This window comes from Elephas maximus, chromosome 16, assembly GCF_024166365.1.
Source record: "Elephas maximus indicus isolate mEleMax1 chromosome 16, mEleMax1 primary haplotype, whole genome shotgun sequence".
Taxonomy (NCBI): Eukaryota; Metazoa; Chordata; class Mammalia; order Proboscidea; family Elephantidae; genus Elephas; species Elephas maximus.
In genome coordinates this window covers 89924343-90064508 of record NC_064834.1, presented here as the reverse complement: position 1 = coordinate 90064508, position 140166 = coordinate 89924343, and positions in this window count along the sequence as shown.

Sequence of the window (140166 nt, the reverse complement as noted above, 5' to 3'; positions counted from 1 at the left end):
TGCTCAGAGGCCTGGGTGAAGTCAGGGAGTTCTCCCTTTCACCGAGAAACGTGCGGGCTGCTGTTGCCTGTGCGCTCTCTTCTTTGGAAAAGAGTCTGCACTTGCACACTTTCCACCGTGGAAAGGCAGCGGGGTCTGCCAAGATTTTGTCCCCAGGCGCTTTGCTCTCCCCGGGCTAAAGCGAGCCTTCACGATAGCTGAACGCTAACACTGCATACGCGTTCCCCTTGCAGAACGGTGCTCTCCCTGGGCCAAAGCGAGCCTTCACAATAGCTGAACGCTAACACTGCATACGTGTTCTGTTTGGAGAACGGGGCTGCCGCCAGGCAGTTCTCCGGGGGAAAACGGCCCTTCGCGAAGGGCCGTTTCGCCCAGCTCCCTGCGGGAAAGCGAAAGCAAAGGACGTTTTTCTCCCTCTAACTGCTTTCGTCAGAGGAACGGGGGAAGTCACAGCCTTCTTTCTCTCCCTGAGATACACACAATCTGACGTTGCCTCCGAGCTCCGTTCTCGGCAAAGAACTGAAACGGACATAGGTTCCTGTGGGGAAGCCCACGGCTTTGCTGGGATTTCTCTGGGCAGTGTGTTTTCCCTGGGCCTCGGCGTACCCACACTATCTCGTCAGGGCAACGCTGCATGGGACTTGCTCTGCCAGCAGAGAGCTGCCGCGTCGTCCGTGGGGCTGGGAAACCTTGCTTTGGCCAGTGCCAATGCACCGAATTCAGGCCGAAAGAAAAGAGACTGGGAAAAGGCCTTCTCTCCCCGGCTGCTTTCCCAGTCTCTTCCTAGAAGCTAAAGCTCTGTCGTTGCTCCTCTGGCAGGAGAGCTGCACCGCGATGTAGTTTTTCAGAAGAAGCCTTGCGTTTGCGAGAGCAAACGAGGACTGCACTGCGGGCAAGGGGAAGGAAGGGAAGCTTCTCTCCCTCTGCCTGCCTTTGCTCAGAGGGCTGGGTGAAGTCAGGGAGTTCACCCTTTCAACGAGGAACGTGCGGGCTGCTGTTGCCTGTGCGCTCTCTTCTTTGGAAAAGAGTCTGCACTTGCACACTGTGCACCGTGGAAAGGCAGCGGGGTCTGCCAAGATTTTGTCCCCAGGCGCTTTGCTCTCCCCGGGCCAAAGCGAGCCTTCACGATAGCTGAACGCTAACACTGCATACGCGTTGTGCTTGGAGAGCGGGGCTGCCGCCAGGCAGTTCTCCGGGGGAAAACGGCCCTTCGCGAAGGGCCGTTTCGCCCAGCTCCCTGCGGGAAAGCGAAAGCAAAGGACGTTTTTCTCCCTCTAACTGCTTTCGTCAGAGGAACGGGGGAAGTCACAGCCTTCTTTCTCTCCCTGAGAGACACACAATCTGACGTTGCCTCCGAGCTCCGTTCTCGGCAAAGAACTGAAACGGACATAGGTTCCTGTGGGGAAGCCCACGGCTTTGCTGGGATTTCTCTGGGCAGTGTGTTTTCCCTGGGCCTCGGCGTACCCACACTATCTCGTCAGGGCAACGCTGCATGGGACTTGCTCTGCCAGGAGAGAGCTGCCGCGTCGTCCGTGGGGCTGGGAAACCTTGCTTTGGCCAGTGCCAATGCACCGAATTCAGGCCGAAAGAAAAGAGACTGGGAAAAGGCCTTCTCTCCCCGGCTGCTTTCCCAGTCTCTTCCTAGAAGCTAAAGCTCTGTCATTGCTCCTCTGGCAGGAGAGCTGCACCGCGATGTAGTTTTTCAGAAGAAGCCTTGCGTTTGCGAGAGCAAACGAGGACTGCACTGCGGGCAAGGGGAAGGAAGGGAAGCTTCTCTCCCTCTGCCTGCCTTTGCTCAGAGGGCGGGGTGAAGTCAGGGAGTTCTCCCTTTCACCGAGAAACGTGCGGGCTGCTGTTGCCTGTGCGCTCTCTTCTTTGGAAAAGAGTCTGCACTTGCACACTGTGCACCGTGGAAAGGCAGCGGGGTCTGCCAAGATTTTGTCCCCAGGCGCTTTGCTCTCCCCGGGCCAAAGCGAGCCTTCACGATAGCTGAACGCTAACACTGCATACGCGTTCCCCTTGCAGAACGGTGCTCTCCCTGGGCCAAAGCGAGCCTTCACAATAGCTGAACGCTAACACTGCATACGCGTTCCCCTTGCAGAACGGGGCTCTCCCTGGGCCAAAGCGAGCCTTCACAATAGCTGAACGCTAACACTGCATACTCGTTGTGGTTGGAGAGCGGGGCTGCCGCCAGGCAGTTCTCCGGGGGAAAACGGCCCTTCGCGAAGGGCCGTTTCGCCCAGCTCCCTGCGGGAAAGCGAAAGCAAAGGACGTTTTTCTCCCTCTAACTGCTTTCGTCAGAGGAACGGGGGAAGTCACAGCCTTCTTTCTCTCCCTGAGATACTCACAATCTGACGTTGCCTCCGAGCTCCGTTCTCGGCAAAGAACTGAAACGGACATAGGTTCCTGTGGGGAAGCCCACGGCTTTGCTGGGATTTCTCTGGGCAGTGTGTTTTCCCTGGGCCTCGGCGTACCCACACTATCTCGTCAGGGCAACGCTGCATGGGACTTGCTCTGCCAGGAGAGAGCTGCCGCGTCGTCCGTGGGGCTGGGAAACCTTGCTTTGGCCAGTGCCAATGCACCGAATTCAGGCCGAAAGAAAAGAGACTGGGAAAAGGCCTTCTCTCCCCGGCTGCTTTCCCAGTCTCTTCCTAGAAGCTAAAGCTCTGTCGTTGCTTCTCTGGAAGGAGAGCTGCACCGCGATGTAGTTTTTCAGAAGAAGCCTTGCGTTTGCGAGAGCAAACGAGGACTGCACTGCGGGCAAGGGGAAGGAAGGGAAGCTCCTCTCCCTCTGCCTGCCTTTGCTCAGAGGCCTGGGTGAAGTCAGGGAGTTCTCCCTTTCACCGAGAAACGTGCGGGCTGCTGTTGCCTGTGCGCTCTCTTCTTTGGAAAAGAGTCTGCACTTGCACACTTTCCACCGTGGAAAGGCAGCGGGGTCTGCCAAGATTTTGTCCCCAGGCGCTTTGCTCTCCCCGGGCTAAAGCGAGCCTTCACGATAGCTGAACGCTAACACTGCATACGCGTTCCCCTTGCAGAACGGTGCTCTCCCTGGGCCAAAGCGAGCCTTCACAATAGCTGAACGCTAACACTGCATACGTGTTCTGTTTGGAGAACGGGGCTGCCGCCAGGCAGTTCTCCGGGGGAAAACGGCCCTTCGCGAAGGGCCGTTTCGCCCAGCTCCCTGCGGGAAAGCGAAAGCAAAGGACGTTTTTCTCCCTCTAACTGCTTTCGTCAGAGGAACGGGGGAAGTCACAGCCTTCTTTCTCTCCCTGAGATACACACAATCTGACGTTGCCTCCGAGCTCCGTTCTCGGCAAAGAACTGAAACGGACATAGGTTCCTGTGGGGAAGCCCACGGCTTTGCTGGGATTTCTCTGGGCAGTGTGTTTTCCCTGGGCCTCGGCGTACCCACACTATCTCGTCAGGGCAACGCTGCATGGGACTTGCTCTGCCAGGAGAGAGCTGCCGCGTCGTCCGTGGGGCTGGGAAACCTTGCTTTGGCCAGTGCCAATGCACCGAATTCAGGCCGAAAGAAAAGAGACTGGGTAAAGGCCTTCTCTCCCCGGCTGCTTTCCCAGTCTCTTCCTAGAAGCTAAAGCTCTATCGTTGCTCCTCTGGCAGGAGAGCTGCACCGCGATGTAGTTTTTCAGAAGAAGCCTTGCGTTTGCGAGAGCAAACGAGGACTGCACTGCGGGCAAGGGGAAGGAAGGGAAGCTTCTCTCCCTCTGCCTGCCTTTGCTCAGAGGGCGGGGTGAAGTCAGGGAGTTCTCCCTTTCACCGAGAAACGTGCGGGCTGCTGTTGCCTGTGCGCTCTCTTCTTTGGAAAAGAGTCTGCACTTGCACACTGTGCACCGTGGAAAGGCAGCGGGGTCTGCCAAGATTTTGTCCCCAGGCGCTTTGCTCTCCCCGGGCCAAAGCGAGCCTTCACGATAGCTGAACGCTAACACTGCATACGCGTTCCCCTTGCAGAACGGTGCTCTCCCTGGGCCAAAGCGAGCCTTCACAATAGCTGAACGCTAACACTGCATACGCGTTCCCCTTGCAGAACGGGGCTCTCCCTGGGCCAAAGCGAGCCTTCACAATAGCTGAACGCTAACACTGCATACTCGTTGTGGTTGGAGAGCGGGGCTGCCGCCAGGCAGTTCTCCGGGGGAAAACGGCCCTTCGCGAAGGGCCGTTTCGCCCAGCTCCCTGCGGGAAAGCGAAAGCAAAGGACGTTTTTCTCCCTCTAACTGCTTTCGTCAGAGGAACGGGGGAAGTCACAGCCTTCTTTCTCTCCCTGAGATACTCACAATCTGACGTTGCCTCCGAGCTCCGTTCTCGGCAAAGAACTGAAACGGACATAGGTTCCTGTGGGGAAGCCCACGGCTTTGCTGGGATTTCTCTGGGCAGTGTGTTTTCCCTGGGCCTCGGCGTACCCACACTATCTCGTCAGGGCAACGCTGCATGGGACTTGCTCTGCCAGGAGAGAGCTGCCGCGTCGTCCGTGGGGCTGGGAAACCTTGCTTTGGCCAGTGCCAATGCACCGAATTCAGGCCGAAAGAAAAGAGACTGGGAAAAGGCCTTCTCTCCCCGGCTGCTTTCCCAGTCTCTTCCTAGAAGCTAAAGCTCTGTCGTTGCTTCTCTGGAAGGAGAGCTGCACCGCGATGTAGTTTTTCAGAAGAAGCCTTGCGTTTGCGAGAGCAAACGAGGACTGCACTGCGGGCAAGGGGAAGGAAGGGAAGCTCCTCTCCCTCTGCCTGCCTTTGCTCAGAGGCCTGGGTGAAGTCAGGGAGTTCTCCCTTTCACCGAGAAACGTGCGGGCTGCTGTTGCCTGTGCGCTCTCTTCTTTGGAAAAGAGTCTGCACTTGCACACTTTCCACCGTGGAAAGGCAGCGGGGTCTGCCAAGATTTTGTCCCCAGGCGCTTTGCTCTCCCCGGGCTAAAGCGAGCCTTCACGATAGCTGAACGCTAACACTGCATACGCGTTCCCCTTGCAGAACGGTGCTCTCCCTGGGCCAAAGCGAGCCTTCACAATAGCTGAACGCTAACACTGCATACGTGTTCTGTTTGGAGAACGGGGCTGCCGCCAGGCAGTTCTCCGGGGGAAAACGGCCCTTCGCGAAGGGCCGTTTCGCCCAGCTCCCTGCGGGAAAGCGAAAGCAAAGGACGTTTTTCTCCCTCTAACTGCTTTCGTCAGAGGAACGGGGGAAGTCACAGCCTTCTTTCTCTCCCTGAGATACACACAATCTGACGTTGCCTCCGAGCTCCGTTCTCGGCAAAGAACTGAAACGGACATAGGTTCCTGTGGGGAAGCCCACGGCTTTGCTGGGATTTCTCTGGGCAGTGTGTTTTCCCTGGGCCTCGGCGTACCCACACTATCTCGTCAGGGCAACGCTGCATGGGACTTGCTCTGCCAGCAGAGAGCTGCCGCGTCGTCCGTGGGGCTGGGAAACCTTGCTTTGGCCAGTGCCAATGCACCGAATTCAGGCCGAAAGAAAAGAGACTGGGAAAAGGCCTTCTCTCCCCGGCTGCTTTCCCAGTCTCTTCCTAGAAGCTAAAGCTCTGTCGTTGCTCCTCTGGCAGGAGAGCTGCACCGCGATGTAGTTTTTCAGAAGAAGCCTTGCGTTTGCGAGAGCAAACGAGGACTGCACTGCGGGCAAGGGGAAGGAAGGGAAGCTTCTCTCCCTCTGCCTGCCTTTGCTCAGAGGGCTGGGTGAAGTCAGGGAGTTCACCCTTTCAACGAGGAACGTGCGGGCTGCTGTTGCCTGTGCGCTCTCTTCTTTGGAAAAGAGTCTGCACTTGCACACTGTGCACCGTGGAAAGGCAGCGGGGTCTGCCAAGATTTTGTCCCCAGGCGCTTTGCTCTCCCCGGGCCAAAGCGAGCCTTCACGATAGCTGAACGCTAACACTGCATACGCGTTGTGCTTGGAGAGCGGGGCTGCCGCCAGGCAGTTCTCCGGGGGAAAACGGCCCTTCGCGAAGGGCCGTTTCGCCCAGCTCCCTGCGGGAAAGCGAAAGCAAAGGACGTTTTTCTCCCTCTAACTGCTTTCGTCAGAGGAACGGGGGAAGTCACAGCCTTCTTTCTCTCCCTGAGAGACACACAATCTGACGTTGCCTCCGAGCTCCGTTCTCGGCAAAGAACTGAAACGGACATAGGTTCCTGTGGGGAAGCCCACGGCTTTGCTGGGATTTCTCTGGGCAGTGTGTTTTCCCTGGGCCTCGGCGTACCCACACTATCTCGTCAGGGCAACGCTGCATGGGACTTGCTCTGCCAGGAGAGAGCTGCCGCGTCGTCCGTGGGGCTGGGAAACCTTGCTTTGGCCAGTGCCAATGCACCGAATTCAGGCCGAAAGAAAAGAGACTGGGAAAAGGCCTTCTCTCCCCGGCTGCTTTCCCAGTCTCTTCCTAGAAGCTAAAGCTCTGTCATTGCTCCTCTGGCAGGAGAGCTGCACCGCGATGTAGTTTTTCAGAAGAAGCCTTGCGTTTGCGAGAGCAAACGAGGACTGCACTGCGGGCGAGGGGAAGGAAGGGAAGCTTCTCTCCCTCTGCCTGCCTTTGCTCAGAGGGCTGGGTGAAGTCAGGGAGTTCTCCCTTTCACCGAGAAACGTGCGGGCTGCTGTTGCCTGTGCGCTCTCTTCTTTGGAAAAGAGTCTGCACTTGCACACTTTGCACCGTGGAAAGGCAGCGGGGTCTGCCAAGATTTTGTCCCCAGGCACTTTGCTCTCCCCGGGCTAAAGCGAGCCTTCACGATAGCTGAACGCTAACACTGCATACGCGTTCCCCTTGCAGAACGGGGCTCTCCCTGGGCCAAAGCGAGCCTTCACAATAGCTGAACGCTAACACTGCATACGCGTTGTGCTTGGAGAGCGGGGCTGCCGCCAGGCAGTTCTCCGGGGGAAAACGGCCCTTCGCGCAGGGCCGTTTCGCCCAGCTCCCTGCGGGAAAGCGAAAGCAAAGGACGTTTTTCTCCCTCTAACTGCTTTCGTCAGAGGAACGGGGGAAGTCACAGCCTTCTTTCTCTCCCTGAGATACTCACAATCTGACGTTGCCTCCGAGCTCCGTTCTCGGCAAAGAACTGAAACGGACATAGGTTCCTGTGGGGAAGCCCACGGCTTTGCTGGGATTTCTCTGGGCAGTGTGTTTTCCCTGGGCCTCGGCGTACCCACACTATCTCGTCAGGGCAACGCTGCATGGGACTTGCTCTGCCAGGAGAGAGCTGCCGCGTCGTCCGTGGGGCTGGGAAACCTTGCTTTGGCCAGTGCCAATGCACCGAATTCAGGCCGAAAGAAAAGAGACTGGGAAAAGGCCTTCTCTCCCCGGCTGCTTTCCCAGTCTCTTCCTAGAAGCTAAAGCTCTGTCGTTGCTCCTCTGGCAGGAGAGCTGCACCGCGATGTAGTTTTTCAGAAGAAGCCTTGCGTTTGCGAGAGCAAACGAGGACTGCACTGCGGGCAAGGGGAAGGAAGGGAAGCTTCTCTCCCTCTGCCTGCCTTTGCTCAGAGGGCTGGGTGAAGTCAGGGAGTTCTCCCTTTCACCGAGAAACGTGCGGGCTGCTGTTGCCTGTGCGCTCTCTTCTTTGGAAAAGAGTCTGCACTTGCACACTGTGCACCGTGGAAAGGCAGCGGGGTCTGCCAAGATTTTGTCCCCAGGCGCTTTGCTCTCCCTGGGCTAAAGCGAGCCTTCACGATAGCTGAACGCTAACACTGCATACGCGTTCCCCTTGCAGAACGGGGCTCTCCCCGGGCCAAAGCGAGCCTTCACGATAGCTGAACGCTAACACTGCATACGCGTTGTGCTTGGAGAGCGGGGCTGCCGCCAGGCAGTTCTCCGGGGAAAACGGCCCTTCGCGAAGGGCCGTTTCGCCCAGCTCCCTGCGGGAAAGCGAAAGCAAAGGACGTTTTTCTCCCTCTAACTGCTTTCGTCAGAGGAACGGGGGAAGTCACAGCCTTCTTTCTCTCCCTGAGATACACACAATCTGACGTTGCCTCCGAGCTCCGTTCTCGGCAAAGAACTGAAACGGACATAGGTTCCTGTGGGGAAGCCCACGGCTTTGCTGGGATTTCTCTGGGCAGTGTGTTTTCCCTGGGCCTCGGCGTACCCACACTATCTCGTCAGGGCAACGCTGCATGGGACTTGCTCTGCCAGGAGAGAGCTGCCGCGTCGTCCGTGGGGCTGGGAAACCTTGCTTTGGCCAGTGCCAATGCACCGAATTCAGGCCGAAAGAAAAGAGACTGGGTAAAGGCCTTCTCTCCCCGGCTGCTTTCCCAGTCTCTTCCTAGAAGCTAAAGCTCTATCGTTGCTCCTCTGGCAGGAGAGCTGCACCGCGATGTAGTTTTTCAGAAGAAGCCTTGCGTTTGCGAGAGCAAACGAGGACTGCACTGCGGGCAAGGGGAAGGAAGGGAAGCTTCTCTCCCTCTGCCTGCCTTTGCTCAGAGGGCGGGGTGAAGTCAGGGAGTTCTCCCTTTCACCGAGAAACGTGCGGGCTGCTGTTGCCTGTGCGCTCTCTTCTTTGGAAAAGAGTCTGCACTTGCACACTGTGCACCGTGGAAAGGCAGCGGGGTCTGCCAAGATTTTGTCCCCAGGCGCTTTGCTCTCCCCGGGCCAAAGCGAGCCTTCACGATAGCTGAACGCTAACACTGCATACGCGTTCCCCTTGCAGAACGGTGCTCTCCCTGGGCCAAAGCGAGCCTTCACAATAGCTGAACGCTAACACTGCATACGCGTTCCCCTTGCAGAACGGGGCTCTCCCTGGGCCAAAGCGAGCCTTCACAATAGCTGAACGCTAACACTGCATACTCGTTGTGGTTGGAGAGCGGGGCTGCCGCCAGGCAGTTCTCCGGGGGAAAACGGCCCTTCGCGAAGGGCCGTTTCGCCCAGCTCCCTGCGGGAAAGCGAAAGCAAAGGACGTTTTTCTCCCTCTAACTGCTTTCGTCAGAGGAACGGGGGAAGTCACAGCCTTCTTTCTCTCCCTGAGATACTCACAATCTGACGTTGCCTCCGAGCTCCGTTCTCGGCAAAGAACTGAAACGGACATAGGTTCCTGTGGGGAAGCCCACGGCTTTGCTGGGATTTCTCTGGGCAGTGTGTTTTCCCTGGGCCTCGGCGTACCCACACTATCTCGTCAGGGCAACGCTGCATGGGACTTGCTCTGCCAGGAGAGAGCTGCCGCGTCGTCCGTGGGGCTGGGAAACCTTGCTTTGGCCAGTGCCAATGCACCGAATTCAGGCCGAAAGAAAAGAGACTGGGAAAAGGCCTTCTCTCCCCGGCTGCTTTCCCAGTCTCTTCCTAGAAGCTAAAGCTCTGTCGTTGCTTCTCTGGAAGGAGAGCTGCACCGCGATGTAGTTTTTCAGAAGAAGCCTTGCGTTTGCGAGAGCAAACGAGGACTGCACTGCGGGCAAGGGGAAGGAAGGGAAGCTCCTCTCCCTCTGCCTGCCTTTGCTCAGAGGCCTGGGTGAAGTCAGGGAGTTCTCCCTTTCACCGAGAAACGTGCGGGCTGCTGTTGCCTGTGCGCTCTCTTCTTTGGAAAAGAGTCTGCACTTGCACACTTTCCACCGTGGAAAGGCAGCGGGGTCTGCCAAGATTTTGTCCCCAGGCGCTTTGCTCTCCCCGGGCTAAAGCGAGCCTTCACGATAGCTGAACGCTAACACTGCATACGCGTTCCCCTTGCAGAACGGTGCTCTCCCTGGGCCAAAGCGAGCCTTCACAATAGCTGAACGCTAACACTGCATACGTGTTCTGTTTGGAGAACGGGGCTGCCGCCAGGCAGTTCTCCGGGGGAAAACGGCCCTTCGCGAAGGGCCGTTTCGCCCAGCTCCCTGCGGGAAAGCGAAAGCAAAGGACGTTTTTCTCCCTCTAACTGCTTTCGTCAGAGGAACGGGGGAAGTCACAGCCTTCTTTCTCTCCCTGAGATACACACAATCTGACGTTGCCTCCGAGCTCCGTTCTCGGCAAAGAACTGAAACGGACATAGGTTCCTGTGGGGAAGCCCACGGCTTTGCTGGGATTTCTCTGGGCAGTGTGTTTTCCCTGGGCCTCGGCGTACCCACACTATCTCGTCAGGGCAACGCTGCATGGGACTTGCTCTGCCAGCAGAGAGCTGCCGCGTCGTCCGTGGGGCTGGGAAACCTTGCTTTGGCCAGTGCCAATGCACCGAATTCAGGCCGAAAGAAAAGAGACTGGGAAAAGGCCTTCTCTCCCCGGCTGCTTTCCCAGTCTCTTCCTAGAAGCTAAAGCTCTGTCGTTGCTCCTCTGGCAGGAGAGCTGCACCGCGATGTAGTTTTTCAGAAGAAGCCTTGCGTTTGCGAGAGCAAACGAGGACTGCACTGCGGGCAAGGGGAAGGAAGGGAAGCTTCTCTCCCTCTGCCTGCCTTTGCTCAGAGGGCTGGGTGAAGTCAGGGAGTTCACCCTTTCAACGAGGAACGTGCGGGCTGCTGTTGCCTGTGCGCTCTCTTCTTTGGAAAAGAGTCTGCACTTGCACACTGTGCACCGTGGAAAGGCAGCGGGGTCTGCCAAGATTTTGTCCCCAGGCGCTTTGCTCTCCCCGGGCCAAAGCGAGCCTTCACGATAGCTGAACGCTAACACTGCATACGCGTTGTGCTTGGAGAGCGGGGCTGCCGCCAGGCAGTTCTCCGGGGGAAAACGGCCCTTCGCGAAGGGCCGTTTCGCCCAGCTCCCTGCGGGAAAGCGAAAGCAAAGGACGTTTTTCTCCCTCTAACTGCTTTCGTCAGAGGAACGGGGGAAGTCACAGCCTTCTTTCTCTCCCTGAGAGACACACAATCTGACGTTGCCTCCGAGCTCCGTTCTCGGCAAAGAACTGAAACGGACATAGGTTCCTGTGGGGAAGCCCACGGCTTTGCTGGGATTTCTCTGGGCAGTGTGTTTTCCCTGGGCCTCGGCGTACCCACACTATCTCGTCAGGGCAACGCTGCATGGGACTTGCTCTGCCAGGAGAGAGCTGCCGCGTCGTCCGTGGGGCTGGGAAACCTTGCTTTGGCCAGTGCCAATGCACCGAATTCAGGCCGAAAGAAAAGAGACTGGGAAAAGGCCTTCTCTCCCCGGCTGCTTTCCCAGTCTCTTCCTAGAAGCTAAAGCTCTGTCATTGCTCCTCTGGCAGGAGAGCTGCACCGCGATGTAGTTTTTCAGAAGAAGCCTTGCGTTTGCGAGAGCAAACGAGGACTGCACTGCGGGCAAGGGGAAGGAAGGGAAGCTTCTCTCCCTCTGCCTGCCTTTGCTCAGAGGGCGGGGTGAAGTCAGGGAGTTCTCCCTTTCACCGAGAAACGTGCGGGCTGCTGTTGCCTGTGCGCTCTCTTCTTTGGAAAAGAGTCTGCACTTGCACACTGTGCACCGTGGAAAGGCAGCGGGGTCTGCCAAGATTTTGTCCCCAGGCGCTTTGCTCTCCCCGGGCCAAAGCGAGCCTTCACGATAGCTGAACGCTAACACTGCATACGCGTTCCCCTTGCAGAACGGTGCTCTCCCTGGGCCAAAGCGAGCCTTCACAATAGCTGAACGCTAACACTGCATACGCGTTCCCCTTGCAGAACGGGGCTCTCCCTGGGCCAAAGCGAGCCTTCACAATAGCTGAACGCTAACACTGCATACTCGTTGTGGTTGGAGAGCGGGGCTGCCGCCAGGCAGTTCTCCGGGGGAAAACGGCCCTTCGCGAAGGGCCGTTTCGCCCAGCTCCCTGCGGGAAAGCGAAAGCAAAGGACGTTTTTCTCCCTCTAACTGCTTTCGTCAGAGGAACGGGGGAAGTCACAGCCTTCTTTCTCTCCCTGAGATACTCACAATCTGACGTTGCCTCCGAGCTCCGTTCTCGGCAAAGAACTGAAACGGACATAGGTTCCTGTGGGGAAGCCCACGGCTTTGCTGGGATTTCTCTGGGCAGTGTGTTTTCCCTGGGCCTCGGCGTACCCACACTATCTCGTCAGGGCAACGCTGCATGGGACTTGCTCTGCCAGGAGAGAGCTGCCGCGTCGTCCGTGGGGCTGGGAAACCTTGCTTTGGCCAGTGCCAATGCACCGAATTCAGGCCGAAAGAAAAGAGACTGGGAAAAGGCCTTCTCTCCCTGGCTGCTTTCCCAGTCTCTTCCTAGAAGCTAAAGCTCTGTCGTTGCTTCTCTGGAAGGAGAGCTGCACCGCGATGTAGTTTTTCAGAAGAAGCCTTGCGTTTGCGAGAGCAAACGAGGACTGCACTGCGGGCAAGGGGAAGGAAGGGAAGCTCCTCTCCCTCTGCCTGCCTTTGCTCAGAGGCCTGGGTGAAGTCAGGGAGTTCTCCCTTTCACCGAGAAACGTGCGGGCTGCTGTTGCCTGTGCGCTCTCTTCTTTGGAAAAGAGTCTGCACTTGCACACTTTCCACCGTGGAAAGGCAGCGGGGTCTGCCAAGATTTTGTCCCCAGGCGCTTTGCTCTCCCCGGGCTAAAGCGAGCCTTCACGATAGCTGAACGCTAACACTGCATACGCGTTCCCCTTGCAGAACGGTGCTCTCCCTGGGCCAAAGCGAGCCTTCACAATAGCTGAACGCTAACACTGCATACGTGTTCTGTTTGGAGAACGGGGCTGCCGCCAGGCAGTTCTCCGGGGGAAAACGGCCCTTCGCGAAGGGCCGTTTCGCCCAGCTCCCTGCGGGAAAGCGAAAGCAAAGGACGTTTTTCTCCCTCTAACTGCTTTCGTCAGAGGAACGGGGGAAGTCACAGCCTTCTTTCTCTCCCTGAGATACACACAATCTGACGTTGCCTCCGAGCTCCGTTCTCGGCAAAGAACTGAAACGGACATAGGTTCCTGTGGGGAAGCCCACGGCTTTGCTGGGATTTCTCTGGGCAGTGTGTTTTCCCTGGGCCTCGGCGTACCCACACTATCTCGTCAGGGCAACGCTGCATGGGACTTGCTCTGCCAGCAGAGAGCTGCCGCGTCGTCCGTGGGGCTGGGAAACCTTGCTTTGGCCAGTGCCAATGCACCGAATTCAGGCCGAAAGAAAAGAGACTGGGAAAAGGCCTTCTCTCCCCGGCTGCTTTCCCAGTCTCTTCCTAGAAGCTAAAGCTCTGTCGTTGCTCCTCTGGCAGGAGAGCTGCACCGCGATGTAGTTTTTCAGAAGAAGCCTTGCGTTTGCGAGAGCAAACGAGGACTGCACTGCGGGCAAGGGGAAGGAAGGGAAGCTTCTCTCCCTCTGCCTGCCTTTGCTCAGAGGGCTGGGTGAAGTCAGGGAGTTCACCCTTTCAACGAGGAACGTGCGGGCTGCTGTTGCCTGTGCGCTCTCTTCTTTGGAAAAGAGTCTGCACTTGCACACTGTGCACCGTGGAAAGGCAGCGGGGTCTGCCAAGATTTTGTCCCCAGGCGCTTTGCTCTCCCCGGGCCAAAGCGAGCCTTCACGATAGCTGAACGCTAACACTGCATACGCGTTGTGCTTGGAGAGCGGGGCTGCCGCCAGGCAGTTCTCCGGGGGAAAACGGCCCTTCGCGAAGGGCCGTTTCGCCCAGCTCCCTGCGGGAAAGCGAAAGCAAAGGACGTTTTTCTCCCTCTAACTGCTTTCGTCAGAGGAACGGGGGAAGTCACAGCCTTCTTTCTCTCCCTGAGAGACACACAATCTGACGTTGCCTCCGAGCTCCGTTCTCGGCAAAGAACTGAAACGGACATAGGTTCCTGTGGGGAAGCCCACGGCTTTGCTGGGATTTCTCTGGGCAGTGTGTTTTCCCTGGGCCTCGGCGTACCCACACTATCTCGTCAGGGCAACGCTGCATGGGACTTGCTCTGCCAGGAGAGAGCTGCCGCGTCGTCCGTGGGGCTGGGAAACCTTGCTTTGGCCAGTGCCAATGCACCGAATTCAGGCCGAAAGAAAAGAGACTGGGAAAAGGCCTTCTCTCCCCGGCTGCTTTCCCAGTCTCTTCCTAGAAGCTAAAGCTCTGTCATTGCTCCTCTGGCAGGAGAGCTGCACCGCGATGTAGTTTTTCAGAAGAAGCCTTGCGTTTGCGAGAGCAAACGAGGACTGCACTGCGGGCGAGGGGAAGGAAGGGAAGCTTCTCTCCCTCTGCCTGCCTTTGCTCAGAGGGCTGGGTGAAGTCAGGGAGTTCTCCCTTTCACCGAGAAACGTGCGGGCTGCTGTTGCCTGTGCGCTCTCTTCTTTGGAAAAGAGTCTGCACTTGCACACTTTGCACCGTGGAAAGGCAGCGGGGTCTGCCAAGATTTTGTCCCCAGGCACTTTGCTCTCCCCGGGCTAAAGCGAGCCTTCACGATAGCTGAACGCTAACACTGCATACGCGTTCCCCTTGCAGAACGGGGCTCTCCCTGGGCCAAAGCGAGCCTTCACAATAGCTGAACGCTAACACTGCATACGCGTTGTGCTTGGAGAGCGGGGCTGCCGCCAGGCAGTTCTCCGGGGGAAAACGGCCCTTCGCGCAGGGCCGTTTCGCCCAGCTCCCTGCGGGAAAGCGAAAGCAAAGGACGTTTTTCTCCCTCTAACTGCTTTCGTCAGAGGAACGGGGGAAGTCACAGCCTTCTTTCTCTCCCTGAGATACTCACAATCTGACGTTGCCTCCGAGCTCCGTTCTCGGCAAAGAACTGAAACGGACATAGGTTCCTGTGGGGAAGCCCACGGCTTTGCTGGGATTTCTCTGGGCAGTGTGTTTTCCCTGGGCCTCGGCGTACCCACACTATCTCGTCAGGGCAACGCTGCATGGGACTTGCTCTGCCAGGAGAGAGCTGCCGCGTCGTCCGTGGGGCTGGGAAACCTTGCTTTGGCCAGTGCCAATGCACCGAATTCAGGCCGAAAGAAAAGAGACTGGGAAAAGGCCTTCTCTCCCCGGCTGCTTTCCCAGTCTCTTCCTAGAAGCTAAAGCTCTGTCGTTGCTCCTCTGGCAGGAGAGCTGCACCGCGATGTAGTTTTTCAGAAGAAGCCTTGCGTTTGCGAGAGCAAACGAGGACTGCACTGCGGGCAAGGGGAAGGAAGGGAAGCTTCTCTCCCTCTGCCTGCCTTTGCTCAGAGGGCTGGGTGAAGTCAGGGAGTTCTCCCTTTCACCGAGAAACGTGCGGGCTGCTGTTGCCTGTGCGCTCTCTTCTTTGGAAAAGAGTCTGCACTTGCACACTGTGCACCGTGGAAAGGCAGCGGGGTCTGCCAAGATTTTGTCCCCAGGCGCTTTGCTCTCCCTGGGCTAAAGCGAGCCTTCACGATAGCTGAACGCTAACACTGCATACGCGTTCCCCTTGCAGAACGGGGCTCTCCCCGGGCCAAAGCGAGCCTTCACGATAGCTGAACGCTAACACTGCATACGCGTTGTGCTTGGAGAGCGGGGCTGCCGCCAGGCAGTTCTCCGGGGAAAACGGCCCTTCGCGAAGGGCCGTTTCGCCCAGCTCCCTGCGGGAAAGCGAAAGCAAAGGACGTTTTTCTCCCTCTAACTGCTTTCGTCAGAGGAACGGGGGAAGTCACAGCCTTCTTTCTCTCCCTGAGATACACACAATCTGACGTTGCCTCCGAGCTCCGTTCTCGGCAAAGAACTGAAACGGACATAGGTTCCTGTGGGGAAGCCCACGGCTTTGCTGGGATTTCTCTGGGCAGTGTGTTTTCCCTGGGCCTCGGCGTACCCACACTATCTCGTCAGGGCAACGCTGCATGGGACTTGCTCTGCCAGGAGAGAGCTGCCGCGTCGTCCGTGGGGCTGGGAAACCTTGCTTTGGCCAGTGCCAATGCACCGAATTCAGGCCGAAAGAAAAGAGACTGGGTAAAGGCCTTCTCTCCCCGGCTGCTTTCCCAGTCTCTTCCTAGAAGCTAAAGCTCTATCGTTGCTCCTCTGGCAGGAGAGCTGCACCGCGATGTAGTTTTTCAGAAGAAGCCTTGCGTTTGCGAGAGCAAACGAGGACTGCACTGCGGGCAAGGGGAAGGAAGGGAAGCTTCTCTCCCTCTGCCTGCCTTTGCTCAGAGGGCGGGGTGAAGTCAGGGAGTTCTCCCTTTCACCGAGAAACGTGCGGGCTGCTGTTGCCTGTGCGCTCTCTTCTTTGGAAAAGAGTCTGCACTTGCACACTGTGCACCGTGGAAAGGCAGCGGGGTCTGCCAAGATTTTGTCCCCAGGCGCTTTGCTCTCCCCGGGCCAAAGCGAGCCTTCACGATAGCTGAACGCTAACACTGCATACGCGTTCCCCTTGCAGAACGGTGCTCTCCCTGGGCCAAAGCGAGCCTTCACAATAGCTGAACGCTAACACTGCATACGCGTTCCCCTTGCAGAACGGGGCTCTCCCTGGGCCAAAGCGAGCCTTCACAATAGCTGAACGCTAACACTGCATACTCGTTGTGGTTGGAGAGCGGGGCTGCCGCCAGGCAGTTCTCCGGGGGAAAACGGCCCTTCGCGAAGGGCCGTTTCGCCCAGCTCCCTGCGGGAAAGCGAAAGCAAAGGACGTTTTTCTCCCTCTAACTGCTTTCGTCAGAGGAACGGGGGAAGTCACAGCCTTCTTTCTCTCCCTGAGATACTCACAATCTGACGTTGCCTCCGAGCTCCGTTCTCGGCAAAGAACTGAAACGGACATAGGTTCCTGTGGGGAAGCCCACGGCTTTGCTGGGATTTCTCTGGGCAGTGTGTTTTCCCTGGGCCTCGGCGTACCCACACTATCTCGTCAGGGCAACGCTGCATGGGACTTGCTCTGCCAGGAGAGAGCTGCCGCGTCGTCCGTGGGGCTGGGAAACCTTGCTTTGGCCAGTGCCAATGCACCGAATTCAGGCCGAAAGAAAAGAGACTGGGAAAAGGCCTTCTCTCCCCGGCTGCTTTCCCAGTCTCTTCCTAGAAGCTAAAGCTCTGTCGTTGCTTCTCTGGAAGGAGAGCTGCACCGCGATGTAGTTTTTCAGAAGAAGCCTTGCGTTTGCGAGAGCAAACGAGGACTGCACTGCGGGCAAGGGGAAGGAAGGGAAGCTCCTCTCCCTCTGCCTGCCTTTGCTCAGAGGCCTGGGTGAAGTCAGGGAGTTCTCCCTTTCACCGAGAAACGTGCGGGCTGCTGTTGCCTGTGCGCTCTCTTCTTTGGAAAAGAGTCTGCACTTGCACACTTTCCACCGTGGAAAGGCAGCGGGGTCTGCCAAGATTTTGTCCCCAGGCGCTTTGCTCTCCCCGGGCTAAAGCGAGCCTTCACGATAGCTGAACGCTAACACTGCATACGCGTTCCCCTTGCAGAACGGTGCTCTCCCTGGGCCAAAGCGAGCCTTCACAATAGCTGAACGCTAACACTGCATACGTGTTCTGTTTGGAGAACGGGGCTGCCGCCAGGCAGTTCTCCGGGGGAAAACGGCCCTTCGCGAAGGGCCGTTTCGCCCAGCTCCCTGCGGGAAAGCGAAAGCAAAGGACGTTTTTCTCCCTCTAACTGCTTTCGTCAGAGGAACGGGGGAAGTCACAGCCTTCTTTCTCTCCCTGAGATACACACAATCTGACGTTGCCTCCGAGCTCCGTTCTCGGCAAAGAACTGAAACGGACATAGGTTCCTGTGGGGAAGCCCACGGCTTTGCTGGGATTTCTCTGGGCAGTGTGTTTTCCCTGGGCCTCGGCGTACCCACACTATCTCGTCAGGGCAACGCTGCATGGGACTTGCTCTGCCAGCAGAGAGCTGCCGCGTCGTCCGTGGGGCTGGGAAACCTTGCTTTGGCCAGTGCCAATGCACCGAATTCAGGCCGAAAGAAAAGAGACTGGGAAAAGGCCTTCTCTCCCCGGCTGCTTTCCCAGTCTCTTCCTAGAAGCTAAAGCTCTGTCGTTGCTCCTCTGGCAGGAGAGCTGCACCGCGATGTAGTTTTTCAGAAGAAGCCTTGCGTTTGCGAGAGCAAACGAGGACTGCACTGCGGGCAAGGGGAAGGAAGGGAAGCTTCTCTCCCTCTGCCTGCCTTTGCTCAGAGGGCTGGGTGAAGTCAGGGAGTTCACCCTTTCAACGAGGAACGTGCGGGCTGCTGTTGCCTGTGCGCTCTCTTCTTTGGAAAAGAGTCTGCACTTGCACACTGTGCACCGTGGAAAGGCAGCGGGGTCTGCCAAGATTTTGTCCCCAGGCGCTTTGCTCTCCCCGGGCCAAAGCGAGCCTTCACGATAGCTGAACGCTAACACTGCATACGCGTTGTGCTTGGAGAGCGGGGCTGCCGCCAGGCAGTTCTCCGGGGGAAAACGGCCCTTCGCGAAGGGCCGTTTCGCCCAGCTCCCTGCGGGAAAGCGAAAGCAAAGGACGTTTTTCTCCCTCTAACTGCTTTCGTCAGAGGAACGGGGGAAGTCACAGCCTTCTTTCTCTCCCTGAGAGACACACAATCTGACGTTGCCTCCGAGCTCCGTTCTCGGCAAAGAACTGAAACGGACATAGGTTCCTGTGGGGAAGCCCACGGCTTTGCTGGGATTTCTCTGGGCAGTGTGTTTTCCCTGGGCCTCGGCGTACCCACACTATCTCGTCAGGGCAACGCTGCATGGGACTTGCTCTGCCAGGAGAGAGCTGCCGCGTCGTCCGTGGGGCTGGGAAACCTTGCTTTGGCCAGTGCCAATGCACCGAATTCAGGCCGAAAGAAAAGAGACTGGGAAAAGGCCTTCTCTCCCCGGCTGCTTTCCCAGTCTCTTCCTAGAAGCTAAAGCTCTGTCATTGCTCCTCTGGCAGGAGAGCTGCACCGCGATGTAGTTTTTCAGAAGAAGCCTTGCGTTTGCGAGAGCAAACGAGGACTGCACTGCGGGCAAGGGGAAGGAAGGGAAGCTTCTCTCCCTCTGCCTGCCTTTGCTCAGAGGGCGGGGTGAAGTCAGGGAGTTCTCCCTTTCACCGAGAAACGTGCGGGCTGCTGTTGCCTGTGCGCTCTCTTCTTTGGAAAAGAGTCTGCACTTGCACACTGTGCACCGTGGAAAGGCAGCGGGGTCTGCCAAGATTTTGTCCCCAGGCGCTTTGCTCTCCCCGGGCCAAAGCGAGCCTTCACGATAGCTGAACGCTAACACTGCATACGCGTTCCCCTTGCAGAACGGTGCTCTCCCTGGGCCAAAGCGAGCCTTCACAATAGCTGAACGCTAACACTGCATACGCGTTCCCCTTGCAGAACGGGGCTCTCCCTGGGCCAAAGCGAGCCTTCACAATAGCTGAACGCTAACACTGCATACTCGTTGTGGTTGGAGAGCGGGGCTGCCGCCAGGCAGTTCTCCGGGGGAAAACGGCCCTTCGCGAAGGGCCGTTTCGCCCAGCTCCCTGCGGGAAAGCGAAAGCAAAGGACGTTTTTCTCCCTCTAACTGCTTTCGTCAGAGGAACGGGGGAAGTCACAGCCTTCTTTCTCTCCCTGAGATACTCACAATCTGACGTTGCCTCCGAGCTCCGTTCTCGGCAAAGAACTGAAACGGACATAGGTTCCTGTGGGGAAGCCCACGGCTTTGCTGGGATTTCTCTGGGCAGTGTGTTTTCCCTGGGCCTCGGCGTACCCACACTATCTCGTCAGGGCAACGCTGCATGGGACTTGCTCTGCCAGGAGAGAGCTGCCGCGTCGTCCGTGGGGCTGGGAAACCTTGCTTTGGCCAGTGCCAATGCACCGAATTCAGGCCGAAAGAAAAGAGACTGGGAAAAGGCCTTCTCTCCCCGGCTGCTTTCCCAGTCTCTTCCTAGAAGCTAAAGCTCTGTCGTTGCTTCTCTGGAAGGAGAGCTGCACCGCGATGTAGTTTTTCAGAAGAAGCCTTGCGTTTGCGAGAGCAAACGAGGACTGCACTGCGGGCAAGGGGAAGGAAGGGAAGCTCCTCTCCCTCTGCCTGCCTTTGCTCAGAGGCCTGGGTGAAGTCAGGGAGTTCTCCCTTTCACCGAGAAACGTGCGGGCTGCTGTTGCCTGTGCGCTCTCTTCTTTGGAAAAGAGTCTGCACTTGCACACTTTCCACCGTGGAAAGGCAGCGGGGTCTGCCAAGATTTTGTCCCCAGGCGCTTTGCTCTCCCCGGGCTAAAGCGAGCCTTCACGATAGCTGAACGCTAACACTGCATACGCGTTCCCCTTGCAGAACGGTGCTCTCCCTGGGCCAAAGCGAGCCTTCACAATAGCTGAACGCTAACACTGCATACGTGTTCTGTTTGGAGAACGGGGCTGCCGCCAGGCAGTTCTCCGGGGGAAAACGGCCCTTCGCGAAGGGCCGTTTCGCCCAGCTCCCTGCGGGAAAGCGAAAGCAAAGGACGTTTTTCTCCCTCTAACTGCTTTCGTCAGAGGAACGGGGGAAGTCACAGCCTTCTTTCTCTCCCTGAGATACACACAATCTGACGTTGCCTCCGAGCTCCGTTCTCGGCAAAGAACTGAAACGGACATAGGTTCCTGTGGGGAAGCCCACGGCTTTGCTGGGATTTCTCTGGGCAGTGTGTTTTCCCTGGGCCTCGGCGTACCCACACTATCTCGTCAGGGCAACGCTGCATGGGACTTGCTCTGCCAGCAGAGAGCTGCCGCGTCGTCCGTGGGGCTGGGAAACCTTGCTTTGGCCAGTGCCAATGCACCGAATTCAGGCCGAAAGAAAAGAGACTGGGAAAAGGCCTTCTCTCCCCGGCTGCTTTCCCAGTCTCTTCCTAGAAGCTAAAGCTCTGTCGTTGCTCCTCTGGCAGGAGAGCTGCACCGCGATGTAGTTTTTCAGAAGAAGCCTTGCGTTTGCGAGAGCAAACGAGGACTGCACTGCGGGCAAGGGGAAGGAAGGGAAGCTTCTCTCCCTCTGCCTGCCTTTGCTCAGAGGGCTGGGTGAAGTCAGGGAGTTCACCCTTTCAACGAGGAACGTGCGGGCTGCTGTTGCCTGTGCGCTCTCTTCTTTGGAAAAGAGTCTGCACTTGCACACTGTGCACCGTGGAAAGGCAGCGGGGTCTGCCAAGATTTTGTCCCCAGGCGCTTTGCTCTCCCCGGGCCAAAGCGAGCCTTCACGATAGCTGAACGCTAACACTGCATACGCGTTGTGCTTGGAGAGCGGGGCTGCCGCCAGGCAGTTCTCCGGGGGAAAACGGCCCTTCGCGAAGGGCCGTTTCGCCCAGCTCCCTGCGGGAAAGCGAAAGCAAAGGACGTTTTTCTCCCTCTAACTGCTTTCGTCAGAGGAACGGGGGAAGTCACAGCCTTCTTTCTCTCCCTGAGAGACACACAATCTGACGTTGCCTCCGAGCTCCGTTCTCGGCAAAGAACTGAAACGGACATAGGTTCCTGTGGGGAAGCCCACGGCTTTGCTGGGATTTCTCTGGGCAGTGTGTTTTCCCTGGGCCTCGGCGTACCCACACTATCTCGTCAGGGCAACGCTGCATGGGACTTGCTCTGCCAGGAGAGAGCTGCCGCGTCGTCCGTGGGGCTGGGAAACCTTGCTTTGGCCAGTGCCAATGCACCGAATTCAGGCCGAAAGAAAAGAGACTGGGAAAAGGCCTTCTCTCCCCGGCTGCTTTCCCAGTCTCTTCCTAGAAGCTAAAGCTCTGTCATTGCTCCTCTGGCAGGAGAGCTGCACCGCGATGTAGTTTTTCAGAAGAAGCCTTGCGTTTGCGAGAGCAAACGAGGACTGCACTGCGGGCAAGGGGAAGGAAGGGAAGCTTCTCTCCCTCTGCCTGCCTTTGCTCAGAGGGCTGGGTGAAGTCAGGGAGTTCTCCCTTTCACCGAGAAACGTGCGGGCTGCTGTTGCCTGTGCGCTCTCTTCTTTGGAAAAGAGTCTGCACTTGCACACTGTGCACCGTGGAAAGGCAGCGGGGTCTGCCAAGATTTTGTCCCCAGGCGCTTTGCTCTCCCCGGGCCAAAGCGAGCCTTCACGATAGCTGAACGCTAACACTGCATACGCGTTCCCCTTGCAGAACGGTGCTCTCCCTGGGCCAAAGCGAGCCTTCACAATAGCTGAACGCTAACACTGCATACGCGTTCCCCTTGCAGAACGGGGCTCTCCCTGGGCCAAAGCGAGCCTTCACAATACCTGAACGCTAACACTGCATACTCGTTGTGGTTGGAGAGCGGGGCTGCCGCCAGGCAGTTCTCCGGGGGAAAACGGCCCTTCGCGAAGGGCCGTTTCGCCCAGCTCCCTGCGGGAAAGCGAAAGCAAAGGACGTTTTTCTCCCTCTAACTGCTTTCGTCAGAGGAACGGGGGAAGTCACAGCCTTCTTTCTCTCCCTGAGATACTCACAATCTGACGTTGCCTCCGAGCTCCGTTCTCGGCAAAGAACTGAAACGGACATAGGTTCCTGTGGGGAAGCCCACGGCTTTGCTGGGATTTCTCTGGGCAGTGTGTTTTCCCTGGGCCTCGGCGTACCCACACTATCTCGTCAGGGCAACGCTGCATGGGACTTGCTCTGCCAGGAGAGAGCTGCCGCGTCGTCCGTGGGGCTGGGAAACCTTGCTTTGGCCAGTGCCAATGCACCGAATTCAGGCCGAAAGAAAAGAGACTGGGAAAAGGCCTTCTCTCCCCGGCTGCTTTCCCAGTCTCTTCCTAGAAGCTAAAGCTCTGTCGTTGCTTCTCTGGAAGGAGAGCTGCACCGCGATGTAGTTTTTCAGAAGAAGCCTTGCGTTTGCGAGAGCAAACGAGGACTGCACTGCGGGCAAGGGGAAGGAAGGGAAGCTCCTCTCCCTCTGCCTGCCTTTGCTCAGAGGCCTGGGTGAAGTCAGGGAGTTCTCCCTTTCACCGAGAAACGTGCGGGCTGCTGTTGCCTGTGCGCTCTCTTCTTTGGAAAAGAGTCTGCACTTGCACACTTTCCACCGTGGAAAGGCAGCGGGGTCTGCCAAGATTTTGTCCCCAGGCGCTTTGCTCTCCCCGGGCTAAAGCGAGCCTTCACGATAGCTGAACGCTAACACTGCATACGCGTTCCCCTTGCAGAACGGTGCTCTCCCTGGGCCAAAGCGAGCCTTCACAATAGCTGAACGCTAACACTGCATACGTGTTCTGTTTGGAGAACGGGGCTGCCGCCAGGCAGTTCTCCGGGGGAAAACGGCCCTTCGCGAAGGGCCGTTTCGCCCAGCTCCCTGCGGGAAAGCGAAAGCAAAGGACGTTTTTCTCCCTCTAACTGCTTTCGTCAGAGGAACGGGGGAAGTCACAGCCTTCTTTCTCTCCCTGAGATACACACAATCTGACGTTGCCTCCGAGCTCCGTTCTCGGCAAAGAACTGAAACGGACATAGGTTCCTGTGGGGAAGCCCACGGCTTTGCTGGGATTTCTCTGGGCAGTGTGTTTTCCCTGGGCCTCGGCGTACCCACACTATCTCGTCAGGGCAACGCTGCATGGGACTTGCTCTGCCAGCAGAGAGCTGCCGCGTCGTCCGTGGGGCTGGGAAACCTTGCTTTGGCCAGTGCCAATGCACCGAATTCAGGCCGAAAGAAAAGAGACTGGGAAAAGGCCTTCTCTCCCCGGCTGCTTTCCCAGTCTCTTCCTAGAAGCTAAAGCTCTGTCGTTGCTCCTCTGGCAGGAGAGCTGCACCGCGATGTAGTTTTTCAGAAGAAGCCTTGCGTTTGCGAGAGCAAACGAGGACTGCACTGCGGGCAAGGGGAAGGAAGGGAAGCTTCTCTCCCTCTGCCTGCCTTTGCTCAGAGGGCTGGGTGAAGTCAGGGAGTTCACCCTTTCAACGAGGAACGTGCGGGCTGCTGTTGCCTGTGCGCTCTCTTCTTTGGAAAAGAGTCTGCACTTGCACACTGTGCACCGTGGAAAGGCAGCGGGGTCTGCCAAGATTTTGTCCCCAGGCGCTTTGCTCTCCCCGGGCCAAAGCGAGCCTTCACGATAGCTGAACGCTAACACTGCATACGCGTTGTGCTTGGAGAGCGGGGCTGCCGCCAGGCAGTTCTCCGGGGGAAAACGGCCCTTCGCGAAGGGCCGTTTCGCCCAGCTCCCTGCGGGAAAGCGAAAGCAAAGGACGTTTTTCTCCCTCTAACTGCTTTCGTCAGAGGAACGGGGGAAGTCACAGCCTTCTTTCTCTCCCTGAGAGACACACAATCTGACGTTGCCTCCGAGCTCCGTTCTCGGCAAAGAACTGAAACGGACATAGGTTCCTGTGGGGAAGCCCACGGCTTTGCTGGGATTTCTCTGGGCAGTGTGTTTTCCCTGGGCCTCGGCGTACCCACACTATCTCGTCAGGGCAACGCTGCATGGGACTTGCTCTGCCAGGAGAGAGCTGCCGCGTCGTCCGTGGGGCTGGGAAACCTTGCTTTGGCCAGTGCCAATGCACCGAATTCAGGCCGAAAGAAAAGAGACTGGGAAAAGGCCTTCTCTCCCCGGCTGCTTTCCCAGTCTCTTCCTAGAAGCTAAAGCTCTGTCGTTGCTCCTCTGGCAGGAGAGCTGCACCGCGATGTAGTTTTTCAGAAGAAGCCTTGCGTTTGCGAGAGCAAACGAGGACTGCACTGCGGGCAAGGGGAAGGAAGGGAAGCTTCTCTCCCTCTGCCTGCCTTTGCTCAGAGGGCTGGGTGAAGTCAGGGAGTTCTCCCTTTCACCGAGAAACGTGCGGGCTGCTGTTGCCTGTGCGCTCTCTTCTTTGGAAAAGAGTCTGCACTTGCACACTGTGCACCGTGGAAAGGCAGCGGGGTCTGCCAAGATTTTGTCCCCAGGCGCTTTGCTCTCCCCGGGCCAAAGCGAGCCTTCACGATAGCTGAACGCTAACACTGCATACGCGTTGTGCTTGGAGAGCGGGGCTGCCGCCAGGCAGTTCTCCGGGGGAAAACGGCCCTTCGCGAAGGGCCGTTTCGCCCAGCTCCCTGCGGGAAAGCGAAAGCAAAGGACGTTTTTCTCCCTCTAACTGCTTTCGTCAGAGGAACGGGGGAAGTCACAGCCTTCTTTCTCTCCCTGAGAGACACACAATCTGACGTTGCCTCCGAGCTCCGTTCTCGGCAAAGAACTGAAACGGACATAGGTTCCTGTGGGGAAGCCCACGGCTTTGCTGGGATTTCTCTGGGCAGTGTGTTTTCCCTGGGCCTCGGCGTACCCACACTATCTCGTCAGGGCAACGCTGCATGGGACTTGCTCTGCCAGCAGAGAGCTGCCGCGTCGTCCGTGGGGCTGGGAAACCTTGCTTTGGCCAGTGCCAATGCACCGAATTCAGGCCGAAAGAAAAGAGACTGGGAAAAGGCCTTCTCTCCCCGGCTGCTTTCCCAGTCTCTTCCTAGAAGCTAAAGCTCTGTCGTTGCTCCTCTGGCAGGAGAGCTGCACCGCGATGTAGTTTTTCAGAAGAAGCCTTGCGTTTGCGAGAGCAAACGAGGACTGCACTGCGGGCAAGGGGAAGGAAGGGAAGCTTCTCTCCCTCTGCCTGCCTTTGCTCAGAGGGCTGGGTGAAGTCAGGGAGTTCTCCCTTTCACCGAGAAACGTGCGGGCTGCTGTTGCCTGTGCGCTCTCTTCTTTGGAAAAGAGTCTGCACTTGCACACTGTGCACCGTGGAAAGGCAGCGGGGTCTGCCAAGATTTTGTCCCCAGGCGCTTTGCTCTCCCCGGGCCAAAGCGAGCCTTCACGATAGCTGAACGCTAACACTGCATACGCGTTGTGCTTGGAGAGCGGGGCTGCCGCCAGGCAGTTCTCCGGGGGAAAACGGCCCTTCGCGAAGGGCCGTTTCGCCCAGCTCCCTGCGGGAAAGCGAAAGCAAAGGACGTTTTTCTCCCTCTAACTGCTTTCGTCAGAGGAACGGGGGAAGTCACAGCCTTCTTTCTCTCCCTGAGAGACACACAATCTGACGTTGCCTCCGAGCTCCGTTCTCGGCAAAGAACTGAAACGGACATAGGTTCCTGTGGGGAAGCCCACGGCTTTGCTGGGATTTCTCTGGGCAGTGTGTTTTCCCTGGGCCTCGGCGTACCCACACTATCTCGTCAGGGCAACGCTGCATGGGACTTGCTCTGCCAGCAGAGAGCTGCCGCGTCGTCCGTGGGGCTGGGAAACCTTGCTTTGGCCAGTGCCAATGCACCGAATTCAGGCCGAAAGAAAAGAGACTGGGAAAAGGCCTTCTCTCCCCGGCTGCTTTCCCAGTCTCTTCCTAGAAGCTAAAGCTCTGTCGTTGCTCCTCTGGCAGGAGAGCTGCACCGCGATGTAGTTTTTCAGAAGAAGCCTTGCGTTTGCGAGAGCAAACGAGGACTGCACTGCGGGCAAGGGGAAGGAAGGGAAGCTTCTCTCCCTCTGCCTGCCTTTGCTCAGAGGGCTGGGTGAAGTCAGGGAGTTCTCCCTTTCACCGAGAAACGTGCGGGCTGCTGTTGCCTGTGCGCTCTCTTCTTTGGAAAAGAGTCTGCACTTGCACACTGTGCACCGTGGAAAGGCAGCGGGGTCTGCCAAGATTTTGTCCCCAGGCGCTTTGCTCTCCCCGGGCCAAAGCGAGCCTTCACGATAGCTGAACGCTAACACTGCATACGCGTTGTGCTTGGAGAGCGGGGCTGCCGCCAGGCAGTTCTCCGGGGGAAAACGGCCCTTCGCGAAGGGCCGTTTCGCCCAGCTCCCTGCGGGAAAGCGAAAGCAAAGGACGTTTTTCTCCCTCTAACTGCTTTCGTCAGAGGAACGGGGGAAGTCACAGCCTTCTTTCTCTCCCTGAGAGACACACAATCTGACGTTGCCTCCGAGCTCCGTTCTCGGCAAAGAACTGAAACGGACATAGGTTCCTGTGGGGAAGCCCACGGCTTTGCTGGGATTTCTCTGGGCAGTGTGTTTTCCCTGGGCCTCGGCGTACCCACACTATCTCGTCAGGGCAACGCTGCATGGGACTTGCTCTGCCAGGAGAGAGCTGCCGCGTCGTCCGTGGGGCTGGGAAACCTTGCTTTGGCCAGTGCCAATGCACCGAATTCAGGCCGAAAGAAAAGAGACTGGGAAAAGGCCTTCTCTCCCCGGCTGCTTTCCCAGTCTCTTCCTAGAAGCTAAAGCTCTGTCGTTGCTCCTCTGACAGGAGAGCTGCACCGCGATGTAGTTTTTCAGAAGAAGCCTTGCGTTTGCGAGAGCAAACGAGGACTGCACTGCGGGCAAGGGGAAGGAAGGGAAGCTTCTCTCCCTCTGCCTGCCTTTGCTCAGAGGGCTGGGTGAAGTCAGGGAGTTCTCCCTTTCACCGAGAAACGTGCGGGCTGCTGTTGCCTGTGCGCTCTCTTCTTTGGAAAAGAGTCTGCACTTGCACACTGTGCACCGTGGAAAGGCAGCGGGGTCTGCCGAGATTTCTTTCCAGGCGCTTTGCTCTCCCTGGGGCAAAGCGAGCCTTCACGATAGCTGAACGCTAACACTGCATACGCGTTGTGCTTGGAGAGCGGGGCTGCCGCCAGGCAGTTCTCCGGGGGAAAACGGCCCTTCGCGCAGGGCCGTTTCGCCCAGCTCCCTGCGGGAAAGCGAAAGCAAAGGACGTTTTTCTCCCTCTAACTGCTTTCGTCAGAGGAACGGGGGAAGTCACAGCCTTCTTTCTCTCCCTGAGAGACACACAATCTGACGTTGCCTCCGAGCTCCGTTCTCGGCAAAGAACTGAAACGGACATAGGTTCCTGTGGGGAAGCCCACGGCTTTGCTGGGATTTCTCTGGGCAGTGTGTTTTCCCTGGGCCTCGGCGTACCCACACTATCTCGTCAGGGCAACGCTGCATGGGACTTGCTCTGCCAGCAGAGAGCTGCCGCGTCGTCCGTGGGGCTGGGAAACCTTGCTTTGGCCAGTGCCAATGCACCGAATTCAGGCCGAAAGAAAAGAGACTGGGAAAAGGCCTTCTCTCCCCGGCTGCTTTCCCAGTCTCTTCCTAGAAGCTAAAGCTCTGTCGTTGCTCCTCTGGCAGGAGAGCTGCACCGCGATGTAGTTTTTCAGAAGAAGCCTTGCGTTTGCGAGAGCAAACGAGGACTGCACTGCGGGCAAGGGGAAGGAAGGGAAGCTTCTCTCCCTCTGCCTGCCTTTGCTCAGAGGGCTGGGTGAAGTCAGGGAGTTCACCCTTTCAACGAGGAACGTGCGGGCTGCTGTTGCCTGTGCGCTCTCTTCTTTGGAAAAGAGTCTGCACTTGCACACTGTGCACCGTGGAAAGGCAGCGGGGTCTGCCAAGATTTTGTCCCCAGGCGCTTTGCTCTCCCCGGGCCAAAGCGAGCCTTCACGATAGCTGAACGCTAACACTGCATACGCGTTGTGCTTGGAGAGCGGGGCTGCCGCCAGGCAGTTCTCCGGGGGAAAACGGCCCTTCGCGAAGGGCCGTTTCGCCCAGCTCCCTGCGGGAAAGCGAAAGCAAAGGACGTTTTTCTCCCTCTAACTGCTTTCGTCAGAGGAACGGGGGAAGTCACAGCCTTCTTTCTCTCCCTGAGAGACACACAATCTGACGTTGCCTCCGAGCTCCGTTCTCGGCAAAGAACTGAAACGGACATAGGTTCCTGTGGGGAAGCCCACGGCTTTGCTGGGATTTCTCTGGGCAGTGTGTTTTCCCTGGGCCTCGGCGTACCCACACTATCTCGTCAGGGCAACGCTGCATGGGACTTGCTCTGCCAGCAGAGAGCTGCCGCGTCGTCCGTGGGGCTGGGAAACCTTGCTTTGGCCAGTGCCAATGCACCGAATTCAGGCCGAAAGAAAAGAGACTGGGAAAAGGCCTTCTCTCCCCGGCTGCTTTCCCAGTCTCTTCCTAGAAGCTAAAGCTCTGTCGTTGCTCCTCTGGCAGGAGAGCTGCACCGCGATGTAGTTTTTCAGAAGAAGCCTTGCGTTTGCGAGAGCAAACGAGGACTGCACTGCGGGCAAGGGGAAGGAAGGGAAGCTTCTCTCCCTCTGCCTGCCTTTGCTCAGAGGGCTGGGTGAAGTCAGGGAGTTCTCCCTTTCACCGAGAAACGTGCGGGCTGCTGTTGCCTGTGCGCTCTCTTCTTTGGAAAAGAGTCTGCACTTGCACACTGTGCACCGTGGAAAGGCAGCGGGGTCTGCCAAGATTTTGTCCCCAGGCGCTTTGCTCTCCCCGGGCCAAAGCGAGCCTTCACGATAGCTGAACGCTAACACTGCATACGCGTTGTGCTTGGAGAGCGGGGCTGCCGCCAGGCAGTTCTCCGGGGGAAAACGGCCCTTCGCGCAGGGCCGTTTCGCCCAGCTCCCTGCGGGAAAGCGAAAGCAAAGGACGTTTTTCTCCCTCTAACTGCTTTCGTCAGAGGAACGGGGGAAGTCACAGCCTTCTTTCTCTCCCTGAGATACTCACAATCTGACGTTGCCTCCGAGCTCCGTTCTCGGCAAAGAACTGAAACGGACATAGGTTCCTGTGGGGAAGCCCACGGCTTTGCTGGGATTTCTCTGGGCAGTGTGTTTTCCCTGGGCCTCGGCGTACCCACACTATCTCGTCAGGGCAACGCTGCATGGGACTTGCTCTGCCAGGAGAGAGCTGCCGCGTCGTCCGTGGGGCTGGGAAACCTTGCTTTGGCCAGTGCCAATGCACCGAATTCAGGCCGAAAGAAAAGAGACTGGGAAAAGGCCTTCTCTCCCCGGCTGCTTTCCCAGTCTCTTCCTAGAAGCTAAAGCTCTGTCGTTGCTCCTCTGGCAGGAGAGCTGCACCGCGATGTAGTTTTTCAGAAGAAGCCTTGCGTTTGCGAGAGCAAACGAGGACTGCACTGCGGGCAAGGGGAAGGAAGGGAAGCTTCTCTCCCTCTGCCTGCCTTTGCTCAGAGGGCTGGGTGAAGTCAGGGAGTTCTCCCTTTCACCGAGAAACGTGCGGGCTGCTGTTGCCTGTGCGCTCTCTTCTTTGGAAAAGAGTCTGCAGTGGCACACTTTGTACCGTGGAAAGGCAGCGGGGTCTGCCGAGATTTCTTTCCAGGCGCTTTGCTCTCCCTGGGGCAAAGCGAGCCTTCACGATAGCTGAACGCTAACACTGCATACGCGTTGTGCTTGGAGAGCGGGGCTGCCGCCAGGCAGTTCTCCGGGGGAAAACGGCCCTTCGCGCAGGGCCGTTTCGCCCAGCTCCCTGCGGGAAAGCGAAAGCAAAGGACGTTTTTCTCCCTCTAACTGCTTTCGTCAGAGGAACGGGGGAAGTCACAGCCTTCTTTCTCTCCCTGAGATACACACAATCTGACGTTGCCTCCGAGCTCCGTTCTCGGCAAAGAACTGAAACGGACATAGGTTCCTGTGGGGAAGCCCACGGCTTTGCTGGGATTTCTCTGGGCAGTGTGTTTTCCCTGGGCCTCGGCGTACCCACACTATCTCGTCAGGGCAACGCTGCATGGGACTTGCTCTGCCAGGAGAGAGCTGCCGCGTCGTCCGTGGGGCTGGGAAACCTTGCTTTGGCCAGTGCCAATGCACCGAATTCAGGCCGAAAGAAAAGAGACTGGGAAAAGGCCTTCTCTCCCCGGCTGCTTTCCCAGTCTCTTCCTAGAAGGTAAAGCTCTGTCGTTGCTCCTCTGGCAGGAGAGCTGCACCGCGATGTAGTTTTTCAGAAGAAGCCTTGCGTTTGCGAGAGCAAACGAGGACTGCACTGCGGGCAAGGGGAAGGAAGGGAAGCTTCTCTCCCTCTGCCTGCCTTTGCTCAGAGGGCTGGGTGAAGTCAGGGAGTTCTCCCTTTCACCGAGAAACGTGCGGGCTGCTGTTGCCTGTGCGCTCTCTTCTTTGGAAAAGAGTCTGCACTTGCACAATTTGCACCGTGGAAAGGCAGCGGGGTCTGCCAAGATTTTGTCCCCAGGCGCTTTGCTCTCCCTGGGCTAAAGCGAGCCTTCACGATAGCTGAACGCTAACACTGCATACGCGTTCCCCTTGCAGAACGGGGCTCTCCCCGGGCCAAAGCGAGCCTTCACGATAGCTGAACGCTAACACTGCATACGCGTTGTGCTTGGAGAGCGGGGCTGCCGCCAGGCAGTTCTCCGGGGAAAACGGCCCTTCGCGAAGGGCCGTTTCGCCCAGCTCCCTGCGGGAAAGCGAAAGCAAAGGACGTTTTTCTCCCTCTAACTGCTTTCGTCAGAGGAACGGGGGAAGTCACAGCCTTCTTTCTCTCCCTGAGATACACACAATCTGACGTTGCCTCCGAGCTCCGTTCTCGGCAAAGAACTGAAACGGACATAGGTTCCTGTGGGGAAGCCCACGGCTTTGCTGGGATTTCTCTGGGCAGTGTGTTTTCCCTGGGCCTCGGCGTACCCACACTATCTCGTCAGGGCAACGCTGCATGGGACTTGCTCTGCCAGGAGAGAGCTGCCGCGTCGTCCGTGGGGCTGGGAAACCTTGCTTTGGCCAGTGCCAATGCACCGAATTCAGGCCGAAAGAAAAGAGACTGGGTAAAGGCCTTCTCTCCCCGGCTGCTTTCCCAGTCTCTTCCTAGAAGCTAAAGCTCTATCGTTGCTCCTCTGGCAGGAGAGCTGCACCGCGATGTAGTTTTTCAGAAGAAGCCTTGCGTTTGCGAGAGCAAACGAGGACTGCACTGCGGGCAAGGGGAAGGAAGGGAAGCTTCTCTCCCTCTGCCTGCCTTTGCTCAGAGGGCGGGGTGAAGTCAGGGAGTTCTCCCTTTCACCGAGAAACGTGCGGGCTGCTGTTGCCTGTGCGCTCTCTTCTTTGGAAAAGAGTCTGCACTTGCACACTGTGCACCGTGGAAAGGCAGCGGGGTCTGCCAAGATTTTGTCCCCAGGCGCTTTGCTCTCCCCGGGCCAAAGCGAGCCTTCACGATAGCTGAACGCTAACACTGCATACGCGTTCCCCTTGCAGAACGGTGCTCTCCCTGGGCCAAAGCGAGCCTTCACAATAGCTGAACGCTAACACTGCATACGCGTTCCCCTTGCAGAACGGGGCTCTCCCTGGGCCAAAGCGAGCCTTCACAATAGCTGAACGCTAACACTGCATACTCGTTGTGGTTGGAGAGCGGGGCTGCCGCCAGGCAGTTCTCCGGGGGAAAACGGCCCTTCGCGAAGGGCCGTTTCGCCCAGCTCCCTGCGGGAAAGCGAAAGCAAAGGACGTTTTTCTCCCTCTAACTGCTTTCGTCAGAGGAACGGGGGAAGTCACAGCCTTCTTTCTCTCCCTGAGATACTCACAATCTGACGTTGCCTCCGAGCTCCGTTCTCGGCAAAGAACTGAAACGGACATAGGTTCCTGTGGGGAAGCCCACGGCTTTGCTGGGATTTCTCTGGGCAGTGTGTTTTCCCTGGGCCTCGGCGTACCCACACTATCTCGTCAGGGCAACGCTGCATGGGACTTGCTCTGCCAGGAGAGAGCTGCCGCGTCGTCCGTGGGGCTGGGAAACCTTGCTTTGGCCAGTGCCAATGCACCGAATTCAGGCCGAAAGAAAAGAGACTGGGAAAAGGCCTTCTCTCCCCGGCTGCTTTCCCAGTCTCTTCCTAGAAGCTAAAGCTCTGTCGTTGCTTCTCTGGAAGGAGAGCTGCACCGCGATGTAGTTTTTCAGAAGAAGCCTTGCGTTTGCGAGAGCAAACGAGGACTGCACTGCGGGCAAGGGGAAGGAAGGGAAGCTCCTCTCCCTCTGCCTGCCTTTGCTCAGAGGCCTGGGTGAAGTCAGGGAGTTCTCCCTTTCACCGAGAAACGTGCGGGCTGCTGTTGCCTGTGCGCTCTCTTCTTTGGAAAAGAGTCTGCACTTGCACACTTTCCACCGTGGAAAGGCAGCGGGGTCTGCCAAGATTTTGTCCCCAGGCGCTTTGCTCTCCCCGGGCTAAAGCGAGCCTTCACGATAGCTGAACGCTAACACTGCATACGCGTTCCCCTTGCAGAACGGTGCTCTCCCTGGGCCAAAGCGAGCCTTCACAATAGCTGAACGCTAACACTGCATACGTGTTCTGTTTGGAGAACGGGGCTGCCGCCAGGCAGTTCTCCGGGGGAAAACGGCCCTTCGCGAAGGGCCGTTTCGCCCAGCTCCCTGCGGGAAAGCGAAAGCAAAGGACGTTTTTCTCCCTCTAACTGCTTTCGTCAGAGGAACGGGGGAAGTCACAGCCTTCTTTCTCTCCCTGAGATACACACAATCTGACGTTGCCTCCGAGCTCCGTTCTCGGCAAAGAACTGAAACGGACATAGGTTCCTGTGGGGAAGCCCACGGCTTTGCTGGGATTTCTCTGGGCAGTGTGTTTTCCCTGGGCCTCGGCGTACCCACACTATCTCGTCAGGGCAACGCTGCATGGGACTTGCTCTGCCAGCAGAGAGCTGCCGCGTCGTCCGTGGGGCTGGGAAACCTTGCTTTGGCCAGTGCCAATGCACCGAATTCAGGCCGAAAGAAAAGAGACTGGGAAAAGGCCTTCTCTCCCCGGCTGCTTTCCCAGTCTCTTCCTAGAAGCTAAAGCTCTGTCGTTGCTCCTCTGGCAGGAGAGCTGCACCGCGATGTAGTTTTTCAGAAGAAGCCTTGCGTTTGCGAGAGCAAACGAGGACTGCACTGCGGGCAAGGGGAAGGAAGGGAAGCTTCTCTCCCTCTGCCTGCCTTTGCTCAGAGGGCTGGGTGAAGTCAGGGAGTTCACCCTTTCAACGAGGAACGTGCGGGCTGCTGTTGCCTGTGCGCTCTCTTCTTTGGAAAAGAGTCTGCACTTGCACACTGTGCACCGTGGAAAGGCAGCGGGGTCTGCCAAGATTTTGTCCCCAGGCGCTTTGCTCTCCCCGGGCCAAAGCGAGCCTTCACGATAGCTGAACGCTAACACTGCATACGCGTTGTGCTTGGAGAGCGGGGCTGCCGCCAGGCAGTTCTCCGGGGGAAAACGGCCCTTCGCGAAGGGCCGTTTCGCCCAGCTCCCTGCGGGAAAGCGAAAGCAAAGGACGTTTTTCTCCCTCTAACTGCTTTCGTCAGAGGAACGGGGGAAGTCACAGCCTTCTTTCTCTCCCTGAGAGACACACAATCTGACGTTGCCTCCGAGCTCCGTTCTCGGCAAAGAACTGAAACGGACATAGGTTCCTGTGGGGAAGCCCACGGCTTTGCTGGGATTTCTCTGGGCAGTGTGTTTTCCCTGGGCCTCGGCGTACCCACACTATCTCGTCAGGGCAACGCTGCATGGGACTTGCTCTGCCAGGAGAGAGCTGCCGCGTCGTCCGTGGGGCTGGGAAACCTTGCTTTGGCCAGTGCCAATGCACCGAATTCAGGCCGAAAGAAAAGAGACTGGGAAAAGGCCTTCTCTCCCCGGCTGCTTTCCCAGTCTCTTCCTAGAAGCTAAAGCTCTGTCATTGCTCCTCTGGCAGGAGAGGTGCACCGCGATGTAGTTTTTCAGAAGAAGCCTTGCGTTTGCGAGAGCAAACGAGGACTGCACTGCGGGCAAGGGGAAGGAAGGGAAGCTTCTCTCCCTCTGCCTGCCTTTGCTCAGAGGGCTGGGTGAAGTCAGGGAGTTCTCCCTTTCACCGAGAAACGTGCGGGCTGCTGTTGCCTGTGCGCTCTCTTCTTTGGAAAAGAGTCTGCACTTGCACACTGTGCACCGTGGAAAGGCAGCGGGGTCTGCCAAGATTTTGTCCCCAGGCGCTTTGCTCTCCCCGGGCCAAAGCGAGCCTTCACGATAGCTGAACGCTAACACTGCATACGCGTTGTGCTTGGAGAGCGGGGCTGCCGCCAGGCAGTTCTCCGGGGGAAAACGGCCCTTCGCGAAGGGCCGTTTCGCCCAGCTCCCTGCGGGAAAGCGAAAGCAAAGGACGTTTTTCTCCCTCTAACTGCTTTCGTCAGAGGAACGGGGGAAGTCACAGCCTTCTTTCTCTCCCTGAGAGACACACAATCTGACGTTGCCTCCGAGCTCCGTTCTCGGCAAAGAACTGAAACGGACATAGGTTCCTGTGGGGAAGCCCACGGCTTTGCTGGGATTTCTCTGGGCAGTGTGTTTTCCCTGGGCCTCGGCGTACCCACACTATCTCGTCAGGGCAACGCTGCATGGGACTTGCTCTGCCAGGAGAGAGCTGCCGCGTCGTCCGTGGGGCTGGGAAACCTTGCTTTGGCCAGTGCCAATGCACCGAATTCAGGCCGAAAGAAAAGAGACTGGGAAAAGGCCTTCTCTCCCCGGCTGCTTTCCCAGTCTCTTCCTAGAAGCTAAAGCTCTGTCGTTGCTCCTCTGGCAGGAGAGCTGCACCGCGATGTAGTTTTTCAGAAGAAGCCTTGCGTTTGCGAGAGCAAACGAGGACTGCACTGCGGGCAAGGGGAAGGAAGGGAAGCTTCTCTCCCTCTGCCTGCCTTTGCTCAGAGGGCTGGGTGAAGTCAGGGAGTTCTCCCTTTCACCGAGAAACGTGCGGGCTGCTGTTGCCTGTGCGCTCTCTTCTTTGGAAAAGAGTCTGCACTTGCACACTGTGCACCGTGGAAAGGCAGCGGGGTCTGCCAAGATTTTGTCCCCAGGCGCTTTGCTCTCCCCGGGCCAAAGCGAGCCTTCACGATAGCTGAACGCTAACACTGCATACGCGTTGTGCTTGGAGAGCGGGGCTGCCGCCAGGCAGTTCTCCGGGGGAAAACGGCCCTTCGCGCAGGGCCGTTTCGCCCAGCTCCCTGCGGGAAAGCGAAAGCAAAGGACGTTTTTCTCCCTCTAACTGCTTTCGTCAGAGGAACGGGGGAAGTCACAGCCTTCTTTCTCTCCCTGAGAGACACACAATCTGACGTTGCCTCCGAGCTCCGTTCTCGGCAAAGAACTGAAACGGACATAGGTTCCTGTGGGGAAGCCCACGGCTTTGCTGGGATTTCTCTGGGCAGTGTGTTTTCCCTGGGCCTCGGCGTACCCACACTATCTCGTCAGGGCAACGCTGCATGGGACTTGCTCTGCCAGCAGAGAGCTGCCGCGTCGTCCGTGGGGCTGGGAAACCTTGCTTTGGCCAGTGCCAATGCACCGAATTCAGGCCGAAAGAAAAGAGACTGGGAAAAGGCCTTCTCTCCCCGGCTGCTTTCCCAGTCTCTTCCTAGAAGCTAAAGCTCTGTCGTTGCTCCTCTGGCAGGAGAGCTGCACCGCGATGTAGTTTTTCAGAAGAAGCCTTGCGTTTGCGAGAGCAAACGAGGACTGCACTGCGGGCAAGGGGAAGGAAGGGAAGCTTCTCTCCCTCTGCCTGCCTTTGCTCAGAGGGCTGGGTGAAGTCAGGGAGTTCTCCCTTTCACCGAGAAACGTGCGGGCTGCTGTTGCCTGTGCGCTCTCTTCTTTGGAAAAGAGTCTGCACTTGCACACTGTGCACCGTGGAAAGGCAGCGGGGTCTGCCAAGATTTTGTCCCCAGGCGCTTTGCTCTCCCCGGGCCAAAGCGAGCCTTCACGATAGCTGAACGCTAACACTGCATACGCGTTGTGCTTGGAGAGCGGGGCTGCCGCCAGGCAGTTCTCCGGGGGAAAACGGCCCTTCGCGAAGGGCCGTTTCGCCCAGCTCCCTGCGGGAAAGCGAAAGCAAAGGACGTTTTTCTCCCTCTAACTGCTTTCGTCAGAGGAACGGGGGAAGTCACAGCCTTCTTTCTCTCCCTGAGAGACACACAATCTGACGTTGCCTCCGAGCTCCGTTCTCGGCAAAGAACTGAAACGGACATAGGTTCCTGTGGGGAAGCCCACGGCTTTGCTGGGATTTCTCTGGGCAGTGTGTTTTCCCTGGGCCTCGGCGTACCCACACTATCTCGTCAGGGCAACGCTGCATGGGACTTGCTCTGCCAGGAGAGAGCTGCCGCGTCGTCCGTGGGGCTGGGAAACCTTGCTTTGGCCAGTGCCAATGCACCGAATTCAGGCCGAAAGAAAAGAGACTGGGAAAAGGCCTTCTCTCCCCGGCTGCTTTCCCAGTCTCTTCCTAGAAGCTAAAGCTCTGTCATTGCTCCTCTGGCAGGAGAGGTGCACCGCGATGTAGTTTTTCAGAAGAAGCCTTGCGTTTGCGAGAGCAAACGAGGACTGCACTGCGGGCAAGGGGAAGGAAGGGAAGCTTCTCTCCCTCTGCCTGCCTTTGCTCAGAGGGCTGGGTGAAGTCAGGGAGTTCTCCCTTTCACCGAGAAACGTGCGGGCTGCTGTTGCCTGTGCGCTCTCTTCTTTGGAAAAGAGTCTGCACTTGCACACTGTGCACCGTGGAAAGGCAGCGGGGTCTGCCAAGATTTTGTCCCCAGGCGCTTTGCTCTCCCCGGGCCAAAGCGAGCCTTCACGATAGCTGAACGCTAACACTGCATACGCGTTGTGCTTGGAGAGCGGGGCTGCCGCCAGGCAGTTCTCCGGGGGAAAACGGCCCTTCGCGAAGGGCCGTTTCGCCCAGCTCCCTGCGGGAAAGCGAAAGCAAAGGACGTTTTTCTCCCTCTAACTGCTTTCGTCAGAGGAACGGGGGAAGTCACAGCCTTCTTTCTCTCCCTGAGAGACACACAATCTGACGTTGCCTCCGAGCTCCGTTCTCGGCAAAGAACTGAAACGGACATAGGTTCCTGTGGGGAAGCCCACGGCTTTGCTGGGATTTCTCTGGGCAGTGTGTTTTCCCTGGGCCTCGGCGTACCCACACTATCTCGTCAGGGCAACGCTGCATGGGACTTGCTCTGCCAGGAGAGAGCTGCCGCGTCGTCCGTGGGGCTGGGAAACCTTGCTTTGGCCAGTGCCAATGCACCGAATTCAGGCCGAAAGAAAAGAGACTGGGAAAAGGCCTTCTCTCCCCGGCTGCTTTCCCAGTCTCTTCCTAGAAGCTAAAGCTCTGTCGTTGCTCCTCTGGCAGGAGAGCTGCACCGCGATGTAGTTTTTCAGAAGAAGCCTTGCGTTTGCGAGAGCAAACGAGGACTGCACTGCGGGCAAGGGGAAGGAAGGGAAGCTTCTCTCCCTCTGCCTGCCTTTGCTCAGAGGGCTGGGTGAAGTCAGGGAGTTCTCCCTTTCACCGAGAAACGTGCGGGCTGCTGTTGCCTGTGCGCTCTCTTCTTTGGAAAAGAGTCTGCACTTGCACACTGTGCACCGTGGAAAGGCAGCGGGGTCTGCCAAGATTTTGTCCCCAGGCGCTTTGCTCTCCCCGGGCCAAAGCGAGCCTTCACGATAGCTGAACGCTAACACTGCATACGCGTTGTGCTTGGAGAGCGGGGCTGCCGCCAGGCAGTTCTCCGGGGGAAAACGGCCCTTCGCGAAGGGCCGTTTCGCCCAGCTCCCTGCGGGAAAGCGAAAGCAAAGGACGTTTTTCTCCCTCTAACTGCTTTCGTCAGAGGAACGGGGGAAGTCACAGCCTTCTTTCTCTCCCTGAGAGACACACAATCTGACGTTGCCTCCGAGCTCCGTTCTCGGCAAAGAACTGAAACGGACATAGGTTCCTGTGGGGAAGCCCACGGCTTTGCTGGGATTTCTCTGGGCAGTGTGTTTTCCCTGGGCCTCGGCGTACCCACACTATCTCGTCAGGGCAACGCTGCATGGGACTTGCTCTGCCAGCAGAGAGCTGCCGCGTCGTCCGTGGGGCTGGGAAACCTTGCTTTGGCCAGTGCCAATGCACCGAATTCAGGCCGAAAGAAAAGAGACTGGGAAAAGGCCTTCTCTCCCCGGCTGCTTTCCCAGTCTCTTCCTAGAAGCTAAAGCTCTGTCGTTGCTCCTCTGGCAGGAGAGCTGCACCGCGATGTAGTTTTTCAGAAGAAGCCTTGCGTTTGCGAGAGCAAACGAGGACTGCACTGCGGGCAAGGGGAAGGAAGGGAAGCTTCTCTCCCTCTGCCTGCCTTTGCTCAGAGGGCTGGGTGAAGTCAGGGAGTTCTCCCTTTCACCGAGAAACGTGCGGGCTGCTGTTGCCTGTGCGCTCTCTTCTTTGGAAAAGAGTCTGCACTTGCACACTGTGCACCGTGGAAAGGCAGCGGGGTCTGCCAAGATTTTGTCCCCAGGCGCTTTGCTCTCCCCGGGCCAAAGCGAGCCTTCACGATAGCTGAACGCTAACACTGCATACGCGTTGTGCTTGGAGAGCGGGGCTGCCGCCAGGCAGTTCTCCGGGGGAAAACGGCCCTTCGCGAAGGGCCGTTTCGCCCAGCTCCCTGCGGGAAAGCGAAAGCAAAGGACGTTTTTCTCCCTCTAACTGCTTTCGTCAGAGGAACGGGGGAAGTCACAGCCTTCTTTCTCTCCCTGAGAGACACACAATCTGACGTTGCCTCCGAGCTCCGTTCTCGGCAAAGAACTGAAACGGACATAGGTTCCTGTGGGGAAGCCCACGGCTTTGCTGGGATTTCTCTGGGCAGTGTGTTTTCCCTGGGCCTCGGCGTACCCACACTATCTCGTCAGGGCAACGCTGCATGGGACTTGCTCTGCCAGCAGAGAGCTGCCGCGTCGTCCGTGGGGCTGGGAAACCTTGCTTTGGCCAGTGCCAATGCACCGAATTCAGGCCGAAAGAAAAGAGACTGGGAAAAGGCCTTCTCTCCCCGGCTGCTTTCCCAGTCTCTTCCTAGAAGCTAAAGCTCTGTCGTTGCTCCTCTGGCAGGAGAGCTGCACCGCGATGTAGTTTTTCAGAAGAAGCCTTGCGTTTGCGAGAGCAAACGAGGACTGCACTGCGGGCAAGGGGAAGGAAGGGAAGCTTCTCTCCCTCTGCCTGCCTTTGCTCAGAGGGCTGGGTGAAGTCAGGGAGTTCTCCCTTTCACCGAGAAACGTGCGGGCTGCTGTTGCCTGTGCGCTCTCTTCTTTGGAAAAGAGTCTGCACTTGCACACTGTGCACCGTGGAAAGGCAGCGGGGTCTGCCAAGATTTTGTCCCCAGGCGCTTTGCTCTCCCCGGGCCAAAGCGAGCCTTCACGATAGCTGAACGCTAACACTGCATACGCGTTGTGCTTGGAGAGCGGGGCTGCCGCCAGGCAGTTCTCCGGGGGAAAACGGCCCTTCGCGAAGGGCCGTTTCGCCCAGCTCCCTGCGGGAAAGCGAAAGCAAAGGACGTTTTTCTCCCTCTAACTGCTTTCGTCAGAGGAACGGGGGAAGTCACAGCCTTCTTTCTCTCCCTGAGAGACACACAATCTGACGTTGCCTCCGAGCTCCGTTCTCGGCAAAGAACTGAAACGGACATAGGTTCCTGTGGGGAAGCCCACGGCTTTGCTGGGATTTCTCTGGGCAGTGTGTTTTCCCTGGGCCTCGGCGTACCCACACTATCTCGTCAGGGCAACGCTGCATGGGACTTGCTCTGCCAGGAGAGAGCTGCCGCGTCGTCCGTGGGGCTGGGAAACCTTGCTTTGGCCAGTGCCAATGCACCGAATTCAGGCCGAAAGAAAAGAGACTGGGAAAAGGCCTTCTCTCCCCGGCTGCTTTCCCAGTCTCTTCCTAGAAGCTAAAGCTCTGTCATTGCTCCTCTGGCAGGAGAGGTGCACCGCGATGTAGTTTTTCAGAAGAAGCCTTGCGTTTGCGAGAGCAAACGAGGACTGCACTGCGGGCAAGGGGAAGGAAGGGAAGCTTCTCTCCCTCTGCCTGCCTTTGCTCAGAGGGCTGGGTGAAGTCAGGGAGTTCTCCCTTTCACCGAGAAACGTGCGGGCTGCTGTTGCCTGTGCGCTCTCTTCTTTGGAAAAGAGTCTGCACTTGCACACTGTGCACCGTGGAAAGGCAGCGGGGTCTGCCAAGATTTTGTCCCCAGGCGCTTTGCTCTCCCCGGGCCAAAGCGAGCCTTCACGATAGCTGAACGCTAACACTGCATACGCGTTGTGCTTGGAGAGCGGGGCTGCCGCCAGGCAGTTCTCCGGGGGAAAACGGCCCTTCGCGAAGGGCCGTTTCGCCCAGCTCCCTGCGGGAAAGCGAAAGCAAAGGACGTTTTTCTCCCTCTAACTGCTTTCGTCAGAGGAACGGGGGAAGTCACAGCCTTCTTTCTCTCCCTGAGAGACACACAATCTGACGTTGCCTCCGAGCTCCGTTCTCGGCAAAGAACTGAAACGGACATAGGTTCCTGTGGGGAAGCCCACGGCTTTGCTGGGATTTCTCTGGGCAGTGTGTTTTCCCTGGGCCTCGGCGTACCCACACTATCTCGTCAGGGCAACGCTGCATGGGACTTGCTCTGCCAGGAGAGAGCTGCCGCGTCGTCCGTGGGGCTGGGAAACCTTGCTTTGGCCAGTGCCAATGCACCGAATTCAGGCCGAAAGAAAAGAGACTGGGAAAAGGCCTTCTCTCCCCGGCTGCTTTCCCAGTCTCTTCCTAGAAGCTAAAGCTCTGTCGTTGCTCCTCTGGCAGGAGAGCTGCACCGCGATGTAGTTTTTCAGAAGAAGCCTTGCGTTTGCGAGAGCAAACGAGGACTGCACTGCGGGCAAGGGGAAGGAAGGGAAGCTTCTCTCCCTCTGCCTGCCTTTGCTCAGAGGGCTGGGTGAAGTCAGGGAGTTCTCCCTTTCACCGAGAAACGTGCGGGCTGCTGTTGCCTGTGCGCTCTCTTCTTTGGAAAAGAGTCTGCACTTGCACACTGTGCACCGTGGAAAGGCAGCGGGGTCTGCCAAGATTTTGTCCCCAGGCGCTTTGCTCTCCCCGGGCCAAAGCGAGCCTTCACGATAGCTGAACGCTAACACTGCATACGCGTTGTGCTTGGAGAGCGGGGCTGCCGCCAGGCAGTTCTCCGGGGGAAAACGGCCCTTCGCGAAGGGCCGTTTCGCCCAGCTCCCTGCGGGAAAGCGAAAGCAAAGGACGTTTTTCTCCCTCTAACTGCTTTCGTCAGAGGAACGGGGGAAGTCACAGCCTTCTTTCTCTCCCTGAGAGACACACAATCTGACGTTGCCTCCGAGCTCCGTTCTCGGCAAAGAACTGAAACGGACATAGGTTCCTGTGGGGAAGCCCACGGCTTTGCTGGGATTTCTCTGGGCAGTGTGTTTTCCCTGGGCCTCGGCGTACCCACACTATCTCGTCAGGGCAACGCTGCATGGGACTTGCTCTGCCAGCAGAGAGCTGCCGCGTCGTCCGTGGGGCTGGGAAACCTTGCTTTGGCCAGTGCCAATGCACCGAATTCAGGCCGAAAGAAAAGAGACTGGGAAAAGGCCTTCTCTCCCCGGCTGCTTTCCCAGTCTCTTCCTAGAAGCTAAAGCTCTGTCGTTGCTCCTCTGGCAGGAGAGCTGCACCGCGATGTAGTTTTTCAGAAGAAGCCTTGCGTTTGCGAGAGCAAACGAGGACTGCACTGCGGGCAAGGGGAAGGAAGGGAAGCTTCTCTCCCTCTGCCTGCCTTTGCTCAGAGGGCTGGGTGAAGTCAGGGAGTTCTCCCTTTCACCGAGAAACGTGCGGGCTGCTGTTGCCTGTGCGCTCTCTTCTTTGGAAAAGAGTCTGCACTTGCACACTGTGCACCGTGGAAAGGCAGCGGGGTCTGCCAAGATTTTGTCCCCAGGCGCTTTGCTCTCCCCGGGCCAAAGCGAGCCTTCACGATAGCTGAACGCTAACACTGCATACGCGTTGTGCTTGGAGAGCGGGGCTGCCGCCAGGCAGTTCTCCGGGGGAAAACGGCCCTTCGCGAAGGGCCGTTTCGCCCAGCTCCCTGCGGGAAAGCGAAAGCAAAGGACGTTTTTCTCCCTCTAACTGCTTTCGTCAGAGGAACGGGGGAAGTCACAGCCTTCTTTCTCTCCCTGAGATACACACAATCTGACGTTGCCTCCGAGCTCCGTTCTCGGCAAAGAACTGAAACGGACATAGGTTCCTGTGGGGAAGCCCACGGCTTTGCTGGGATTTCTCTGGGCAGTGTGTTTTCCCTGGGCCTCGGCGTACCCACACTATCTCGTCAGGGCAACGCTGCATGGGACTTGCTCTGCCAGGAGAGAGCTGCCGCGTCGTCCGTGGGGCTGGGAAACCTTGCTTTGGCCAGTGCCAATGCACCGAATTCAGGCCGAAAGAAAAGAGACTGGGAAAAGGCCTTCTCTCCCCGGCTGCTTTCCCAGTCTCTTCCCAGAAGCTAAAGCTCTGTCGTTGCTCCTCCGGCAGGAGAGCTGCACCGCGATGTAGTTTTTCAGAAGAAGCCTTGCGTTTGCGAGAGCAAACGAGGACTGCACTGCGGGCGAGGGGAAGGAAGGGAAGCTTCTCTCCCTCTGCCTGCCTTTGCTCAGAGGGCTGGGTGAAGTCAGGGAGTTCTCCCTTTCACCGAGAAACGTGCGGGCTGCTGTTGCCTGTGCGCTCTCTTCTTTGGAAAAGAGTCTGCACTTGCACACTTTGCACCGTGGAAAGGCAGCGGGGTCTGCCAAGATTTTGTCCCCAGGCACTTTGCTCTCCCCGGGCTAAAGCGAGCCTTCACGATAGCTGAACGCTAACACTGCATACGCGTTCCCCTTGCAGAACGGGGCTCTCCCTGGGCCAAAGCGAGCCTTCACAATAGCTGAACGCTAACACTGCATACGCGTTGTGCTTGGAGAGCGGGGCTGCCGCCAGGCAGTTCTCCGGGGGAAAACGGCCCTTCGCGCAGGGCCGTTTCGCCCAGCTCCCTGCGGGAAAGCGAAAGCAAAGGACGTTTTTCTCCCTCTAACTGCTTTCGTCAGAGGAACGGGGGAAGTCACAGCCTTCTTTCTCTCCCTGAGATACTCACAATCTGACGTTGCCTCCGAGCTCCGTTCTCGGCAAAGAACTGAAACGGACATAGGTTCCTGTGGGGAAGCCCACGGCTTTGCTGGGATTTCTCTGGGCAGTGTGTTTTCCCTGGGCCTCGGCGTACCCACACTATCTCGTCAGGGCAACGCTGCATGGGACTTGCTCTGCCAGGAGAGAGCTGCCGCGTCGTCCGTGGGGCTGGGAAACCTTGCTTTGGCCAGTGCCAATGCACCGAATTCAGGCCGAAAGAAAAGAGACTGGGAAAAGGCCTTCTCTCCCCGGCTGCTTTCCCAGTCTCTTCCTAGAAGCTAAAGCTCTGTCGTTGCTCCTCTGGCAGGAGAGCTGCACCGCGATGTAGTTTTTCAGAAGAAGCCTTGCGTTTGCGAGAGCAAACGAGGACTGCACTGCGGGCAAGGGGAAGGAAGGGAAGCTTCTCTCCCTCTGCCTGCCTTTGCTCAGAGGGCTGGGTGAAGTCAGGGAGTTCTCCCTTTCACCGAGAAACGTGCGGGCTGCTGTTGCCTGTGCGCTCTCTTCTTTGGAAAAGAGTCTGCACTTGCACACTGTGCACCGTGGAAAGGCAGCGGGGTCTGCCAAGATTTTGTCCCCAGGCGCTTTGCTCTCCCCGGGCCAAAGCGAGCCTTCACGATAGCTGAACGCTAACACTGCATACGCGTTCCCCTTGCAGAACGGTGCTCTCCCTGGGCCAAAGCGAGCCTTCACAATAGCTGAACGCTCACACTGCATACGCGTTCCCCTTGCAGAACGGGGCTTTCCCCGGGCCAAAGCGAGCCTTCACAATAGCTGAACGCTAACACTGCATACGCGTTGTCATTGGAAAACGGGGCTGCCGCCAGGCAGTTCTCCGGGGGAAAACGGCCCTTTGCGAAGGGCCGTTTCGCCCAGCTCCCTGCGGGAAAGCGAAAGCAAAGGACGTTTTTCTCCCTCTAACTGCTTTCGTCAGAGGAACGGGGGAAGTCACAGCCTTCTTTCTCTCCCTGAGAGACACACAATCTGATGTTGCCTCCCAGCTCCGTTCTCGGCAAAGAACTGAAACGGACATAGGTTCCTGTGGGGAAGCCCACGGCTTTGCTGGGATTTCTCTGGGCAGTGTGTTTTCCCTGGGCCTCAGCGTACCCACACCATCTCGTCAGGGCAACACTGCATGGGACTTCCACTGCCAGGAGAGAGCTGCCGCGTCGTCCGTTCGGCTGGGAAACCTTGCTTTGACCAGTGCCAATGCACCGAATTCAGGCTGCTTTCCCAGTCTCTTCCTAGAAGCTAAAGCTCTGTCGTTGCTTCTCTGGAAGGAGAGCTGCACCGCGATGTAGTTTTTCAGAAGAAGCCTTGCGTTTGCGAGAGCAAACGAGGACTGCACTGCGGGCAAGGGGAAGGAAGGGAAGCTCCTCTCCCTCTGCCTGCCTTTGCTCAGAGGCCTGGGTGAAGTCAGGGAGTTCTCCCTTTCACCGAGAAACGTGCGGGCTGCTGTTGCCTGTGCGCTCTCTTCTTTGGAAAAGAGTCTGCACTTGCACACTTTCCACCGTGGAAAGGCAGCGGGGTCTGCCAAGATTTTGTCCCCAGGCGCTTTGCTCTCCCCGGGCTAAAGCGAGCCTTCACGATAGCTGAACGCTAACACTGCATACGCGTTCCCCTTGCAGAACGGTGCTCTCCCTGGGCCAAAGCGAGCCTTCACAATAGCTGAACGCTAACACTGCATACGTGTTCTGTTTGGAGAACGGGGCTGCCGCCAGGCAGTTCTCCGGGGGAAAACGGCCCTTCGCGAAGGGCCGTTTCGCCCAGCTCCCTGCGGGAAAGCGAAAGCAAAGGACGTTTTTCTCCCTCTAACTGCTTTCGTCAGAGGAACGGGGGAAGTCACAGCCTTCTTTCTCTCCCTGAGATACACACAATCTGACGTTGCCTCCGAGCTCCGTTCTCGGCAAAGAACTGAAACGGACATAGGTTCCTGTGGGGAAGCCCACGGCTTTGCTGGGATTTCTCTGGGCAGTGTGTTTTCCCTGGGCCTCGGCGTACCCACACTATCTCGTCAGGGCAACGCTGCATGGGACTTGCTCTGCCAGCAGAGAGCTGCCGCGTCGTCCGTGGGGCTGGGAAACCTTGCTTTGGCCAGTGCCAATGCACCGAATTCAGGCCGAAAGAAAAGAGACTGGGAAAAGGCCTTCTCTCCCCGGCTGCTTTCCCAGTCTCTTCCTAGAAGCTAAAGCTCTGTCGTTGCTCCTCTGGCAGGAGAGCTGCACCGCGATGTAGTTTTTCAGAAGAAGCCTTGCGTTTGCGAGAGCAAACGAGGACTGCACTGCGGGCAAGGGGAAGGAAGGGAAGCTTCTCTCCCTCTGCCTGCCTTTGCTCAGAGGGCTGGGTGAAGTCAGGGAGTTCTCCCTTTCACCGAGAAACGTGCGGGCTGCTGTTGCCTGTGCGCTCTCTTCTTTGGAAAAGAGTCTGCACTTGCACACTTTGCACCGTGGAAAGGCAGCGGGGTCTGCCAAGATTTTGTCCCCAGGCGCTTTGCTCTCCCCGGGCCAAAGCGAGCCTTCACGATAGCTGAACACTAACACTGCATACGCGTTGTGGTTGGAGAGCGGGGCTGCCGCCAGGCAGTTCTCCGGGGGAAAACGGCCCTTCGCGAAGGGCCGTTTCGCCCAGCTCCCTGCGGGAAAGCGAAAGCAAAGGACGTTTTTCTCCCTCTAACTGCTTTCGTCAGAGGAACGGGGGAAGTCACAGCCTTCTTTCTCTCCCTGAGATACACACAATCTGACGTTGCCTCCGAGCTCCGTTCTCGGCAAAGAACTGAAACGGACATAGGTTCCTGTGGGGAAGCCCACGGCTTTGCTGGGATTTCTCTGGGCAGTGTGTTTTCCCTGGGCCTCGGCGTACCCACACTATCTCGTCAGGGCAACGCTGCATGGGACTTGCTCTGCCAGCAGAGAGCTGCCGCGTCGTCCGTGGGGCTGGGAAACCTTGCTTTGGCCAGTGCCAATGCACCGAATTCAGGCCGAAAGAAAAGAGACTGGGAAAAGGCCTTCTCTCCCCGGCTGCTTTCCCAGTCTCTTCCTAGAAGCTAAAGCTCTGTCGTTGCTCCTCTGGCAGGAGAGCTGCACCGCGATGTAGTTTTTCAGAAGAAGCCTTGCGTTTGCGAGAGCAAACGAGGACTGCACTGCGGGCAAGGGGAAGGAAGGGAAGCTTCTCTCCCTCTGCCTGCCTTTGCTCAGAGGGCTGGGTGAAGTCAGGGAGTTCTCCCTTTCACCGAGAAACGTGCGGGCTGCTGTTGCCTGTGCGCTCTCTTCTTTGGAAAAGAGTCTGCACTTGCACACTGTGCACCGTGGAAAGGCAGCGGGGTCTGCCAAGATTTTGTCCCCAGGCGCTTTGCTCTCCCCGGGCCAAAGCGAGCCTTCACGATAGCTGAACGCTAACACTGCATACGCGTTCCCCTTGCAGAACGGGGCTCTCCCCGGGCCAAAGCGAGCCTTCACGATAGCTGAACGCTAACACTGCATACGCGTTGTGGTTGGAGAGCGGGGCTGCCGCCAGGCAGTTCTTCGGGGGAAAACGGCCCTTCGCGAAGGGCCGTTTCGCCCAGCTCCCTGCGGGAAAGCGAAAGCAAAGGACGTTTTTCTCCCTCTAACTGCTTTCGTCAGAGGAACGGGGGAAGTCACAGCCTTCTTTCTCTCCCTGAGAGACACACAATCTGACGTTGCCTCCGAGCTCCGTTCTCGGCAAAGAACTGAAACGGACATAGGTTCCTGTGGGGAAGCCCACGGTTTTGCTGGGATTTCTCTGGGCAGTGTGTTTTCCCTGGGCCTCGGCGTACCCACACTATCTCGTCAGGGCAACGCTGCATGGGACTTGCTCTGCCAGGAGAGAGCTGCCGCGTCGTCCGTGGGGCTGGGAAACCTTGCTTTGGCCAGTGCCAATGCACCGAATTCAGGCCGAAAGAAAAGAGACTGGGAAAAGGCCTTCTCTCCCCGGCTGCTTTCCCAGTCTCTTCCTAGAAGCTAAAGCTCTGTCGTTGCTCCTCTGGCAGGAGAGCTGCACCGCGATGTAGTTTTTCAGAAGAAGCCTTGCGTTTGCGAGAGCAAACGAGGACTGCACTGCGGGCAAGGGGAAGGAAGGGAAGCTTCTCTCCCTCTGCCTGCCTTTGCTCAGAGGGCTGGGTGAAGTCAGGGAGTTCTCCCTTTCACCGAGAAACGTGCGGGCTGCTGTTGCCTGTGCGCTCTCTTCTTTGGAAAAGAGTCTGCACTTGCACACTGTGCACCGTGGAAAGGCAGCGGGGTCTGCCAAGATTTTGTCCCCAGGCGCTTTGCTCTCCCCGGGCCAAAGCGAGCCTTCACGATAGCTGAACGCTAACACTGCATACGCGTTGTGCTTGGAGAGCGGGGCTGCCGCCAGGCAGTTCTCCGGGGGAAAACGGCCCTTCGCGAAGGGCCGTTTCGCCCAGCTCCCTGCGGGAAAGCGAAAGCAAAGGACGTTTTTCTCCCTCTAACTGCTTTCGTCAGAGGAACGGGGGAAGTCACAGCCTTCTTTCTCTCCCTGAGAGACACACAATCTGACGTTGCCTCCGAGCTCCGTTCTCGGCAAAGAACTGAAACGGACATAGGTTCCTGTGGGGAAGCCCACGGCTTTGCTGGGATTTCTCTGGGCAGTGTGTTTTCCCTGGGCCTCGGCGTACCCACACTATCTCGTCAGGGCAACGCTGCATGGGACTTGCTCTGCCAGGAGAGAGCTGCCGCGTCGTCCGTGGGGCTGGGAAACCTTGCTTTGGCCAGTGCCAATGCACCGAATTCAGGCCGAAAGAAAAGAGACTGGGAAAAGGCCTTCTCTCCCCGGCTGCTTTCCCAGTCTCTTCCTAGAAGCTAAAGCTCTGTCGTTGCTCCTCTGGCAGGAGAGCTGCACCGCGATGTAGTTTTTCAGAAGAAGCCTTGCGTTTGCGAGAGCAAACGAGGACTGCACTGCGGGCAAGGGGAAGGAAGGGAAGCTTCTCTCCCTCTGCCTGCCTTTGCTCAGAGGGCTGGGTGAAGTCAGGGAGTTCTCCCTTTCACCGAGAAACGTGCGGGCTGCTGTTGCCTGTGCGCTCTCTTCTTTGGAAAGAGTCTGCACTTGCACACTGTGCACCGTGGAAAGGCAGCGGGGTCTGCCAAGATTTTGTCCCCAGGCGCTTTGCTCTCCCCGGGCCAAAGCGAGCCTTCACGATAGCTGAACGCTAACACTGCATACGCGTTCCCCTTGCAGAACGGGGCTCTCCCCGGGCCAAAGCGAGCCTTCACGATAGCTGAACGCTAACACTGCATACGCGTTGTGGTTGGAGAGCGGGGCTGCCGCCAGGCAGTTCTCCGGGGGAAAACGGCCCTTCGCGAAGGGCCGTTTCGCCCAGCTCCCTGCGGGAAAGCGAAAGCAAAGGACGTTTTTCTCCCTCTAACTGCTTTCGTCAGAGGAACGGGGGAAGTCACAGCCTTCTTTCTCTCCCTGAGAGACACACAATCTGACGTTGCCTCCGAGCTCCGTTCTCGGCAAAGAACTGAAACGGACATAGGTTCCTGTGGGGAAGCCCACGGTTTTGCTGGGATTTCTCTGGGCAGTGTGTTTTCCCTGGGCCTCGGCGTACCCACACTATCTCGTCAGGGCAACGCTGCATGGGACTTGCTCTGCCAGGAGAGAGCTGCCGCGTCGTCCGTGGGGCTGGGAAACCTTGCTTTGGCCAGTGCCAATGCACCGAATTCAGGCCGAAAGAAAAGAGACTGGGAAAAGGCCTTCTCTCCCCGGCTGCTTTCCCAGTCTCTTCCTAGAAGCTAAAGCTCTGTCGTTGCTCCTCTGGCAGGAGAGCTGCACCGCGATGTAGTTTTTCAGAAGAAGCCTTGCGTTTGTGAGAGCAAACGAGGACTGCACTGCGGGCAAGGGGAAGGAAGGGAAGCTTCTCTCCCTCTGCCTGCCTTTGCTCAGAGGGCTGGGTGAAGTCAGGGAGTTCTCCCTTTCACCGAGAAACGTGCGGGCTGCTGTTGCCTGTGCGCTCTCTTCTTTGGAAAAGAGTCTGCAGTGGCACACTGTGCACCGTGGAAAGGCAGCGGGGTCTGCCAAGATTTTGTCCCCAGGCGCTTTGCTCTCCCCGGGCCAAAGCGAGCCTTCACGATAGCTGAACGCTAACACTGCATACGCGTTGTGGTTGGAGAGCGGGGCTGCCGCCAGGCAGTTCTCCGGGGGAAAACGGCCCTTCGCGAAGGGCCGTTTCGCCCAGCTCCCTGCGGGAAAGCGAAAGCAAAGGACGTTTTTCTCCCTCTAACTGCTTTCGTCAGAGGAACGGGGGAAGTCACAGCCTTCTTTCTCTCCCTGAGATACACACAATCTGACGTTGCCTCCGAGCTCCGTTCTCGGCAAAGAACTGAAACGGACATAGGTTCCTGTGGGGAAGCCCACGGCTTTGCTGGGATTTCTCTGGGCAGTGTGTTTTCCCTGGGCCTCGGCGTACCCACACTATCTCGTCAGGGCAACGCTGCATGGGACTTGCTCTGCCAGCAGAGAGCTGCCGCGTCGTCCGTGGGGCTGGGAAACCTTGCTTTGGCCAGTGCCAATGCACCGAATTCAGGCCGAAAGAAAAGAGACTGGGAAAAGGCCTTCTCTCCCCGGCTGCTTTCCCAGTCTCTTCCTAGAAGCTAAAGCTCTGTCGTTGCTCCTCTGGCAGGAGAGCTGCACCGCGATGTAGTTTTTCAGAAGAAGCCTTGCGTTTGCGAGAGCAAACGAGGACTGCACTGCGGGCAAGGGGAAGGAAGGGAAGCTTCTCTCCCTCTGCCTGCCTTTGCTCAGAGGGCTGGGTGAAGTCAGGGAGTTCTCCCTTTCACCGAGAAACGTGCGGGCTGCCGTTGCCTGTGCGCTCTCTTCTTTGGAAAAGAGTCTGCACTTGCACACTGTGCACCGTGGAAAGGCAGCGGGGTCTGCCAAGATTTTGTCCCCAGGCGCTTTGCTCTCCCCGGGCCAAAGCGAGCCTTCACGATAGCTGAACGCTAACACTGCATACGCGTTGTGCTTGGAGAGCGGGGCTGCCGCCAGGCAGTTCTCCGGGGGAAAACGGCCCTTCGCGAAGGGCCGTTTCGCCCAGCTCCCTGCGGGAAAGCGAAAGCAAAGGACGTTTTTCTCCCTCTAACTGCTTTCGTCAGAGGAACGGGGGAAGTCACAGCCTTCTTTCTCTCCCTGAGATACACACAATCTGACGTTGCCTCCGAGCTCCGTTCTCGGCAAAGAACTGAAACGGACATAGGTTCCTGTGGGGAAGCCCACGGCTTTGCTGGGATTTCTCTGGGCAGTGTGTTTTCCCTGGGCCTCGGCGTACCCACACTATCTCGTCAGGGCAACGCTGCATGGGACTTGCTCTGCCAGGAGAGAGCTGCCGCGTCGTCCGTGGGGCTGGGAAACCTTGCTTTGGCCAGTGCCAATGCACCGAATTCAGGCCGAAAGAAAAGAGACTGGGAAAAGGCCTTCTCTCCCCGGCTGCTTTCCCAGTCTCTTCCTAGAAGCTAAAGCTCTGTCGTTGCTCCTCTGGCAGGAGAGCTGCACCGCGATGTAGTTTTTCAGAAGAAGCCTTGCGTTTGCGAGAGCAAACGAGGACTGCACTGCGGGCAAGGGGAAGGAAGGGAAGCTTCTCTCCCTCTGCCTGCCTTTGCTCAGAGGGCTGGGTGAAGTCAGGGAGTTCTCCCTTTCACCGAGAAACGTGCGGGCTGCTGTTGCCTGTGCGCTCTCTTCTTTGGAAAAGAGTCTGCACTTGCACACTGTGCACCGTGGAAAGGCAGCGGGGTCTGCCAAGATTTTGTCCCCAGGCGCTTTGCTCTCCCCGGGCCAAAGCGAGCCTTCACGATAGCTGAACGCTAACACTGCATACGCGTTGTGCTTGGAGAGCGGGGCTGCCGCCAGGCAGTTCTCCGGGGGAAAACGGCCCTTCGCGAAGGGCCGTTTCGCCCAGCTCCCTGCGGGAAAGCGAAAGCAAAGGACGTTTTTCTCCCTCTAACTGCTTTCGTCAGAGGAACGGGGGAAGTCACAGCCTTCTTTCTCTCCCTGAGATACACACAATCTGACGTTGCCTCCGAGCTCCGTTCTCGGCAAAGAACTGAAACGGACATAGGTTCCTGTGGGGAAGCCCACGGCTTTGCTGGGATTTCTCTGGGCAGTGTGTTTTCCCTGGGCCTCGGCGTACCCACACTATCTCGTCAGGGCAACGCTGCATGGGACTTGCTCTGCCAGCAGAGAGCTGCCGCGTCGTCCGTGGGGCTGGGAAACCTTGCTTTGGCCAGTGCCAATGCACCGAATTCAGGCCGAAAGAAAAGGGACTGGGAAAAGGCCTTCTCTCCCCGGCTGCTTTCCCAGTCTCTTCCTAGAAGCTAAAGCTCTGTCGTTGCTCCTCTGGCAGGAGAGCTGCACCGCGATGTAGTTTTTCAGAAGAAGCCTTGCGTTTGCGAGAGCAAACGAGGACTGCACTGCGGGCAAGGGGAAGGAAGGGAAGCTTCTCTCCCTCTGCCTGCCTTTGCTCAGAGGGCTGGGTGAAGTCAGGGAGTTCTCCCTTTCACCGAGAAACGTGCGGGCTGCTGTTGCCTGTGCGCTCTCTTCTTTGGAAAAGAGTCTGCACTTGCACACTTTGCACCGTGGAAAGGCAGCGGGGTCTGCCAAGATTTTGTCCCCAGGCGCTTTGCTCTCCCCGGGCCAAAGCGAGCCTTCACGATAGCTGAACGCTAACACTGCATACGTGTTGTGTTTGGAGAGCGGGGCTGCCGCCAGGCAGTTCTCCGGGGGAAAACGGCCCTTCGCGAAGGGCCGTTTCGCCCAGCTCCCTGCGGGAAAGCGAAAGCAAAGGACGTTTTTCTCCCTCTAACTGCTTTCGTCAGAGGAACGGGGGAAGTCACAGCCTTCTTTCTCTCCCTGAGATACACACAATCTGACGTTGCCTCCGAGCTCCGTTCTCGGCAAAGAACTGAAACGGACATAGGTTCCTGTGGGGAAGCCCACGGCTTTGCTGGGATTTCTCTGGGCAGTGTGTTTTCCCTGGGCCTCGGCGTACCCACACTATCTCGTCAGGGCAACGCTGCATGGGACTTGCTCTGCCAGGAGAGAGCTGCCGCGTCGTCCGTGGGGCTGGGAAACCTTGCTTTGGCCAGTGCCAATGCACCGAATTCAGGCCGAAAGAAAAGAGACTGGGAAAAGGCCTTCTCTCCCCGGCTGCTTTCCCAGTCTCTTCCTAGAAGCTAAAGCTCTGTCGTTGCTCCTCTGGCAGGAGAGCTGCACCGCGATGTAGTTTTTCAGAAGAAGCCTTGCGTTTGCGAGAGCAAACGAGGACTGCACTGCGGGCAAGGGGAAGGAAGGGAAGCTTCTCTCCCTCTGCCTGCCTTTGCTCAGAGGGCTGGGTGAAGTCAGGGAGTTCTCCCTTTCACCGAGAAACGTGCGGGCTGCTGTTGCCTGTGCGCTCTCTTCTTTGGAAAGAGTCTGCACTTGCACACTGTGCACCGTGGAAAGGCAGCGGGGTCTGCCAAGATTTTGTCCCCAGGCGCTTTGCTCTCCCCGGGCCAAAGCGAGCCTTCACGATAGCTGAACGCTAACACTGCATACGCGTTCCCCTTGCAGAACGGGGCTCTCCCCGGGCCAAAGCGAGCCTTCACGATAGCTGAACGCTAACACTGCATACGCGTTGTGGTTGGAGAGCGGGGCTGCCGCCAGGCAGTTCTCCGGGGGAAAACGGCCCTTCGCGAAGGGCCGTTTCGCCCAGCTCCCTGCGGGAAAGCGAAAGCAAAGGACGTTTTTCTCCCTCTAACTGCTTTCGTCAGAGGAACGGGGGAAGTCACAGCCTTCTTTCTCTCCCTGAGAGACACACAATCTGACGTTGCCTCCGAGCTCCGTTCTCGGCAAAGAACTGAAACGGACATAGGTTCCTGTGGGGAAGCCCACGGCTTTGCTGGGATTTCTCTGGGCAGTGTGTTTTCCCTGGGCCTCGGCGTACCCACACTATCTCGTCAGGGCAACGCTGCATGGGACTTGCTCTGCCAGGAGAGAGCTGCCGCGTCGTCCGTGGGGCTGGGAAACCTTGCTTTGGCCAGTGCCAATGCACCGAATTCAGGCCGAAAGAAAAGAGACTGGGAAAAGGCCTTCTCTCCCCGGCTGCTTTCCCAGTCTCTTCCTAGAAGCTAAAGCTCTGTCGTTGCTCCTCTGGCAGGAGAGCTGCACCGCGATGTAGTTTTTCAGAAGAAGCCTTGCGTTTGTGAGAGCAAACGAGGACTGCACTGCGGGCAAGGGGAAGGAAGGGAAGCTTCTCTCCCTCTGCCTGCCTTTGCTCAGAGGGCTGGGTGAAGTCAGGGAGTTCTCCCTTTCACCGAGAAACGTGCGGGCTGCTGTTGCCTGTGCGCTCTCTTCTTTGGAAAAGAGTCTGCAGTGGCACACTGTGCACCGTGGAAAGGCAGCGGGGTCTGCCAAGATTTTGTCCCCAGGCGCTTTGCTCTCCCCGGGCCAAAGCGAGCCTTCACGATAGCTGAACGCTAACACTGCATACGCGTTGTGGTTGGAGAGCGGGGCTGCCGCCAGGCAGTTCTCCGGGGGAAAACGGCCCTTCGCGAAGGGCCGTTTCGCCCAGCTCCCTGCGGGAAAGCGAAAGCAAAGGACGTTTTTCTCCCTCTAACTGCTTTCGTCAGAGGAACGGGGGAAGTCACAGCCTTCTTTCTCTCCCTGAGATACACACAATCTGACGTTGCCTCCGAGCTCCGTTCTCGGCAAAGAACTGAAACGGACATAGGTTCCTGTGGGGAAGCCCACGGCTTTGCTGGGATTTCTCTGGGCAGTGTGTTTTCCCTGGGCCTCGGCGTACCCACACTATCTCGTCAGGGCAACGCTGCATGGGACTTGCTCTGCCAGCAGAGAGCTGCCGCGTCGTCCGTGGGGCTGGGAAACCTTGCTTTGGCCAGTGCCAATGCACCGAATTCAGGCCGAAAGAAAAGAGACTGGGAAAAGGCCTTCTCTCCCCGGCTGCTTTCCCAGTCTCTTCCTAGAAGCTAAAGCTCTGTCGTTGCTCCTCTGGCAGGAGAGCTGCACCGCGATGTAGTTTTTCAGAAGAAGCCTTGCGTTTGCGAGAGCAAACGAGGACTGCACTGCGGGCAAGGGGAAGGAAGGGAAGCTTCTCTCCCTCTGCCTGCCTTTGCTCAGAGGGCTGGGTGAAGTCAGGGAGTTCTCCCTTTCACCGAGAAACGTGCGGGCTGCTGTTGCCTGTGCGCTCTCTTCTTTGGAAAAGAGTCTGCACTTGCACACTTTGCACCGTGGAAAGGCAGCGGGGTCTGCCAAGATTTTGTCCCCAGGCGCTTTGCTCTCCCCGGGCCAAAGCGAGCCTTCACGATAGCTGAACGCTAACACTGCATACGCGTTGTGCTTGGAGAGCGGGGCTGCCGCCAGGCAGTTCTCCGGGGGAAAACGGCCCTTCGCGAAGGGCCGTTTCGCCCAGCTCCCTGCGGGAAAGCGAAAGCAAAGGACGTTTTTCTCCCTCTAACTGCTTTCGTCAGAGGAACGGGGGAAGTCACAGCCTTCTTTCTCTCCCTGAGAGACACACAATCTGACGTTGCCTCCGAGCTCCGTTCTCGGCAAAGAACTGAAACGGACATAGGTTCCTGTGGGGAAGCCCACGGCTTTGCTGGGATTTCTCTGGGCAGTGTGTTTTCCCTGGGCCTCGGCGTACCCACACTATCTCGTCAGGGCAACGCTGCATGGGACTTGCTCTGCCAGGAGAGAGCTGCCGCGTCGTCCGTGGGGCTGGGAAACCTTGCTTTGGCCAGTGCCAATGCACCGAATTCAGGCCGAAAGAAAAGAGACTGGGAAAAGGCCTTCTCTCCCCGGCTGCTTTCCCAGTCTCTTCCTAGAAGCTAAAGCTCTGTCGTTGCTCCTCTGGCAGGAGAGCTGCACCGCGATGTAGTTTTTCAGAAGAAGCCTTGCGTTTGCGAGAGCAAACGAGGACTGCACTGCGGGCAAGGGGAAGGAAGGGAAGCTTCTCTCCCTCTGCCTGCCTTTGCTCAGAGGGCTGGGTGAAGTCAGGGAGTTCTCCCTTTCACCGAGAAACGTGCGGGCTGCTGTTGCCTGTGCGCTCTCTTCTTTGGAAAAGAGTCTGCAGTGGCACACTGTGCACCGTGGAAAGGCAGCGGGGTCTGCCAAGATTTTGTCCCCAGGCGCTTTGCTCTCCCCGGGCCAAAGCGAGCCTTCACGATAGCTGAACGCTAACACTGCATACGCGTTGTGCTTGGAGAGCGGGGCTGCCGCCAGGCAGTTCTCCGGGGGAAAACGGCCCTTCGCGAAGGGCCGTTTCGCCCAGCTCCCTGCGGGAAAGCGAAAGCAAAGGACGTTTTTCTCCCTCTAACTGCTTTCGTCAGAGGAACGGGGGAAGTCACAGCCTTCTTTCTCTCCCTGAGATACACACAATCTGACGTTGCCTCCGAGCTCCGTTCTCGGCAAAGAACTGAAACGGACATAGGTTCCTGTGGGGAAGCCCACGGCTTTGCTGGGATTTCTCTGGGCAGTGTGTTTTCCCTGGGCCTCGGCGTACCCACACTATCTCGTCAGGGCAACGCTGCATGGGACTTGCTCTGCCAGCAGAGAGCTGCCGCGTCGTCCGTGGGGCTGGGAAACCTTGCTTTGGCCAGTGCCAATGCACCGAATTCAGGCCGAAAGAAAAGAGACTGGGAAAAGGCCTTCTCTCCCCGGCTGCTTTCCCAGTCTCTTCCTAGAAGCTAAAGCTCTGTCGTTGCTCCTCTGGCAGGAGAGCTGCACCGCGATGTAGTTTTTCAGAAGAAGCCTTGCGTTTGCGAGAGCAAACGAGGACTGCACTGCGGGCAAGGGGAAGGAAGGGAAGCTTCTCTCCCTCTGCCTGCCTTTGCTCAGAGGGCTGGGTGAAGTCAGGGAGTTCTCCCTTTCACCGAGAAACGTGCGGGCTGCTGTTGCCTGTGCGCTCTCTTCTTTGGAAAAGAGTCTGCACTTGCACACTTTGCACCGTGGAAAGGCAGCGGGGTCTGCCAAGATTTTGTCCCCAGGCGCTTTGCTCTCCCCGGGCCAAAGCGAGCCTTCACGATAGCTGAACGCTAACACTGCATACGCGTTGTGGTTGGAGAGCGGGGCTGCCGCCAGGCAGTTCTCCGGGGGAAAACGGCCCTTCGCGAAGGGCGTTTCGCTCAGCTCCCTGCGGGAAAGCGAAAGCAAAGGACGTTTTTCTCCCTCTAACTGCTTTCGTCAGAGGAACGGGGGAAGTCACAGCCTTCTTTCTCTCCCTGAGATACACACAATCTGACGTTGCCTCCGAGCTCCGTTCTCGGCAAAGAACTGAAACGGACATAGGTTCCTGTGGGGAAGCCCACGGCTTTGCTGGGATTTCTCTGGGCAGTGTGTTTTCCCTGGGCCTCGGCGTACCCACACTATCTCGTCAGGGCAACGCTGCATGGGACTTGCTCTGCCAGCAGAGAGCTGCCGCGTCGTCCGTGGGGCTGGGAAACCTTGCTTTGGCCAGTGCCAATGCACCGAATTCAGGCCGAAAGAAAAGGGACTGGGAAAAGGCCTTCTCTCCCCGGCTGCTTTCCCAGTCTCTTCCTAGAAGCTAAAGCTCTGTCGTTGCTCCTCTGGCAGGAGAGCTGCACCGCGATGTAGTTTTTCAGAAGAAGCCTTGCGTTTGCGAGAGCAAACGAGGACTGCACTGCGGGCAAGGGGAAGGAAGGGAAGCTTCTCTCCCTCTGCCTGCCTTTGCTCAGAGGGCTGGGTGAAGTCAGGGAGTTCTCCCTTTCACCGAGAAACGTGCGGGCTGCTGTTGCCTGTGCGCTCTCTTCTTTGGAAAAGAGTCTGCACTTGCACACTTTGCACCGTGGAAAGGCAGCGGGGTCTGCCAAGATTTTGTCCCCAGGCGCTTTGCTCTCCCCGGGCCAAAGCGAGCCTTCACGATAGCTGAACGCTAACACTGCATACGCGTTGTGGTTGGAGAGCGGGGCTGCCGCCAGGCAGTTCTCCGGGGGAAAACGGCCCTTCGCGAAGGGCGTTTCGCTCAGCTCCCTGCGGGAAAGCGAAAGCAAAGGACGTTTTTCTCCCTCTAACTGCTTTCGTCAGAGGAACGGGGGAAGTCACAGCCTTCTTTCTCTCCCTGAGATACACACAATCTGACGTTGCCTCCGAGCTCCGTTCTCGGCAAAGAACTGAAACGGACATAGGTTCCTGTGGGGAAGCCCACGGCTTTGCTGGGATTTCTCTGGGCAGTGTGTTTTCCCTGGGCCTCGGCGTACCCACACTATCTCGTCAGGGCAACGCTGCATGGGACTTGCTCTGCCAGCAGAGAGCTGCCGCGTCGTCCGTGGGGCTGGGAAACCTTGCTTTGGCCAGTGCCAATGCACCGAATTCAGGCCGAAAGAAAAGGGACTGGGAAAAGGCCTTCTCTCCCCGGCTGCTTTCCCAGTCTCTTCCTAGAAGCTAAAGCTCTGTCGTTGCTCCTCTGGCAGGAGAGCTGCACCGCGATGTAGTTTTTCAGAAGAAGCCTTGCGTTTGCGAGAGCAAACGAGGACTGCACTGCGGGCAAGGGGAAGGAAGGGAAGCTTCTCTCCCTCTGCCTGCCTTTGCTCAGAGGGCTGGGTGAAGTCAGGGAGTTCTCCCTTTCACCGAGAAACGTGCGGGCTGCTGTTGCCTGTGCGCTCTCTTCTTTGGAAAAGAGTCTGCACTTGCACACTTTGCACCGTGGAAAGGCAGCGGGGTCTGCCAAGATTTTGTCCCCAGGCGCTTTGCTCTCCCCGGGCCAAAGCGAGCCTTCACGATAGCTGAACGCTAACACTGCATACGTGTTGTGTTTGGAGAGCGGGGCTGCCGCCAGGCAGTTCTCCGGGGGAAAACGGCCCTTCGCGAAGGGCCGTTTCGCCCAGCTCCCTGCGGGAAAGCGAAAGCAAAGGACGTTTTTCTCCCTCTAACTGCTTTCGTCAGAGGAACGGGGGAAGTCACAGCCTTCTTTCTCTCCCTGAGATACACACAATCTGACGTTGCCTCCGAGCTCCGTTCTCGGCAAAGAACTGAAACGGACATAGGTTCCTGTGGGGAAGCCCACGGCTTTGCTGGGATTTCTCTGGGCAGTGTGTTTTCCCTGGGCCTCGGCGTACCCACACTATCTCGTCAGGGCAACGCTGCATGGGACTTGCTCTGCCAGGAGAGAGCTGCCGCGTCGTCCGTGGGGCTGGGAAACCTTGCTTTGGCCAGTGCCAATGCACCGAATTCAGGCCGAAAGAAAAGAGACTGGGAAAAGGCCTTCTCTCCCCGGCTGCTTTCCCAGTCTCTTCCTAGAAGCTAAAGCTCTGTCGTTGCTCCTCTGGCAGGAGAGCTGCACCGCGATGTAGTTTTTCAGAAGAAGCCTTGCGTTTGCGAGAGCAAACGAGGACTGCACTGCGGGCAAGGGGAAGGAAGGGAAGCTTCTCTCCCTCTGCCTGCCTTTGCTCAGAGGGCTGGGTGAAGTCAGGGAGTTCTCCCTTTCACCGAGAAACGTGCGGGCTGCTGTTGCCTGTGCGCTCTCTTCTTTGGAAAGAGTCTGCACTTGCACACTGTGCACCGTGGAAAGGCAGCGGGGTCTGCCAAGATTTTGTCCCCAGGCGCTTTGCTCTCCCCGGGACAAAGCGAGCCTTCACGATAGCTGAACGCTAACACTGCATACGCGTTGTGGTTGGAGAGCGGGGCTGCCGCCAGGCAGTTCTCCGGGGGAAAACGGCCCTTCGCGAAGGGCCGTTTCGCCCAGCTCCCTGCGGGAAAGCGAAAGCAAAGGACGTTTTTCTCCCTCTAACTGCTTTCGTCAGAGGAACGGGGGAAGTCACAGCCTTCTTTCTCTCCCTGAGAGACACACAATCTGACGTTGCCTCCGAGCTCCGTTCTCGGCAAAGAACTGAAACGGACATAGGTTCCTGTGGGGAAGCCCACGGCTTTGCTGGGATTTCTCTGGGCAGTGTGTTTTCCCTGGGCCTCGGCGTACCCACACTATCTCGTCAGGGCAACGCTGCATGGGACTTGCTCTGCCAGCAGAGAGCTGCCGCGTCGTCCGTGGGGCTGGGAAACCTTGCTTTGGCCAGTGCCAATGCACCGAATTCAGGCCGAAAGAAAAGAGACTGGGAAAAGGCCTTCTCTCCCCGGCTGCTTTCCCAGTCTCTTCCTAGAAGCTAAAGCTCTGTCGTTGCTCCTCTGGCAGGAGAGCTGCACCGCGATGTAGTTTTTCAGAAGAAGCCTTGCGTTTGCGAGAGCAAACGAGGACTGCACTGCGGGCAAGGGGAAGGAAGGGAAGCTTCTCTCCCTCTGCCTGCCTTTGCTCAGAGGGCTGGGTGAAGTCAGGGAGTTCTCCCTTTCACCGAGAAACGTGCGGGCTGCTGTTGCCTGTGCGCTCTCTTCTTTGGAAAAGAGTCTGCACTTGCACACTGTGCACCGTGGAAAGGCAGCGGGGTCTGCCAAGATTTTGTCCCCAGGCGCTTTGCTCTCCCCGGGCCAAAGCGAGCCTTCACGATAGCTGAACGCTAACACTGCATACGCGTTGTGGTTGGAGAGCGGGGCTGCCGCCAGGCAGTTCTCCGGGGGAAAACGGCCCTTCGCGAAGGGCGTTTCGCTCAGCTCCCTGCGGGAAAGCGAAAGCAAAGGACGTTTTTCTCCCTCTAACTGCTTTCGTCAGAGGAACGGGGGAAGTCACAGCCTTCTTTCTCTCCCTGAGATACACACAATCTGACGTTGCCTCCGAGCTCCGTTCTCGGCAAAGAACTGAAACGGACATAGGTTCCTGTGGGGAAGCCCACGGCTTTGCTGGGATTTCTCTGGGCAGTGTGTTTTCCCTGGGCCTCGGCGTACCCACACTATCTCGTCAGGGCAACGCTGCATGGGACTTGCTCTGCCAGCAGAGAGCTGCCGCGTCGTCCGTGGGGCTGGGAAACCTTGCTTTGGCCAGTGCCAATGCACCGAATTCAGGCCGAAAGAAAAGAGACTGGGAAAAGGCCTTCTCTCCCCGGCTGCTTTCCCAGTCTCTTCCTAGAAGCTAAAGCTCTGTCGTTGCTCCTCTGGCAGGAGAGCTGCACCGCGATGTAGTTTTTCAGAAGAAGCCTTGCGTTTGCGAGAGCAAACGAGGACTGCACTGCGGGCAAGGGGAAGGAAGGGAAGCTTCTCTCCCTCTGCCTGCCTTTGCTCAGAGGGCTGGGTGAAGTCAGGGAGTTCTCCCTTTCACCGAGAAACGTGCGGGCTGCTGTTGCCTGTGCGCTCTCTTCTTTGGAAAAGAGTCTGCACTTGCACACTGTGCACCGTGGAAAGGCAGCGGGGTCTGCCAAGATTTTGTCCCCAGGCGCTTTGCTCTCCCCGGGCCAAAGCGAGCCTTCACGATAGCTGAACGCTAACACTGCATACGCGTTCCCCTTGCAGAACGGGGCTCTCCCCGGGCCAAAGCGAGCCTTCACGATAGCTGAACGCTAACACTGCATACGCGTTGTGCTTGGAGAGCGGGGCTGCCGCCAGGCAGTTCTTCGGGGGAAAACGGCCCTTCGCGAAGGGCCGTTTCGCCCAGCTCCCTGCGGGAAAGCGAAAGCAAAGGACGTTTTTCTCCCTCTAACTGCTTTCGTCAGAGGAACGGGGGAAGTCACAGCCTTCTTTCTCTCCCTGAGAGACACACAATCTGACGTTGCCTCCGAGCTCCGTTCTCGGCAAAGAACTGAAACGGACATAGGTTCCTGTGGGGAAGCCCACGGTTTTGCTGGGATTTCTCTGGGCAGTGTGTTTTCCCTGGGCCTCGGCGTACCCACACTATCTCGTCAGGGCAACGCTGCATGGGACTTGCTCTGCCAGGAGAGAGCTGCCGCGTCGTCCGTGGGGCTGGGAAACCTTGCTTTGGCCAGTGCCAATGCACCGAATTCAGGCCGAAAGAAAAGAGACTGGGAAAAGGCCTTCTCTCCCCGGCTGCTTTCCCAGTCTCTTCCTAGAAGCTAAAGCTCTGTCGTTGCTCCTCTGGCAGGAGAGCTGCACCGCGATGTAGTTTTTCAGAAGAAGCCTTGCGTTTGCGAGAGCAAACGAGGACTGCACTGCGGGCAAGGGGAAGGAAGGGAAGCTTCTCTCCCTCTGCCTGCCTTTGCTCAGAGGGCTGGGTGAAGTCAGGGAGTTCTCCCTTTCACCGAGAAACGTGCGGGCTGCTGTTGCCTGTGCGCTCTCTTCTTTGGAAAAGAGTCTGCACTTGCACACTGTGCACCGTGGAAAGGCAGCGGGGTCTGCCAAGATTTTGTCCCCAGGCGCTTTGCTCTCCCCGGGCCAAAGCGAGCCTTCACGATAGCTGAACGCTAACACTGCATACGCGTTGTGCTTGGAGAGCGGGGCTGCCGCCAGGCAGTTCTCCGGGGGAAAACGGCCCTTCGCGAAGGGCCGTTTCGCCCAGCTCCCTGCGGGAAAGCGAAAGCAAAGGACGTTTTTCTCCCTCTAACTGCTTTCGTCAGAGGAACGGGGGAAGTCACAGCCTTCTTTCTCTCCCTGAGAGACACACAATCTGACGTTGCCTCCGAGCTCCGTTCTCGGCAAAGAACTGAAACGGACATAGGTTCCTGTGGGGAAGCCCACGGCTTTGCTGGGATTTCTCTGGGCAGTGTGTTTTCCCTGGGCCTCGGCGTACCCACACTATCTCGTCAGGGCAACGCTGCATGGGACTTGCTCTGCCAGGAGAGAGCTGCCGCGTCGTCCGTGGGGCTGGGAAACCTTGCTTTGGCCAGTGCCAATGCACCGAATTCAGGCCGAAAGAAAAGAGACTGGGAAAAGGCCTTCTCTCCCCGGCTGCTTTCCCAGTCTCTTCCTAGAAGCTAAAGCTCTGTCGTTGCTCCTCTGGCAGGAGAGCTGCACCGCGATGTAGTTTTTCAGAAGAAGCCTTGCGTTTGCGAGAGCAAACGAGGACTGCACTGCGGGCAAGGGGAAGGAAGGGAAGCTTCTCTCCCTCTGCCTGCCTTTGCTCAGAGGGCTGGGTGAAGTCAGGGAGTTCTCCCTTTCACCGAGAAACGTGCGGGCTGCTGTTGCCTGTGCGCTCTCTTCTTTGGAAAGAGTCTGCACTTGCACACTGTGCACCGTGGAAAGGCAGCGGGGTCTGCCAAGATTTTGTCCCCAGGCGCTTTGCTCTCCCCGGGCCAAAGCGAGCCTTCACGATAGCTGAACGCTAACACTGCATACGCGTTCCCCTTGCAGAACGGGGCTCTCCCCGGGCCAAAGCGAGCCTTCACGATAGCTGAACGCTAACACTGCATACGCGTTGTGGTTGGAGAGCGGGGCTGCCGCCAGGCAGTTCTCCGGGGGAAAACGGCCCTTCGCGAAGGGCCGTTTCGCCCAGCTCCCTGCGGGAAAGCGAAAGCAAAGGACGTTTTTCTCCCTCTAACTGCTTTCGTCAGAGGAACGGGGGAAGTCACAGCCTTCTTTCTCTCCCTGAGAGACACACAATCTGACGTTGCCTCCGAGCTCCGTTCTCGGCAAAGAACTGAAACGGACATAGGTTCCTGTGGGGAAGCCCACGGCTTTGCTGGGATTTCTCTGGGCAGTGTGTTTTCCCTGGGCCTCGGCGTACCCACACTATCTCGTCAGGGCAACGCTGCATGGGACTTGCTCTGCCAGGAGAGAGCTGCCGCGTCGTCCGTGGGGCTGGGAAACCTTGCTTTGGCCAGTGCCAATGCACCGAATTCAGGCCGAAAGAAAAGAGACTGGGAAAAGGCCTTCTCTCCCCGGCTGCTTTCCCAGTCTCTTCCTAGAAGCTAAAGCTCTGTCGTTGCTCCTCTGGCAGGAGAGCTGCACCGCGATGTAGTTTTTCAGAAGAAGCCTTGCGTTTGTGAGAGCAAACGAGGACTGCACTGCGGGCAAGGGGAAGGAAGGGAAGCTTCTCTCCCTCTGCCTGCCTTTGCTCAGAGGGCTGGGTGAAGTCAGGGAGTTCTCCCTTTCACCGAGAAACGTGCGGGCTGCTGTTGCCTGTGCGCTCTCTTCTTTGGAAAAGAGTCTGCAGTGGCACACTGTGCACCGTGGAAAGGCAGCGGGGTCTGCCAAGATTTTGTCCCCAGGCGCTTTGCTCTCCCCGGGCCAAAGCGAGCCTTCACGATAGCTGAACGCTAACACTGCATACGCGTTGTGGTTGGAGAGCGGGGCTGCCGCCAGGCAGTTCTCCGGGGGAAAACGGCCCTTCGCGAAGGGCCGTTTCGCCCAGCTCCCTGCGGGAAAGCGAAAGCAAAGGACGTTTTTCTCCCTCTAACTGCTTTCGTCAGAGGAACGGGGGAAGTCACAGCCTTCTTTCTCTCCCTGAGATACACACAATCTGACGTTGCCTCCGAGCTCCGTTCTCGGCAAAGAACTGAAACGGACATAGGTTCCTGTGGGGAAGCCCACGGCTTTGCTGGGATTTCTCTGGGCAGTGTGTTTTCCCTGGGCCTCGGCGTACCCACACTATCTCGTCAGGGCAACGCTGCATGGGACTTGCTCTGCCAGCAGAGAGCTGCCGCGTCGTCCGTGGGGCTGGGAAACCTTGCTTTGGCCAGTGCCAATGCACCGAATTCAGGCCGAAAGAAAAGAGACTGGGAAAAGGCCTTCTCTCCCCGGCTGCTTTCCCAGTCTCTTCCTAGAAGCTAAAGCTCTGTCGTTGCTCCTCTGGCAGGAGAGCTGCACCGCGATGTAGTTTTTCAGAAGAAGCCTTGCGTTTGCGAGAGCAAACGAGGACTGCACTGCGGGCAAGGGGAAGGAAGGGAAGCTTCTCTCCCTCTGCCTGCCTTTGCTCAGAGGGCTGGGTGAAGTCAGGGAGTTCTCCCTTTCACCGAGAAACGTGCGGGCTGCCGTTGCCTGTGCGCTCTCTTCTTTGGAAAAGAGTCTGCACTTGCACACTGTGCACCGTGGAAAGGCAGCGGGGTCTGCCAAGATTTTGTCCCCAGGCGCTTTGCTCTCCCCGGGCCAAAGCGAGCCTTCACGATAGCTGAACGCTAACACTGCATACGCGTTGTGGTTGGAGAGCGGGGCTGCCGCCAGGCAGTTCTCCGGGGGAAAACGGCCCTTCGCGAAGGGCCGTTTCGCCCAGCTCCCTGCGGGAAAGCGAAAGCAAAGGACGTTTTTCTCCCTCTAACTGCTTTCGTCAGAGGAACGGGGGAAGTCACAGCCTTCTTTCTCTCCCTGAGATACACACAATCTGACGTTGCCTCCGAGCTCCGTTCTCGGCAAAGAACTGAAACGGACATAGGTTCCTGTGGGGAAGCCCACGGCTTTGCTGGGATTTCTCTGGGCAGTGTGTTTTCCCTGGGCCTCGGCGTACCCACACTATCTCGTCAGGGCAACGCTGCATGGGACTTGCTCTGCCAGGAGAGAGCTGCCGCGTCGTCCGTGGGGCTGGGAAACCTTGCTTTGGCCAGTGCCAATGCACCGAATTCAGGCCGAAAGAAAAGAGACTGGGAAAAGGCCTTCTCTCCCCGGCTGCTTTCCCAGTCTCTTCCTAGAAGCTAAAGCTCTGTCGTTGCTCCTCTGGCAGGAGAGCTGCACCGCGATGTAGTTTTTCAGAAGAAGCCTTGCGTTTGCGAGAGCAAACGAGGACTGCACTGCGGGCAAGGGGAAGGAAGGGAAGCTTCTCTCCCTCTGCCTGCCTTTGCTCAGAGGGCTGGGTGAAGTCAGGGAGTTCTCCCTTTCACCGAGAAACGTGCGGGCTGCTGTTGCCTGTGCGCTCTCTTCTTTGGAAAAGAGTCTGCACTTGCACACTGTGCACCGTGGAAAGGCAGCGGGGTCTGCCAAGATTTTGTCCCCAGGCGCTTTGCTCTCCCCGGGCCAAAGCGAGCCTTCACGATAGCTGAACGCTAACACTGCATACGCGTTGTGCTTGGAGAGCGGGGCTGCCGCCAGGCAGTTCTCCGGGGGAAAACGGCCCTTCGCGAAGGGCCGTTTCGCCCAGCTCCCTGCGGGAAAGCGAAAGCAAAGGACGTTTTTCTCCCTCTAACTGCTTTCGTCAGAGGAACGGGGGAAGTCACAGCCTTCTTTCTCTCCCTGAGATACACACAATCTGACGTTGCCTCCGAGCTCCGTTCTCGGCAAAGAACTGAAACGGACATAGGTTCCTGTGGGGAAGCCCACGGCTTTGCTGGGATTTCTCTGGGCAGTGTGTTTTCCCTGGGCCTCGGCGTACCCACACTATCTCGTCAGGGCAACGCTGCATGGGACTTGCTCTGCCAGCAGAGAGCTGCCGCGTCGTCCGTGGGGCTGGGAAACCTTGCTTTGGCCAGTGCCAATGCACCGAATTCAGGCCGAAAGAAAAGGGACTGGGAAAAGGCCTTCTCTCCCCGGCTGCTTTCCCAGTCTCTTCCTAGAAGCTAAAGCTCTGTCGTTGCTCCTCTGGCAGGAGAGCTGCACCGCGATGTAGTTTTTCAGAAGAAGCCTTGCGTTTGCGAGAGCAAACGAGGACTGCACTGCGGGCAAGGGGAAGGAAGGGAAGCTTCTCTCCCTCTGCCTGCCTTTGCTCAGAGGGCTGGGTGAAGTCAGGGAGTTCTCCCTTTCACCGAGAAACGTGCGGGCTGCTGTTGCCTGTGCGCTCTCTTCTTTGGAAAAGAGTCTGCACTTGCACACTTTGCACCGTGGAAAGGCAGCGGGGTCTGCCAAGATTTTGTCCCCAGGCGCTTTGCTCTCCCCGGGCCAAAGCGAGCCTTCACGATAGCTGAACGCTAACACTGCATACGTGTTGTGTTTGGAGAGCGGGGCTGCCGCCAGGCAGTTCTCCGGGGGAAAACGGCCCTTCGCGAAGGGCCGTTTCGCCCAGCTCCCTGCGGGAAAGCGAAAGCAAAGGACGTTTTTCTCCCTCTAACTGCTTTCGTCAGAGGAACGGGGGAAGTCACAGCCTTCTTTCTCTCCCTGAGATACACACAATCTGACGTTGCCTCCGAGCTCCGTTCTCGGCAAAGAACTGAAACGGACATAGGTTCCTGTGGGGAAGCCCACGGCTTTGCTGGGATTTCTCTGGGCAGTGTGTTTTCCCTGGGCCTCGGCGTACCCACACTATCTCGTCAGGGCAACGCTGCATGGGACTTGCTCTGCCAGGAGAGAGCTGCCGCGTCGTCCGTGGGGCTGGGAAACCTTGCTTTGGCCAGTGCCAATGCACCGAATTCAGGCCGAAAGAAAAGAGACTGGGAAAAGGCCTTCTCTCCCCGGCTGCTTTCCCAGTCTCTTCCTAGAAGCTAAAGCTCTGTCGTTGCTCCTCTGGCAGGAGAGCTGCACCGCGATGTAGTTTTTCAGAAGAAGCCTTGCGTTTGCGAGAGCAAACGAGGACTGCACTGCGGGCAAGGGGAAGGAAGGGAAGCTTCTCTCCCTCTGCCTGCCTTTGCTCAGAGGGCTGGGTGAAGTCAGGGAGTTCTCCCTTTCACCGAGAAACGTGCGGGCTGCTGTTGCCTGTGCGCTCTCTTCTTTGGAAAGAGTCTGCACTTGCACACTGTGCACCGTGGAAAGGCAGCGGGGTCTGCCAAGATTTTGTCCCCAGGCGCTTTGCTCTCCCCGGGCCAAAGCGAGCCTTCACGATAGCTGAACGCTAACACTGCATACGCGTTCCCCTTGCAGAACGGGGCTCTCCCCGGGCCAAAGCGAGCCTTCACGATAGCTGAACGCTAACACTGCATACGCGTTGTGGTTGGAGAGCGGGGCTGCCGCCAGGCAGTTCTCCGGGGGAAAACGGCCCTTCGCGAAGGGCCGTTTCGCCCAGCTCCCTGCGGGAAAGCGAAAGCAAAGGACGTTTTTCTCCCTCTAACTGCTTTCGTCAGAGGAACGGGGGAAGTCACAGCCTTCTTTCTCTCCCTGAGAGACACACAATCTGACGTTGCCTCCGAGCTCCGTTCTCGGCAAAGAACTGAAACGGACATAGGTTCCTGTGGGGAAGCCCACGGCTTTGCTGGGATTTCTCTGGGCAGTGTGTTTTCCCTGGGCCTCGGCGTACCCACACTATCTCGTCAGGGCAACGCTGCATGGGACTTGCTCTGCCAGGAGAGAGCTGCCGCGTCGTCCGTGGGGCTGGGAAACCTTGCTTTGGCCAGTGCCAATGCACCGAATTCAGGCCGAAAGAAAAGAGACTGGGAAAAGGCCTTCTCTCCCCGGCTGCTTTCCCAGTCTCTTCCTAGAAGCTAAAGCTCTGTCGTTGCTCCTCTGGCAGGAGAGCTGCACCGCGATGTAGTTTTTCAGAAGAAGCCTTGCGTTTGTGAGAGCAAACGAGGACTGCACTGCGGGCAAGGGGAAGGAAGGGAAGCTTCTCTCCCTCTGCCTGCCTTTGCTCAGAGGGCTGGGTGAAGTCAGGGAGTTCTCCCTTTCACCGAGAAACGTGCGGGCTGCTGTTGCCTGTGCGCTCTCTTCTTTGGAAAAGAGTCTGCAGTGGCACACTGTGCACCGTGGAAAGGCAGCGGGGTCTGCCAAGATTTTGTCCCCAGGCGCTTTGCTCTCCCCGGGCCAAAGCGAGCCTTCACGATAGCTGAACGCTAACACTGCATACGCGTTGTGGTTGGAGAGCGGGGCTGCCGCCAGGCAGTTCTCCGGGGGAAAACGGCCCTTCGCGAAGGGCCGTTTCGCCCAGCTCCCTGCGGGAAAGCGAAAGCAAAGGACGTTTTTCTCCCTCTAACTGCTTTCGTCAGAGGAACGGGGGAAGTCACAGCCTTCTTTCTCTCCCTGAGATACACACAATCTGACGTTGCCTCCGAGCTCCGTTCTCGGCAAAGAACTGAAACGGACATAGGTTCCTGTGGGGAAGCCCACGGCTTTGCTGGGATTTCTCTGGGCAGTGTGTTTTCCCTGGGCCTCGGCGTACCCACACTATCTCGTCAGGGCAACGCTGCATGGGACTTGCTCTGCCAGCAGAGAGCTGCCGCGTCGTCCGTGGGGCTGGGAAACCTTGCTTTGGCCAGTGCCAATGCACCGAATTCAGGCCGAAAGAAAAGAGACTGGGAAAAGGCCTTCTCTCCCCGGCTGCTTTCCCAGTCTCTTCCTAGAAGCTAAAGCTCTGTCGTTGCTCCTCTGGCAGGAGAGCTGCACCGCGATGTAGTTTTTCAGAAGAAGCCTTGCGTTTGCGAGAGCAAACGAGGACTGCACTGCGGGCAAGGGGAAGGAAGGGAAGCTTCTCTCCCTCTGCCTGCCTTTGCTCAGAGGGCTGGGTGAAGTCAGGGAGTTCTCCCTTTCACCGAGAAACGTGCGGGCTGCTGTTGCCTGTGCGCTCTCTTCTTTGGAAAAGAGTCTGCACTTGCACACTGTGCACCGTGGAAAGGCAGCGGGGTCTGCCAAGATTTTGTCCCCAGGCGCTTTGCTCTCCCCGGGCCAAAGCGAGCCTTCACGATAGCTGAACGCTAACACTGCATACGCGTTGTGCTTGGAGAGCGGGGCTGCCGCCAGGCAGTTCTCCGGGGGAAAACGGCCCTTCGCGAAGGGCCGTTTCGCCCAGCTCCCTGCGGGAAAGCGAAAGCAAAGGACGTTTTTCTCCCTCTAACTGCTTTCGTCAGAGGAACGGGGGAAGTCACAGCCTTCTTTCTCTCCCTGAGAGACACACAATCTGACGTTGCCTCCGAGCTCCGTTCTCGGCAAAGAACTGAAACGGACATAGGTTCCTGTGGGGAAGCCCACGGCTTTGCTGGGATTTCTCTGGGCAGTGTGTTTTCCCTGGGCCTCGGCGTACCCACACTATCTCGTCAGGGCAACGCTGCATGGGACTTGCTCTGCCAGGAGAGAGCTGCCGCGTCGTCCGTGGGGCTGGGAAACCTTGCTTTGGCCAGTGCCAATGCACCGAATTCAGGCCGAAAGAAAAGAGACTGGGAAAAGGCCTTCTCTCCCCGGCTGCTTTCCCAGTCTCTTCCTAGAAGCTAAAGCTCTGTCGTTGCTCCTCTGGCAGGAGAGCTGCACCGCGATGTAGTTTTTCAGAAGAAGCCTTGCGTTTGCGAGAGCAAACGAGGACTGCACTGCGGGCAAGGGGAAGGAAGGGAAGCTTCTCTCCCTCTGCCTGCCTTTGCTCAGAGGGCTGGGTGAAGTCAGGGAGTTCTCCCTTTCACCGAGAAACGTGCGGGCTGCTGTTGCCTGTGCGCTCTCTTCTTTGGAAAAGAGTCTGCAGTGGCACACTGTGCACCGTGGAAAGGCAGCGGGGTCTGCCAAGATTTTGTCCCCAGGCGCTTTGCTCTCCCCGGGCCAAAGCGAGCCTTCACGATAGCTGAACGCTAACACTGCATACGCGTTGTGCTTGGAGAGCGGGGCTGCCGCCAGGCAGTTCTCCGGGGGAAAACGGCTCTTCGCGAAGGGCCGTTTCGCCCAGCTCCCTGCGGGAAAGCGAAAGCAAAGGACGTTTTTCTCCCTCTAACTGCTTTCGTCAGAGGAACGGGGGAAGTCACAGCCTTCTTTCTCTCCCTGAGATACACACAATCTGACGTTGCCTCCGAGCTCCGTTCTCGGCAAAGAACTGAAACGGACATAGGTTCCTGTGGGGAAGCCCACGGCTTTGCTGGGATTTCTCTGGGCAGTGTGTTTTCCCTGGGCCTCGGCGTACCCACACTATCTCGTCAGGGCAACGCTGCATGGGACTTGCTCTGCCAGCAGAGAGCTGCCGCGTCTTCCGTGGGGCTGGGAAACCTTGCTTTGGCCAGTGCCAATGCACCGAATTCAGGCCGAAAGAAAAGAGACTGGGAAAAGGCCTTCTCTCCCCGGCTGCTTTCCCAGTCTCTTCCTAGAAGCTAAAGCTCTGTCGTTGCTCCTCTGGCAGGAGAGCTGCACCGCGATGTAGTTTTTCAGAAGAAGCCTTGCGTTTGCGAGAGCAAACGAGGACTGCACTGCGGGCAAGGGGAAGGAAGGGAAGCTTCTCTCCCTCTGCCTGCCTTTGCTCAGAGGGCTGGGTGAAGTCAGGGAGTTCTCCCTTTCACCGAGAAACGTGCGGGCTGCTGTTGCCTGTGCGCTCTCTTCTTTGGAAAAGAGTCTGCACTTGCACACTTTGCACCGTGGAAAGGCAGCGGGGTCTGCCAAGATTTTGTCCCCAGGCGCTTTGCTCTCCCCGGGCCAAAGCGAGCCTTCACGATAGCTGAACGCTAACACTGCATACGCGTTGTGGTTGGAGAGCGGGGCTGCCGCCAGGCAGTTCTCCGGGGGAAAACGGCCCTTCGCGAAGGGCGTTTCGCTCAGCTCCCTGCGGGAAAGCGAAAGCAAAGGACGTTTTTCTCCCTCTAACTGCTTTCGTCAGAGGAACGGGGGAAGTCACAGCCTTCTTTCTCTCCCTGAGATACACACAATCTGACGTTGCCTCCGAGCTCCGTTCTCGGCAAAGAACTGAAACGGACATAGGTTCCTGTGGGGAAGCCCACGGCTTTGCTGGGATTTCTCTGGGCAGTGTGTTTTCCCTGGGCCTCGGCGTACCCACACTATCTCGTCAGGGCAACGCTGCATGGGACTTGCTCTGCCAGCAGAGAGCTGCCGCGTCGTCCGTGGGGCTGGGAAACCTTGCTTTGGCCAGTGCCAATGCACCGAATTCAGGCCGAAAGAAAAGGGACTGGGAAAAGGCCTTCTCTCCCCGGCTGCTTTCCCAGTCTCTTCCTAGAAGCTAAAGCTCTGTCGTTGCTCCTCTGGCAGGAGAGCTGCACCGCGATGTAGTTTTTCAGAAGAAGCCTTGCGTTTGCGAGAGCAAACGAGGACTGCACTGCGGGCAAGGGGAAGGAAGGGAAGCTTCTCTCCCTCTGCCTGCCTTTGCTCAGAGGGCTGGGTGAAGTCAGGGAGTTCTCCCTTTCACCGAGAAACGTGCGGGCTGCTGTTGCCTGTGCGCTCTCTTCTTTGGAAAAGAGTCTGCACTTGCACACTTTGCACCGTGGAAAGGCAGCGGGGTCTGCCAAGATTTTGTCCCCAGGCGCTTTGCTCTCCCCGGGCCAAAGCGAGCCTTCACGATAGCTGAACGCTAACACTGCATACGCGTTGTGGTTGGAGAGCGGGGCTGCCGCCAGGCAGTTCTCCGGGGGAAAACGGCCCTTCGCGAAGGGCGTTTCGCTCAGCTCCCTGCGGGAAAGCGAAAGCAAAGGACGTTTTTCTCCCTCTAACTGCTTTCGTCAGAGGAACGGGGGAAGTCACAGCCTTCTTTCTCTCCCTGAGATACACACAATCTGACGTTGCCTCCGAGCTCCGTTCTCGGCAAAGAACTGAAACGGACATAGGTTCCTGTGGGGAAGCCCACGGCTTTGCTGGGATTTCTCTGGGCAGTGTGTTTTCCCTGGGCCTCGGCGTACCCACACTATCTCGTCAGGGCAACGCTGCATGGGACTTGCTCTGCCAGGAGAGAGCTGCCGCGTCGTCCGTGGGGCTGGGAAACCTTGCTTTGGCCAGTGCCAATGCACCGAATTCAGGCCGAAAGAAAAGAGACTGGGAAAAGGCCTTCTCTCCCCGGCTGCTTTCCCAGTCTCTTCCTAGAAGCTAAAGCTCTGTCGTTGCTCCTCTGGCAGGAGAGCTGCACCGCGATGTAGTTTTTCAGAAGAAGCCTTGCGTTTGCGAGAGCAAACGAGGACTGCACTGCGGGCAAGGGGAAGGAAGGGAAGCTTCTCTCCCTCTGCCTGCCTTTGCTCAGAGGGCTGGGTGAAGTCAGGGAGTTCTCCCTTTCACCGAGAAACGTGCGGGCTGCTGTTGCCTGTGCGCTCTCTTCTTTGGAAAGAGTCTGCACTTGCACACTGTGCACCGTGGAAAGGCAGCGGGGTCTGCCAAGATTTTGTCCCCAGGCGCTTTGCTCTCCCCGGGCCAAAGCGAGCCTTCACGATAGCTGAACGCTAACACTGCATACGCGTTGTGGTTGGAGAGCGGGGCTGCCGCCAGGCAGTTCTCCGGGGGAAAACGGCCCTTCGCGAAGGGCCGTTTCGCCCAGCTCCCTGCGGGAAAGCGAAAGCAAAGGACGTTTTTCTCCCTCTAACTGCTTTCGTCAGAGGAACGGGGGAAGTCACAGCCTTCTTTCTCTCCCTGAGAGACACACAATCTGACGTTGCCTCCGAGCTCCGTTCTCGGCAAAGAACTGAAACGGACATAGGTTCCTGTGGGGAAGCCCACGGCTTTGCTGGGATTTCTCTGGGCAGTGTGTTTTCCCTAGGCCTCGGCGTACCCACACTATCTCGTCAGGGCAACGCTGCATGGGACTTGCTCTGCCAGCAGAGAGCTGCCGCGTCGTCCGTGGGGCTGGGAAACCTTGCTTTGGCCAGTGCCAATGCACCGAATTCAGGCCGAAAGAAAAGAGACTGGGAAAAGGCCTTCTCTCCCCGACTGCTTTCCCAGTCTCTTCCTAGAAGCTAAAGCTCTGTCGTTGCTCCTCTGGCAGGAGAGCTGCACCGCGATGTAGTTTTTCAGAAGAAGCCTTGCGTTTGCGAGAGCAAACGAGGACTGCACTGCGGGCAAGGGGAAGGAAGGGAAGCTTCTCTCCCTCTGCCTGCCTTTGCTCAGAGGGCTGGGTGAAGTCAGGGAGTTCTCCCTTTCACCGAGAAACGTGCGGGCTGCTGTTGCCTGTGCGCTCTCTTCTTTGGAAAAGAGTCTGCACTTGCACACTGTGCACCGTGGAAAGGCAGCGGGGTCTGCCAAGATTTTGTCCCCAGGCGCTTTGCTCTCCCCGGGCCAAAGCGAGCCTTCACGATAGCTGAACGCTAACACTGCATACGCGTTGTGGTTGGAGAGCGGGGCTGCCGCCAGGCAGTTCTCCGGGGGAAAACGGCCCTTCGCGAAGGGCGTTTCGCTCAGCTCCCTGCGGGAAAGCGAAAGCAAAGGACGTTTTTCTCCCTCTAACTGCTTTCGTCAGAGGAACGGGGGAAGTCACAGCCTTCTTTCTCTCCCTGAGATACACACAATCTGACGTTGCCTCCGAGCTCCGTTCTCGGCAAAGAACTGAAACGGACATAGGTTCCTGTGGGGAAGCCCACGGCTTTGCTGGGATTTCTCTGGGCAGTGTGTTTTCCCTGGGCCTCGGCGTACCCACACTATCTCGTCAGGGCAACGCTGCATGGGACTTGCTCTGCCAGCAGAGAGCTGCCGCGTCGTCCGTGGGGCTGGGAAACCTTGCTTTGGCCAGTGCCAATGCACCGAATTCAGGCCGAAAGAAAAGGGACTGGGAAAAGGCCTTCTCTCCCCGGCTGCTTTCCCAGTCTCTTCCTAGAAGCTAAAGCTCTGTCGTTGCTCCTCTGGCAGGAGAGCTGCACCGCGATGTAGTTTTTCAGAAGAAGCCTTGCGTTTGCGAGAGCAAACGAGGACTGCACTGCGGGCAAGGGGAAGGAAGGGAAGCTTCTCTCCCTCTGCCTGCCTTTGCTCAGAGGGCTGGGTGAAGTCAGGGAGTTCTCCCTTTCACCGAGAAACGTGCGGGCTGCTGTTGCCTGTGCGCTCTCTTCTTTGGAAAAGAGTCTGCACTTGCACACTTTGCACCGTGGAAAGGCAGCGGGGTCTGCCAAGATTTTGTCCCCAGGCGCTTTGCTCTCCCCGGGCCAAAGCGAGCCTTCACGATAGCTGAACGCTAACACTGCATACGCGTTGTGGTTGGAGAGCGGGGCTGCCGCCAGGCAGTTCTCCGGGGGAAAACGGCCCTTCGCGAAGGGCGTTTCGCTCAGCTCCCTGCGGGAAAGCGAAAGCAAAGGACGTTTTTCTCCCTCTAACTGCTTTCGTCAGAGGAACGGGGGAAGTCACAGCCTTCTTTCTCTCCCTGAGATACACACAATCTGACGTTGCCTCCGAGCTCCGTTCTCGGCAAAGAACTGAAACGGACATAGGTTCCTGTGGGGAAGCCCACGGCTTTGCTGGGATTTCTCTGGGCAGTGTGTTTTCCCTGGGCCTCGGCGTACCCACACTATCTCGTCAGGGCAACGCTGCATGGGACTTGCTCTGCCAGCAGAGAGCTGCCGCGTCGTCCGTGGGGCTGGGAAACCTTGCTTTGGCCAGTGCCAATGCACCGAATTCAGGCCGAAAGAAAAGGGACTGGGAAAAGGCCTTCTCTCCCCGGCTGCTTTCCCAGTCTCTTCCTAGAAGCTAAAGCTCTGTCGTTGCTCCTCTGGCAGGAGAGCTGCACCGCGATGTAGTTTTTCAGAAGAAGCCTTGCGTTTGCGAGAGCAAACGAGGACTGCACTGCGGGCAAGGGGAAGGAAGGGAAGCTTCTCTCCCTCTGCCTGCCTTTGCTCAGAGGGCTGGGTGAAGTCAGGGAGTTCTCCCTTTCACCGAGAAACGTGCGGGCTGCTGTTGCCTGTGCGCTCTCTTCTTTGGAAAAGAGTCTGCACTTGCACACTTTGCACCGTGGAAAGGCAGCGGGGTCTGCCAAGATTTTGTCCCCAGGCGCTTTGCTCTCCCCGGGCCAAAGCGAGCCTTCACGATAGCTGAACGCTAACACTGCATACGCGTTGTGGTTGGAGAGCGGGGCTGCCGCCAGGCAGTTCTCCGGGGGAAAACGGCCCTTCGCGAAGGGCGTTTCGCTCAGCTCCCTGCGGGAAAGCGAAAGCAAAGGACGTTTTTCTCCCTCTAACTGCTTTCGTCAGAGGAACGGGGGAAGTCACAGCCTTCTTTCTCTCCCTGAGATACACACAATCTGACGTTGCCTCCGAGCTCCGTTCTCGGCAAAGAACTGAAACGGACATAGGTTCCTGTGGGGAAGCCCACGGCTTTGCTGGGATTTCTCTGGGCAGTGTGTTTTCCCTGGGCCTCGGCGTACCCACACTATCTCGTCAGGGCAACGCTGCATGGGACTTGCTCTGCCAGCAGAGAGCTGCCGCGTCGTCCGTGGGGCTGGGAAACCTTGCTTTGGCCAGTGCCAATGCACCGAATTCAGGCCGAAAGAAAAGGGACTGGGAAAAGGCCTTCTCTCCCCGGCTGCTTTCCCAGTCTCTTCCTAGAAGCTAAAGCTCTGTCGTTGCTCCTCTGGCAGGAGAGCTGCACCGCGATGTAGTTTTTCAGAAGAAGCCTTGCGTTTGCGAGAGCAAACGAGGACTGCACTGCGGGCAAGGGGAAGGAAGGGAAGCTTCTCTCCCTCTGCCTGCCTTTGCTCAGAGGGCTGGGTGAAGTCAGGGAGTTCTCCCTTTCACCGAGAAACGTGCGGGCTGCTGTTGCCTGTGCGCTCTCTTCTTTGGAAAAGAGTCTGCACTTGCACACTTTGCACCGTGGAAAGGCAGCGGGGTCTGCCAAGATTTTGTCCCCAGGCGCTTTGCTCTCCCCGGGCCAAAGCGAGCCTTCACGATAGCTGAACGCTAACACTGCATACGTGTTGTGTTTGGAGAGCGGGGCTGCCGCCAGGCAGTTCTCCGGGGGAAAACGGCCCTTCGCGAAGGGCCGTTTCGCCCAGCTCCCTGCGGGAAAGCGAAAGCAAAGGACGTTTTTCTCCCTCTAACTGCTTTCGTCAGAGGAACGGGGGAAGTCACAGCCTTCTTTCTCTCCCTGAGAGACACACAATCTGACGTTGCCTCCGAGCTCCGTTCTCGGCAAAGAACTGAAACGGACATACGTTCCTGTGGGGAAGCCCACGGCTTTGCTGGGATTTCTCTGGGCAGTGTGTTTTCCCTGGGCCTCGGCGTACCCACACTATCTCGTCAGGGCAACGCTGCATGGGACTTGCTCTGCCAGCAGAGAGCTGCCGCGTCGTCCGTGGGGCTGGGAAACCTTGCTTTGGCCAGTGCCAATGCACCGAATTCAGGCCGAAAGAAAAGAGACTGGGAAAAGGCCTTCTCTCCCCGGCTGCTTTCCCAGTCTCTTCCTAGAAGCTAAAGCTCTGTCGTTGCTCCTCTGGCAGGAGAGCTGCACCGCGATGTAGTTTTTCAGAAGAAGCCTTGCGTTTGCGAGAGCAAACGAGGACTGCACTGCGGGCAAGGGGAAGGAAGGGAAGCTTCTCTCCCTCTGCCTGCCTTTGCTCAGAGGGCTGGGTGAAGTCAGGGAGTTCTCCCTTTCACCGAGAAACGTGCGGGCTGCTGTTGCCTGTGCGCTCTCTTCTTTGGAAAAGAGTCTGCACTTGCACACTGTGCACCGTGGAAAGGCAGCGGGGTCTGCCAAGATTTTGTCCCCAGGCGCTTTGCTCTCCCCGGGCCAAAGCGAGCCTTCACGATAGCTGAACGCTAACACTGCATACGCGTTGTGGTTGGAGAGCGGGGCTGCCGCCAGGCAGTTCTCCGGGGGAAAACGGCCCTTCGCGAAGGGCGTTTCGCTCAGCTCCCTGCGGGAAAGCGAAAGCAAAGGACGTTTTTCTCCCTCTAACTGCTTTCGTCAGAGGAACGGGGGAAGTCACAGCCTTCTTTCTCTCCCTGAGATACACACAATCTGACGTTGCCTCCGAGCTCCGTTCTCGGCAAAGAACTGAAACGGACATAGGTTCCTGTGGGGAAGCCCACGGCTTTGCTGGGATTTCTCTGGGCAGTGTGTTTTCCCTGGGCCTCGGCGTACCCACACTATCTCGTCAGGGCAACGCTGCATGGGACTTGCTCTGCCAGCAGAGAGCTGCCGCGTCGTCCGTGGGGCTGGGAAACCTTGCTTTGGCCAGTGCCAATGCACCGAATTCAGGCCGAAAGAAAAGAGACTGGGAAAAGGCCTTCTCTCCCCGGCTGCTTTCCCAGTCTCTTCCTAGAAGCTAAAGCTCTGTCGTTGCTCCTCTGGCAGGAGAGCTGCACCGCGATGTAGTTTTTCAGAAGAAGCCTTGCGTTTGCGAGAGCAAACGAGGACTGCACTGCGGGCAAGGGGAAGGAAGGGAAGCTTCTCTCCCTCTGCCTGCCTTTGCTCAGAGGGCTGGGTGAAGTCAGGGAGTTCTCCCTTTCACCGAGAAACGTGCGGGCTGCTGTTGCCTGTGCGCTCTCTTCTTTGGAAAAGAGTCTGCACTTGCACACTGTGCACCGTGGAAAGGCAGCGGGGTCTGCCAAGATTTTGTCCCCAGGCGCTTTGCTCTCCCCGGGCCAAAGCGAGCCTTCACGATAGCTGAACGCTAACACTGCATACGCGTTCCCCTTGCAGAACGGGGCTCTCCCCGGGCCAAAGCGAGCCTTCACGATAGCTGAACGCTAACACTGCATACGCGTTGTGCTTGGAGAGCGGGGCTGCCGCCAGGCAGTTCTTCGGGGGAAAACGGCCCTTCGCGAAGGGCCGTTTCGCCCAGCTCCCTGCGGGAAAGCGAAAGCAAAGGACGTTTTTCTCCCTCTAACTGCTTTCGTCAGAGGAACGGGGGAAGTCACAGCCTTCTTTCTCTCCCTGAGAGACACACAATCTGACGTTGCCTCCGAGCTCCGTTCTCGGCAAAGAACTGAAACGGACATAGGTTCCTGTGGGGAAGCCCACGGTTTTGCTGGGATTTCTCTGGGCAGTGTGTTTTCCCTGGGCCTCGGCGTACCCACACTATCTCGTCAGGGCAACGCTGCATGGGACTTGCTCTGCCAGGAGAGAGCTGCCGCGTCGTCCGTGGGGCTGGGAAACCTTGCTTTGGCCAGTGCCAATGCACCGAATTCAGGCCGAAAGAAAAGAGACTGGGAAAAGGCCTTCTCTCCCCGGCTGCTTTCCCAGTCTCTTCCTAGAAGCTAAAGCTCTGTCGTTGCTCCTCTGGCAGGAGAGCTGCACCGCGATGTAGTTTTTCAGAAGAAGCCTTGCGTTTGCGAGAGCAAACGAGGACTGCACTGCGGGCAAGGGGAAGGAAGGGAAGCTTCTCTCCCTCTGCCTGCCTTTGCTCAGAGGGCTGGGTGAAGTCAGGGAGTTCTCCCTTTCACCGAGAAACGTGCGGGCTGCTGTTGCCTGTGCGCTCTCTTCTTTGGAAAAGAGTCTGCACTTGCACACTGTGCACCGTGGAAAGGCAGCGGGGTCTGCCAAGATTTTGTCCCCAGGCGCTTTGCTCTCCCCGGGCCAAAGCGAGCCTTCACGATAGCTGAACGCTAACACTGCATACGCGTTGTGCTTGGAGAGCGGGGCTGCCGCCAGGCAGTTCTCCGGGGGAAAACGGCCCTTCGCGAAGGGCCGTTTCGCCCAGCTCCCTGCGGGAAAGCGAAAGCAAAGGACGTTTTTCTCCCTCTAACTGCTTTCGTCAGAGGAACGGGGGAAGTCACAGCCTTCTTTCTCTCCCTGAGAGACACACAATCTGACGTTGCCTCCGAGCTCCGTTCTCGGCAAAGAACTGAAACGGACATAGGTTCCTGTGGGGAAGCCCACGGCTTTGCTGGGATTTCTCTGGGCAGTGTGTTTTCCCTGGGCCTCGGCGTACCCACACTATCTCGTCAGGGCAACGCTGCATGGGACTTGCTCTGCCAGGAGAGAGCTGCCGCGTCGTCCGTGGGGCTGGGAAACCTTGCTTTGGCCAGTGCCAATGCACCGAATTCAGGCCGAAAGAAAAGAGACTGGGAAAAGGCCTTCTCTCCCCGGCTGCTTTCCCAGTCTCTTCCTAGAAGCTAAAGCTCTGTCGTTGCTCCTCTGGCAGGAGAGCTGCACCGCGATGTAGTTTTTCAGAAGAAGCCTTGCGTTTGCGAGAGCAAACGAGGACTGCACTGCGGGCAAGGGGAAGGAAGGGAAGCTTCTCTCCCTCTGCCTGCCTTTGCTCAGAGGGCTGGGTGAAGTCAGGGAGTTCTCCCTTTCACCGAGAAACGTGCGGGCTGCTGTTGCCTGTGCGCTCTCTTCTTTGGAAAGAGTCTGCACTTGCACACTGTGCACCGTGGAAAGGCAGCGGGGTCTGCCAAGATTTTGTCCCCAGGCGCTTTGCTCTCCCCGGGCCAAAGCGAGCCTTCACGATAGCTGAACGCTAACACTGCATACGCGTTCCCCTTGCAGAACGGGGCTCTCCCCGGGCCAAAGCGAGCCTTCACGATAGCTGAACGCTAACACTGCATACGCGTTGTGGTTGGAGAGCGGGGCTGCCGCCAGGCAGTTCTCCGGGGGAAAACGGCCCTTCGCGAAGGGCCGTTTCGCCCAGCTCCCTGCGGGAAAGCGAAAGCAAAGGACGTTTTTCTCCCTCTAACTGCTTTCGTCAGAGGAACGGGGGAAGTCACAGCCTTCTTTCTCTCCCTGAGAGACACACAATCTGACGTTGCCTCCGAGCTCCGTTCTCGGCAAAGAACTGAAACGGACATAGGTTCCTGTGGGGAAGCCCACGGCTTTGCTGGGATTTCTCTGGGCAGTGTGTTTTCCCTGGGCCTCGGCGTACCCACACTATCTCGTCAGGGCAACGCTGCATGGGACTTGCTCTGCCAGGAGAGAGCTGCCGCGTCGTCCGTGGGGCTGGGAAACCTTGCTTTGGCCAGTGCCAATGCACCGAATTCAGGCCGAAAGAAAAGAGACTGGGAAAAGGCCTTCTCTCCCCGGCTGCTTTCCCAGTCTCTTCCTAGAAGCTAAAGCTCTGTCGTTGCTCCTCTGGCAGGAGAGCTGCACCGCGATGTAGTTTTTCAGAAGAAGCCTTGCGTTTGTGAGAGCAAACGAGGACTGCACTGCGGGCAAGGGGAAGGAAGGGAAGCTTCTCTCCCTCTGCCTGCCTTTGCTCAGAGGGCTGGGTGAAGTCAGGGAGTTCTCCCTTTCACCGAGAAACGTGCGGGCTGCCGTTGCCTGTGCGCTCTCTTCTTTGGAAAAGAGTCTGCACTTGCACACTGTGCACCGTGGAAAGGCAGCGGGGTCTGCCAAGATTTTGTCCCCAGGCGCTTTGCTCTCCCCGGGCCAAAGCGAGCCTTCACGATAGCTGAACGCTAACACTGCATACGCGTTGTGGTTGGAGAGCGGGGCTGCCGCCAGGCAGTTCTCCGGGGGAAAACGGCCCTTCGCGAAGGGCCGTTTCGCCCAGCTCCCTGCGGGAAAGCGAAAGCAAAGGACGTTTTTCTCCCTCTAACTGCTTTCGTCAGAGGAACGGGGGAAGTCACAGCCTTCTTTCTCTCCCTGAGATACACACAATCTGACGTTGCCTCCGAGCTCCGTTCTCGGCAAAGAACTGAAACGGACATAGGTTCCTGTGGGGAAGCCCACGGCTTTGCTGGGATTTCTCTGGGCAGTGTGTTTTCCCTGGGCCTCGGCGTACCCACACTATCTCGTCAGGGCAACGCTGCATGGGACTTGCTCTGCCAGGAGAGAGCTGCCGCGTCGTCCGTGGGGCTGGGAAACCTTGCTTTGGCCAGTGCCAATGCACCGAATTCAGGCCGAAAGAAAAGAGACTGGGAAAAGGCCTTCTCTCCCCGGCTGCTTTCCCAGTCTCTTCCTAGAAGCTAAAGCTCTGTCGTTGCTCCTCTGGCAGGAGAGCTGCACCGCGATGTAGTTTTTCAGAAGAAGCCTTGCGTTTGCGAGAGCAAACGAGGACTGCACTGCGGGCAAGGGGAAGGAAGGGAAGCTTCTCTCCCTCTGCCTGCCTTTGCTCAGAGGGCTGGGTGAAGTCAGGGAGTTCTCCCTTTCACCGAGAAACGTGCGGGCTGCTGTTGCCTGTGCGCTCTCTTCTTTGGAAAAGAGTCTGCACTTGCACACTGTGCACCGTGGAAAGGCAGCGGGGTCTGCCAAGATTTTGTCCCCAGGCGCTTTGCTCTCCCCGGGCCAAAGCGAGCCTTCACGATAGCTGAACGCTAACACTGCATACGCGTTGTGCTTGGAGAGCGGGGCTGCCGCCAGGCAGTTCTCCGGGGGAAAACGGCCCTTCGCGAAGGGCCGTTTCGCCCAGCTCCCTGCGGGAAAGCGAAAGCAAAGGACGTTTTTCTCCCTCTAACTGCTTTCGTCAGAGGAACGGGGGAAGTCACAGCCTTCTTTCTCTCCCTGAGATACACACAATCTGACGTTGCCTCCGAGCTCCGTTCTCGGCAAAGAACTGAAACGGACATAGGTTCCTGTGGGGAAGCCCACGGCTTTGCTGGGATTTCTCTGGGCAGTGTGTTTTCCCTGGGCCTCGGCGTACCCACACTATCTCGTCAGGGCAACGCTGCATGGGACTTGCTCTGCCAGCAGAGAGCTGCCGCGTCGTCCGTGGGGCTGGGAAACCTTGCTTTGGCCAGTGCCAATGCACCGAATTCAGGCCGAAAGAAAAGGGACTGGGAAAAGGCCTTCTCTCCCCGGCTGCTTTCCCAGTCTCTTCCTAGAAGCTAAAGCTCTGTCGTTGCTCCTCTGGCAGGAGAGCTGCACCGCGATGTAGTTTTTCAGAAGAAGCCTTGCGTTTGCGAGAGCAAACGAGGACTGCACTGCGGGCAAGGGGAAGGAAGGGAAGCTTCTCTCCCTCTGCCTGCCTTTGCTCAGAGGGCTGGGTGAAGTCAGGGAGTTCTCCCTTTCACCGAGAAACGTGCGGGCTGCTGTTGCCTGTGCGCTCTCTTCTTTGGAAAAGAGTCTGCACTTGCACACTTTGCACCGTGGAAAGGCAGCGGGGTCTGCCAAGATTTTGTCCCCAGGCGCTTTGCTCTCCCCGGGCCAAAGCGAGCCTTCACGATAGCTGAACGCTAACACTGCATACGTGTTGTGTTTGGAGAGCGGGGCTGCCGCCAGGCAGTTCTCCGGGGGAAAACGGCCCTTCGCGAAGGGCCGTTTCGCCCAGCTCCCTGCGGGAAAGCGAAAGCAAAGGACGTTTTTCTCCCTCTAACTGCTTTCGTCAGAGGAACGGGGGAAGTCACAGCCTTCTTTCTCTCCCTGAGATACACACAATCTGACGTTGCCTCCGAGCTCCGTTCTCGGCAAAGAACTGAAACGGACATAGGTTCCTGTGGGGAAGCCCACGGCTTTGCTGGGATTTCTCTGGGCAGTGTGTTTTCCCTGGGCCTCGGCGTACCCACACTATCTCGTCAGGGCAACGCTGCATGGGACTTGCTCTGCCAGGAGAGAGCTGCCGCGTCGTCCGTGGGGCTGGGAAACCTTGCTTTGGCCAGTGCCAATGCACCGAATTCAGGCCGAAAGAAAAGAGACTGGGAAAAGGCCTTCTCTCCCCGGCTGCTTTCCCAGTCTCTTCCTAGAAGCTAAAGCTCTGTCGTTGCTCCTCTGGCAGGAGAGCTGCACCGCGATGTAGTTTTTCAGAAGAAGCCTTGCGTTTGCGAGAGCAAACGAGGACTGCACTGCGGGCAAGGGGAAGGAAGGGAAGCTTCTCTCCCTCTGCCTGCCTTTGCTCAGAGGGCTGGGTGAAGTCAGGGAGTTCTCCCTTTCACCGAGAAACGTGCGGGCTGCTGTTGCCTGTGCGCTCTCTTCTTTGGAAAGAGTCTGCACTTGCACACTGTGCACCGTGGAAAGGCAGCGGGGTCTGCCAAGATTTTGTCCCCAGGCGCTTTGCTCTCCCCGGGCCAAAGCGAGCCTTCACGATAGCTGAACGCTAACACTGCATACGCGTTCCCCTTGCAGAACGGGGCTCTCCCCGGGCCAAAGCGAGCCTTCACGATAGCTGAACGCTAACACTGCATACGCGTTGTGGTTGGAGAGCGGGGCTGCCGCCAGGCAGTTCTCCGGGGGAAAACGGCCCTTCGCGAAGGGCCGTTTCGCCCAGCTCCCTGCGGGAAAGCGAAAGCAAAGGACGTTTTTCTCCCTCTAACTGCTTTCGTCAGAGGAACGGGGGAAGTCACAGCCTTCTTTCTCTCCCTGAGAGACACACAATCTGACGTTGCCTCCGAGCTCCGTTCTCGGCAAAGAACTGAAACGGACATAGGTTCCTGTGGGGAAGCCCACGGCTTTGCTGGGATTTCTCTGGGCAGTGTGTTTTCCCTGGGCCTCGGCGTACCCACACTATCTCGTCAGGGCAACGCTGCATGGGACTTGCTCTGCCAGGAGAGAGCTGCCGCGTCGTCCGTGGGGCTGGGAAACCTTGCTTTGGCCAGTGCCAATGCACCGAATTCAGGCCGAAAGAAAAGAGACTGGGAAAAGGCCTTCTCTCCCCGGCTGCTTTCCCAGTCTCTTCCTAGAAGCTAAAGCTCTGTCGTTGCTCCTCTGGCAGGAGAGCTGCACCGCGATGTAGTTTTTCAGAAGAAGCCTTGCGTTTGTGAGAGCAAACGAGGACTGCACTGCGGGCAAGGGGAAGGAAGGGAAGCTTCTCTCCCTCTGCCTGCCTTTGCTCAGAGGGCTGGGTGAAGTCAGGGAGTTCTCCCTTTCACCGAGAAACGTGCGGGCTGCTGTTGCCTGTGCGCTCTCTTCTTTGGAAAAGAGTCTGCAGTGGCACACTGTGCACCGTGGAAAGGCAGCGGGGTCTGCCAAGATTTTGTCCCCAGGCGCTTTGCTCTCCCCGGGCCAAAGCGAGCCTTCACGATAGCTGAACGCTAACACTGCATACGCGTTGTGGTTGGAGAGCGGGGCTGCCGCCAGGCAGTTCTCCGGGGGAAAACGGCCCTTCGCGAAGGGCCGTTTCGCCCAGCTCCCTGCGGGAAAGCGAAAGCAAAGGACGTTTTTCTCCCTCTAACTGCTTTCGTCAGAGGAACGGGGGAAGTCACAGCCTTCTTTCTCTCCCTGAGATACACACAATCTGACGTTGCCTCCGAGCTCCGTTCTCGGCAAAGAACTGAAACGGACATAGGTTCCTGTGGGGAAGCCCACGGCTTTGCTGGGATTTCTCTGGGCAGTGTGTTTTCCCTGGGCCTCGGCGTACCCACACTATCTCGTCAGGGCAACGCTGCATGGGACTTGCTCTGCCAGCAGAGAGCTGCCGCGTCGTCCGTGGGGCTGGGAAACCTTGCTTTGGCCAGTGCCAATGCACCGAATTCAGGCCGAAAGAAAAGAGACTGGGAAAAGGCCTTCTCTCCCCGGCTGCTTTCCCAGTCTCTTCCTAGAAGCTAAAGCTCTGTCGTTGCTCCTCTGGCAGGAGAGCTGCACCGCGATGTAGTTTTTCAGAAGAAGCCTTGCGTTTGCGAGAGCAAACGAGGACTGCACTGCGGGCAAGGGGAAGGAAGGGAAGCTTCTCTCCCTCTGCCTGCCTTTGCTCAGAGGGCTGGGTGAAGTCAGGGAGTTCTCCCTTTCACCGAGAAACGTGCGGGCTGCTGTTGCCTGTGCGCTCTCTTCTTTGGAAAAGAGTCTGCACTTGCACACTGTGCACCGTGGAAAGGCAGCGGGGTCTGCCAAGATTTTGTCCCCAGGCGCTTTGCTCTCCCCGGGCCAAAGCGAGCCTTCACGATAGCTGAACGCTAACACTGCATACGCGTTGTGCTTGGAGAGCGGGGCTGCCGCCAGGCAGTTCTCCGGGGGAAAACGGCCCTTCGCGAAGGGCCGTTTCGCCCAGCTCCCTGCGGGAAAGCGAAAGCAAAGGACGTTTTTCTCCCTCTAACTGCTTTCGTCAGAGGAACGGGGGAAGTCACAGCCTTCTTTCTCTCCCTGAGAGACACACAATCTGACGTTGCCTCCGAGCTCCGTTCTCGGCAAAGAACTGAAACGGACATAGGTTCCTGTGGGGAAGCCCACGGCTTTGCTGGGATTTCTCTGGGCAGTGTGTTTTCCCTGGGCCTCGGCGTACCCACACTATCTCGTCAGGGCAACGCTGCATGGGACTTGCTCTGCCAGGAGAGAGCTGCCGCGTCGTCCGTGGGGCTGGGAAACCTTGCTTTGGCCAGTGCCAATGCACCGAATTCAGGCCGAAAGAAAAGAGACTGGGAAAAGGCCTTCTCTCCCCGGCTGCTTTCCCAGTCTCTTCCTAGAAGCTAAAGCTCTGTCGTTGCTCCTCTGGCAGGAGAGCTGCACCGCGATGTAGTTTTTCAGAAGAAGCCTTGCGTTTGCGAGAGCAAACGAGGACTGCACTGCGGGCAAGGGGAAGGAAGGGAAGCTTCTCTCCCTCTGCCTGCCTTTGCTCAGAGGGCTGGGTGAAGTCAGGGAGTTCTCCCTTTCACCGAGAAACGTGCGGGCTGCTGTTGCCTGTGCGCTCTCTTCTTTGGAAAAGAGTCTGCAGTGGCACACTGTGCACCGTGGAAAGGCAGCGGGGTCTGCCAAGATTTTGTCCCCAGGCGCTTTGCTCTCCCCGGGCCAAAGCGAGCCTTCACGATAGCTGAACGCTAACACTGCATACGCGTTGTGCTTGGAGAGCGGGGCTGCCGCCAGGCAGTTCTCCGGGGGAAAACGGCTCTTCGCGAAGGGCCGTTTCGCCCAGCTCCCTGCGGGAAAGCGAAAGCAAAGGACGTTTTTCTCCCTCTAACTGCTTTCGTCAGAGGAACGGGGGAAGTCACAGCCTTCTTTCTCTCCCTGAGATACACACAATCTGACGTTGCCTCCGAGCTCCGTTCTCGGCAAAGAACTGAAACGGACATAGGTTCCTGTGGGGAAGCCCACGGCTTTGCTGGGATTTCTCTGGGCAGTGTGTTTTCCCTGGGCCTCGGCGTACCCACACTATCTCGTCAGGGCAACGCTGCATGGGACTTGCTCTGCCAGCAGAGAGCTGCCGCGTCTTCCGTGGGGCTGGGAAACCTTGCTTTGGCCAGTGCCAATGCACCGAATTCAGGCCGAAAGAAAAGAGACTGGGAAAAGGCCTTCTCTCCCCGGCTGCTTTCCCAGTCTCTTCCTAGAAGCTAAAGCTCTGTCGTTGCTCCTCTGGCAGGAGAGCTGCACCGCGATGTAGTTTTTCAGAAGAAGCCTTGCGTTTGCGAGAGCAAACGAGGACTGCACTGCGGGCAAGGGGAAGGAAGGGAAGCTTCTCTCCCTCTGCCTGCCTTTGCTCAGAGGGCTGGGTGAAGTCAGGGAGTTCTCCCTTTCACCGAGAAACGTGCGGGCTGCTGTTGCCTGTGCGCTCTCTTCTTTGGAAAAGAGTCTGCACTTGCACACTTTGCACCGTGGAAAGGCAGCGGGGTCTGCCAAGATTTTGTCCCCAGGCGCTTTGCTCTCCCCGGGCCAAAGCGAGCCTTCACGATAGCTGAACGCTAACACTGCATACGCGTTGTGGTTGGAGAGCGGGGCTGCCGCCAGGCAGTTCTCCGGGGGAAAACGGCCCTTCGCGAAGGGCGTTTCGCTCAGCTCCCTGCGGGAAAGCGAAAGCAAAGGACGTTTTTCTCCCTCTAACTGCTTTCGTCAGAGGAACGGGGGAAGTCACAGCCTTCTTTCTCTCCCTGAGATACACACAATCTGACGTTGCCTCCGAGCTCCGTTCTCGGCAAAGAACTGAAACGGACATAGGTTCCTGTGGGGAAGCCCACGGCTTTGCTGGGATTTCTCTGGGCAGTGTGTTTTCCCTGGGCCTCGGCGTACCCACACTATCTCGTCAGGGCAACGCTGCATGGGACTTGCTCTGCCAGCAGAGAGCTGCCGCGTCGTCCGTGGGGCTGGGAAACCTTGCTTTGGCCAGTGCCAATGCACCGAATTCAGGCCGAAAGAAAAGGGACTGGGAAAAGGCCTTCTCTCCCCGGCTGCTTTCCCAGTCTCTTCCTAGAAGCTAAAGCTCTGTCGTTGCTCCTCTGGCAGGAGAGCTGCACCGCGATGTAGTTTTTCAGAAGAAGCCTTGCGTTTGCGAGAGCAAACGAGGACTGCACTGCGGGCAAGGGGAAGGAAGGGAAGCTTCTCTCCCTCTGCCTGCCTTTGCTCAGAGGGCTGGGTGAAGTCAGGGAGTTCTCCCTTTCACCGAGAAACGTGCGGGCTGCTGTTGCCTGTGCGCTCTCTTCTTTGGAAAAGAGTCTGCACTTGCACACTTTGCACCGTGGAAAGGCAGCGGGGTCTGCCAAGATTTTGTCCCCAGGCGCTTTGCTCTCCCCGGGCCAAAGCGAGCCTTCACGATAGCTGAACGCTAACACTGCATACGCGTTGTGGTTGGAGAGCGGGGCTGCCGCCAGGCAGTTCTCCGGGGGAAAACGGCCCTTCGCGAAGGGCGTTTCGCTCAGCTCCCTGCGGGAAAGCGAAAGCAAAGGACGTTTTTCTCCCTCTAACTGCTTTCGTCAGAGGAACGGGGGAAGTCACAGCCTTCTTTCTCTCCCTGAGATACACACAATCTGACGTTGCCTCCGAGCTCCGTTCTCGGCAAAGAACTGAAACGGACATAGGTTCCTGTGGGGAAGCCCACGGCTTTGCTGGGATTTCTCTGGGCAGTGTGTTTTCCCTGGGCCTCGGCGTACCCACACTATCTCGTCAGGGCAACGCTGCATGGGACTTGCTCTGCCAGGAGAGAGCTGCCGCGTCGTCCGTGGGGCTGGGAAACCTTGCTTTGGCCAGTGCCAATGCACCGAATTCAGGCCGAAAGAAAAGAGACTGGGAAAAGGCCTTCTCTCCCCGGCTGCTTTCCCAGTCTCTTCCTAGAAGCTAAAGCTCTGTCGTTGCTCCTCTGGCAGGAGAGCTGCACCGCGATGTAGTTTTTCAGAAGAAGCCTTGCGTTTGCGAGAGCAAACGAGGACTGCACTGCGGGCAAGGGGAAGGAAGGGAAGCTTCTCTCCCTCTGCCTGCCTTTGCTCAGAGGGCTGGGTGAAGTCAGGGAGTTCTCCCTTTCACCGAGAAACGTGCGGGCTGCTGTTGCCTGTGCGCTCTCTTCTTTGGAAAGAGTCTGCACTTGCACACTGTGCACCGTGGAAAGGCAGCGGGGTCTGCCAAGATTTTGTCCCCAGGCGCTTTGCTCTCCCCGGGCCAAAGCGAGCCTTCACGATAGCTGAACGCTAACACTGCATACGCGTTGTGGTTGGAGAGCGGGGCTGCCGCCAGGCAGTTCTCCGGGGGAAAACGGCCCTTCGCGAAGGGCCGTTTCGCCCAGCTCCCTGCGGGAAAGCGAAAGCAAAGGACGTTTTTCTCCCTCTAACTGCTTTCGTCAGAGGAACGGGGGAAGTCACAGCCTTCTTTCTCTCCCTGAGAGACACACAATCTGACGTTGCCTCCGAGCTCCGTTCTCGGCAAAGAACTGAAACGGACATAGGTTCATGTGGGGAAGCCCACGGCTTTGCTGGGATTTCTCTGGGCAGTGTGTTTTCCCTGGGCCTCGGCGTACCCACACTATCTCGTCAGGGCAACGCTGCATGGGACTTGCTCTGCCAGCAGAGAGCTGCCGCGTCGTCCGTGGGGCTGGGAAACCTTGCTTTGGCCAGTGCCAATGCACCGAATTCAGGCCGAAAGAAAAGAGACTGGGAAAAGGCCTTCTCTCCCCGACTGCTTTCCCAGTCTCTTCCTAGAAGCTAAAGCTCTGTCGTTGCTCCTCTGGCAGGAGAGCTGCACCGCGATGTAGTTTTTCAGAAGAAGCCTTGCGTTTGCGAGAGCAAACGAGGACTGCACTGCGGGCAAGGGGAAGGAAGGGAAGCTTCTCTCCCTCTGCCTGCCTTTGCTCAGAGGGCTGGGTGAAGTCAGGGAGTTCTCCCTTTCACCGAGAAACGTGCGGGCTGCTGTTGCCTGTGCGCTCTCTTCTTTGGAAAAGAGTCTGCACTTGCACACTGTGCACCGTGGAAAGGCAGCGGGGTCTGCCAAGATTTTGTCCCCAGGCGCTTTGCTCTCCCCGGGCCAAAGCGAGCCTTCACGATAGCTGAACGCTAACACTGCATACGCGTTGTGGTTGGAGAGCGGGGCTGCCGCCAGGCAGTTCTCCGGGGGAAAACGGCCCTTCGCGAAGGGCGTTTCGCTCAGCTCCCTGCGGGAAAGCGAAAGCAAAGGACGTTTTTCTCCCTCTAACTGCTTTCGTCAGAGGAACGGGGGAAGTCACAGCCTTCTTTCTCTCCCTGAGATACACACAATCTGACGTTGCCTCCGAGCTCCGTTCTCGGCAAAGAACTGAAACGGACATAGGTTCCTGTGGGGAAGCCCACGGCTTTGCTGGGATTTCTCTGGGCAGTGTGTTTTCCCTGGGCCTCGGCGTACCCACACTATCTCGTCAGGGCAACGCTGCATGGGACTTGCTCTGCCAGCAGAGAGCTGCCGCGTCGTCCGTGGGGCTGGGAAACCTTGCTTTGGCCAGTGCCAATGCACCGAATTCAGGCCGAAAGAAAAGGGACTGGGAAAAGGCCTTCTCTCCCCGGCTGCTTTCCCAGTCTCTTCCTAGAAGCTAAAGCTCTGTCGTTGCTCCTCTGGCAGGAGAGCTGCACCGCGATGTAGTTTTTCAGAAGAAGCCTTGCGTTTGCGAGAGCAAACGAGGACTGCACTGCGGGCAAGGGGAAGGAAGGGAAGCTTCTCTCCCTCTGCCTGCCTTTGCTCAGAGGGCTGGGTGAAGTCAGGGAGTTCTCCCTTTCACCGAGAAACGTGCGGGCTGCTGTTGCCTGTGCGCTCTCTTCTTTGGAAAAGAGTCTGCACTTGCACACTTTGCACCGTGGAAAGGCAGCGGGGTCTGCCAAGATTTTGTCCCCAGGCGCTTTGCTCTCCCCGGGCCAAAGCGAGCCTTCACGATAGCTGAACGCTAACACTGCATACGCGTTGTGGTTGGAGAGCGGGGCTGCCGCCAGGCAGTTCTCCGGGGGAAAACGGCCCTTCGCGAAGGGCGTTTCGCTCAGCTCCCTGCGGGAAAGCGAAAGCAAAGGACGTTTTTCTCCCTCTAACTGCTTTCGTCAGAGGAACGGGGGAAGTCACAGCCTTCTTTCTCTCCCTGAGATACACACAATCTGACGTTGCCTCCGAGCTCCGTTCTCGGCAAAGAACTGAAACGGACATAGGTTCCTGTGGGGAAGCCCACGGCTTTGCTGGGATTTCTCTGGGCAGTGTGTTTTCCCTGGGCCTCGGCGTACCCACACTATCTCGTCAGGGCAACGCTGCATGGGACTTGCTCTGCCAGCAGAGAGCTGCCGCGTCGTCCGTGGGGCTGGGAAACCTTGCTTTGGCCAGTGCCAATGCACCGAATTCAGGCCGAAAGAAAAGGGACTGGGAAAAGGCCTTCTCTCCCCGGCTGCTTTCCCAGTCTCTTCCTAGAAGCTAAAGCTCTGTCGTTGCTCCTCTGGCAGGAGAGCTGCACCGCGATGTAGTTTTTCAGAAGAAGCCTTGCGTTTGCGAGAGCAAACGAGGACTGCACTGCGGGCAAGGGGAAGGAAGGGAAGCTTCTCTCCCTCTGCCTGCCTTTGCTCAGAGGGCTGGGTGAAGTCAGGGAGTTCTCCCTTTCACCGAGAAACGTGCGGGCTGCTGTTGCCTGTGCGCTCTCTTCTTTGGAAAAGAGTCTGCACTTGCACACTTTGCACCGTGGAAAGGCAGCGGGGTCTGCCAAGATTTTGTCCCCAGGCGCTTTGCTCTCCCCGGGCCAAAGCGAGCCTTCACGATAGCTGAACGCTAACACTGCATACGCGTTGTGGTTGGAGAGCGGGGCTGCCGCCAGGCAGTTCTCCGGGGGAAAACGGCCCTTCGCGAAGGGCGTTTCGCTCAGCTCCCTGCGGGAAAGCGAAAGCAAAGGACGTTTTTCTCCCTCTAACTGCTTTCGTCAGAGGAACGGGGGAAGTCACAGCCTTCTTTCTCTCCCTGAGATACACACAATCTGACGTTGCCTCCGAGCTCCGTTCTCGGCAAAGAACTGAAACGGACATAGGTTCCTGTGGGGAAGCCCACGGCTTTGCTGGGATTTCTCTGGGCAGTGTGTTTTCCCTGGGCCTCGGCGTACCCACACTATCTCGTCAGGGCAACGCTGCATGGGACTTGCTCTGCCAGCAGAGAGCTGCCGCGTCGTCCGTGGGGCTGGGAAACCTTGCTTTGGCCAGTGCCAATGCACCGAATTCAGGCCGAAAGAAAAGGGACTGGGAAAAGGCCTTCTCTCCCCGGCTGCTTTCCCAGTCTCTTCCTAGAAGCTAAAGCTCTGTCGTTGCTCCTCTGGCAGGAGAGCTGCACCGCGATGTAGTTTTTCAGAAGAAGCCTTGCGTTTGCGAGAGCAAACGAGGACTGCACTGCGGGCAAGGGGAAGGAAGGGAAGCTTCTCTCCCTCTGCCTGCCTTTGCTCAGAGGGCTGGGTGAAGTCAGGGAGTTCTCCCTTTCACCGAGAAACGTGCGGGCTGCTGTTGCCTGTGCGCTCTCTTCTTTGGAAAAGAGTCTGCACTTGCACACTTTGCACCGTGGAAAGGCAGCGGGGTCTGCCAAGATTTTGTCCCCAGGCGCTTTGCTCTCCCCGGGCCAAAGCGAGCCTTCACGATAGCTGAACGCTAACACTGCATACGCGTTGTGGTTGGAGAGCGGGGCTGCCGCCAGGCAGTTCTCCGGGGGAAAACGGCCCTTCGCGAAGGGCGTTTCGCTCAGCTCCCTGCGGGAAAGCGAAAGCAAAGGACGTTTTTCTCCCTCTAACTGCTTTCGTCAGAGGAACGGGGGAAGTCACAGCCTTCTTTCTCTCCCTGAGATACACACAATCTGACGTTGCCTCCGAGCTCCGTTCTCGGCAAAGAACTGAAACGGACATAGGTTCCTGTGGGGAAGCCCACGGCTTTGCTGGGATTTCTCTGGGCAGTGTGTTTTCCCTGGGCCTCGGCGTACCCACACTATCTCGTCAGGGCAACGCTGCATGGGACTTGCTCTGCCAGCAGAGAGCTGCCGCGTCGTCCGTGGGGCTGGGAAACCTTGCTTTGGCCAGTGCCAATGCACCGAATTCAGGCCGAAAGAAAAGGGACTGGGAAAAGGCCTTCTCTCCCCGGCTGCTTTCCCAGTCTCTTCCTAGAAGCTAAAGCTCTGTCGTTGCTCCTCTGGCAGGAGAGCTGCACCGCGATGTAGTTTTTCAGAAGAAGCCTTGCGTTTGCGAGAGCAAACGAGGACTGCACTGCGGGCAAGGGGAAGGAAGGGAAGCTTCTCTCCCTCTGCCTGCCTTTGCTCAGAGGGCTGGGTGAAGTCAGGGAGTTCTCCCTTTCACCGAGAAACGTGCGGGCTGCTGTTGCCTGTGCGCTCTCTTCTTTGGAAAAGAGTCTGCACTTGCACACTTTGCACCGTGGAAAGGCAGCGGGGTCTGCCAAGATTTTGTCCCCAGGCGCTTTGCTCTCCCCGGGCCAAAGCGAGCCTTCACGATAGCTGAACGCTAACACTGCATACGCGTTGTGGTTGGAGAGCGGGGCTGCCGCCAGGCAGTTCTCCGGGGGAAAACGGCCCTTCGCGAAGGGCCGTTTCGCCCAGCTCCCTGCGGGAAAGCGAAAGCAAAGGACGTTTTTCTCCCTCTAACTGCTTTCGTCAGAGGAACGGGGGAAGTCACAGCCTTCTTTCTCTCCCTGAGATACACACAATCTGACGTTGCCTCCGAGCTCCGTTCTCGGCAAAGAACTGAAACGGACATAGGTTCCTGTGGGGAAGCCCACGGCTTTGCTGGGATTTCTCTGGGCAGTGTGTTTTCCCTGGGCCTCGGCGTACCCACACTATCTCGTCAGGGCAACGCTGCATGGGACTTGCTCTGCCAGCAGAGAGCTGCCGCGTCGTCCGTGGGGCTGGGAAACCTTGCTTTGGCCAGTGCCAATGCACCGAATTCAGGCCGAAAGAAAAGGGACTGGGAAAAGGCCTTCTCTCCCCGGCTGCTTTCCCAGTCTCTTCCTAGAAGCTAAAGCTCTGTCGTTGCTCCTCTGGCAGGAGAGCTGCACCGCGATGTAGTTTTTCAGAAGAAGCCTTGCGTTTGCGAGAGCAAACGAGGACTGCACTGCGGGCAAGGGGAAGGAAGGGAAGCTTCTCTCCCTCTGCCTGCCTTTGCTCAGAGGGCTGGGTGAAGTCAGGGAGTTCTCCCTTTCACCGAGAAACGTGCGGGCTGCTGTTGCCTGTGCGCTCTCTTCTTTGGAAAAGAGTCTGCACTTGCACACTTTGCACCGTGGAAAGGCAGCGGGGTCTGCCAAGATTTTGTCCCCAGGCGCTTTGCTCTCCCCGGGCCAAAGCGAGCCTTCACGATAGCTGAACGCTAACACTGCATACGCGTTGTGGTTGGAGAGCGGGGCTGCCGCCAGGCAGTTCTCCGGGGGAAAACGGCCCTTCGCGAAGGGCGTTTCGCTCAGCTCCCTGCGGGAAAGCGAAAGCAAAGGACGTTTTTCTCCCTCTAACTGCTTTCGTCAGAGGAACGGGGGAAGTCACAGCCTTCTTTCTCTCCCTGAGATACACACAATCTGACGTTGCCTCCGAGCTCCGTTCTCGGCAAAGAACTGAAACGGACATAGGTTCCTGTGGGGAAGCCCACGGCTTTGCTGGGATTTCTCTGGGCAGTGTGTTTTCCCTGGGCCTCGGCGTACCCACACTATCTCGTCAGGGCAACGCTGCATGGGACTTGCTCTGCCAGCAGAGAGCTGCCGCGTCGTCCGTGGGGCTGGGAAACCTTGCTTTGGCCAGTGCCAATGCACCGAATTCAGGCCGAAAGAAAAGGGACTGGGAAAAGGCCTTCTCTCCCCGGCTGCTTTCCCAGTCTCTTCCTAGAAGCTAAAGCTCTGTCGTTGCTCCTCTGGCAGGAGAGCTGCACCGCGATGTAGTTTTTCAGAAGAAGCCTTGCGTTTGCGAGAGCAAACGAGGACTGCACTGCGGGCAAGGGGAAGGAAGGGAAGCTTCTCTCCCTCTGCCTGCCTTTGCTCAGAGGGCTGGGTGAAGTCAGGGAGTTCTCCCTTTCACCGAGAAACGTGCGGGCTGCTGTTGCCTGTGCGCTCTCTTCTTTGGAAAAGAGTCTGCACTTGCACACTTTGCACCGTGGAAAGGCAGCGGGGTCTGCCAAGATTTTGTCCCCAGGCGCTTTGCTCTCCCCGGGCCAAAGCGAGCCTTCACGATAGCTGAACGCTAACACTGCATACGCGTTGTGGTTGGAGAGCGGGGCTGCCGCCAGGCAGTTCTCCGGGGGAAAACGGCCCTTCGCGAAGGGCGTTTCGCTCAGCTCCCTGCGGGAAAGCGAAAGCAAAGGACGTTTTTCTCCCTCTAACTGCTTTCGTCAGAGGAACGGGGGAAGTCACAGCCTTCTTTCTCTCCCTGAGATACACACAATCTGACGTTGCCTCCGAGCTCCGTTCTCGGCAAAGAACTGAAACGGACATAGGTTCCTGTGGGGAAGCCCACGGCTTTGCTGGGATTTCTCTGGGCAGTGTGTTTTCCCTGGGCCTCGGCGTACCCACACTATCTCGTCAGGGCAACGCTGCATGGGACTTGCTCTGCCAGCAGAGAGCTGCCGCGTCGTCCGTGGGGCTGGGAAACCTTGCTTTGGCCAGTGCCAATGCACCGAATTCAGGCCGAAAGAAAAGGGACTGGGAAAAGGCCTTCTCTCCCCGGCTGCTTTCCCAGTCTCTTCCTAGAAGCTAAAGCTCTGTCGTTGCTCCTCTGGCAGGAGAGCTGCACCGCGATGTAGTTTTTCAGAAGAAGCCTTGCGTTTGCGAGAGCAAACGAGGACTGCACTGCGGGCAAGGGGAAGGAAGGGAAGCTTCTCTCCCTCTGCCTGCCTTTGCTCAGAGGGCTGGGTGAAGTCAGGGAGTTCTCCCTTTCACCGAGAAACGTGCGGGCTGCTGTTGCCTGTGCGCTCTCTTCTTTGGAAAAGAGTCTGCACTTGCACACTTTGCACCGTGGAAAGGCAGCGGGGTCTGCCAAGATTTTGTCCCCAGGCGCTTTGCTCTCCCCGGGCCAAAGCGAGCCTTCACGATAGCTGAACGCTAACACTGCATACGCGTTGTGGTTGGAGAGCGGGGCTGCCGCCAGGCAGTTCTCCGGGGGAAAACGGCCCTTCGCGAAGGGCGTTTCGCTCAGCTCCCTGCGGGAAAGCGAAAGCAAAGGACGTTTTTCTCCCTCTAACTGCTTTCGTCAGAGGAACGGGGGAAGTCACAGCCTTCTTTCTCTCCCTGAGATACACACAATCTGACGTTGCCTCCGAGCTCCGTTCTCGGCAAAGAACTGAAACGGACATAGGTTCCTGTGGGGAAGCCCACGGCTTTGCTGGGATTTCTCTGGGCAGTGTGTTTTCCCTGGGCCTCGGCGTACCCACACTATCTCGTCAGGGCAACGCTGCATGGGACTTGCTCTGCCAGCAGAGAGCTGCCGCGTCGTCCGTGGGGCTGGGAAACCTTGCTTTGGCCAGTGCCAATGCACCGAATTCAGGCCGAAAGAAAAGGGACTGGGAAAAGGCCTTCTCTCCCCGGCTGCTTTCCCAGTCTCTTCCTAGAAGCTAAAGCTCTGTCGTTGCTCCTCTGGCAGGAGAGCTGCACCGCGATGTAGTTTTTCAGAAGAAGCCTTGCGTTTGCGAGAGCAAACGAGGACTGCACTGCGGGCAAGGGGAAGGAAGGGAAGCTTCTCTCCCTCTGCCTGCCTTTGCTCAGAGGGCTGGGTGAAGTCAGGGAGTTCTCCCTTTCACCGAGAAACGTGCGGGCTGCTGTTGCCTGTGCGCTCTCTTCTTTGGAAAAGAGTCTGCACTTGCACACTTTGCACCGTGGAAAGGCAGCGGGGTCTGCCAAGATTTTGTCCCCAGGCGCTTTGCTCTCCCCGGGCCAAAGCGAGCCTTCACGATAGCTGAACGCTAACACTGCATACGTGTTGTGTTTGGAGAGCGGGGCTGCCGCCAGGCAGTTCTCCGGGGGAAAACGGCCCTTCGCGAAGGGCCGTTTCGCCCAGCTCCCTGCGGGAAAGCGAAAGCAAAGGACGTTTTTCTCCCTCTAACTGCTTTCGTCAGAGGAACGGGGGAAGTCACAGCCTTCTTTCTCTCCCTGAGATACACACAATCTGACGTTGCCTCCGAGCTCCGTTCTCGGCAAAGAACTGAAACGGACATAGGTTCCTGTGGGGAAGCCCACGGCTTTGCTGGGATTTCTCTGGGCAGTGTGTTTTCCCTGGGCCTCGGCGTACCCACACTATCTCGTCAGGGCAACGCTGCATGGGACTTGCTCTGCCAGGAGAGAGCTGCCGCGTCGTCCGTGGGGCTGGGAAACCTTGCTTTGGCCAGTGCCAATGCACCGAATTCAGGCCGAAAGAAAAGAGACTGGGAAAAGGCCTTCTCTCCCCGGCTGCTTTCCCAGTCTCTTCCTAGAAGCTAAAGCTCTGTCGTTGCTCCTCTGGCAGGAGAGCTGCACCGCGATGTAGTTTTTCAGAAGAAGCCTTGCGTTTGCGAGAGCAAACGAGGACTGCACTGCGGGCAAGGGGAAGGAAGGGAAGCTTCTCTCCCTCTGCCTGCCTTTGCTCAGAGGGCTGGGTGAAGTCAGGGAGTTCTCCCTTTCACCGAGAAACGTGCGGGCTGCTGTTGCCTGTGCGCTCTCTTCTTTGGAAAGAGTCTGCACTTGCACACTGTGCACCGTGGAAAGGCAGCGGGGTCTGCCAAGATTTTGTCCCCAGGCGCTTTGCTCTCCCCGGGCCAAAGCGAGCCTTCACGATAGCTGAACGCTAACACTGCATACGCGTTGTGGTTGGAGAGCGGGGCTGCCGCCAGGCAGTTCTCCGGGGGAAAACGGCCCTTCGCGAAGGGCCGTTTCGCCCAGCTCCCTGCGGGAAAGCGAAAGCAAAGGACGTTTTTCTCCCTCTAACTGCTTTCGTCAGAGGAACGGGGGAAGTCACAGCCTTCTTTCTCTCCCTGAGAGACACACAATCTGACGTTGCCTCCGAGCTCCGTTCTCGGCAAAGAACTGAAACGGACATAGGTTCCTGTGGGGAAGCCCACGGCTTTGCTGGGATTTCTCTGGGCAGTGTGTTTTCCCTGGGCCTCGGCGTACCCACACTATCTCGTCAGGGCAACGCTGCATGGGACTTGCTCTGCCAGCAGAGAGCTGCCGCGTCGTCCGTGGGGCTGGGAAACCTTGCTTTGGCCAGTGCCAATGCACCGAATTCAGGCCGAAAGAAAAGAGACTGGGAAAAGGCCTTCTCTCCCCGGCTGCTTTCCCAGTCTCTTCCTAGAAGCTAAAGCTCTGTCGTTGCTCCTCTGGCAGGAGAGCTGCACCGCGATGTAGTTTTTCAGAAGAAGCCTTGCGTTTGCGAGAGCAAACGAGGACTGCACTGCGGGCAAGGGGAAGGAAGGGAAGCTTCTCTCCCTCTGCCTGCCTTTGCTCAGAGGGCTGGGTGAAGTCAGGGAGTTCTCCCTTTCACCGAGAAACGTGCGGGCTGCTGTTGCCTGTGCGCTCTCTTCTTTGGAAAAGAGTCTGCACTTGCACACTGTGCACCGTGGAAAGGCAGCGGGGTCTGCCAAGATTTTGTCCCCAGGCGCTTTGCTCTCCCCGGGCCAAAGCGAGCCTTCACGATAGCTGAACGCTAACACTGCATACGCGTTGTGGTTGGAGAGCGGGGCTGCCGCCAGGCAGTTCTCCGGGGGAAAACGGCCCTTCGCGAAGGGCGTTTCGCTCAGCTCCCTGCGGGAAAGCGAAAGCAAAGGACGTTTTTCTCCCTCTAACTGCTTTCGTCAGAGGAACGGGGGAAGTCACAGCCTTCTTTCTCTCCCTGAGATACACACAATCTGACGTTGCCTCCGAGCTCCGTTCTCGGCAAAGAACTGAAACGGACATAGGTTCCTGTGGGGAAGCCCACGGCTTTGCTGGGATTTCTCTGGGCAGTGTGTTTTCCCTGGGCCTCGGCGTACCCACACTATCTCGTCAGGGCAACGCTGCATGGGACTTGCTCTGCCAGCAGAGAGCTGCCGCGTCGTCCGTGGGGCTGGGAAACCTTGCTTTGGCCAGTGCCAATGCACCGAATTCAGGCCGAAAGAAAAGGGACTGGGAAAAGGCCTTCTCTCCCCGGCTGCTTTCCCAGTCTCTTCCTAGAAGCTAAAGCTCTGTCGTTGCTCCTCTGGCAGGAGAGCTGCACCGCGATGTAGTTTTTCAGAAGAAGCCTTGCGTTTGCGAGAGCAAACGAGGACTGCACTGCGGGCAAGGGGAAGGAAGGGAAGCTTCTCTCCCTCTGCCTGCCTTTGCTCAGAGGGCTGGGTGAAGTCAGGGAGTTCTCCCTTTCACCGAGAAACGTGCGGGCTGCTGTTGCCTGTGCGCTCTCTTCTTTGGAAAAGAGTCTGCACTTGCACACTTTGCACCGTGGAAAGGCAGCGGGGTCTGCCAAGATTTTGTCCCCAGGCGCTTTGCTCTCCCCGGGCCAAAGCGAGCCTTCACGATAGCTGAACGCTAACACTGCATACGCGTTGTGGTTGGAGAGCGGGGCTGCCGCCAGGCAGTTCTCCGGGGGAAAACGGCCCTTCGCGAAGGGCGTTTCGCTCAGCTCCCTGCGGGAAAGCGAAAGCAAAGGACGTTTTTCTCCCTCTAACTGCTTTCGTCAGAGGAACGGGGGAAGTCACAGCCTTCTTTCTCTCCCTGAGATACACACAATCTGACGTTGCCTCCGAGCTCCGTTCTCGGCAAAGAACTGAAACGGACATAGGTTCCTGTGGGGAAGCCCACGGCTTTGCTGGGATTTCTCTGGGCAGTGTGTTTTCCCTGGGCCTCGGCGTACCCACACTATCTCGTCAGGGCAACGCTGCATGGGACTTGCTCTGCCAGCAGAGAGCTGCCGCGTCGTCCGTGGGGCTGGGAAACCTTGCTTTGGCCAGTGCCAATGCACCGAATTCAGGCCGAAAGAAAAGGGACTGGGAAAAGGCCTTCTCTCCCCGGCTGCTTTCCCAGTCTCTTCCTAGAAGCTAAAGCTCTGTCGTTGCTCCTCTGGCAGGAGAGCTGCACCGCGATGTAGTTTTTCAGAAGAAGCCTTGCGTTTGCGAGAGCAAACGAGGACTGCACTGCGGGCAAGGGGAAGGAAGGGAAGCTTCTCTCCCTCTGCCTGCCTTTGCTCAGAGGGCTGGGTGAAGTCAGGGAGTTCTCCCTTTCACCGAGAAACGTGCGGGCTGCTGTTGCCTGTGCGCTCTCTTCTTTGGAAAAGAGTCTGCACTTGCACACTTTGCACCGTGGAAAGGCAGCGGGGTCTGCCAAGATTTTGTCCCCAGGCGCTTTGCTCTCCCCGGGCCAAAGCGAGCCTTCACGATAGCTGAACGCTAACACTGCATACGTGTTGTGTTTGGAGAGCGGGGCTGCCGCCAGGCAGTTCTCCGGGGGAAAACGGCCCTTCGCGAAGGGCCGTTTCGCCCAGCTCCCTGCGGGAAAGCGAAAGCAAAGGACGTTTTTCTCCCTCTAACTGCTTTCGTCAGAGGAACGGGGGAAGTCACAGCCTTCTTTCTCTCCCTGAGATACACACAATCTGACGTTGCCTCCGAGCTCCGTTCTCGGCAAAGAACTGAAACGGACATAGGTTCCTGTGGGGAAGCCCACGGCTTTGCTGGGATTTCTCTGGGCAGTGTGTTTTCCCTGGGCCTCGGCGTACCCACACTATCTCGTCAGGGCAACGCTGCATGGGACTTGCTCTGCCAGGAGAGAGCTGCCGCGTCGTCCGTGGGGCTGGGAAACCTTGCTTTGGCCAGTGCCAATGCACCGAATTCAGGCCGAAAGAAAAGAGACTGGGAAAAGGCCTTCTCTCCCCGGCTGCTTTCCCAGTCTCTTCCTAGAAGCTAAAGCTCTGTCGTTGCTCCTCTGGCAGGAGAGCTGCACCGCGATGTAGTTTTTCAGAAGAAGCCTTGCGTTTGCGAGAGCAAACGAGGACTGCACTGCGGGCAAGGGGAAGGAAGGGAAGCTTCTCTCCCTCTGCCTGCCTTTGCTCAGAGGGCTGGGTGAAGTCAGGGAGTTCTCCCTTTCACCGAGAAACGTGCGGGCTGCTGTTGCCTGTGCGCTCTCTTCTTTGGAAAGAGTCTGCACTTGCACACTGTGCACCGTGGAAAGGCAGCGGGGTCTGCCAAGATTTTGTCCCCAGGCGCTTTGCTCTCCCCGGGCCAAAGCGAGCCTTCACGATAGCTGAACGCTAACACTGCATACGCGTTGTGGTTGGAGAGCGGGGCTGCCGCCAGGCAGTTCTCCGGGGGAAAACGGCCCTTCGCGAAGGGCCGTTTCGCCCAGCTCCCTGCGGGAAAGCGAAAGCAAAGGACGTTTTTCTCCCTCTAACTGCTTTCGTCAGAGGAACGGGGGAAGTCACAGCCTTCTTTCTCTCCCTGAGATACACACAATCTGACGTTGCCTCCGAGCTCCGTTCTCGGCAAAGAACTGAAACGGACATAGGTTCCTGTGGGGAAGCCCACGGCTTTGCTGGGATTTCTCTGGGCAGTGTGTTTTCCCTGGGCCTCGGCGTACCCACACTATCTCGTCAGGGCAACGCTGCATGGGACTTGCTCTGCCAGCAGAGAGCTGCCGCGTCGTCCGTGGGGCTGGGAAACCTTGCTTTGGCCAGTGCCAATGCACCGAATTCAGGCCGAAAGAAAAGGGACTGGGAAAAGGCCTTCTCTCCCCGGCTGCTTTCCCAGTCTCTTCCTAGAAGCTAAAGCTCTGTCGTTGCTCCTCTGGCAGGAGAGCTGCACCGCGATGTAGTTTTTCAGAAGAAGCCTTGCGTTTGCGAGAGCAAACGAGGACTGCACTGCGGGCAAGGGGAAGGAAGGGAAGCTTCTCTCCCTCTGCCTGCCTTTGCTCAGAGGGCTGGGTGAAGTCAGGGAGTTCTCCCTTTCACCGAGAAACGTGCGGGCTGCTGTTGCCTGTGCGCTCTCTTCTTTGGAAAAGAGTCTGCACTTGCACACTGTGCACCGTGGAAAGGCAGCGGGGTCTGCCAAGATTTTGTCCCCAGGCGCTTTGCTCTCCCCGGGCCAAAGCGAGCCTTCACGATAGCTGAACGCTAACACTGCATACGCGTTGTGGTTGGAGAGCGGGGCTGCCGCCAGGCAGTTCTCCGGGGGAAAACGGCCCTTCGCGAAGGGCCGTTTCGCCCAGCTCCCTGCGGGAAAGCGAAAGCAAAGGACGTTTTTCTCCCTCTAACTGCTTTCGTCAGAGGAACGGGGGAAGTCACAGCCTTCTTTCTCTCCCTGAGAGACACACAATCTGACGTTGCCTCCGAGCTCCGTTCTCGGCAAAGAACTGAAACGGACATAGGTTCCTGTGGGGAAGCCCACGGCTTTGCTGGGATTTCTCTGGGCGGTGTGTTTTCCCTGGGCCTCGGCGTACCCACACTATCTCGTCAGGGCAACGCTGCATGGGACTTGCTCTGCCAGGAGAGAGCTGCCGCGTCGTCCGTGGGGCTGGGAAACCTTGCTTTGGCCAGTGCCAATGCACCGAATTCAGGCTGCTTTCCCAGTCTCTTCCTAGAAGCTAAAGCTCTGTCGTTGCTCCTCTGGCAGGAGAGCTGCACCGCGATGTAGTTTTTCAGAAGAAGCCTTGCGTTTGCGAGAGCAAACGAGGACTGCACTGCGGGCAAGGGGAAGGAAGGGAAGCTTCTCTCCCTCTGCCTGCCTTTGCTCAGAGGGCTGGGTGAAGTCAGGGAGTTCTCCCTTTCACCGAGAAACGTGCGGGCTGCTGTTGCCTGTGCGCTCTCTTCTTTGGAAAAGAGTCTGCAGTGGCACACTTTGTACCGTGGAAAGGCAGCGGGGTCTGCTGAGATTTCTTCCCCAGGCGCTTTGCTCTCCCTGGGCTAAAGGAAGCCTTCACGATAGCTTAACGCTAACACTCCATACACGTTCTGTTTGGAGAATGGGACTGCCGCCAGGCAGTTCTCTGGGGAAAACGGCCCTTAAGGGCCGTTTCGCCGAGCTCCCTGCGGGAAAGGGAAAGCAAAGGACGGTTTTCTCCTTTTAACTGCTTTCGTGAGACTAAAGGGGGAAGTCACAGTGTTCTTTCTCTCCCTGAGATACACAAAATCTAATTTTGCCTCTGAGCTTTTTTCTTGTAAAATAACTGAAATTGTCATGCACTCAAGTGGAGAAAGACCTGGCTTTGCTGGCATTTCACTCCGCACTGTGTTTTCGCTGGACCTTACTGTGCCCACAATATCTCTTCAGGGCAACACTACATAGGATTTACTCTGCCAGGGGAGAGGTTACTGCTTTGTAGTTTGTGCTAGGAAACCTTGCTTTTGGAAGTGCAAATTGACAGATTTCAATCAGGAGAGAGAATAAAAAAGGCTTGTTATCTCCCTGGGTGCTATCACAATCTCTTAAGGATAAAACTATGTAGTTTTTCCTCTGGAAGGATAAATCTACTGCGATGTAGATTTTCAGTTGAAGGCTTGCGTATGCAAAAGAAAATGTGGAAATCATTGCAGGAAAGTGGAGAGAAACATTTTCTCTCCTTATATCTGCTTTGCTCAGAGGACTGGATGAAGTCAGGGAGTTCTCCCATTCAGTGAGAAACACGCAGGCTGCTGTTACCTGTGCGCTCTCTTATTTGGAAAAGAGTCTGCAGTTACACACTTTGAATGGTGGAAAGGCACCGGGGTTTTTTAGGATTTCCTCAGGCGCTTTGTTTTCCCTGGGCCAAAACCAGCCTTCACAATAGCTTAACACTAAGACTGCATACTCTTTCCGCTTCCAGAACACGGCTACCGCAAGGCAGTTCTCCCTAAACCTAACCCTAAACCAAACCCTAAGCCTAACCCTAAACCTAACCCTAAACCTGACCCTAACATTAACCAAAACACCTAACCCTAATACTAACCGTAATCTTCATCCTTAACCTAAATTCACCCTAAACATAAACCTAACCCGAAAACTAAATTAACCCTAAACTATCCCCTAACACTGGCACTAAACCTAAACATAACCCTAACCCTAACTCTCACCCTAACCCTAACCGTAACGCCCTAAATCATCAGCTTAACTGCAAACCTAACACCAACCCTCACCTGAACCTCTAACCCTTTTCCGAACCCTAACCCTATCCCTAATCCTAGCACTAACCCTGACATAAACCTAAACCTTACCCTAATCGTGAACTCAACCCTAATCTGAACTCCACCCTAACCCTAACCCTACACCTAACAATAACTCTAAACCTGACCCTAACCCTAACCCTACACCCTAGCAATAACTCTAACTCTAAACCTAAACCTAACCTAGCCTTACCCTTTACAGTAAACCCAGCCTTAACCCTAACCTTACCACTACCCTAACTCTAAACCTTAACCTAACCCTAACACTAAACTTAAACCTAACTCTAACCTTAACCTTAAACCTCACTATTAAAACTTCACCCTAACCCTAAGACTAACTCTACCCCTAACCCTAACCATAACAATTAACCTGAACCCTCAGTTTACCTGTAAACCTAACCCCAACAGTCACCCTAGCCCTTAACCATATATATCCCCAACCCTAAACCTAAAGCTATCCCTAACCTTATCCCTAACCCTACCTCTAAATGAACAGTAACCCAAATACTACCCTAACGCTAACATTAACCCTAAACTGAAGCCTACCCTAACAATAAACCTCACCCTCACACCCTAAACCTAATGTCTAACACTATGTGTAATCCTAAACCTAATCCTAACCCTTAACCTAACCCTCACCCATAACCTAAACTTCAGACTAACCCTAAACTTAAACCTAACCCTAAACATAACATCTAACCCTACCCGAACCGTAACCCTAACCTTAACACTAACCTGAAAACAAACCCAAACTCTAGCCCTAACCATAAAAATAACCCTCACCCTTTCCTGAACTTCATCCAAACCCTAAACCTAACCTTAAACCTAAATCTAACCCAAACCCGAACCTTAAACCTAATTCTAATCATAAAGTTAGTACATCTGTAACCCTAAACCTAACCCTTATGATAGCCCTGAACCTAGCCCTAAACCTAATCCTAACCCTAACCCATTACCCTACTCTTGTTTACTCATCTAGGCTACTAGCCTAGGGGAATAGTCTAGACTACTAGTCTAGTTTACTCTAGTCTACTATAGTCCACCGTAGTCTACCCTACCCAAACTTACCCTACCTTACTCCATTCTAATCTATTCCATTGATTCCGACTCAAAGCCGTTCAATGTGATTGGACGGCATTTGATGGGAATCGACGGGATTCGACAGGTATCGAAGCGACCCAACACGATTTGACACGATTAGAGGCAATCCGACAGGATTCAATGTGATTCGACAAGATTCGACGGGATTCCATGCCATTCGACTTGATTCGACCCAATTCGATGGCACTCGACTTTGTTTGAAGGGATTCAATGCAACATGACACAGATTGACACGATTCAACAAATTTAATGAGATGCGATGGGATGTGACAGGAATCGACCCGATCAGATGCCAATCGAAGCCATTTGATGCGATTCAATGGAATTCAACGGGTTTGGAACCGACCTGAAGCGATTCGATGCCATCAATGCAATTTGACAGGAATCGAAGCATTTCGACGTGTTGTGATGGAAATCAATACGATTTGACACAATTCAACAGGATTCGACAAGAATCGACAGGGTTCAACAGGGTTTGAAGAGATTCTTCGGGATTTGACAGAATTCAATGCGATTCAAACGGGTGTGACAGGATTCGATGCGATTGGATGGAATTCGATGGGATTCGATGCGATTTGTTGGAATTTGTTGGGATTCAATGGCATTCAAAGAGATTCATTCGAGCTGATTCGATCCGGTTGGAATCGGATGGAACTGGTTGGATTCGCTTGGAAGAGGAGGGATCAGATTGGATCTGGTTGGATCCAGATGGAACTGATAGCAACCGGTTGGAAGTGGATGGAACGGGATGGATCCAGTTGGAATCGGATGGAAACGGTTGGACCCGGGTGGAACCGGTTGAAACCGGCTGGATCCGTCTGGAACCGGTTGGAACCGGCTGGATCCAGTTGAAACCGGCTGGAACCGGTTGGACCCGGGTGGAACCGGTTGGAACCGGATAATTCCGGAAGGAACCGGTTGGAACCGGCTGGATCCAGATGAAACTGGCTGCAACCGCTTTGATCCGGGTGGAACCGGTTCAAACCGGCTGGATCCGCCTGGAACCGGTTGGAACCGGATAATTCCGGAAGGAACCGGTTGGAACCAGCTGGATCCAGTTGAAACCGGCTAAAACCGGTTGGACCTGGGCGGAACCAGTTGAAACCGGCTGGATCCGGATGGATCCGGATGGAACCGGTTGGAACCAGATAATTCCGGAAGGAACCAGTTGAAACCAGCTGGACCCGGATGGAACCGGTTGGAACCAGATAATTCCAGAAGGAACCGGTTGGAACCGGCTGGATCCAGTTGAAACCGGCTGGAACCGGTTGGACCCGGGCGGTACCGGTTGAAACCGGCTGGATCCGGCTGGAACCGGTTGGAACCGGATAATTCCGGAAGGAACCGGTTGGAACCGGCTGGATCCAGTTGAAACCGGCTGGATCCGGCTGGATCTGGATGGAACCGGTTGGAACCGGATAATTCCGGAAGGAACCAGTTGGAACTGGCTGGATCCGGCTGGAACCAGTTAATTCCGGATGGAACCTGTTGGAACCGGCTGGATCCAGTTGAAACCAGCTGGAACCGGTTGGATCCGGGTGGAACCGGTTGAAACCGGCTGGATCCAGATGGAACCGGATAATTCCGGAAGGAACCGGTTGGAACCGGCTGGATCCAGATGAAACCGGCTGGAACCGGTTGGATCCAGGTGGAACCGGTTGAAACCAGCTGGATCCGGCTGGAACCGGTTGGAACCAGATAATTCCGGAAGGAACCAGTTGGAACCGGATGGATCCAGTTGAAACCGGCTGCATCCGGATGGAACCGGTTGGAACCGGATAATTCCGGAAGGAACCGCCGGTTGGAACCGGCTGGATCCAGTTGAAACCGGCTGGATCCGGATGGCACCGGTTGGAACTGGATAATTCCGGAAGGAACCGGTTGGAACCGGCTGGATCTGGCTGGATCCGGATGGAACCGGTTCCAACCGGATAATTCCAGAAGGAACCAGTTGGAACCAGCTGGATCCAGTTGAAACCGGCCGGAACCGGTTGGATCCGGGTGGAACCGGCTGAAACCGGCTGGATCCAGATGGAACCAGTTGGAACCAGATAATTCCGGAAGGAACTGGTTGGAACCGGCTGGATCCAGTTGAAACCGGCTGGAACTGGTTGGATCTGGTTGAAACCGGCTGGATCCGCCTGGAACCGGTTGGAACCGGATAATTCCGGAAGGAACCGGTTGGAACCGGCTGGATCCAGTTGAAACCGGCTAAAATCGGTTGGACCTGGGCGGAACCAGTTGAAACTGGCTGGATCCGGATGGATCCGGATGGAACCGGTTGGAACCAGCTGGATCCGGCTGGAACCGGTTGGAACCGGATAATTCCGGAAGGAACCGGTTGGAACCGGCTGGATCCAGTTGAAACCGGCTGGATCCGGATGGCACCGGTTGGAACTGGATAATTCCGGAAGGAACCGGTTGGAACCGGCTGGATCCGGCTGGATCCAGATGGAACCGGTTCCAACCGGATAATTCCAGAAGGAACCAGTTGGAACCAGCTGGATCCAGTTGAAACCGGCTGGAACCGGTTGGATCCGGGTGGAACCGGCTGAAACCGGCTGGATCCAGATGGAACCAGTTGGAACCAGATAATTCCGGAAGGAACCGGTTGGAACCGGCTGGATCCAGTTGAAACCGGCTGGAACCGGTTGGATCCGGTTGAAACCGGCTGGATCCGCCTGGAACCGGTTGGAACCGGATAATTCCGGAAGGAACCGGTTGGAACCGGCTGGATCCAGTTGAAACCGGCTAAAACCGGTTGGACCTGGGCGGAACCAGTTGAAACCAGCTGGATCCGGATGGATCCAGATGGAACCGGTTGGAACCAGATAATTCCGGAAGGAACCAGTTGAAACCAGCTGGACCCGGATGGAACTGGTTGGAACCAGATAATTCCAGAAGGAACCGGTTGGAACCGGCTGGATCCAGTTGAAACCGGCTGGAACCGGTTGGACCCGGGCGGTACCGGTTGAAACCGGCTGGATCCGGCTGAAACCGGTTGGAACCGGATAATTCCGGAAGGAACCGGTTGGAACCGGCTGGATCCAGTTGAAACCGGCTGGATCTGGCTGGATCCGGATGGAACCGGTTGGAACCGGATAATTCCGGAAGGAACCAGTTGGAACTGGCTGGATCCGGCTGGAACCGGATAATTCCGGATGGAACCTGTTGGAACCGGCTGGATCCAGTTGAAACCATCTGGAACCGGTTGGATCCAGGTGGAACCGGTTGGAACCGGCTGGATCCAGATGAAACTGGCTGGAACCGGTTGGATCCAGGTGGAACCGGTTGAAACCAGCTGGATCCGGCTGGAACCGGTTGGAAGCAGATAATTCCGGAAGGAACCGGTTGGAACCGGATGGATCCAGTTGAAACTGGCTGGATCCGGATGGAACCGGTTGGAACCGGCTGGATCCAGTTGAAACCGGCTGGAACCGGTTGAAACCAGCTGGATCTGGCTGGAACCGGTTGGAACCGGATAATTCCGGAAGGAACCGGTTGGAACCGGCTGGATCCAGTTGAAACCGGCTGGAACCGGTTGGACCCGGGTGGCACCGGTTGAAACCGGCTGGATCCGGCTGGAACCGGTTGGAACCGGATAATTCCAGAAGGAACCGGTTGGAACCGGCTGGATCCAGTTGAAACCGGCTGGATCCGGCTGGATCTGGATGGAACCGGTTGGAACCGGATAATTCCGGAAGGAACCAGTTGGAACTGGCTGGATCCGGCTGGAGCCGGATAATTCCGGATGGAACCTGTTGGAACCGGCTGGATCCAGTTGAAACCAGCTGGAACCGGTTGGATCCGGGTGGAACCGGTTGAAACCGGCTGGATCCAGATGGAACCGGATAATTCCGGAAGGAACCGGTTGGAACTGGCTGGATCCAGATGAAACCGGCTGGAACCGGTTGGATCCAGGTGGAACCGGTTGAAACCAGCTGGATCCGGCTGGAACCGGTTGGAACCGGATAATTCCGGAAGGAACCGGTTGGAACCGGCTGGATCCAGTTGAAACCGGCTGGATCCGGATGGAACCGGTTGGAACCGGATAATTCCGGAAGGAACCTGTTGGAACCTGCTGGATCCAGATGAAACCGGCTGGATCCGGCTGGATCCAGATGGAACCGGTTCCAACCGGATAATTCCAGAAGGAACCAGTTGGAACCAGCTGGATCCAGTTGAAACCGGCTGGAACCGGTTGGATCCGGGTGGAACCGGCTGAAACCCGCTGGATCCAGATGGAACTGGTTGGAACCGAATAATTCCAGAAGGAACCGGTTGGAACCGGATGGATCCAGTTGAAACCGGCTGGATCCAGAGGGAACCGGTTGGAACCGGATAATTCCGGAAGGAACCGGTTGGAACCGGATGGATCCAGTTGAAACCGGCTGGAACCGGTTGAAACCAGCTGGAACCGGCTGGAACCGGTTGGAACCGGATAATTCCGGAAGGAACAGGTTGGTACCGGCTGGATCCAGTTGAAACCGGCTGGATCCGGATGGAACCGGTTCCAACCGGATAATTCCAGAAGGAACCAGTTGGAACCAGCTGGATCCAGTTGAAACCGGCTGGAACCTGTTGGATCCGGGTGGAACTGGCTGAAACCGGCTGGATCCAGATGGAACCAGTTGGTACCAGATAATTCCGGAAGGAACCGGTTGGAACCGGCTGGATCCAGTTGAAACCGGCTGGAACCGGTTGGACCTGGGCGGAACCAGTTGAAACCGGCTGGATCCGGCTGGATCCGGATGGAACCGGTTGGAACCGGATAATTCCGGAAGGAACCGGTTGGAACCGGCTGGATCCAGTTGAAACCTGATGGATCCGGTTGCACCCAGATGGAACCGGTTGGAACCGGACGGATCCGGTTCCAATCAGTTGGATCCGGTTGGAATCAGACGGGAACTATTGGAATATGATGGATAAAGTTGGAACCAGTTGGGACTGGTGGGATCCGGGTGTATCTAGTTAGTTGAATCCTTTCGGATCTGACTGGATCCTGTCATGTCTGGCTGGATCTGGTTATATTTTACTTGATCTGCTTATATCCAGCTGGATTCGATTGGATCTACTTGGATGCAGTTAGGCCCAGTTGGATTCAGATTGATCTGGTTGGGTCTAGTTAGATCTGGTTTCATCTGGTTATGCCCGGCTTGATCTGGTCATATCCAGCTTGGTCTGACTGGGTCCCGTTTGATCCTTGCCTTGCCTTGCCTTGCTCCATTCAGGTCCTTTTGGCTCCATTTGGGTCGAATCGTGTGGATTCTGCTTGATTCGGCTGGATTCGGCTGGATTCGTCTCCATTCAGGTTGATTCAGCTCAATTAGGCTCGATTCAACTCACTTTGGCTCGATTCGGGCTTATTCAGCCCTATTGCGCTGTATTTGGCTCTATTTGACTCTTTTCTACTCTGTTCGTATCGATTCCACTCCATTTGACTCCATTCCAAACAATTCCACTCTATTCTACACTATCTTACTCTATTCCTCTCTACCCTACCCTAACAAACTCTAATCTCTTTGATGCGATTTGTCTTATTTCCTGTTCCTTTGGATTGATTTGGCTTGATTCGGCTCTATCTGACTCTATTCTACTCTACACTTCTCTATTCCACTCTGCTCTACTCTTCTTACCCTATTCTGTTGTGTTCTTTCTATTCTGTTCTGTCCTATTCTCTTCTATTCTACCCTAACCTACCCTACTCTATTCAATTTGATTCGTCGCATTTCAACACTATTAGACACGATTCGATCCGACTAGGCTCATGTCTGCTCCGATGGGCTACATTCGGTTCAAATTGGTTTGATTCGGCTCGATTTGCCTCGTTTCAGCTCGAGCTAAAAAGACAACTCATAAAGGCAAAAATCCAAAGGAAAAGTCAAGGTAAAAAGTGAAAAAGTGAAGGCAGAAAGGCAAGAAAAAAGGCAAAAAGTAAAGGAAGAAGGCAAAAAGACAAGAGAAAAAGGAAAATGGTAAAAAGTGAAAAGGCAAGTCAAGACAAAAATTTAAAACCACAAGGCAAGACAAAAAGGCAAAAATGTAAAGCAACGCAAGGCAAGGAGAAAGGTATAAAAGGAAAGCGTGAAAAAGCAATGAAAAGAAAGGAATAAAGGCTAAAAAGCAAAGCAAAAAGTCAAAAGGCAATGCAAGGATGCAAAAAGGAAAAGAGATAAGGCAAAATTTAAAATGGAAAAAAGGCAAGGAAAAAGGCAAAAAGACAAGGGAAAAAGGCAAAGAGGGAACAAGTCAAAAAGGCAAGGAAAAAGCTAAAACGGAACACAAAACAGGGAAAAAGGGAATGCAAGAGGCCAAGGGAAAAAGACAAGTAAAAGGACAAAAAGGCAAAAAGATAGGCAAGGAAAAGCAAAAAGGCAAGAGAAAAGGGGAAAAAGGCAAGGCAAAAAGGCAAGTCAAGGCAAAAAGTTAAAAACGCAAGTCAAGGCAAAGTAAAAAGGCAAAAACGCAAAAAGCAAGGCAAACTGGTAAAAAGTTAAATAGGTAAGGCAAAATGGCAAAAAGCCAGAAATGCAAGTTAAAATAGCAAAAAGGAAAAAAGGGAAGGCAAAAAGGTAAAGAGAGAAATATGCTAGGGAAAACCGCAGGCAAGGTAAAAAGGCCAAAGAGCAAAAACACACAAAGGCAAGGCAAAAACGGAAAAAAGCAAAAAGCAAAAAAGCAGGGCAAGCTGGCAAAAGGCCAAAAAAGGCAAGACATGAAGGCAAAAAAAGCAAGGCAAAAACGCAAGACAATAAGGTAAAAAGGCAAAAAGCCAAGGCATGAACGCAAAAATGAAAAGCAAGGAAAAGCAAAAAGGTAAGGCAAAAACGCAAAATTGAAAAAGCCAAAGCAAAAGGGAAAAAGGCAAGGCAAAAAGGAAAAAACGCAAAAGAAGTCAAGGCAAGGAAAAAGAGAAAAACCCAAAAAGACAAAAATGCAAAAAGCCAAAGGAAGTCAAAAAGGCAAGGCAAGGGTACACAAAAAGGCAAGGTGAGGAAAGGAAAGGAAAAAAGGCAAAAAGGAAAGGGAAAGCAAAAAGGCAAGCAAGGAAAGTAAAAAAGGCAGGTAAAAAAGCAAAAAGGAAAGGCAAAAACGTAAGAAAAAAAAGGCAAAAAGGTAAGGCCAAAATGCAAAAAGGGAAGCAAAGGGAAGGCAAAAAATGAAAAAGGCAAGGGAAAAGGAAAAAAGGCAAGGCAAAAAGGCAAAAATGGAAGGACAAAAGGCAAGGAAAAAAGGTATACAGGGAAAAGGTAAGGCAAGGAAAGGAAAGGAAAAAGGAAAGGCAAAAACTCAAAATGGAAAAAGGCAATGAAAAAACGGAAAAAGGCAAGGGAAAAAGGCAAAAACACAACCAAGGGAAGGCTAAAAGGGAAAAACGGAAGAAAAGGCAAGGCAAGGAAAAAGTCAAAAAGGCAAAGCAAGGCAAAAGGCAAGGCAAGGCAATGCAAAAAGGGCAAGGCAAAAAGGGAAAGGCAAAAAGGCAAGGGAAGGCTAAGCAAAAAGGCAAGGTAAGGCAAGGAAAGGAAAGGTAAAAAGGCAAGGCAAGGCAAGGCAAAAAGGCAAAAAGGAAAGGGAAGTCAAAAAGGCAAGCAAGGAAAGGAAAAAAGGCAAGGCAAAAAGGCAGGCAAAAAGGCAAAAACGTAAGACAAAAAGAAAAAGCCAAAAAGACAAGGCCAAAAAGTACAAAGGGAAGCCAAGGCAAAGCAAAAAACGAAAAAGGCAAGGGAAAAGGAAAAAAAGGCAAGGAAAAAAGGCAACGCAAAGAGTCAAAAATGGAAGGACAAAAGGCAAGGCAAAAAGGCATAGAGGGAAAAGGTAAGGCAAGGAAAGGAAAAGCAAAAGGGGAAGGCAAAAAATCAAAATGGAAAAAGGCAACGCAAGAAGGGAAAAAGAAAGGGAAAAGGGCAAAAACACAAACAGGGAAAGGCAAGAAGTGAAAAACACAAGACAAGGCAAGACAAGGAAAAAAGCAAAAAGGCAAAGCAAAGCAAAAGGCAAGACAAGGCAATGTAAAAAGGGAAAGGTAAAAAGGGAAAGGACAAAAGGCAAGGCAAGGAAAGGAAAAAGGCAAAAAGACAAGGCAAGGCAAAAAGGAAAGGGAAGTCAAAAAGGCAAGCAAGGAAAGACAAAAAGGCGGGCAAAAAAGCAAAAAGAAAGTCAAAAAGACAAAAACTAAGACAAAAAGAAAAAGGCAAAAAGGCAAGCAAAGGCCAGGCAAAACAGGAAAGAGTCAAAAAGACAAGGAAAAAGGGAAAAAGGCAAGGCAAAAAGGCAAAGCAAAAAGGAAAAAAAACAAGGCAAGGCAAAAAGACTAAAAGGCAAGGCCAGGCAAAAAGGTAAGGCAAACTGGCAAAAAGGCAAAAAGGCAAGACATGAAGGCAAAAGGCAAGGCAAAAAGGCAAGACCAAAGTCAAAAAGACAAGGGAAAAAGGCAACGCAAAAAAGCAAAAAGGAAAAAAGGCAAGGGAAAAAGAAAAAAGGCAAAAAGGTAGGCAAAAAATAAAGGAAAGGAAAAAAAGGAAAAAAGGCAAGGCAAATGGGCAAAAAGGCAAAAAGATAAGGCAAGAGGCAAAAAGGAAAAAAGGCAAAGAGGAAAAAAGTAAAAAAGACAAGGCAAAAAGCTAAAACGGAATGCAAAAAGGCAAGGCAAAAATTGAAAAAGGCAAGGCAAAAAGGAAAAAAACCCAAAAAGGCAAGGCAAAAGAAAAAAGGCAAAGAAGCAAAAACTCAAAAGGCAAGACAAAAAGGTAAAAAACAGGGGAAAAATGCAAAAAGGCAAGGCAATACAGTAAAAAGGCAAAAAGGCAAGTCATAAAGGCAAAGAGGCAGCAAAAAAGGAAGGTAAAAAATGAAAAAGGCAAGACAAAAGGCAAAAATGAAAAAGACAGGGCAAAAAGCCAAAAAATCAAAAGGCAAGTCAAGGCAAAAACAGAAGGTAAGTCAAAAAGGGAAAAACGCAAAGCAAGGCAAGGAAAAAGGTAAAAAAGTAAAAAGGCAAAAAGGCAAAAAAGCTATGCAAGGAAAGGAATAAAGGCTAAAAGGCAAAGCAAAAAGGCAAAAAGGCAATGCAAAAATACAAAAAGAAAAAAAGATAAGGCAAAAGCAAAAATGGAAAAAAGGCAAGGAAAATAGGCAAAAATCCAAAAAGACAAGGGAAAAAGTCATGGCAAAAAGGCAAGGCAAGGTAAAAAGGCAAAAAATTAAAAAGGCAAAAGGCAAGACAAAAAGAAAAAAGGCAAGGCAAAAGGGTAAAAGGCCATGAGATAAGGCAAAAGGAAAAAGGCAAAGAGACAAAAAGTCAAAAAGACAATTCCAAAAGTTAAAAAGCAAGGCAAACAGGTCAAAAGGGAAGGTAAAAAGGCAAAAATGCAAGGCAAGGTAAAAAAAGGCAAAAAGGAAAAAACAGAAAATACAGAGAGAATAGTTGAAGATCTGTTGGCAGAAAACTTCCCTGACATCATGAAAGACAAAAGGATATCTATCCAAGATGCTCATCGAACCCCATTTAAGATTGATCCAAAAAGAAAAACACCAAGACATATTATCATCAAACTTGCCAAAACCAAAGATAAAGAGAAAATTTTAAAAGCAGCCAGGGATAAAAGAAAGGTCTCCTACAAAGGAGAATCAATAAGAATAAGTTCAGACTACTCAGCAGAAACTACGCAGTCAAGAAGGCAATGGGATGACGTATATAGAGCACTGAAGGAGAAAAACTGCCAGCCAAGGATCATTTATCCAGCAAAACTCTCTCTAAAATATGAAGGTGAAATTAAAACATTTACAGATAAACACAAGCTTACAGAAGTTGCAAAAACAAAACCAAAAAATAAAGGAAATTGGTCAGAAAATGAATAACATCAGATAACAACACAACACAAAGACTCAGAACAGAATATCCTGATATCAACTCAAATACGGAAATCACAAAAACAAATTAAGATTCATTTTAAAAAGAAAAAAATGCCCAAAACAGGGAATCATTGAAGTCATTATGTAAAAGATCACAATAATCAAAAAGAGGGACTAAATACAGGAGGCACAGAACTGCCATATGGAGAGGAAAACAAGGCGATGTAGGACGATACGAGTTAGGTTTTTACTTAGAAAAATAGGGGTAAATATTAAGGTAACCACAAAGAGGTCTAACAATTCCATAACTCAAAATAAAAACTAAGAAAAACATAACAACTCAGCTAACATAAATTCGACTACTATGAAAATGAGGAACACACAATTTACAAAGAAAAACCTCTCAACACATAAAAGTAAGTGGAAAAGTGAAATTGTCAACAACACACAAAAAAAGTCATCAAATGACAGCACTAAACACATTCTTGTCTATAAATACACTGAATGTAAAAGAACTAAATGCACCAATAAAGAGACAGAGAGTCTCACACTGGATAAAGAAACACGATCCGTCTATATGCTGCCTACAAGAGACACAACTTAGACTTAGAGACACACACAAACTAAAACTCAAAGGAAGGAAAAAATATATCAAGCAAACAACAATCAAAAAAGAGAAGTAGCAAAATTAATTTCTGACAAAATAGACTTCAAAGTTAAATCCACCACAAAGGATAAAAGAGGACACTACATAATGATTAAAGGGACAATTGACCAGGAAGATATAACCATATTAAATATTTATGCACCCAATGACAGGGCTGCAAGATACATAAAACAAACTTTAACAGGACTGAAAAGTGAGATAGACACCTCCACAATTATAGTTGGAGACTTCAACACACCACTTTCAGTGAAGGATAGGACATCCAGTAAGAAGCTCAATAGAGACACGGGAGACCTAATTGCTACAATCAACCAACTTGACCTCATAGACCTATACAGAACACTCCACCCAACAGCTGCAAAATATACTTTTTTTCCTAGTGCACATGGAACATTCTCTAGAATAGATCACATATTAGGTCATAAAACAAACCTTTGCAGAATCCAAAACATCAAAATATTACAAAGCATCTTCTCAGACCACAAAGCTATAAAAGTGGAAATCGATAACAGAAAAAATCAGGGAAAAGAAATCAAATACTTGGAAACTGAACAATACCCTGCTCAAAAAAGACTGGATTATAGAAGACATTAAGGAAGGAATAAAGAAATTCAAAGAATCCAATGAGAATGAAAACACTTCCTATTAGACCCTCTGGGACACAGCAAAAGCAGTGCTCAGAGGTCAATTTATATCGATAAATGTACACATACAAAAAGAAGAAAGAGCCAAAATCAGAGAACTGTCCCTACAACTTGAACAAATAGAAAGCGAGCAACAAAAGAATCCATCAGGCACCAGAAGAAAACACATAATAAAAATTAGAGCTGAACTAAATGAAATAGAGAACAGAAAAACAATTTAAAGAATTAACAATGTCAAAAGTTGGTTCTTTGAAAAAATTAACAAGATTGATAAACCATTGGCTAGACTGACTAAAGAAATACAGGAAAGGAAACAAATAACCCAAATAAGAGACGAGATGGGCCATATCACAACAGACCCAAGTGAAATTAAAAGAATCATATCAGATTATTATGAAAAATTGTACTCTAACAAATTTGCAAACCTAGAAGAAATGGATGAATTCCTAGAAAAACACTACCGACCTAAACTAACACAATCAGAAGTAGAACAACTAAATACCCATAACAAAAAAAGAGATTGATAAGGTAATCAAAAAACTCCCAATAAAAAAAATCCCTAGCCCAGATGGCTTCACTGCAGAGTTCTACCAAACCTTCAGAGGTAACACCACTACTACTAAAGGTATTTCAAAGCATAGAAAATGATAGAATACCACCTAACTCATTCTATGAAGCCACCATATACCTGATACCAAAACCAGGTAAAGACACCACAAAAGAAGAAAATTACAAACCTATATCCCTCATGAACATACCTGCAAAAATTATCAACAACATTCTACCCAAGAGAATTCAACAACATTCACCACTACCAAGTGGGATTTATTATTTTTTTATGCAAGTTTGGTTTAATATTAGAAAAACCATTAATGTAATCCACCATATAAATAAAACAAAGGACAAAAACCACATGAGCTCATCAACAGATGCAGAAAAAGCATTTGACAAAGTCCAACACCCATTCATGATAAAAACTCTCAGCAAAATAGGAATGGAAGGAAAATTCCTCAACATAATAAAGGGCATCTATACAAAGCCAACAGCCAACATCATTCTAAATGGAGAGAGCCTGAAAGCATTTCCCTTGAGAACGGGAACTAGACAAGGATGCCCTTTATCACCGCTCTTATTCAACATTGTGCTAGAGGTCCTAGCCAGAGCAATTAGGCTAGACCAAGAAATAAAGGGCATCCGGATTGGCAAGGAAAAAGTAAAATTATATCTATTTGCAGATGACATGATCTTATACACAGAAAACCCTAAGGAATCCTCCAGAAAACTACTGAAACTAATAGAAGAGTTCGACAGAGTCTCAGGTTACAAGATAAACATACAAAAATCACTTGGATTCCTCTACATCAACAAAAAGAACATCGAAGAGGAAATCACCAAATCAATACCATTCACAGTAGCCCCCAAGAAGATAAAATACTTAGGAATAAATCTTACCAAAGATGTAAAAGACCTATACAAAGAAAACTACAAAGTACTAGTGCAAGAAACTAAAAGGGACCTACCTAAGTGGGAAAACATACCTTGCTCATGGATAGGAAGACTTAACATAGTAAAAATGTCTACTCTACCAAAAGACATCTATACATACAATGCACTTCCAATCCAAATTCCAATGACATTTTTTAAAGTGATGGAGAAACAAATCACCAACTTCATATGGAAGGGAAAGAATTCCCGGATAAGTAAAGCATTACTGAAAAAGAAGAAAGTGGGAGGCCTCACTCTACCTGATTTTAGAACCTATTGTACAGCCACAGTAGTCAAAACAGCCTGGAATTGGTACAACAGGCACATAGGCCAATGGAACAGAATTGAGAACCCAGATAGAAATCCATCCACATATGAGCAGCTGATATTTCACAAAGGCTCAGTGTCAGTAAATTGGGGAAAAGATAATCTTTTTAACAAATGGTGCTGCCATAACTGGGATATCCATTTGTAAAAAAATGAAACAGGACCCATACCTCACACCATGCACAGAAACTAACTACAAGTGGATCAAAGACCTAAACATAAAGACTAAAACGATAAAGGTCATGGAAGAAAAAATAGGGACAACGTTAGGAGCCCTAACGCAAGGAATAAACAGAATACAAAACATTACCAAAAATGACGAAGATAAACCATATAACTGGGAGCTCCTAAAAATCAAACACCTATGCTCATCTAAAGACTTCACCGAAAGAGGAAAACGACCACCTACAGATTGGGGAAGAATTTTCAGCTATGACATCTCCGATCAGCTCCTGATCTCTAAAATCTATATGATTCTGTTAAACCTCAACCACACAAGACAAACAACCCAATCAAAAAGTGGGCAAAGGATATGAACACGCACTTCACTAAAGAAGATATTCAGGCAGCTAACAGATACATGAGAAAATGCTCTCGATCATTAGCCATTAAAAAAAAATTAGAGAAATGCAAATTAAAACTACGATGAGATTCCAGCTCACTCCAACAAGGCTGGCATTAATCCAAAAAACACAAAATATGTTGGAGGGGCTGCGGAGAGATTGGAACACTTATACACTGCTGGTGGGAATGTAAAATGGTACAAACACTTTGGAAATCTATCTGGCGTTTTCTTAAAAAGTTAGAAATAGAACTACCATACAACCCAGAAATCCCACTCCTCGGAATATATCCTAGATTCTTTACAAGAACAGATATATGCGCACACATGTTTATTGCAGCACTGTTAGAATAGCAAAAACCTGGAAGCAACCAAGGTGTCCATCAACAGAAGAATGGTTAAATAAATTGTGGTGTATTCACACAATGGAGTACTATGCATCGATAAAGAACAGTGACGAATTTATGAAACACTTCATAACATGGAGGAACCTGGAAGGCATTATGCTGAGTGAAAATAATCAGATGCCAAAGGACAAATATTGTATAAGACCAGTACTATAAGTTCTTGAGAAATAGTATAAACTGAGAACACATTCTTTTGTGGTTACAAGGGGGGAGGGAGGGAGGGTGGAAGACGGTTATTTACTGATTAGTTAGTAGATAAGAACTATATTAGGTGAAGGGAAGGACAATACTCAGTACAGGGAAGGCCAGCTCAATTGGCCAAAAGCAAAGAAGTTTCCAGGATAAACAGAATGCTTCAAAGGTCAGTGGAGCAAGGGCGGGGGTTTGGGGACTATGGCATAAGGGGACTTGTAAGTCAATTGGCATTTCTATTATGAAAACATTCTGCATCCCACTTTGAAGTGTGGCTTCTGGGGGCTGAAATGCTAACAAGCGGCCATCTAAGATGTATCAACTGGTGTCAACCCATCTGGATCAAAGGAGAATGAAGAACAACAAGGTCACACGGTAACTATGAACCCAAGAGACAGAAAGGGCCACATGAACTAGAGACTTACATCATCCTGAGCCCAGAACTAAATGGTGCCCGGCCACAACCGATGACTGCCCTGACAGGGAACACAAGAGAGAACTCCTGAGGGAACAGCAGAACAGTGGGATGCAGACCCCAAATTCTCATAAAAAGACCAGACTTAATGGTCTGGCCAAGACTAGAAGAATCCCGGCTGTCATGGTCCCCAAAACTTCTGTTGTCCCAGGACAGGAATCATTCCCGAAGACTACTCATGAGACGTGGAAGGGACTGGGCAATGGGCTGGAGAGAGATTCTGATGAACACTGAGATACTTGTATCAGGTGGACACTTGAGACTGTATTGGCATCTCCTTTCTGGAGGGGATATGGGAGGGTAGAGAGGGATAGAAACTGGCAAAACTGTCACAAAACGAGAGACTGGAAGAAGGGAGCAGGCTGACTCATTAAGGGGAGAGAAAATGGGAGTATGTAGTAAGGTGTATATAAGCTTATATGTGACAGAATGACTGGATTTGTAAACTTTCACTTAAAGCACAATAAAAATTATTAAAAAATAATAACTTAAGCAAAAAGACAGGACAAAAAGGAATACAGGCAAGGAAAAATGGCAAAAAGGGCAGGGAAAAGGACAAAAAGGCAAAAAGAGAAGGCAAAAGGAAAAAAGAAAAAAGTGGAAAAAGTCAAGAAGACAAGGCAAAAAGCTAAAACGGAAGGGAAAAAGGGAAGGCAAACTGTGAAAAAGCAAGGCAAAAAGGCAAAAGCATGAAAAGGCAAAAGGAAAAGAGGCAAAAAGTCGAAAGGCAAGGCAAAAAGGGAAAAACACAAAAAGGCAAGGCAATATGGTGAAAAGCCAAAAAGGGAAGAAAAACTGATAAAAAGGTCATAAGGCAAGGAAAAAGGCAAGGCAAAAAGGGAAAAAGTCGCCTCAAAAAGGCAAGACAAAAGGCAAAAACGGAAAAAGGCAAAATAACAAGGGAAAAAGGCAAAAAGACAAGGCAAAAAGACAAAAGGCAAGTCAAGGCAAAAACAGAAGGCAAGGCAAAGGGGCAAAAAAGCAAACCAAGGCAAGGCAAGGAAAAAGGTAAAAAAGTCTATAGCAAAAAAGGCAATGCAAGGAAAGGAATAAAGGCTAAAAGGCAAAGCAAAAAGGCAAAAAGGCAATGCAAAGAGGAAAAAGGACAAGGCAAAAGTAAAAATGGAAAAAAGGCCAAAATCCAAAAAGACAAGGGAGAAAGGCAAGGCAAACAGGCAAGGCAAGGCAAGGTAAAAAGAAAAAAAAAGTAAAAGGGAAAAAGGCAAGGCAAAACGAAAAAGGCAAGAAGGCAAGGAAAAAACAAGAAAAGGCAAAAAGGCAAGGCAAAATGGTAAAAGGCTATAAGATAAGGCAAAAGGGAAAAAGGCAAAGAGGCAAAAAGTCAAAAAAGACAATGCAAAAAGCTAAAAAGCAAGGGAAATGGGAAGGCAAAAAGGCAAAAAATGCAAGGCAAAGCAAGGCAAAAAGGCAAAAAAGCCAAAAAGGCAAGATGAAAAGGCAAGGCCATAAGGTAAAAAGGCAAAAGGGCAAGCTATAAGGTAAAAACGCCAAAAGGCAAGGCATGAAGGCAAAAAGACAAGTCAAGGAAAAGCAAAAGGGCAAGGCAAAAAGGCAAAATGCAAAAAGGCAAGGAGAAAAGGGAAAAAGGCAAGGCAAAAAGCAAAGCAAGAAAAAGAGGCAAAAAGGCCAGGGAAAAACGTATGGCAAGGCAAGGAAAAAGACAAAAATGGAAGGCAAGGAAAGGCAAGGAAAAAGGCAAATCAGCAAAGCAAGGCAAAAAGGCAAGGCAAATAGGCAAAAAGCCTAGCCAAGAGAAGACAAAAAGGTAAAGGCAGGAAAAGGCTAGGAAAAAGGCAAGGAAAGGAAAGGAAAAAAGGGAAATAGGCAAGGGTAGCCAAGGCAAAAAGACTAAAGGGCAAAAAGGTAAGGCAAGGCAAGGCAAGGCACAAATGCAAAAATGCAAGGCATAAAGACCTAAAGGCAAAAAGTCAATGCAAAACGTGAATAAAGCAAAAAGAGAAGTCAAAAGGTTAAAAGGAAAGACAAGGCAAAAATGCAAGGCAAGGTAAAAAGGAAAAAACGCAAGGCATGGCAAGGAAAAAGGCAGAAAGGCAAAAAGGCAATAAAAGGAATGGCAAAAAGGCAATAAAAGGAATGGCAAAAAGGCTAAAAGGTAAAGCAAAATGTAACAAAGCAATGCAAAACGGCAAAAAGGAAAAGAGATAAGGTAAAAGTAGAAATGGAAAAAACCAAGGAAAAAAGGCAAAAAACCAAAAGACAACTGAAAAAGGCAAAAAGGGGAAAAGGCAAAGCAAAAAGACAATGCAAAACGTAAAAAAGGCAAAATGTCAAAGGCAAGTCAAGGCAAAAAGGCAAAAATACAAGCCAAGGCAAAAACTCAAAAGGCAAGGCAAGGCAAAAATTAAAGGCAAGGCAAGGAAAAAGGCAGAAAGTTAAAAAGGTCAAGTCAAAAGGGCAATGCAAGGAAAGGAATAAAGGGTAAAAGGGAAAGCAAAAAGGCAATGCAAAAATGCAAAAAGGAAAAGAGATAAGGCAAAGTCAAGATGGAAAAGACGTAAAAAGCCAAAAACAGAACAGAAAAAATCAAGGCAAAAAGGTAACATAAAAGGGCAAAAAAAAAAAAAAAAAAAAGGAGAAGCGTAAGGCAAAAAGGAAAAAAAGGCAGGGCGAAAAGAAAAAAGGCAAAAAGGAATAAAGACAAGGCAAAAAGGCAAGGCAAAAGGACAAAAAGGCAAAAACGAGGCAAAGGACAAAGAGACAGAAAGTCAAGGCAAAAAGGTAAAATGCAAGCAAAAAAGGCAAAAAGGCAAGAAAAAAGGAAAAAGGGAAGGCAAACCGGTAAAAAGGCAAAAAGGCAAGTCATAAAGGCAACGAAAAAGGCAAGGCAAGAAGGCAAAAAGTCAAGGCAAAACGGCAAGACAAAAGGAAAAAAGAAAAGGGAAAAAGGCAAAAAGACAAGGTAAAAGGCAAAAGTGAAAAAGCAGGTCAAGGCAAAAAGGCAAAAACGCAAAGCAAGGCAAGGCAAGGAAAAAAGCAAACAGGTAAAAAAGATCAAAAGGGAAAAAGACAAAGAAAAAAGGCAAAAATCCAAAAGACAAGGGAAAAGGCAAGGTAAAAAGACAAAAAAGCAAAAAGAAAAAAGGGAAGGCAGGAAAAAAGACAAAGAGGCAAAAAGTCAAAAGCCAAGGCAAAAAGGTAAAATGCAAGGCATAAAGGGAAAAAGGCAAAAAGGCAAGGTAATACAGTAAAAAGACAAAAAAGGAAGGCAAACCGGTAAAAAGGCAAATCATAAAGGCAAAAGGCAATGAAAAAAGGCAAGGTAAGAAGAGAAAAATTCAAGGCAATAAGGCAAGAAAAAAGGCAAAAAGGAAAGGAAAAAAGGCAAAAATCTAAAAAGATCAGTAAAAAAAAGCAAAGAAAAAAGGTAAAATGTCAATGCAAGGTAAAAAGGCAAAAAAGGAAGAAGGGAAGGAAAAAAGAAAAAAGGCAAGGCAAAGGGACAGAAAGGAAAAAGGGCAAAGAGACAAAAAGTTGAAAGGCAAGGCAAAAGGGAAAATGCAACGCAAAAAGGGAAAACGAAAAGGCAAAAAGTGAAGACAATACGGTAAAAGGCAAAAAGGCAAATCATAATGGCAAAAAGGCAATCAAAAAGGCAAGGGAAAAAGGCAAGACAAAAGGCAAAAAGGAAAGGGCAAAAGGCAAAAAGACAAGAAAAAAGGAAAAAAGTCAGAAGGCAAGTCAAGACAAAAAGGCAAAAACAAAAGGCAAGACAAAAAGGTAAAAATGCAAGGCAAGGAGAGGAAAAAGATGAAAAACTCAAATGCAAAAAGGCAATGCAAGGAAAGGAATAAAGTCTAAAAGGCAAAACAAAAAGGTAAAAAGGCAATGCAAAAATGCAAAAGGAAAAGAGATAAGGCAAAAGTTAAAATGGAAAAAAGGCAAGGAAAAAAGCCAAAAAGACAAGGGAAAAAGAAAAAAAGGGAAAAAGGCAAGGCAAAAAGGCAATACAAGGCAGGTAAAAAGGGAAAAAAGCAAAAAGAAATAAAGGCAAGGAAGAAGGCAAGGCAAAAAAGAAAAAAGGAAAGGCAAAAAGGCAAGGAAAAAGGACAAAAAGGCAAAAAGATGACACAAAAAGGAAAAAAGACAAATGGGGAAAAAGTCCAAAACACAAGCAAAAAGCTAAAACGGGCAGCAAAAAAGGGAATAAACTGAGGCAAAAAGGCAAGACAAAAAGGGAAAAAACAAGGCAAATAGGTAAAGCCAAAAAGGCAAGGCAAAAGGACAAAAAGACAAAAAGATAATGCAAACAGAAAAGAGGCAGAGGAAAAAAGTCAAAAGACAATGCAAAAAGGTTAAATGCAAGGCAAAAACAGAGAAGGAAAAAGGCGAGACAAAAATGCAAAATGGCTAGGTGATACAGTAAAAACGAAAAAGGGAAGGCAAACTGGTAAAAAGGCAAAAAGGCAAGTCATAAAGGCAAAAAGGCAACGAAAAAGGCAAGGTTAAAAGGGAAAAAGTCAAGGCAAAAAGGCAAAACAAAAGGCAAAAAGGAAAGGCAAAAAAGGAAAAAGGCAAAAAGACAAGGGAAAAAGGCAAAAACAAGGCAAAAAGTCAAGAAGTCAAAAGAGAAGTCAAGGCAAAAAGGCAAAAACACAATGCAAGACAAAAAGAGAAACACAAAGCAAAGCAAGGCAAGGGAAGGAAAAAGGCAAAAAGGTAAAAAAGTAAAAGGGCAAAAAAGCAATAAAAAGAAGGAATAAAGGCTAAAGGAAAATGAAAAATGCAAAAGGCAATGCAAAAAGGAAGAGATAAGTCAAATTTAAAATGGAAAAAAGGGAAGGAAAAAAGGCAAAAATCTCCAAAAACACAAGGGAATAAGGCAACAAAAAGGCAAAAAGAGAAGGGAAACAAAGGTAAAAAGGAAAAAAAAGTAAAAATGAAAAAGGGAAGGCAAAAAGGAAGGCAAAAGGACAAAAGACAAGATAAGGTAGAAGGAAAAAAAGAAAAGAGGAAAAAAGTCAAAAGGCAAGGCAAAAAGGAAAAAAGGCAAGACAAAAAGGCAATGAAAAAGGGAGGGAAAAAGGCAAAACAACCCTAACCCCCTAACAAACAACCCTAAACCCCTAACAACAAACAACCCTAACACCCTAACAAACAACTCTAACCCCGTAACAACAAACAAACCTAACCCCCTAACAACAACCAACCCGAAACCCCTAACAAACAACCCTAACCCCCTAACAAGAAACCGTAACCCTCTAACAAACAACCCTAGCCCCCTAACAAAAACAACCTTAACCCCCTAAAAAAATACCCTAACACCCTAACAAAAAACCCTAACCACCTAACAAACAACCCTAACCCCTAACAACAAACAACCCTAACCCCCTAACAACATAAAACCCGAACCTCCAACAAGAAACAACACTAAACCCTAACAACAAACAACCCTAAACCCCTAACAACAAACAACACTAACCCCCAAACAAAAACGACACTAACCCCTTAGAAACACAACCAGAACATAGTAACAAAACACACTAACCCCCTAACAAACACGAATCTAACCCCCTAAAATCAATCAACCCTAACCCCCTAACAACAAACAACGATAACCCCCTAACAAACAACCCTAACCCCCTACCAAACGACCCTAACCCCGTAGAAACAAAAAACCCTAAAGCCCTAAGAAGAAACAACCCTAACCACCTAACAACAAACAACCCTAACCCCCTAACAACAAACAAAACTAACAACCTAACAACAAACAACTCTAACCCCCTAAAAAACAACCCTAACCCCATAGAAACAAACAACCCTAAAGCCCTAAGAAGAAACAACCCTAACCACCTAAAACAAACAACCCTAACCCCCTAACAACAAACAACCCTAACCCCCTAACAACAAACAACACTAACAACCTAACAACAAACAACACTAACCCCTAACAACAAACAACCCTAACCCCCTAACGAAAACAACCCTAACCCCCTAAAAAACAACCCAAACCCCCAACAAAAAAAACCCTGACCCCCTAACGACAATCAACCCTAATCTCCTAACAACAAACAACCATAATCCCCTAACAAACAACACTAACCCCAACAATAACAACTGTAACCCCCAACAAACAACCCTAAACCCCTAAAAAACAACACTAACCCCCTAACAACAAACAACACTACCCCCCTAACAACAAACAACCCTAAACCTCTAACACAAAAAACCCTAACACCCAGCAACAAACAACCCTAACACCCTAATAACAAACAACCCTAACCCCTTCACAACAAACAACCCTAACCCCCTAACAACAAAAACCCTAACACCCTTACAACAACCCTAACCCCCTAACAACAAACAACCATAACACCCTAAAAAACAACTCTAACCCCCTAACAACAAACAATCCTAACCCCGAAACAACAAACAACCCGAAACTCCTAACAACCCTAAACCCCTAACAACAGGAAACCGTAACCCTCTAACAAACAACGCTAACACCCTAACAACAAAAAGCTTAACCCCCTAACAAAACACCCAAACCCACTAACAAAAACAACCCTAACCCCCTAACAACAAACAACCCTAACCCACTAACAACAAACAACCCTAACCCCTAACAAGAAACTACACTAACCCCTAACAACAAACAACCCTAACAACCTAACAACAAACAACCCTAACCCCTAACAACAAACAACCCTAACCCCCAAACAAGAAACCGTAACCCTCTAACAAACAACCCTAGCCCCCTAACAAAAACAACCTTAACCCCCTAAAAAAATACCCTAACACCCTAACAAAAAAACCCTAACCACCTAACAAACAACCCTAACCCCTAACAACAAACAACCCTAACCCCCTAACAACATAAAACCCTAACCTCCAACAAGAAACAACACTAAACCCTAACAACAAACAACCCTAAACCCCTAACAACAAACAACACTAACCCCCAAACAAAAACGACACTAACCCCTTAGAAACACAACCAGAACATAGTAACAAAACACACTAACCCCCTAACAAACACGAATCTAACCCCCTAAAATCAATCAACCCTAACCCCCTAACAACAAACAACGATAACCCCCTAACAAACAACCCTAACCCCCTACCAAACGACCCTAACCCCGTAGAAACAAAAAACCCTAAAGCCCTAAGAAGAAACAACCCTAACCACCTAACAACAAACAACCCTAACCCCCTAACAACAAACAAAACTAACAACCTAACAACAAACAACTCTAACCCCCTAAAAAACAACCCTAACCCCATAGAAACAAACAACCCTAAAGCCCTAAGAAGAAACAACCCTAACCACCTAAAACAAACAACCCTAACCCCCTAACAACAAACAACCCTAACCCCCTAACAACAAACAACACTAACAACCTAACAACAAACAACACTAACCCCTAACAACAAACAACCCTAACCCCCTAACGAAAACAACCCTAACCCCCTAAAAAACAACCCAAACCCCCAACAAAAAAAACCCTGACCCCCTAACGACAATCAACCCTAATCTCCTAACAACAAACAACCATAATCCCCTAACAAACAACACTAACCCCAACAATAACAACTGTAACCCCCAACAAACAACCCTAAACCCCTAAAAAACAACACTAACCCCTTAACAACAAACAACACTAACCCCCTAACAACAAACAACCCTAAACCTCTAACACAAAAAACCCTAACCCCCAGCAACAAACAACCCTAACACCCTAATAACAAACAACCCTAACCCCTTCACAACAAACAACCCTAACCCCCTAACAACAAAAACCCTAACACCCTTACAACAACCCTAACCCCCTAACAACAAACAACCATAACACCCTAAAAAACAACTCTAACCCCCTAACAACAAACAATCCTAACCCCGAAACAACAAACAACCCGAAACTCCTAACAACCCTAACCCCCTAACAACAGGAAACCGTAACCCTCTAACAAACAACCCTAACACCCTAACAACAAAAAGCTTAACCCCCTAACAAAACACCCAAACCCACTAACAAAAACAACCCTAACCCCCTAACAACAAACAACCCTAACCCACTAACAACAAACAACCCTAACCCCTAACAAGAAACAACCCTAACAACCTAACAACAAACAACCGTAACCCCTAACAACAAACAACCCTAACCCCCAAACAAAACGACACTAACCCCTTAGAAACACAACCCGATTACCCTAACAAAAAACACTAACCCCCTAACAAACACATACATAACCCCCTAAAATCAATCAATCCTAACCCCGTAACAACAAACAACCCGAACCCCCTAACAATAAACAACACTAACCCCTAACAACAACCAACACTAACCCACTAACAACAAACAACACTAAGCCCCAACAACAAACAACACTAACCCCGTAACAACAAACAAAACCCACCCCCTAACAAGAAACAACCCTAACACCCTAACAGCAAACAACACTAACCCCCAGCAAGAAACAACCCTAACCCCCTAACAACAAACAACACTAACCCCCAACAACAAACAACCCTAACCGCCTAAAAACAAACAACCCTAAACCCCTAAAAACAAAAAAGACTAACCCCCTAACAACAAACAACAATAACTCCCAACAACAAACAACCCTAACCCCCTAACAACAAACAACACGAACCCCCAAACAAAAAACAACCCTAACCCCCTAAAAACAAAAACACTAACCCCCAGCAACAAACAACACTAACCCTCTAAGAACAAACAACACTAACCCCCTAACAACAAACAACACTCACCCCTTAACAAGAAACAACCCTAACTCCCTAAAAACAAACAACACTAAACCCCTAACAACAAACAACCCTAACGCCTAACAACAAACAACACTAACCCATAAAAACAAACAACCCTATCCCCCTAACAACAAACAACCCTAACCACCTAACAACAAACAACGCTAACTGCCCAACAACAATCAACTCTAACCCTCTAACAACAAACAACCCTAACCCCCTAACAAAAAACAACACCAACCCCCTAACAGCAAACAACACTAACCCCCTAACAACAAACAACACTATCCAGCTAACAACAAACAACCCTAAACCGCTAACAACAAATAACACTAACCGCCTAAAAACAAAGAATACTGAACCCGTAAAAAAAAACACTAACACCCTAACAACAAACAAAACTAACCCCTAACAAGAAACAACCGTATAGCCCTAACAACAAACAATACTATCCCCCGAAAAACAAACAAACCTAACCCCCTAACAACAAACAACACTAACCCCCTAACAGCAAACAACCCTTACCCCCAAAAACAAACAACACTAATCCCCTAACAGTGAACAACACTAACCCCCAACCAGAAAAAACCCTAACCCCCAACAACAAACAACACTAACCCCTTAAGAAGAAACAACAGTAACCCCCTAACAAGAAACAACCCTAACCCCCTAACAACAAACAACCCTAACCCCCTAACAACAAACAATCCTAACGCCTAACAACAAACAACACTAACCCCTAACAACAAACAACCTTATCCCCCTAACAACAAACAACCCTAGCCCCCTAACAACAAACAACGCTAACCGCCTAGCAACAAACAACCCTAACCCTCTAACAACAAACAACCCTAACCCCCTAACAAAAAACAACACTAACCCCCTAACAACAACACTATCCACCTAACAACAAACAACCCTAACCCCCAACAACAAACAACCCTAACCGCCTAAAAACAAACAACCCTAAACCCCTAAAAACAAACAACACTAACCCCCTAACAACAAACACTAACCCCCTACCAAAAAACAAAACTAACCTCCTAACAAGAAACAACCCTATCTCTAACAACAAACAATACTCTCCCCTGAACAACAAACAAACCTAACCCCCTAACAACAAACTACACTAACCCCCTAACAGCAAACAACCCTAACCCCCTAACAGCAGACAAAACTAACTCCCTAACAACAAACAACCCTAACACCCTAACAAAAAAAAACCGTATCCCCCTAACAACAAACAACACAAACCCCCAACAGGAAACAACCCTAACCCCCTAACAACAAACAACACTAACCCACTAACAACAAACAACACTAACTCCCAACAACAAACAACACTAACGCCATAAAAAGACACAACACTCACCCCCTAACAAGAAACAACCCTAACACCCTAACAATAAACAACCCTAACCCCCGAACAACAAACAACCCTAACCCCCTAACAACAAACAACACTAACCCCCTAACAACAAACCCTAAACCCCTAAAAACATACACTAACCCCCTAAGAACAAACAACAATAACTCCCAACAACAAACAACCCTAACCCCCAAACAACAAACAACACTAATCCCCTTAGAACAAACAACCCTAACCCCCTAACAAAAAACAACACGAACACCCAAACAAGAAACAACCCGAACCCCCTAAAAACAAACACTAACCCCCTATGACCAAACAACACTAACCCCCTAACAACAACCCTAACCCCGTAACAACAAACAACCCTAACCCCCTAACAACAAAGAACCCAAACTCACTAACAACAAACAACCCTTACACCGTAACAACAAACAACACTGACTCCCTAACAAGAAACAACCCTAAACCCTAACAACAAACAACAGTAATCACAACAAACAACACTAACCAACAAACAACAAACAACCCGAACACCCTAATTACAAACAACACTAACCACCTAACAACAAACAAACCTAACGCCTAACAGCAAACAACACTAACCCCCTAACAACAAACAACACTAACTCCCTAACAACAAACAAAACTAACCCCCTAACAACAAACAAACCTAACCCCCGAACAACAAACAACACTAACCCCCAACAACAAACAACACTAACCCCCTAACACGAAACAATAACCCCCTAACAACAAACAAACCTAACCTCTAACAACAAACAACCCTAACGCCTAAAAACAAACAACACTAACCCCTAACAACAAACCCTATCCCCCTAACAACAAACAACACTAACCACCTAAGAACAAACAACGCTAACTGCCTAACAACAAACAACCCTAACCCTCTAACAACAAACAACACTAACCCCCTCACAAAAACAACCCTAACCCCCTAATAAACAACCCTAAGCCCCTAACAAACACAAGTCTAAACCCCTAAAAATACAACCGTAACCCCGTAACAAACACAACCCTAACCACCTAACAAACCCTAACAATAACTTTAAACCTTACCATAAGCATTACCCCAAACCCTAGCACTAACTCTAACTCTAAACCTAACACTAACCTAGCCCTGCCCTTTACCCTAAAGCTACCCTTAACCGTAACCTTACCCCTACCCGAACCCTAACTCTATACCTAACCCGAACACTAACTTGACCCTACTCTAACTTTAACTCTAACGTGACTATTAACTGAAACATCACCCTAACCCTAAGCCTAACTCTAACTCGAGCCCTAACCATAACAATTACCCTAAACCCTCACCTTAACTGTAAACCTAACCCTAACCCTCACCCTAATCCTTAACCGAATCCCCAACCCTAAACCTAACGCTATCCCCAAACTTATCCCTAACCCTAACCCTAATACGAACAGTAACCCAAATCTAACCCTAACCCTAACATTAACCCTAAACTTAAACCTACCCTAACCATAAACCCAACCCTAACACCCTAAACCTAACATCTAACACCATCTATAATCCTAACCCTTATCATAACCCTCACCCTTAACCTAAACTACACACTAACCCTAAACCTAACCTAACGCTGACCCTAGACATAACACCTAACCCTAACCGAACCCTAAACCTATCCTTAACACTAACCTAAACCCAAACCCTAGCCCTCACCATAAAAATAACCCTCACCCTATCCTGAACTTCATCCAAACACTAACCATAACCTTAACCCTAAACCTAGACCTAACCCAAACCCTAACCTTAAACCTAACTCTAAGAATAACGTTAGTCCATCTGTAACCCTAAACTGAACACTTACAATAGCCCTGAACCTAACCGTAAAATAATCCTAATCCTAACCCTAGACCTAATCCTAACCCTACCCCTAACCTTTACCCTAAATCGAACACTAAGTCTAACCCTCAACATGGACCTAAACCTAATTCTTACCCTACACCTAACCCTAATCCTAAACCAAACCCTATTTCTGACTGTAACCCTAATCATAACAATTACCCTAAACCCTCACCTTAACTGTAAAACTAACCGTAACCCTCACCCTAAATCCTAACCGTATCCCAAAACCCTAACCCTAATGCTATCCCTAACCCTAACCCTAACATTAACCTGAAACCCCTGAGCCCTAATGATAAACCTAACCCTAACACAAACACTAACGCTAACGCCAAAGCCTAGCAAAAACCTTAACCCTAACTCTAACACTAACCCGAAACCGAATCATGAACCTAACCCTTACCCTAAACCAAACCTAACCATGACCAGAACCACAAGGCCTAACTGGAACCCTCACCCAAACCCTAACCCTAAACTACACCTCTAACCCCTAACGCCTTATCATAAGGATAATCCTAACCCTACCCAACCCTAACCTTAAAACTAACCCTCACCCCAACCACAAAGCCTAAGACAATCATGACCCTAACCCTAAACGTAACACTAAACTTAACCCTAACCTTAAATCTAACCCTAACCCTAAAACTGAACACAACCCCTGAACGTAACCCTAACCCTAAACATAACCTTAACACTAACCTGAAAACAAGCCCAAACCTTAGCCATAACCCTAACCCTCACCCTATCTTAAACTTCACACTATCCCTAACCTAAAACTCACCCTGACTTTAACCCTAACCCTACCCATAAACCTAACCCTCACCTTAACCTTGGCCCACCTGTAACCCGAAACCTAACCCTTACAATAACTCTGACCCTAATCCTCACCCTAAACCTAATTCTAATCCTAACCCTGACCCTAACCCTAACCTAACCTTAACCCTATCTTTAAGCCTACCATAATCTTAAACCTAACCCTAACCCTTAACCCTAACTCTAACCCTAACCCTAGCCCTAACCCTAACCTTAACCGTAACACTTACCCAAAACCCTCACCTTAACTGTAAATGTAACTCTAACTCTTACCCTAACCCTAAACTTAACCCTAATTATAACCTTAACCTAAACCTAACTGAAACAGTAACCCTTAACCCTAACTCTAATCCTAATCCTTAGCCTAAAACTAACCTTAACCCTAAACCTAACCCTAACCACTGACCCTAACTCTAACCCTAACCCTAAGCCGAACCCTCACCATTAACCAGAATTTCACCCTAAGCATAACGCTAAGCGTACCCTAACTTCATTCAAACCCGAACCCTAAGCAAAACTAACACTAACACTACACGTAACCCTAACCCTAAACCTAACCCTAACCCTGACTCTGACCTGAACCCAAACCCCTAACCCGAACCCTCTTGCTTAACATAAACTTCTCTGTAACCCTAACCCTAAAACTAAACGTAACACTAAATCTCCCCTAACCCTGACCGTACCATAAACGTAACCCTAACTCTAAACTCAAAACTAACCCTGACCCTAACTCTAACTCTAACCCTAATCCTAACCCTAAAACTTACCCTACACACTCAGCTTAAACGGAAACCTAGCACTAACCCTCATCTTACCATCTAAACCTAACCTCAACCCTTAACCTAACCCTATCTATAACCTTCACCTAGCCCTAAACCTAAACATGACTTAACCCTAACACTAACTCTAACCCTAAATCTAAACCTAACCTTAACCCTAAACTTAATCCTAACCTAAGCTCTAACCCTAACCCCTAACGCTAACCCTAAGCTCAACCCTCACCCTTAAACTTTACCCCAGCCGTAGCCCTAACCCTAAACCGAACCCTAAACCTAACCCTAAACCTGACCCTAACATTAACCCAACCACCTAACCCTAACCCTAATCCTAATCCTAAACCTAACCTGAACCCAAATGCCTAACCCTAACCCTAACCCTAACCCTCATCCTTAACCTAAACTTCACCCTAAACCTAAGGCTAACCCTAACCCTGAAACTAAAGCTAACCCTTAACTATCCCCTAACTCTAGCCCTGACCCTAAACCTAATGCTAACCCTAGCCCTAACAGTAACACCCTAAAACATCAGCTTAATGTAAACTTAACACTAACCCTCCCATGAACCCCTAACCCTAACCCTACCCCGCATCCTACACCTAACCCAGACCTAAACCTAAACCTTTCTCTAACCCTAAATTAACCCTAACCTTAACTCTACCCTAACCCTAACAATAACTCTAAACCTGACCATAACCATAATCCTAAACCCTAGCACTAACTCTAATTCTAAATCTAACCCTAAGCTAGCCCTACCCTTTACCGTAAACCTAGCCTTAACCCTAACCTTACCCCTACCCAAACCCTAACTCTATACCTAACCCAAACACTAACCTTAACCCTACTCTAACCTTAAGCCTAACCCTGACTATTAACTGAAACTTCACCCTAACCCTAAGCCTAACTCTAACTCTAACCCTAACCATAACAATTACCCTAAACCCTCGCCTTAACTGTAAACCTAACCCTAACCCTCACCCTAATCCTTAACCGTATCCCCAACCCTAAACCTAACGCTATCCCCAAACTTATCCCTAACCCTAACCCTAATACGAACAGTAACCCAAATCTAACCCTAAACCTAATATTAAACCTAAACTTAAACCTACCCTAACCATAAACCTAACCCTAACACCCTAAAACTAACGTCTAACACCGTCTATAATCCTAACCCTTATCATAACCCTCACCCTTAACCTAAACTTCACACTAACCCTAAACCTAACCTAACGCTGACCCTAGATGTAACACCTAACCCTAACCAAACCCTAAACCTATCCTTAACACTAACCTGACACAAACCCAAACCCTAGCCCTCACCATAAAAATAACCCTCACCCTATCCTGAACTTCATCCAAACACTAACCATAACCTTAACCCTAAGCCTAAAGCTAACCCAAACCGTAACCTTAAACCTAACTCTAACAGTAACGCTAGTCCATCTGTAACCCTAAACCAAACACTTACAATAGCCCTGAACCTAACCCTAAACTTAATCCTAATCCTAAACCTAGACCTAATCCTAACCCTAACCCTAACTCTAACCTTGACCCTAAATAGAACACTAAGTCTAATCCTCAACTTGGACCTAAACCTAAATCTTACCCTACACCTAACCCTAACCCTAACCCTAAACCTAACCCTAACTCTAACTCTAACCCTAATCATAACACTTACCCTAAACCCTCACCTTAACTGTAAAACTAACCGTAACCCTCACCCTAACCCCTAACCGTACCCCACAACCCTAACCCTAATGCTATCCCTAACCCTAACACTAACCTGAAACCCCTGAGCCCTAACGATAACCCTAACCCTAACCCTAACCCAAACCCTAACACCAAAGCAAAAGCCTAGCAAAAACCTTAACCCTAACTCTCACCCTAACTCTCACACTAACCCGAAACCTAATCATGAACCTAACCCTAACCCTAAACCAAACCTAACCATGACCAGAACCACAAGGTCTAACCGGAACCCTCACCCAAAACCTAACCCTAAACTACACCTCTAACTCTAACACCTTACCATAACCATAATCCAAACCTTACCCAACCCTAACCCTAAACCTAACCCTCACCCCAACCACAACGCCTAACACAACCATAACCCTTGCCCTAACCGTAACACTAAACTTAACCCTAACGTTAAATCTAACCCTAACCCTAAAACTAAACACAACCCATGAACTTAACCCTAACCCTGAACATAACCTTAACACTAACCTGGAAACAAGCCCAAACCTTAGCCATAACCCTAACCCTCACCCTGTCTTAAACTTCACCCTATCCCTAACCTAAAACTCGCCCTAGCTTTAACCCTAACCCTACCCCTAAACCTAACCCTCACCTTAACCTTGGCCCACCTGTAACCCGAAACCTAACCCTTACAATAACTCTGACCCTAATCCTCACCCTAAACCTAATTCTAATCCTAACCCTGACCCTAACCCTAACCTAACCTTAACCCTATCTTTAAGCCTATCATAATCTTAAACCTAACTCTAACCCTGAACCCTAACTCTAACCCTAACCCTAGCCCTAACCCTAATCTTAACTGTAACACTTACCCAAAACCCTCACCTTAACTGTAAATGTAACTCTAACTCTTACCCTAACCCTAAACTTAACCCTAATTATAAGCCTAACCTAAACCTAACTGAAACGCTAACCCTTAACCGTAACTCTAACCCTAATCCTTAGCCTAAACCTAACCTTAACCCTAAACCTAACCCTAACCACTGACCCTAACTCTAACCCTAAACCTAAGCCGAACCCTCACCCTTAACCAAAATTTCACCCTAAGCATAATGCTAACCCTACCCTAACTTCATTCAAACCCTAACCCTAAGCAAAACTAACACTAACACTAAACCTAACCCTAAACCTAACCCTAACCCTGACTCTAACCTGAACCCAAACCCCTAACCCTAACCCTCTCGCAGAACATAAATTCACTGTAACCCCAAACACTAAATCTCCCCAACCCTGACCCTAACCAGAAACATAATCCTAACACTAAACTTAAACCTAACCCTGACTCTAACTCTAACCCTAAAACTTACCCTACACACTCAGTTTGAATGGAAACCTAGCACTATCCCTCACCCTAACATCTAAACCTAACCCCAACCCTGAACCCAACCCTATCTCTAACTAAAAACTAGTCCTAAACCTAACTATGACTTAACCCTAACACTTACACTAACTCTAAACCTAACCTTAACCCTAAACTTAATCCTAACCTTAACCCTAACCCTAACCCCTAACACTAACCCTAAGCTCAACACTCACCCTTAACTTAAACTTCACCCTAACCCTAACCCTAAACCAAACACTAACCCTAACCCTAAACCTAACCTTAAACCTGACCCTAACATTAACCCAAACACTTAACACTAAACCTAACACTAAGCCTAACCCGAAACGTAACCCTAACCTTAATCTAAACACCAAAGCCTAATCCTAACCCTCATCCTTAACCTAAACTTCACCCTAAACCTAAGCCTAACCCTAACCCTAAAATTACACCTAACCCTAAACTATCCCCTAACTCTCGCCCTAACCCTAAACCTAACCCTAACCCTAACTCTAACCCTAACCCTAACCCTGGCAGTAACACCCTAAAACATCAGCTTAAATGTAAATGTAACACTAACCCTCACACGAACCCCTAACCCTTTCCCTAACCCTAACCCTATCACTCATCCTAACCCTAACCCTGACCTAAACTTAATCCTTACCCTAACCCTAAACTTAACCCTAACCTTAACTCTACTGTAACCCTAACCCTAAACCTAACAATAACTCTAAACCTGACCCTAACCCTAACCCTAAACCCTAGATCTAACTCTAACTCTAAACCTAACCCTAACCCTAACCTGGCCCCACCCTTTACAGTAAAGCTAGCCTTAACCCTAACCTTACCCCTACCCTAACCCTAAACCTAACCCTTACAATATCAATAACCCCTAGCCTAGTCTCTCCCACCTCATCACTCCTTACAAAGAGCCCTGCTTTGTCTCTCCCACATCCTCACTCCCTCAGCAGGGCTCTGCCTGTCCTCTCCCACCTCCTCACTCTCTATGCAGGACTCTGCCTTGTTCTCCCACCTCTTCACTCCCTACACAGGGCCCTGGCTAGTGTCTCCCATCTTCTCACTCCATACACAGGTTTCTGCCTGTTCTTTCCCACTTCCTCACTTCCTACACGGGGCCCTGCCTGGTCTCTCCCACCTCCTCACTCCCTATACCAGTCCCTGCCTGATCTCTCCTACCTCCTCACTCCCTGCACAGGGCCCTGCCTGGTCTCTCCCACATCCTTACTCCATACAAAGGGACTTGCCTGATCTCTGGCCTCCTCACTCCCTGCACAGAGCCCTGCCTGGTCTCTCCCAACTCCTCACTCCCTATTCAGGTCTCTGAATGCTTCTCCCACCTCTTCACTCCCTACACAGGGCCCTGCCTGCTGTCTTCCATCTTCTCACTCCCTACACAAGTTTCTGCCTATTCTCTCTCACCCCCTCACTTGCTAAACACAGTCCTGCCTGTTCTTTCCCACCTCCTGACTCAGTACACAGGTCTCTGCCTGGTCTCTTCCAACTCCTCACTCCCTAGACAGGGCCCTGCCTGGTCTCTGCCACCTCCTCACTGCCTACACAGGTCTCTGACTGCTCCCTGCCACCTCCTCACTCCCTACACAGGGCCCTGCCTGGTATCTCCCACCTCCTCACTCCCTACACAGGGCTCTGTCTTTTCTCCCCCACCTCCTCAGTCCCTACACAGGTATCTGGGTGGTCTCTCCCACCTCCTCACTCCCTTTACAGGGCCCTGATGATCTCTCCCACCTCCTCACTCCCTAAACAGGACCCTGCCTGGTCTCTCCACCTCCTTACTCCCTACACAGGGCCCTGGCTAGTCTCTCCTACATCCTCACTCTTTATACAGCATCCTACCTGGTCTCTCCCACCTCCTCACTCCCTACGCAGGGCCCTGCCTGGTCTCTCCTAACGCCTAACTCCCTACACAGGTCCCTGCCTGGCCTCTCCCACCTCCTCACTCCCTATACAGGGCCCTGCCTGGCCTCTCCCACATCCTCAGTTCACACAGGGCCCTGCCTCCTCTCTCTCACATCCTGACTACATACACAGGGCCCTAACTGGTCCCTCCCACCTTCTCCATCCCTACACAGGTCTCTGCATGGTTTTTCCCACCTCCTCATTCCCTACAAGGGTCTCTGCCTGTTCTCTCCCACCTCTTCAATCCCTAGACAGGGCCCTGGCTCTTCTCTCCCACTTCCTCACTCCCTACTCAGGGCCCTGCCTGCTATTTCTAACCTCCTCAGGCCCTACACAGGGCCCTGCCTGGTCTCTCCCACATCCTCACTCCCTACACAGGTCCCTGCCTGGCCTCTCCCACCTCGTCACTCCCTAGACAGAGCCCTGCCTGGTCCCTCCCACATCCTCAATGCACTCAGGGCCCTGCCTCCTCTCTCTCACATCCTGACTACACACACAGGGCCCTAACTGGTCCTTCCCACCTTCTCCATCCCTACACAGGTCTCTGCATGGTTTCTCCCACCTCCTCATTCCCTACAAGGGTCTCTGCCTGTTCTTTCCCACCTCTTCAATCCCTAGACAGTACCCTGCCTCTTCTCTCCCACTTCCTCACTCCCTACTCAGGGCCCTGCCTGGTATTTCTAACCTCCTCAGGCCCTACACAGGGCCCTGACTGGTCCCTCCCAACACCTCACTCCCTACAAAGGGCCCTGCCTGGCATCTCCCACCTCCTCACACCCTACCCAGGGTCCTGCCTAGTCAATCCCACCTCCTCACTCCCTACGCAGGGCTCTGCCTGTTCTCTCCCATTCCTCAATCCCTACACAGGTCTCTGGGTGGTCTTTCCCACCTCCTTACTACATACACAGGTGTTAGCCTGTTTTCTCCCTCCTCCTCACTCCCTACACAGGGCCCTGATATTCTCTCGCACCTGCTCACTCCCTAAACAAGCCACTGCCTGGTCTCTCCACCTCCTTACTCCCTCCACAGGGCCCTGCCTGGTCTCTCCCACCTCCTCACTCCCTACACAGGGCTCTGTCTTTTATCTCCCATATCCTCAATCCCTATACAGGGCCCTGCCTCCTCTCCCACCTCCTCACTCCCTAAACAGGGCCCTGTCTCATCTGCCACCTCTTCAATCCTTATACAGGGCCCTGACTGGCCTCTCTCACCTCCTTACTGCCTACACAGGGCCCTGCCTGTTCTCTCCAACCTCCTCACTCCATACACAGGTCTCTCCCAGATCCTCACTCCCTACACAGGTGTCTGCCTGGATTCTCCCACCTCCTCGCTCCCTACACAGGGCCCTGCCTGGTCTGTCCCTCCTCCTCACTCCCTACAGAGGGCCCTGCCTGGTGTCTCCCTTCTGCTTACTCTTTACATATGTCTCTGTCTGTTCTCTCCCACCTCCTCACTCCCTACACAGGGCCCTGCCTGATCTCTCGCACATTCTCACTCCCTACTCAGGACCTGTGTGGACTCTCCCAACACCTCACTCCCTACACAGGGCCCTGCCTGGATGCTCCCTCTCCCTCACACCCTGCACAGGGTCCTGCTTGGTCTCTCCCACCTCATCACTCCTTACACAGGGCCTGCCTGGTCTCTCCCATATCCTCACTCCCTATACTTGGCTCTGCCTGGTCTCTCCCATCTCCTCACTCCCTAAGCAGGACTCTGCCTGGGTCTCCCTCTTCTTCACTCCCTACACAGGGCCCTGTCTGGTGTCTCCCATCTTCTCTATGCACAGAGCCCTGCCTGGTCTGTCCCACCTCCTCACTCCCTACACTCTTCTCTGCCTGTTCTCTCCCACCTCCTAACTCCCTGCACAGGGCCCTGCCTGGTCTCTCCCATATCCTTACTCCATACAGGGACATGCCTGATCTCTGGCCAACTCACTCCCTACAGAGGGCCCTTCCTGGTCTCTCCCATCTTCTCACTCCCTATGCAGGTCTCTGAATGGTTCTCCCACCTCTTCACTCCCTACACAGGGCCCTGCCTGCTGTCTACCACCTCCTCACTCCCTACACAGGTCTCTGCCTGGCCTCTCCCACTTCCTCACTCCCTACACAGGTCCCTGCTTCGTCTCTCCCACCTCATCACTCCTTACACAGGGCCCTGCCTGGTCTCTCCTACATCTTCACTCTTTACACAGCATCCTACCTGGTCTCTCTCACCTCCTCACTCCCTATGCAGGTCTCTGCCTGGTCTCTCCTAAGGCCTAACTCCCTACACAGGTCCCTGCCTGGCCTCTCCCACCTCCTCACTCCCTAGACATGGCCGTGCCTGGTTGCTCCCAGCTCCTCACTCCCTACTCAGGGCCCTGCCTTTTCTCTCCCACCTCCTCCATCCCTGTAAAGGTCTCTGCCTGGTCTGTCCCACCTCCTTACTCCCTACACAGTTCTCTGCCTGTTCTCTTCCACATCCTCACTCCTTACACAGGGCCCTTCCTGGTCCCTCCCACCTCCTCACTTCCTACACCTGTCCCTGCCTGGTCTCTTCCATCTCCTCTCTCCCTACTCAGGGCCCTGCCTGGTATCTCCGTCCTCCTCACTCCCTCCACAGGTCCCTGCCTGGTCTCACCCACCTCCTCACTCCCTACACAGGGCCCTACCTGGTCTCACCCATCTCCTCAATCCCTACAAAGGTCTCTGTCTGGTCTCTCAGCTCTTCACTCCCTACACAGGTTTCTGTCTCTTTTGTCCCACCATCTTACTCCCTATACAGTGCCCTGCCTGGTCTCTCACTCTCTATACAGGGCCCTGCATGGTCTCTCCCACCTCCTGACTCCCTTCACAGCACCCAGCCTAGTCCCTCCCACCTCCGCACTCCCTACACAGGTTAGAGTTTAGGGTTTAGTTTAGTGTTAGGGTTATGGTTAGGGATTGGGTTTAGGGGTTAAGGTTAGGTTTTAGGGTTTAGTGTTCGAGTTTAGGGTCAGGGTCAGTTTTTAGTGTCAGGGTCAGGGTTTATGGTCAGGGTTTAGGGTCAGGGTCAGGGTTAGGGGTTAGGGTCAGGGTTAGGTTTAGGGTTTGTTTTATGGTTAGTGTTTAGGGTTTAGGATTAGGGTTGGGGTAAGGTTAGGGCTATGTGTTAGGGCTAGGGGTTAGGGTTTAGTGTTTAGTGATAGAGTTTAGGGTCAGGGTCAGAGTCAGTGTTTAGTGTCAGGGTCAGAGTTTAGGGTCAGGGTTAGGGTCATGGTCAGGGTTAGGGTCATGGTCAGGGTTTAGGGTCATTGTCACGGTTTAGGGTCAGGGTCTGGGTCAGGGTTAGGGGTTAGGGTCAGGGTTAGGTTTAGGGTTTGGGTTTAGGGTTAGGATTTAGGGTTTAGGGTTAGGGCTAGGGTTAGTTTTAGAGGTTAGAGTTTAGGGTTAGGGTTAGGGCTAGGGCTAGGGCTTGGTGTTAGGGCTAGGTCTAGGTCTACGGTTTTA